Source organism: Aquarana catesbeiana, linkage group LG03 (genome assembly GCF_042186555.1).
Source record: "Aquarana catesbeiana isolate 2022-GZ linkage group LG03, ASM4218655v1, whole genome shotgun sequence".
Lineage (NCBI taxonomy): Eukaryota > Metazoa > Chordata > Amphibia > Anura > Ranidae > Aquarana > Aquarana catesbeiana.
In genome coordinates, this window is record NC_133326.1 from 110567127 (window position 1) to 110711305 (window position 144179).

The window sequence follows — 144179 nt, forward strand, 5'->3', positions numbered from 1 at the left end:
GTTTGAAAGACCAATGCGCAAATACAGTGACCAATATTTTATTTTTAATCTCTAGGTCTCTGCTAAAAAAATGGGAGTTCTAGGTAATTTTCTAGTAAGTACTGTCAGAAATAGGCCTGGTCTTCAAGTTATTAAAATCCATACCACACCCAGAAGACCTTAGGGACCTGCATGCAGGGTTGTGTGTTTTTTTTTTTTTTTTTTTTTTTTGTTTTTTTTTTTGTTTTTTTGTTTTTTTTTTTTTGTTCCTTACATTCTGCTAGTGGGGAATCCCTGCTGACAGCAGGCATGAGAAACTGATGTAAACTGAATCTGGTTTTTGTATGCATAAACGTGGCTGAATGGATGATGCCCATGTGAAAGGTGCCTAAATGTATATATTAAAGGAAAACGTGTTTTTGTTTTGGTGGTGTTGCCTTCCAGTGCCTGTCTAGTCTTCTAATTGCACTAATCCCCATAAGGTTTGGGAAGTATCTAAAATGAAACAACTGTTTTTATATATAAACCTTAAACTGTTTAGTCAATTTTACAGCCTGGTGTAAATCCCTTTTGCTGCTTTTTACTAGGGCGTGTAGTGTATTTCTAGAATGGGGTTAAATTCTTGTATGGGAGCACAATACACAAGGTAAAAGGGTAAGGTGCATTGACTGTAGATGAGTTTAATTTCCCATATGGTTTGGCATATTAAAGCATGTGTGGTGTTTTTTTTTTTTTTTTTGTTTTTTTCCCTTGCAGAAAGATGATCTAGGAAGAACAAAGGATTGTTGGGGATGCCCTTCTGACACGCCAGCACTTTCTACATGCAGCAATGCTGATATTTTCAGAAGGATAAATGCCATGTTGGACAACTCTCTAGACTTCACTGGTGTTTGTACCACTCCCAATGCCAAGGGTAAATGTGACCACCTGCAAGGTACACTTTTATGTGGGTATTACTGCTGTGCATCCGTACATGTGGATGTAATATAAAAACTAGATGTGCCATGTAAAGTGTCTATTGTGTGCAAAGGATCAATCCTCTGAAATTTTATACTTCAGTATGGGTTGGCTGCCAGTGAGGGTTAGAGGGTTCTTGTCACTTGAGGACTGGAGCAGTTGAAGGTTTTGGTGCTGCCAAGTATAGCACTCCAGATTTGAGTAGGCACTGCTAATATTCTAAAGCAGTGGTCTCCAAACTGCAGCCCAGGGGCCAGATGCGGTCCTTTTGGGCACTGGTACAAGATCCTATGCTGACAATAGGACAGTGTCCCCCCCCCAAAATGTGATGTTTACTCCCACTGATGCCGGGAAAATTTTCACTCCCACTGGCTAGTCCGCAACCCCCCCCCCCCCCCCCCCCCCAAAAGTCTGAAACGCAGTAAATTGGCTCTTGGCGATCCCTGTTCTAAAGCTACAGATTTGATTTCCTAGCATTAATTCTGAACTCTACTATCTGTTTTGGACAGACTGACCTTTTCTAAATCTATAATTTTAACTTGGTGTGCTTTCACACTGAGACGTTGGGGGCGTCGGCGGTAAAGCACCGCTATTTTTAGCGGTGCTATTCGGCCGCTAGCAGGCCCTTTTAAAACCGCCCACAAAGTGCCGCTGCCATTGATTTCAATGGGCAGGGGGCACTTTAGGAGTGGTGTATACACCGTTCCTACAACGCTGCAAAGATGCTGCTCGCAGAACTTTTTTTTTACTGTCCTGCTAGCGCACTGTTCCAGTGTGAAAGCACTCGGCTTTCACACTGTAGTAAGAGGAGAGTCTCTTTACAGGTGCTATTTTTATCACTTTAGCACCGGTAAAGCGCCTCAGTTTGAAAGCACCCTTAATCTCTATCTTCCTGCAGAAAATTTGCCAGCTTCTGAAGTGTTTACACCTAACTGGATGTTAAGCTGCAATTTTTTTTTCTTTTCTATCAGTTTTGCTGACGTGCAGCTCTAATGGGAACATGTACTGAAAATACAAGGGCTGTCATAATGGACCTCAAAATGCCAGCAGCAATTCAGGAGTGCAGACTTTGCTCTTGACCTCACTCGCTGTGTTCTCAGGACATGAGCTATTTTGACTAGTGGTGTCAGTCCACAGGCTTGCTTTAAAACTGGGCTCAAGGCAAACTTGTTTAAAATAACCACTTTTGACTAAAATAGTAGTAGTACTAAGTAGTTCTAAAGTCAATGTGTTGCCTTTAAAGTGGTGGTAAAGGTCTTAATGCATTCTCTGCATTAGGTAAAAAACCTTATCTTGAGCCAGTGCCGTCCTGTCTGCAGCAGCTTTTCTGCCCTGTCTTCCTTAATTGCTGCTGTCTGTCAAAACCTGTGAGCTGGGGCTGTAGCGTACTAAGTAGCAGCGCCCAGCTCAGGATTGAGCCTGCACAAGTGCCCCCATTGCAAGTGGCTTGTAGTGGGGGCACTTGGCAGGGGGGAGCCAGGAGCACAGACTGCACTCCTGAAGAGGAGATTCAGGGCTGCTCTGAACACTTTGCACAGAGCAGCAGATAAGTATACAATTTTTTTTTTTTTTTTTTTTTCAATCACTTTAATGCGTTTTCTGCATTAAGGTAGAAAACCCCACTACTTGTTGTACCCACCCAAATCTCTAAACACCACAAACTCCTCACTGCTGCAGCACTTCTGGTCTCAAAGGAGATACTGAGCCGCGCAAGCCTTGGGCTCCTGCTGCTGTCAAACTGTGGGGAGGTAGCAAGTGTGGCTTAACTGTTCGGTCAATGGATGCACACATTGTAGCTTGGGAGCACATGCATGGGTGCCCCCTTAAAACCAAGCTTGTTATAAGGGGGCACAGCTGAAGGAGGGCTCAGTGCCAACGGGGAACCACCAAAGAGGTAATGGTATGCTCTCCAATCTCTGCACAGGGCAGGTAAGTTATTGTGTGGGTTTTTTTTGTTTTTTTTTTAATCAAAGCAACCATTGGATATCACTTTAATGGTGTGGTCCAGGCATCTCTGCAAGATCCAGCTGTTTGGGTTAGTGACAAATAGGAAGTTATAATATGTAAAACTAGCACAAGACATTGAAGCTAAAGTGGTGGTCCTTGGTTCTGATTAGTAGTTTTGTTTTTTGTGTTTTTTTTTTTTTTTTTTTCCCCTGCACTTGTATACCAGATTTCATACAATGTACGCACATACAACTGGGTAACTAGGGTTATATTTCGAGATGGCTCAGATGGCCATGATTTATCAAATGTTTATAGGGCCATACACAAGCATTGTCTAGACCTGCCGTGTCAGTTTTTTTTCAGATGGATCCAGACTAAACCACAATGTATGCCCAGGGGCATATGCAAGTGGATCATCTGTTTACATCTACCTAGAGCTGTAATTTTCTTTAAGTACAGCCAATGCTTTGTCTGTACTTCTCCTGTGGATCCTAGGAATGCAGTTTGTTTTGCACTCCTGTGACCCAGTTTCCCCAGCGCCGATCCAGGCAAGAACTACTAAGTTGGGATCCACCCACATGCCTGGACCAGCACCCGGCTCAGCCTCTCAGCGAGCCCCTGAGCTGGCCTTGCCCTCCACATCCCCAGTGCTCCAGGGAGTAGAGAACCAAGCGATCGGTGGGGTTAGATTGCTCGGCTCTGTGTTAGAGCTGGCGGGGGGGACAGATGCTGCATCAGACCGATGCTGCATCAAGCTAAATATGATAAACCTTTTCCCATTCTTTTAAACAGCTGTAAATGGATGCTGTCTGTCATTTGTGTTTACTTTGCCTGCAATTGGTTGCTGCAATAACTAAAAACAAATGCATAAAAGGATGTAGACTAATGTGAACTGAATCTGTTTTTCTTGGCAAAAATGTGACTGACTCCTGTGTGAAAGGACCCCAACAGATCTGCTTCAACATGACCAGCACATTTGCTTATCTCTAGTGTTTCATTGCCAAGGCAATTCCTTTTTGACTCAGGCTGATTGTCGTTCCTGACTTCTCCATTCCTGTTTGAATTTTGGCCTGGAAAATGAAGGCTATGGCTGCAGGATAAATTGCTCCAATATATTTGCAGCAGCTCTTGCCACTCTGTCAGTAAAGGGACCTCTGGGCAACTTCTAAATTTCAATCTGAATTTTCAATCGACAGTCCACTTGTGTCAGATCTTGTGCTGCCCATGAGCAGAGTGGAAAGAAATATTTGTGCTTAAATTTTAATATAAGAGGCTGTCTAGACAAGCTGGGACTAGACATTCAGTTTACAGCAGAAGTGGGATAGATAAAATATTCAGTCCATGCATGGGAGCTGACATAAGCTTCAACTGGTTCAGTAGATATTTTGCTTTAAAAAAAGTGTCAATGGTGGACCATCTGATTGAATTTAGATATTTCTGTAAAGGCTTGCCTTGCTACTCCCTGGTAAACAGTGCTACATACACCAAGTTCCTGTCTGTATTCCAAGCAAACAGATTATGCTAGCACAATGATGAAGCCCAGCATTACTGCTGCTGATTCAGGCTTGGAGTCAATCCAGAACAATGTGTGGGAGGGGTGCTGGGGAGAGGGATGAAGGCAGGGCCACTTGAAGCAAAGTGTCTGCGTTTATGTGCGCAGGAGACTGCTTATTACTCGGGTAGCTGCAAAATCTATGAAAGTTTTGCTTCTATCCTCAGGATCGCATAATACAATGCCAAGACAATGATTCCTGAGCTCTCAACATAACAGGCAAGGCAGAACATCAGGGTGTGGGTATTGTTACATGACAGTGGATGCTACCTGCTGCAGGTGAAGATTTCTTATGTTTACTAGAATCATCCTGAAGAATTCTGATTTATTTTCTTCCTTTCTAAGCAGACTACCCAGATACAGAGGGAGCTACAGCAAGCAGGATGCTTTTCCCTACATCCCATGATCCATCCCCTCGTGGCCTTCCTGACACAAACGACTTGTGCCTTGGTCTGCAGTCTCTCAGCCTGACTGGCTGGGACAGACCGTGGAGCACTCAGGACTCTGATGTTTCAGGGCAGTCTAGCACACCATCAGCAGCACAGTCAGGTAAGATGCTGTCTGTATAATTGACACTGGACTTGGGCATTATGTTCTAAAACGTATTATGTTCCCTGCATTTATTGTAAAACTGAAAACCCTGTCTGACTGTAGGCTATTTCGTTTTTTTTTTTTTTTTTTTTTTAAGCCAGTTAGCCTGTTCACATTTTTCCTCTCCCTAGTGTTCGCAACAGTGCAGCTGATGCTGTTTGCAGCATTGTTTTAAAACACTCCAGAAATTTCTAGAGTGGGGTGAAACGCTTACAAAGTGCATTGCCATCCATTTCCCTGTTTCAGGGACCTGATGGCCTAACAATCTGTAGGAGGTTAGCAAAATACTTGTATGAGGCTGACAAGTGTATACCTCTAGAATTAAGGAAAGGTAAGTGCAATGCTCATAATTCAGCTTAATCCAGAGACTTGTGAACCTGGAGTTTCTACTTTAATGTTGGCCCCTATGCTAATTTGTACAAGAAATCGTATTTTTGATAATTTTTGGCCTATGCCAATCTGGCTGTGCTTTTTATTTCATTGTCATGCCAGCTTGACCAAATGCTGTTGGCTTGGGCAGCTTGAACTAAGATCAGGTTGGGTGGCCTGCTCAAATGTACGATTTAACCTAATGGTTTGTGAGATGGTAGACTTGGTATCCATAACTTTTTTGTGTTCTAATCTTTTGACTTTAATACATTTCTATGATGAAGTATATAGATACCAAAGACATGTGAAGAGATGTCAGGTCTGTGTATTAAAATGGAAACCTTTTGCAGTGTACGCAAATGGCCTCACACACTGTTGCGATCCTTGATGTGCATTTTTCTGTCTCTGAGCTTAAGGGAAATATGTTTTAAAGCAAGTTGCTAAGTTTGTTTTCTTTCCGCACAAATATTCCTGCCATCTTGAATATCGGCATAAAGTGCTGTTACTTGTGCAGCTTTGAATGTGACTCAGCTTGTGTGGTTCCTATGCTTTGAACAGGCCATAGCCTGTTCAGGCCAGAAAGACATCTCTTGAAAGGGACCTTCCACCAAGTCAGTTTACAGGATTGTGACTTAACATGCCAGTTTAATACTGCTAAGTATCTGTTGTGATGCGTTGGCTATATAATTAAAGCAAAATGTTGGCCTACCAAAGCTGTTTAGTCTCTTTAATTTATAGTAGGATTTTGGTCTTCTGAATGCCTAAGGCTCCATTCACATATATGCAAATTGGATGTTTTGAACCGCATCCAATTCGTATGACGTGAACCAGCAGCCTTCTCTATATAGCCGGTTCACATATATGTAGTGCGAATTGAAAGTAATGTACGATTTCTAAGCACTACGGTACTCTCTAGATGTGTATGCCTGGCTATTGCCTTCTATAGAAATGCATCTGAATTGCACTTGTCAGTTTTGAACACTAATTCGATCTGAAAGCGAGGGTCTCCCAATCCATGCCAGGCCCTTGTGTGTCTGGTACGGATTTTAAGGGTAACCCAACACCAGTCTTAAAATGGTGTTGGGTTCCCCAAAATACCAGACCTTTATCCAAGCATGCAGCCGGGCAGGAGCTGAGCACCCCCTACTGAACCATACCAGGCCACATGCCCTTAACGTGGGAGTGCTGCTTTGGGGCAGGGGGGTCTGCCCTCCCACCTGAAAGCACCTTATCCCCATGTTGACTAAGACAAGGGCCTCTTCCCCACAACTCTAGCTAGTGGTTGTGGGGGGTCTATGGGCAGGGAGCTTATCAGAATCTGGAAGCACTTTTAAAAAGGGGGCCCCTAAATCCTGCCCCCCTCTACGTGAATGAGTATGGACTACATGGTACCCCTACCCATTCAGCAAAAGAACAAAACACGTTTTTGACAAGTTCTTTAGTAAAAAAAAGTCCCCTGGTGTAGATCCATTGTGACTCATGACGCCCACCGCCAGACCTGAAAAGCTCTGCCTCCGCCAAAGGCTCCTGCCATCTGCCTGCTCTGCTGTGACCATTGAATAGCTAAGGGGTGGGACCACCCGATGTCACGGGCAGTGCCACCAGATGTTGCCAACCCAGCATGCTGCCGGTCTGACATAGGGTGGTAACTCACCAGTTTAGCCATTTAAGTGTCACATGGCAGAGCACACCCATGTTGAGGGCATGTGGTATTGCTTGGGGGGGGGCACGCACACTCAATTGATCGCCCCCCTTTTCCTGGCCTGCCAAGCTGCATGCTCGGAGAAGGGCTGATATGCTATAGGAGAGGGGGGGGCGGGGGAGAACCCACACTGGTTTCTAAATTTTAAAGTTGGGTTCCCCTTAAAATCCGTTCCAGACCCAAAAAACAGTTTTTGACTTTTTTTTTTTTTATTGCCGGCAATGTTTTTACATTCAGTTGTCCGCAGGGAGCCCTGCTGACGAGTTAAGGACATGGTGGCCAATCCTTTTTAACCAGCTAATGTTAAAGACTCAGGTGGCTGCTGTTTCTGGAAAAAGCACTTTCTGTGACTTCATTATGCTTCAATAAAATGTTTATGAATGTTCGCTGGTAGTATATTCCTTGCATATCTTGACACAAGTTAGGGTGACAATTGTGCAATGCAGTGATGAATTGTCTCAGTGCTGTCAATGGCCCCATCGATGCCTGAATTGTAAGTATTAGTGAACCTGTTGTGCCAATATATAGGTCTGCCTCTTCTGGCCCTAAAATGCTAGCGGTCTTCAGTACTTTTGGTCATTGACCAGAACCTCAGTTTAGCAATTGTCCCTGGTCAGTGGCTCCAAGCATTGAAACTAACAAATCACGACATCCCTGAGACAAGTTTTCAAAATGGGTCAGCATTGGAAGCGTACATTGTATAACCTCTGCAAATTAAACATATAGGTTAATTGGATGGGCATAAATTGCTAAATCATAGACATATGAAGGAGTTGAAGCAATTTGATTCCCCATTGTTCTAGGAAGGCTTTCTACAAGATTTTAGTCTTGTCAATATTTGTGCCCATTCAGCCAAGAGCATTTTTTTTGAAGTCTTACTGGTGGCTGTAATGAAGACCTGTTGGTAGGTTTAAGGTTTGGATCCTGTGCAGGACAGTGAAAAAGCTTTTGTATATTTTCATCAGCCCTCAAAATTTCCACTCGCATTTGACTGGAAATTGTGTGTAGGCGAGTGCTCGGGCAAGGGAGCATGTCCACTCAGCTTAAACAGATGTCAGGTCCACTCTGTGCAGGGAGACTGGCCAGATCGGGCCAGTGTCGGTGTCAAATCCACTCAATTCGTGCAGGGAGGCCTGTCTGCTCACCTCAGGCCAGTGTCGGGTCGGCTTGGGCGGGAGGCAGGTCTGCTCACCTCAGGCCAGTGTCAGGTAAACTCGGACAGGGAGATGGGACAGATTTGGGTAGGCACTAATGTAATTTTAAATTGCATTAACTCCATCTCCTTTTGCAAGTTTATTCTGTGGGGGGAGGCTTTAAAATCAGGGAATTTTAAACTGCATAGCGATGGCTTATGTGGGGCCACCCACTCTGCAGGTTTCTGACTGCTAAACATTAGGATGCTTCAAGAGCATGTTCAGTATGTACATTCTGTTTTCTGTGATTTTGGAAGCCCAGGTCTTGGGTGTATGTAGAGCACCCCTCAACCCTGCACTCGGTACATAGCGCAACCCTCAACCCTGCATGCAGCGCATATAGACTTGTGATTATTAAAGGTAAAAATTAAAAAAACATCCACTGTGCAGCTCGTTTTGAACAGGCCCCAAACCTGCTCTTCTGGGGTCCCTCGGCGGCTCCTCCCCACATCTGATAACCCCCTCGGAATCACTTCTCTGAGGGGGTTACCTTGGAGGTGCGCTCCCGAGTCCAGCATTTGGCGTCAGAGTCCGAATGCAGGACTCGGCTCCGGCGCTTGCGTCATTGTATTTGATTGGATAGATTGCTGTCAATCAAGCCAAGAACCCTGGCCAGAGACAGCGCGTCCCCGTGGGTCAAGTTCGAGGGGGTCAGGTACTTTTCTAACTTCTGCATAAAACATTTACTGTAACAGTGTAATTTCATGAGATAATTTAAGAGGGCGTGTTTAGGGGCAGGTTAGGGTTGAGTGGGACAACTGGTGGTAAGGCCCCTTTCACACTGGGGCGGTTTGCAGGCGTTATTGCGCTAAAAATACTTCCTGCAAACCGCCCCAAAACAGCCTCCGTTGTTTGTCAGTGTGAAAGCCCAAGGGCTTTCACACTGAAGCGGTGCTCTGGCAGGAGAAGAAAAAAATCTCCTGTCAGCCGCATCTTTGGAGCGGTGTATTAACCGCTCCTGCCCATTGAAATCAATGGGACAGCGCGGCTATACCGCGGCTATAGCCGCGCTATACGAGTGGATTTAACCCTTTTTCGGCCGCCAGCGGGGGGTTAAAACCGCACCGCTAGCGGACGAATACCGCGCTAAAAATAGCGCTGTTTTACCGCCAACGCCCCCTACCGCCCCAGTGTGAAAGGGGCCTAACTCTTAAAGCCTGTCTAGTAGCTCAAGACTTGAAATTTTGAGCCTGGTTTTCATGAATGTGACTGCTTCCTGATCACGGCTCACTTGCGACTTATCTGCAAATGTGGGGGTGTTGAGACAAACCACTTGCCAATGACAGGGGTGCTTACAATAGTCAGCTTTTATTTACTCATGGAAAAACACTTCTCCCAGAAGGGAAACCTGCAGTGTGAACTTGAGGTTGACTTTAATTTTTTAGATACACAAACGAAAGCTGGCTTTTCTTAATCAAATTTTGTTATTGCTTTTGGAGTAAAAATCTAAAGTTTTCTATTTAAGTTGCATTAATTTTTAGTTTATTCAGCATGAAATGAACTTATGTAGCATGTGGTCATATATTCTGCAATATTTACATTTTTGGTAAACTCAATGAATGCAAGCTGAGAACATGCACTGCATTGATGTATTCACAATTTCATAGTAACCATGCGATAAAACAAAGTTCAGGAATATTCCTTTATCCCATTGTTTTGCAAATCTATGTACACTACAAACTGATTCATTGAAGAGAAATTAATCTGTATCAGGCTCTTAGGCCCCTTTCACACTGGGGCGGTTTGCAGGTGTTATTGCTCTAAAAATACCGCCTGCAAACCGCCCCAAAACAGCCTCCGCTGTTTGTTCAGTGTGAGGCCGAGGGCTTTCACACTGAACCGGTGCGCTGGCAGGAGAAGAAAAAATCTCCTGTCAGCCGCATCTTTGGAGCGGTGTATTCACCGCTCCTAAACCGCTCCTGCCCATTGAAATCAATGGGACAGCGCGGCTATACCGCGGCTATAGCCGCGCTATACGAGTGGTTTTAACCCTTTTTTGGCCGCCAGCGGGGGGTTAAAACCGCACCGCTAGCGGTCAAATACCACGGTAAAATAGCGCCGACGCCCCCTACCGCCCCAGCGTGAAGGGGGCCTTAGTGTGAGAAGGCAAGTAGTAAAAGTGAAACCTAAGTGACTTTTAAACCTTGTGATCTTTCTGCACATAGCTTGAAGTGCTTTATTCCTCCGCAAAATGGCAGCAGGCTGTAAAAGAGGGTTAGTTTGGGAATAAATTAATGAAGTTCCTCTACCTATGGGTGAAGAAGGTATGCATGCAAGCAATGCAACAGATGCAAGGCCTGGTGGCTCGAATGATACAGCATGAGAAGATGTGCTGTGGACCCAGCTGATAAAGTTTAAGTGTTCAAAGGGATATTTTGTTTATGCACTTCAGTTACTAAATGTTGATGTAGTAAATACAAGAATACTAAGAGCCGGTTCACACAGGGGCAACACGACTCTGGCCGTGACTTTGCAAGGCGACCTGGAGACTACCTGAGCGCGCACCACAGCGCGACTTACAAGGCGACTTCAAGTTGTCTCCAGGACAGGCGCCTTTCCAGTGGCCAATCAACCATCAGCTTTGTGGGAGGGGTTTGCCTGAGAAAACAATTCTCTTCCTGTATTGTTGCTTCAGTTCGACAATCCAACTTTGGAGGCGACTTCCATTGAAATCAATGAGTACAAGTCGCCTAGAAGTCGGATTGAAGTAGTACAGGAACCTTTTCTGAAGTCGGAGCGACTTCAGTAGTGTACATTAAGATGGGTCTCATTGACTAACATGGAATTTGACATGTTGGGCGACTTCAAGTCAGATCCAAAGTTGCCCCTGTGTGAATGGGCTCTTAATGTTTTGATTTAATTTAAAAGAATTTGAGTAGTTCTCAAACTATGTGTAATTAACCTAGTAACCTAAAACTGGTTCTGATATCCGTTTTACTAACCTGACAGTTTATTCTAAATGGGAAACCTTTATTTTGATTGCAAATGAAAGATTCTAAATACCAGCAAGAATAAGTCCTTGCATTTAACCCTTTTGCTACCAGGCCCAGTCCATTTTTGCAATTTTTTCCTTTGCTTTTTTTATTCACTTATAGCTTTCAGAGTTGGCCAAAGACCCCCCAAACAATGTGTTTTCTGAACGCACATGATCAGTAGAATAAAAAATGCGCTACTGATTTTTCTAGATCCTGCGGTATTTGTGCAAATGTTTATCAAACCAATATTTGCAAAAAATACGCCAAAACCATTATTGGCAGGGAAAAAAACTGTAAATTTTACAAAATTCCTACTAAATATAAAAGCTTAACCTGTATTGAGTTAAAAACAAACACTTGTAAACTTTAAATTGTGCCTTTTTGCGACATGGTGAAAATTGAACAGACGCAAAAGTGTAAATATCCAAATTTCTCTAAATATGAAGGTTAATTTTTTCCCTTACAGCTTTCAGAATTTGTGAAATACCCCCCCCCCCCCCAAAAAAAAAATCATATCTTCTGAAAGCATATCTCTAAATTAAGTGGTATTTGCGCAAATGTTTATCAAATCAATATATTTGCAAAAAATACACTAAAACCATTATTGGCAGATAAAAACACAGCTAATTTTTTTACAAAATTGCTAAATCCCTACTAAATATAAAAGCTTAACCTATATGGAGTGAATAAATTAACAATTTGTAAATTTTAAATTGCACCTTTTTTGAGAAATAGTGAAAATCAGAGGTACGCAAAAGTTAGAAATCTGGAGGTTTTCCTGTTTCACTTGCAGCTTTCAGAATTTGTAAAAGACCCCCCAAACCATACATTTTCTGAAAGTACATGGCCAGTAGAATAAAGGTGCTACTGATTTTTAAGGCTGCACGATATTTGCGCAAATGTTTATCAACTATTTACGCCAAAATAGTGCACATGACTTACAAAATTCCTGCTAAATTGCTACTAAAGCATCGTTCACATGTGGCATACTAAAGTGTACGCCCACTGAGGGCCATGTTTACCCGCGCAGGGATGCACAGGTGTTCTGGGCATCCCCGTACAGGCAGTCCTATTTACGTCAATTTAGATGCAAAGGCTGCATAGGCATGGCTGCTGCTTCCAATCTGATATCCGTGTGGGTACATAACACCAAATGCAGACAGTGTGAGCTCAGGGACATGTAAAATTGGGAGCAACGGCTCTGTTCGTGCAGGTGCCACATCCCAAATGACCTCAATGGGACTGCCTGCACAGAGATGCACAGAACACCTGTGCATACCTGTACACTGTGTATACCCTGTGTGAACAAGGCCTTGGGATCCTTTCACACAACACACTGATCGGATCTGCCTGTCTGTTTTTTAGGCGGCCCAATCTGACCACCCATTGTTCTCTATGGAGAAGCTGATGTAAATGGACATGTGTCTGTTTTACACCTGCCTGCATCCGGTCAAGTCCACTAAACAGATGGATGGGGATCCCATTCCCCATCTATCTAGTGGATCACATGGCATCCGATGGAACTGGAGAGGTGGTCCGTTTCCATCCGACCACCTGATGAACAGCGAGCTGTGTCCATGTCCACTCTGTATCAGCAGACGTGGATCTGTCGTCCGCCAGATCCCCTGCTGAGCAGGCAAATCTGCTTGACAGTCAGCTCCCATCTGAAAGGGTTCTTGCCAGGAGCAGCTGGTCCATTAGGGGTGCTGGGGCACTGCCCCTTACATACGTTTGCATGAGGTTTTTTTTTTTTTTTTTTGTCCCCCCCCCCCCAGCCACATGATTAAAGCCTGAGGCTCCAATTGGCTTGAAAAAGGTTGGGCTTGGGGCACAGAGCATTGTACCCCAAATTCACCCTCTTGTGACAATAGCAAATTAATATTCACTATTGTCTTGCTGCATCTCCTGGACAATCAGGACAGATAGGATTGGCCGGGAGGGGAAGCTGAGGAAGCTGTGCAGGGGGCGTCGCCATGGAGGGGTGAGTGTGGGTGGACCCAGGGAGTCTTGCTATGTTTGTGTTTTAAAGTCAATTTGGGGGGGTAGGTAAATGCATGTTTACTAAATCACAACTTCACCCCCATCAGCACCGTTCCCCTGCCACGATCTCCAAGCTGACAGATCAAAGATCTGTGCAGGGAGAAGCTGCGGGAGGGGGAAGGATAGATGCCACTTGGAGTGGCCATGGATCAGGGGTGCGGGGGCAGTTTGGGGGGCGGGGTGGTGATCTGACCAGCGGATATAAGCTTATATCCATTGAAGTGGCCCTAAGCTTCTAGGAGAAATTGGGTCCGTATGCCGTACTGACTTGGCCACTTGCGGGCACTTCTGTAGGTCTGTACGGACTTGGCAGTGAAAAGGTTAAAGAGCACCTGATTCAGATGCATCATGGCAGTGCTTGTTAGTGGGCATCCACTCCAGCTGCTGCACATCCCTCACCTTGTCACTGCTGCATCACCAGCTGTCCCATTAAAGTGAATGGTACTGCCAGTGAGTCAATAGCAGGTCGAGGAGCCACTGCAAGACAGATGACAATTGCTCTTTAAAAATTACGATTTAAATCAAGCCTTTACTAGTGATTTAAATCAAATCCACCCTGTTCAGTTTCCTTTAGCTTTACCTTCAACTATGTAGTGCAAGGGCCTGCCTAATTGCATACACATTGAAAGTGTTTAGGTATGACCTCATTATATGGTTTTGGTAAATCTAAAGGAAAATTGTAGTGTATGGCCAGCCTTACATTTCCCCCTCCCCGCTGACCATGCTGCTGTCCTAAGGTGCCTCTGTGCTCCTTCATTCAGAGTAATGGCACTCTAATAAAGGAGGGGGAAGGGAAACAAATACAGCCACCACATGATTGGTAAGGTGCAACAAATTACATTTTGGGTTGTTAATTCAGCTTTAAGCATTGTCTGGGCTTTGCAGAGCCTATAGTTTGGGGTTTTTGCACAGTTTACTAATGGTTTTCTGCAAAGTTGCTTCTCTGCATATCTTGCCTACAAAAGCAGATTCATTTTGTTTAATTCCATTTTACAGTTTAGTTTAAATTTTTTGTTAAAACAAAACTAATCCTATTGAAAATCTGTAACTGTACTCATTCAGTGACTATTGGTGGTCATTTTAATTGCTACAACCAAGCCTGCTGTTTTGGCTGTGTCCCAGGGATGCTGTTAATACAGGAGGCTGTGTTCTGAAAAAGATTGACTGGTCCTGGATCTAATCCCTGCATATGCTTCTGCAATAAAGGGTGTGATTCAGCAGAATGCACCCCATGCTCTGCCTTACTATGTGCCAAGTTCTAAAATAGATATTGCAGGGGAATGAGGGCTGCGGTTCTGGTCTCAGGGTCTGTCCTTCTGGTTTTCAGCCTAAACCATGTCATTTGCATTGGTACATCTAAATAGAAATTTCATATGAATGTGTCAAATATGTAGTGTTTCAGTTAAATTTCTAGTGTTTTAAAAATCTAGATAAGGGTGCTTATTCTGGGATGCACAGAACTGAGTGTTTGCTCTAAGAATGACTTTATCCTTCATGGAATGCTGTCCTGATCTCTAAGTGATGGATCTGCATAAAAAAACACCAGCCCTTGAATGATGGAGGCAGAAAGGTTCAGAAATGTTGGTGGTGGGAGGGATGACAACTTTCTACTGTTTCGTATAACCACTTCAGCATTTGTTTAGGGCCATGTAAGCACATTGATCTTCAAAAATGCAGTACACAATAAGTTTTCATCTTTACCCCTTGCAGCCAAAGGCCTCTTTCAGACGAACGATCCGTTCAGGTCCGCCTGTCAGGTTTTTTAGGCGGACCCTCTATGGAGCGTTGGATGTCAGTGGTGACATGTCCGCTGACATCCTACCCGCTCCGATCCGAAAAAGTGTAATGGAGGAAAAACCTACTTTTCCATCCGTTATCGGATCGGGTGATGATGGACTGTACAGTCCGTCATCTGATTCCTCCCCCCCCCCCCCCTCGGATCCGTCCCGTGTGAAAGGACCCAAAAGCTGTAAAATTAAACTACCAGCTTTCTGAAGATTTATTACAATGTGAATTTTGTCTTACAGAATGCGCCTCATTGCTCAGAAGCATCGCTTAGATCCTGCTGGGGACTGGGTTCCATGCAGATGTCATACCTAGCACATCTTACCAGTTAGATCATGCTCAAACACAAGCAGAAATATTGCCCTTATAGTGGTCGTGGGCTTAAAGCAGAGTTCCACACAAAAATGGAACTTCCGCTTTTCGGAATCCTCCCCTCCCCCCCCCATCCAGTGTCGCATTTGGCACCTTTCAGGGGGGTGCAGATACCTGTCTAAGACAGGTATTTGTACCCACTTCCGGCATAGACTCCCATGGGAGTCTACACCTCTTCCCGTCCCCACCACGCTGTCTCCTGGGAAACACACAGCTCCCAGGAGAGAGCGGGGACCACTTGGGACGCGCAGCGAGACTCGCGCATGCGCAGTAGGGAACCGGGAAGTGAAGGCGCAACGCTTCACTTCCTGATTCCCTCACCTAGGATGGCGGCGGCAGCTGCCGAGAACCGAGCGGGTTCTCGGCGTCGCCTGCCGACATCGCTGGACCCTGGGACAGGTAAGTGGCCATGTATTAAAAGTCAGCAGCTGCAGTATTTGTAGCTGCTGGCTTTTAAATTTTATTTTATTTTATTTATTTTATTTTTTTTTTTTTTTTGCGGTGTGGGTGGACCCCCGCTTTAAGTGGTTAATATAAATTGGTATCTCTGATCTTTCAAATTCCATTGTCCTGTGGATCTCACAATCAGGGCTTTACACAGGACTTTGACTAGTTTGAGAATTAATGCCCACCCCACCATTCGACAGTTGCTCAACTACTCAGGTTATTGCCATTTGATAGCTGAATGGTGGGCTAGGGCTTATATTCAACTTCAAGTCCTATTTGGTCAATGCTTTGTCTAAGGGGCTACACAAATTTCAGTACAGAAGTTACCACCTTGTAGTGCCTGCAGTTATATTTGGTCTGGTTTGGTTCAAGAATGTTGTTGTATTTTGCTAATTGTATGTAGCTAATGGCTAGAATAGTATGTCCATTTCACATGCCTACTGTCCAGCAAAATTGATAGCAATAGGGCTTACCCTGTACAAATTGCTCCCAAGGAGCTGGAAGTTAACCACTTGACCTCTGGAAGGTTTTACCTCCATGACAAGCCTTTTAATTTTTTGCTATTCGGCACTGCTACTTTAACTGGCAATTTCAGTCATGCAACACTGTACGTAAATGAGAATTTTTATCTTTTCACATAAGTGACTTTCTTTTGGTGGTATTTGATCACCACTGGGTTTATTTGCTATAGAAATGGCAAAAGACCAAAAATTTAGAAAAACTGTTATAAAACACATCCAATGAAATTTCTTCATAAATGTAGGCCAAGATGTATTGTTACATATTTTAAGAAAAGTGTATTGGTTTGTGTAAAATTGTAGGGTCCTCACACACATTCGCTGGTCTTTCATTTCTTGAGGCCCTTAAAATGGCAGGACAGTACAAATCTCCCACCCCCCCACCCACGTCCACTTTTGGCAAGTAGACATTCTGGTATTGCTAATGGTGAGTTTTTGTGGGGGGGGGTTTTTTTCTCCCCGTTTTTTTTTTTTTTTTTCTTTTTCTTCAGAATTGTTTAGTCGCCACCACAGTTGCGATTATCCCACAGCTATCACATGGTAAAGGGTTCTGTGATTGGCCAAGTAATAGCTGTGGGCCAATCACAGTATCACTGAGTCGTAGCTGTTATGAATGAAATGAATTCATAACTGCTGTGCAAACACATTATCAATATGCACAAAGCTCATAATTCCCCCATACTCATTCACTTGGGGGTGGGGGGGCCGGGATCTAGGGGCCCCCTCTTTAAGGAGGCTTCCAGATTCTGATAAGCCCCCTGCCTGCAGACCTCCACAATGACCTGCCAGGGTTGTTGGGAGGAGGCCCTTGTCCCATCAACATGCTCCAAAGCACCCCCCATATCGAGGGCATGTGGCCTGGTATGGGTTCACAAGGAGGGGGGGGTCTAGAAAACAGGGGTTGTAGTGACTGGATGGTCCTTGGTACGATACGGCACCTCATCCCAATAGGTTTAAAATTGAGATATGCATCGTAGAATAGGGGATTATTGCGGTGCCAAAAGAAAACTAAGGTACATAAGTAAAAATATACAATACTTTATTAACAAGATTAAACAAATTTAAAAACCTTTTTTTTTTTGGTACAATAATGTATTGTACCAAAAAAATGTTTTAATCTTGTTAAAGTATTGTATATTTTTACTTATGTACCTTAGTTTTCTTTTGGCACTGCAATAATCCCCTATTCTACGATGCATATCTCAATTTTAAAGGAGGGGGGGGGGTGTTGTGGTTAAGGATGTTGGCAGCCTCTGCATCAAATGCCAGCGTTTAGAAGATGTCGGTGTGTTTTTTTTGTTCTGCCAAAACGCTGCTGTTCCAGAACACGCTGGCCCTGGGTTGTGTTTTTGGTTATACAGCTAAAAGCCTAGGTGTACATGCTGAAAGCAGCAGTAAAAATGAAGTGTACATGAGGGCTAATGGCTTTGTTGATCTCTCTGCTGTTACCCTGGCACATTGCCTGTCTACTTGGTCATTTTCTTTGGGGTTTATGTTCTCCCCATACAGATCCCCTTCCTTTTCCTGGTGGTCTGTTAAATGTCTAAAGTTAACCAGCCTCAGATACCTGGGTTGAGTAGTTCCCACTTTAAGGCTCGGTTCACACTGGAACCCGCTGTGGACTGCACAGAAGCGCTGTGCGTCCCTGTTCCCGGGACGAATCGGCCCAAATCTATGCCTGAATTCGGCCCTGAAACTGAGCCAAAGACGCACAGCGTTTCTTTGCTGTGCGTTCCACAGCCGTAACGGAGATATGTGAATCGGCTCCATAGGGAGCCAGTCGCATTCTCCTGCTATACAAATTGGAAGCTGCGAAATTCGCATAGGTGTGAACCCGGCCTTAAGGACCTCCTGACCAGGCTGCTTAACTACTTTCAATAGTTTTTTTTTTATTGCATTTTTCATAAAGATGGGAAACATTGGTACATTCTGTTGTACATTATAACTAGTGACCAAAAACTAAGGCTTTTGTATGAGTACAGTGGTAAAGTATGGGTCACACGAGCCTTTACACATTGGATAGTCAATTCTGGTGTTATAGCAGGGGTACCACCCACCAATTCCAGACACCCGACATAGGATCAAACTTTCATGGGGTGGAGGGCGGTACGGCCCACCGTCAAACTTTGTATGCAATAGTAATTATTGGAGCAAGAAAACAGATATGATGAGGCATAAACATATTGAAAGCCAGTACAAACAGATCTGAAATATATCTGTAAATTTGAACGTGGAACTCGTATTAAGTCGATTGCCTTAACGTATGTAAACACAAATTTGTGTGGTACCATATAGCATTTAGGGAGAGAGGGCGCAATAAAGAACTCCATCTACTACAATAGGAAAAGGGGTAAGAGGTCAGGGCACATGGGTTTGGAAGAATTGATTACTGAAAGCTTTAGAGTCCACCAAGAGTGCCTCTGACTACCTTATGCCCAGCCCCAGAGCTCCCTGGATTAGACCAGAAGAGAACCTCAGTAGAATACATTTTTAGTAGACCTGAACTGTTTCAGTTCTTAATCAGCAAAACTAAAGATAGAATTAAGGTACCAAAAGTTTTAATGGGGGGGGGGGGGAGGAGAGGAGGAGAAGAGGCTGGATAACTTGCCTCCACATTAGCAAATCAAGTGGTATTGAATTGATAGCTCCAGGTTGGAACAAGCCATGTGACACACGAGTGCTTGGAGCAGTCAGCTGTTCAAAAGCTTTTTATATCCAGACAAATTTACTGTAGCCTTACTGTTTTTGGTTGGACTTTAATTTGTCACTTAATTTACAGCCAATGTAACACTTTATTACTGTAATGTAAGCAGGCTGTATATACAGTAATGCGTCTTTATATTTGGCTGCAAAGTACTGCAGCAAAGTTTAACAAATTTCTTGGTATTCCTATTCCTTGCTATTGTAGCCCAAGGATGCTTACAGCAGCCTAGTGCCCCTGCTTGTAACCTTCCTTGGGCTACAATAGCAAGGAATTTAGAACAGTACTACTCCCTGAATAGTGTTCCTTTGGGCCGTGTTGGACTGCAGGAGACCTTGAGCTGTGGTCGAATTCTACTTTGGGCTTGCAGCACATGGTATATTTTGCAGCATAACTGCATTACAGTAATGGGGTTCAATTTGGGTTTAAAGGAATCTATGATCATCCTATCCACAGGTAACAGTGCTGCTGAGTTAACTGCAGAAGAGCTTTGTCACCCAGTTAAGTTTAAAACCTACAGATTTTCTAGCAATGTCAACAGGTAGAAAAAACTATTTGAGGAACGTGCTGCTGTTTTAATGCTAGTGATGTGCATATATGTAGTTCTTGTTTCACTCATGGTAAAGTTGTGTTTCCCACTGCTAGTCTATTAATAAAGGGAAAGCTAGACATACAATGTGTGCTATCATCCCTTCTGTCTAAAGAACATGCTGTATTTAATATAAATCATCTGTACCTTGTTGAACTACATCCCTATTGGAGCCAATTCTGGCATTTCTCTCCATGTAAAAATCACTTGGAACCACCAAACTGTGTGGTGGTCTAGTTTGTGTTTTTATTTTTTGTTTTTTTTTAGGCCCTTGGTTTTGCTTTTGCCACACTTGCACAGCAGGTTTTTTTTTTTTTTTTTTTTTTACCTCTTAGCGCAGAGGGGCCGCATATTTGTGTAAAAGAATGTAAACAAACCTATGCTGAAAGCGTGAAAATAATTTTTGGTGCTAAAAAACCAATGTGAAAAAAATTGCTACCAAATCGCTCAGCTGGCTTGTAAGGACAAGGCTTGCTACGCAAGCTGCTGCTGCTTGATACAATGTATTCAGCAGACTGTCTGCTGAATACATTGCATCAAGCAGCAGCTTGCGTAGCAAGCCACAAGCCAGCTGAGATCTGCCTATCTGCTTATCTGCATGCCTAAAACAAGTCAGGCACACGTGAGTGTATCACTGTGCTGTCTTGCCTGTGAACTTTCATTGCAACAATATTGCGCAATGTTTTCTCTGTTTATTTTACATAAAACCACTTGATACTGAGAAAATTACCATTCATTGTGGTTGTGGAAGAAATAGCTGAGGGTGAACAAATAAGTACTGCAGGAATCCAGATATCCCAGATTAATGAGGATTGAACTGTCGCCTGTTACTTATCCTATCTCATGAATGTAATCATCTATATTTAATCAGATTCTATTGGCACTATTTATCTATTTATACTCATCAATTGTATATATATTGCACCTTTATAAGCATATCATTTATTTATTATGGAGGATTCAACACTTATCACAGGGAATATATCTTATTTATTTATTGGCACTAATTTGGATTGATTACTATTTGCAAACGCATTTTTAGTATTATTATTTATTATTCAGGATTTATATAGCGCCGACAGTTTACGCAGCGCTTTACAACATTAGGGCAGACAGTACAAGTACAATACAATTCAATACAGGAGGAATCGGAGGGCCCTGCTTAGAGCTTACAATCTAGGAGGGAGGGTCAAGTGATACAAAAGGGTAATAGCTGTGGGGGATGAGCTAATGGAGAAAATAGTGCGGTTGTTAGATGGAGGCAGGATAGGCTTCTCTGAAGAGGAAAGTTTTCAGGGATCGCCTAAAAGTGGATAAAGTTGGAGACAGTCTGACAGATTGGGGTAGGGAATTCCAGAGGATGGGCGAGGCTCGGGAGAAGTCCTGGAGGCGGATATGGGAGGGGGTGATGAGGGAGCTAGAGAGGAGGTCTTGGGAGGAACGGAGATGGCGAGTAGGTTGGTATTTTGAGACTAGATTAGTGATGTAGCTGGGGGCAGAGTTGTGGATGGCTTTGTAGCTTATTGTTAGTATTTTGAATTTAATTAGTTGGGCGAGTGGTAGCCAATGGAGGGATTGGCAGAGAGGGGTAGCAGACACTGAGCGGTTTGTAAGGTGGATGAGTCTGGCAGCAGCATTCATGATGGACTGAAGGGGGGGATAGTCTGTTTAAAGGTAAGCCAATGAGGAGTGAGTTGCAGTAGTCAAGGCGAGAGATAACCAGGGAGTGAATCAGGGGCTTTGTGGTTACTTTGGTTAGAAAGGGACGTAGTTTAGAGATGTTGCGGAGGTTGAGGCGGCAAGCTTTGGAAAGTGATTGGATGTGGGGCTGAAAGGAGAGTTCAGAATCCAGGATAACACCTAGTACCCTGACATGTGGGGATGGGTGGATGGTTTTGCCATTGCTCTTGACAGAGAAGTCGGGGGAAGAGGAACGTGGGGGAGGAAATATTATAAGCTCGGTTTTGGACAAGTTGAGTTTGAGGAAGTGGTGTGACATCCATACAGATATGTCGGTTAGTAAGTTAGTGATGTGTGAGGAGACTGATGGAGTGAGTTGAGGGGTGGAGAGATAGATTTGTGTCATCAGCATAGAAATGATATTGAAAGCTGTGAGAGGCTATCAGCTGACCCAGGGAAGAGGTGTAGATTGAAAATAAAAGAGGTCAAAGAACAGAACCTTGGGGGACCCCAACAGGGAAGGGAAGAGGAGTGGAGGAAGTAGAATTGTAAGTGACACTGAAGGTGCGTTGGGATAGGTAGGATGAGAGCCACTGAAGAGCACAGTCACGGAGACCGAGGGAGTAAAGTTTTTTGAGGGGGTGGTCAACCGTGTCAAAGGCAGCTGAAAGATCCAGAAGTAGGAGTACAGAATAGTGTCCATTGGTTTTTGCAGTTAGTAGGTCATTTGTGAGTTTTAAAAGAGCAGTTTCTGTAGAGTGAGGGCGAAATCCAGATTGAAGGGGATCAAGAAGGTTGTTTTTAATGAGGTGGTCACTCAGTTGGTTGTAAACCAGGCGTTCAAGGAGTTTAGAGGAAAAGGGGAGCAAGGAGATTGGGCGTAGGTTAAGATTGGTAGGGTCCAAGGACGGCTTTTTGAGTATGGGGGTGACCAGTGCATGTTTTAGAGCATCGGGGAAGATGCCAGAGGTGAGGGAGAGATTGAAGATTTGGGTTAGAGAGTAGGATAGTATATCTATACACAATTGTTGCTTAGTTTACTTTGGAGATATCGCACCACTTCCAGTGGATTTGTATAACTGGAGGAACACAGTTTTTAAATATTTGATTTTTTTTCATTTGCGATTTTTATATATATGCGATTTTTTTTTTTTAGCGACTTGGTAGCAATTTTTTTCACATTGGTTTTTTAGCACCAAAAATTATTTTCTCACATTGATTGAACTTTGTATCAGAGCGCATCAATCTGTTATGTTTTAATTTTTAGGGGATTCTGACCACTATATAATAGCAGCTTGATATCATTGTCTAACAATTTTTATTTAATTAATTGCACGTGCATTCACATACATTTGATTGTATATGTCACGCTAGAACATTATTGCGCTTGGTGTTTTTGTTTATTTACTTTATAGTATGAGCCAATGCTTTCAAAAGCTGGTAATGGGTTGTGTTTTTTTTTTTTTCTTACCCCCCCCCCCAAATCTGGCAAAACTGGATGAGGGATGTTTCAGTCCTCAGTCATCTCTGTTAAGCTAATAGAACCACCAGCTTCAATACTGGGCTCCATGGTGGGATGGAAGAAACCGAAAAGGCAGCGGGGGGCGGTGGGCTTTTAGCTGCTAGGATTGCTTTTACATTAAAGCGCATCACCGACAGATACTGGTAACGCCACTAAGTCCATGACATCCATGGGTAGTTTCTTTTAATAGGTCGTATGTTTCCCAGGTCTTTCCTGTCCTCAGGGAAAGTTCTGAGGGAGGCGTTTCTAGTACTTTGCTGATGTGTGAATCTGCACAGTGCTGATTGCTGTGCTGGTCACATGATGATAAACTTTCAGGGGAGAATTTTATAATGGCAAGTGTTAAAGTGGTTGTAAACCCTTTACAACCACTTTAACCTACAGGTAAGCCTAGATTAAGGCTTACCTGTAGGTGATTGAAATATCTCCCAGACCTGCATGGTCTAGGAGATTTCCATTCGCCATAGGGCGATTTCTTCTGCGCATGCGCCGGAGTTAGAAAGGGCATGCTGTGCTGTTTCTAGCTCGGGTCATGCCGTTGAAGGCGGTTCCAGCGCGGGAGTGACGTCACGCGACTCTGGCCTGTCACAGAGCCGGAGTTCGTGGCCCCAGAAGGAAGAGGGGTGAAGAATGGACACTCGCTACTATGCATAGTAGCCAATTATGCTTTACTTTTGCAGGGAAACAAAGGAAGTAACATCCATCAGGGTTTACTTCCTCTTTAAAGCTTCATATAAATCTTTCAAAGTAACCCAACCCACCCCCCAAGAACATGGTATTTAGATTGACAATAGCTAGATATCTATCTAGAGGAGATTATGCCAATCGCAGGTAGTGTCATGCCCCACCAGCCTGTCTGGTGTGTTTTTGGGACGAACATGGTGAAGCCTCCATCACCATATAGCCTGTCTCCCTAGTGTTTAGCAATGAGGACCTGGAGGTAGGGGAGTGAATCTTGCCTCCTGTATATGACTCTATAGTTGTGCGTGCTGCACAGACAATAGAGGAAATTAACAGCTTAGAAAGGAACAGAAGCTTGCGCAAGCTCAGGAGGAACCATGAACAGCAGGATCAACCAAGACTTTTGCAGTCCACAGAAAATGCTTTTAGTGTATGAATATAATATAGCATGTTTTGACAATTTAATATGCAATTTGTATATTGCACAAATTTAATTTTTTTGTAGTTTTCTTCATTGGATTGTGTTTAATGTTTTTTTTAGTCCTAACTTAATGTGGCTTTTTTTTTTTTTTTTAGTTTTCAACCTGCTCAACAACCCTCTAGGAAAACCACCACCTCTTGGCTTCTTGCCACTGGATCCCATTGGCTCAGATTTTGTAGAGAAATATCCCTCCCCCCTGCTGCGTGGCTCCCGACTGGATAGCCGTTCAATTTTAGACTCCCGTTCCAGCAGCCCCTCAGATTCTGATACTAGTGGATTCAGCTCTGGTTCGGATCACCTTTCTGACTTGATTGTAAGTTGACAGCAGCGTTCCTGGTAACAAACTTTTCTTTCTTTTCACTCTGAGGGAACCAGGCTTACTGAAGCTGCATATTGGTTGCCTCTCCCGACAATTAAAACCATCTCCAGAAGCAAGGTTTTGAAGTATTCGAAATGTATTACCTGAGCGTGCAGGACAGATTTCTTTATCCTGTCAACTGGGTTATATGCAGCTACCTTCAGGTGTGGGATCAGACACTAGTGAAAATGGTACTAGAATATCAAATAGACAGTTTTTGCTTGTGGCCTTTAAACCTGCCTTTTCATAGATTCTTTCTTTCTTTTTTTTTCCATTTACTTAATCTTCTAGTATACCATAGCTGTTGCAGCTTTTCTTACAGCTTCTGGATTGGTTGAGTCATCAGCGGGTCCTTGGGACCCTACTTGGAGCCCTGACATGGGGCCAGTCTGTTATGTTTCTGCCCTGGATCCTGCTGTGAGCGATCCCTTTGCACACAGTGCAACATGTGGAGTAAGCACACAGGGTGCTCTATGGAGCTAAAACGCTGGAAACCCCTGCTACAGATACAAATGGGGAGGCTTGACTAAACACACTTCATGTTACTATTACAGCTTCAGGAGATTAATGGAGGCAAATTCTATAACAAATCAAAGTATATAATGAGCATGAAACGCATCCATGTTTCTTGAAGTCCATTGTACAGACTTTCTACAGCTCATTCGTAGTCACAGGTTCTTACCACTTCAGCTAATATACAGGTGTCTCCTGCACAGCCAGCTCTTCTGACAGGTGTAGGAGCATTCACAGGGGGCAAAAGCCCTGGTAAGAGTATTTCCAGGGGAGCCCAGGGGGTGCAGTGGAGGCTCCTAGCACAGTAGGCCACCTATTGTCTACTAAACTCTGCAGATATCTTGGGCCTCCAAGGCTGGGGGCTGAGCACTGTGGTGTCTGTTATCCCAGGTACTTGGGAGGCTGAGGCTGTTGGATTGCTTGAGTCCAGGAGTTCTGGTCTATCCTGCACTATTGGCGTGTCCACACTAAGTTCAGTATAATATGGCTTCAGGGGAACCTGAGCCACTAGGTTGTCCTAAGGAGAAGTGTTAATTCCCAGAGTGGGGCCTTAATGGTTGTCATTCGCATGATGTGCGTTTGTATGAAGAGAACACATCTATCCCCTAGATGACTTCTCAGAGCGGTTTTTGTCTTGAATGTGTAACCTCATAACAGTTCAGATCCGCAGCCCCAGGCTAGCACTCCGCCAGCTCAACAAAGTATTGCACCAGCCACGCTGGTCTTGCCCTCCACTAATGGAGGGACACCGTGGAGGGCACTAGTGAGAAGCTGAGGAGCCAGTTAGTGCTTCTTCAGGCTCCCAGGTGGAGTCAGAGGTAGAGGGGTTAGACGGAGTCCTCTAGACCCTTTCGCTACAAGCTTTCCCCTGGAGGAGCTCTTGGGAGCCATCTGTACCATCCAGGAGGAGAAGCCGCTATCGCTCCATGACCAGATGTATAGGGGCCTGGGGCAACAGAAGGTGTTCATGGCCCATGAAGTTCTGGTAGAAGCCATCAAAGAATGGCAAGATGCGGAGAGGAAACCCTTTCAAGGGCCCTAAAGTGTAGGTTTCCTTTCGTGGAGGACGGTCCATCGGTCTGCAAGATCGGTCTGCAAGAACTTTCTTGCATCTCTGGAGCTCAGCCACAGTGATCTTTGGGTTCTTCTTTACCCCTCTCACCAAGGCTCTTCTCCCCTGATAGCTGTTTGGCCAGACGACCAGCTCTAGGAAGGGTTCTGGTTGTCCCAAACGTCTAAGGATTATGGAGGCCATTGTGCTCTTAGGAACCTTAAGTGCAGCAGAAATTTTTTTGTAACCATGGCCGGATCTGTGCCTTGCCACAATTCTGTCTCTGAGCTCTTCAGGCAGTTCCTTTTTGACCTCATGATTCTCATTTGCTCTGACATGCACTGTGAGCTGTAAGGTCTTATATAGACAGGTGTGGCTTTCCTAATGTGTGTAAATTAATGAGGAAAAAAATGAAGTTAAATGATTTTAGCAAATGGCTGCAATATAAGAGTGAAAAATGTAAGGGGGTCTGAATACTTTCCGTCTCCTCTGTATATGTATGTGTATATTCTGTTTGTAATAGAGTAAACTTAAAGCGTTTGTAAAGGTGTTTTTTTTTTTTTTTTTTAAAATAACAAACATGTTATACTTACCTTCACTGTGCAGCTCGTTCTGCACAGAGTGGCCCCGAACCTCGTCTTCTGGGGTCCCTCGGCGGCTGTTTCAGCTCCTCCCCGCAAGCATTCACCACCTTAATGCGAGCTCCCTCGCACGGTGGTGAGTGCTTGCGGGCGCGCTCCCGTGATACAGCCGGCGGCTATAGCCGCTCGCTGTATCACTCGGCCCCGCCCCCCGGCGCGCCGCGTCATCGGATGTGATTGACAGCAGCGCGAGCCAATGGCTGCGCTGCTTTCAATCCATCCACTGCAGCCAATCAGCGGCCAGGGTGAGCGGAGGAACAGATGTTGGGAACGCGAAGCTGACTTTCGAGGCGTCAGGTAAGTAAAACGGGGGGCCTGGGGGCGGCGGTTCTGTCAGAAGTTTTTTCACCTTAATGCATAGAATGCATTAAGGTGAAAAAATTTTTACCTTTACAACCCCTTTAACGTATAATACATAGAATATATTGGATGCAAAATAATATAAGGATATGCGAAAACACAACAGTTGACAACGACAACCATTTGTCTGTTGAAAATAGGATGCATTGAAACAAAGAACAAGACTTCTAAATAAGATTTCTCAATTGTGTGTGCATTAACCATGCAGATTGCATAAAACACTCAAAGTATCTTGCATCTAAGCTAAACATGCTTAGAACATTGCTGCAGCTACAGGCCACTCCATTCTGATCCAGGGAGGGGTGACCGCACACAAAGCGTATCTGAGGCCCGACAAAGTCACTCAGAGGGTGCCCCTGAACAGCCCCCTCAAAAGTCTCCACCAGAGTCTTGGAGCGAGTAGTCAAGGGAAACTTTTTTGGCATTCATAAAAATATAGGTATCATTCCTTTTTCCTGATTCAAGGGGATACCAGTGGTATTGAGTGATTTGACGCTCTTGTCCCCTTCTTCTCCTTTGTCTCATTATAGGCCTGTTATTTTGTCTCCTAATGCTGTTTGAGTCTCCCATTGAAGTTAGTGGGGGATTTTTACCAGCACTAGGTCCTTCCGAGACATTAGAACTCCATGAGTAGGTGTTTTATATATATATATATATATATATATATATATATATATATATATATATATATATATATATATATATATATATATATATATATATATATATATATATATATATATATATATATATATATATATACACACACACACACACACACACACACACACACACACACACACACACACACACACACACACACACACACACACACACACACACACACACACACACACACACACACACACACACACACTCACACTATTTGGCCCTCAGATGCGCCTTGTGCACTTTGAGTGTTTTATGCAATCTGCATGGTTGGTGCACACACAATTGAGATCTTATATTTTGATGTCTTGTTCGTTCTTGTTTCAATGCAGATATCTTTATATTTTTATCAATTGTAGATGTATTCACGTCCTGTTGCAACTACCCTCCCTGAAGAACTAATGGTCGCAGACTCAAAACACATTGGGTATCTGTTCCTATTTTCAACAGACAAATGGTTGTCAGCTGTGTTTTTGCACATCCCATATTTTGCATCTGATATACTCTGTATTATACATGTTACGTTTTTAACTTCTATTAAAAACATACATTTCTTATACTGTCTTACTGACCAGATTGTACAGTACCCTTTCAAAGTCCCATTTAGAGGAAAATCTTTTGTAACTATTTAGTCCAGGGATGGGGGTTAGTTAGCGTCATCTTTTTTGACAATTAGCACTATTTAGAACAAACTCCATGTGTTGGACCTGTTATCCGCTAAGTATCAGGCCTTTGGGGGAAAAGGTCCTGCAAGCAGTGGTCCCACCCTAAGGTGAAGTGCTCATTTATCCTCTCAAAGGTGGCTGTCTTGATAGACTATTAGGGAAAAGCAGAGTTGCATACCGGTAACTTTTCCAGCAGTCTTTCAGGACAGCACCTGTACCCACCCAAAAAATGTTTGCAATAAGTCACTGGCAGGGGAACAGTCAGGGGGATTAAAGTTGTGTGACTTGTCTTCTCAGCTGGCCAGAGGTGCTTTTGGAAAACTGAAGGTCCAGTGGGGCAGGAGGGGCTTAAATTTTGACGCTAAATCAGTGTTTCCTCTGAAGGGAGGAGCCGGTCTCTCAAAGGTGGTTGTCCTGAGTCTCCTGGAAAAGGCGTTGCCGGTATGTACAGTGGGGACGGAAAGTATTCAGAACACCTTTTAAATTTTTCACTTTGTTATATTGCAGCCATTTGCTAAAATCATTTATTTTTCACACAGCACCCCATATTGACAGAAAAACACAGAATTGTTGAAATTTTTGCAGATTTATTAAAGAAAAACTGAAATATCACATGGTCCGAAGTATTCAGAACCTTTGCTCAGTATTTAGTAGAAGCACCCTTTTAATTGAATACAGCCATGAGTCTTTTTGGGAAAGATGCAACAAGTTTTCCCTTAACGTCTTTCAGGACAGCACCTTGAGAGCGTGGCTCCACCCACTTGACAGGAAACACACCTCCACCAAACTTCAAAAGGAGGCTCCTTCCCACTTATCAGTTTTTGTTTCCTCCGGCGGGAACACATGTAGGAGTTTGGAGCTCTCAAGGTACTGTCCTGAGAGAACAGGCTCCCTACTCAAGAGAGCCGGTTCCTCCCATTTGCCACAGGCTTACGGGTGCCGGGTGGATGGGCTCCTTCTCCCTTGTCAGTGCTCAGGGAGAGCCAGGACAGCTCCAGGAATCGCTGCTCCTGGCCAGGGGCGTCAGGCATGACAGGCACTTTTGTTTTGGCCAGCACATGTTTTCCTGACACCGCCGCCATCTTGGGAAGGGCAGTCAGAGGACTGCATCCGCCGGATGTGAGGTATCAGAAAGTGGGGCGGCATCAAACGAGCAGGCGCTAGGCGTCATTTCAGCCGGAAGCGCAGGGGGAGGAGGGAGGAATAGGTCTGGTGCCTACATATTTCTAGTTCCGGTCCGGCGCACAGGTGCTATTAGAGTGCGGAACCAGCGTTTTTGCCACAAGCATCACGCTGCTGCCTCAGCATGGACTCAGGAACCGCAGCAAGTGGCACAGGCACCAGCAAGGCCCAGGTAAGGAGCAGACTGTAGTTTCTGCTCAGCGTTACTGTGGAGTCTCTCTAGCCCTCTTCTCCCTAAATGTTTAGTGAGGGTATTTTTTCCCCCTGGTGGCAGAGGGGCCTGTCAGGGCACATGAGTCTGGTGTTTTTCTCACTGTGCACCTGTGGTGAGCATCTTAAGTAATCAGGCTGACTCTAAAGGATGGTTTGTTTTTGTTTTCTCTTTTGTTCCCTTATGGCAGGCCAAGAGCTCTGACCCTGGGATTAAAAAGAAATGTCCTTCATGCAAAACTAAGTTAAATGAAGGCTGGAAAAAGACTTTATGTCAAACATGTATTGACTTCTTGGTGAGGGAAGAAACCGCTTCCGCATGCAGTGATCTAATCGCATCTGCCAAAAAGGAATTGGATACTACCATTACTACCACCAATCCTTCAGATCCTCGCTCACAAATCCATCTGCAAGTCAGCCCACTACCTCACAGTCCTCTCAAGGCTCACTGTTGGTCCCGGCAGTGGAGGCAGAAATGGGTCCTCTGAACCAGGAACGGCTTTCCCCCTCTCATTCTAATGAATCAGATGGGGATGAGCTGGAGAATGTCTTCCAAATATAAATTATCTTTGGATCAAGTGGACAGCCTTTTGAAGGCTATTTATGCTACTCTAGGCCTGGAGGAAGAACGTAAGGAAATGTCTTTACAAGACAAAATGTATGCAGGGCTTAGCAAGTCCAAATCTCGTACCTTTCCAGTCCACGCAGGGATCTCTGAAACTATCAGTGGGCTGACCCTGATGGGAAACAATTCTTCTCTAGGGCTCATAAGAGAAGGTTCCCTTTTGATGAAGACCCAGCAGCTCTCTGGAATAAGGTTCCAAAACTTGATGCAGCCTTTTCTCAGGTGTCAAGATCTACTGATCTGGCATTTGAGGACATGGGGATCCTAAAAGACCCCATGGATAAAAAAATGGATCAACAACTCAAGAGGACTTGGCAATCCATTATGGGCAACCTTAAGCCAGCAATGGCAACTACTTGCGTCTCCAGAAACTTGGAGTATTGGGTAAATCAGCTTAAAGCTCATATAATAGCAGATTCCCCTAAGCAAGAAATCCTTGACTCCTTTTCTACTCTCTCAGCAGCAGTAGCCTATCAGGATGACAGCTAAAGCTGCAGCCCTTACTAATTCTGTTAGACGGCATTATGGATAAAGACCTGGCAGGGGGGACGCAGCATCTAAAAATAAGTTATGAGAAGTCCCTTTCCTAGGGGATTTATTGTTTGGCCCTGATTTGGATTCAGTTCTGGACAGGACTGCAGATAAAAAAAATCTCTTCCTGTCAAGAAGAAAACCAGTCAAACTGTTTTTTTTTCGTCAAAGGGCTCAGGAACAAAACAAGCCTCAAGAGAAAAAAGTTGGTCAGGGCAGAGGGGAAAAGGCAAGGGAAATGTCCTTTTCCATCCTCCTGTGTCAACCAGCAAGACGCAATGACAGCCGGTTACAGGTGGGGGAAGACTTCAGGGCTTTCTCCCCTATTGGGCAAGCATAACGGAAAACCAGTACATTCTGAATATGCTAGCCCAGGGTTACAGTATAGAATTTTCAGATCTCCCCCCTAGAAAGGTACTTGGTGACAAATCTTCCAAGAGGTGTAACAAAATCACTAGCAATGAAGAACCTGTTAAAGGATCTAATAGATCAAGGGGTTGTGACTTACGTCCCACAGGGGGAGCTTTATCAAGGATTTTATTCCCATATATTCCTGATAAAAAAGCCATCCGGAGATTCTCGGTTAATCCTAAACCTGAAACCGCTGAACAGATCAGTCCTATACAAAAGATTTCGTATGGACTCCATCTTCACGGTCAGAAACCTATTGACAAAGGAATGCTTTATGACATCAATAGACCTTCGAGATGCCTATCTGCATATCCCCATAGCCCCGCAGTCTCAAAAGTTCCTAAGGTTGGCGATAAATTTGGGAAAAGAGGTTCTGCACCTACAATTCGAGGCCCTCCCCTTTGGCCTTTCTTCTGCCCCAGGAATATTTACAAAAATAATGGCAGAAGCGCTTGCACCTCTTCGCCTGCAGGGGATTGCGGTAATTCCATACTTGGACGACCTACTCTTCTTTGCCCCTTCCAGGGAAAAATTGTTAGATGACCTCGGAAAAGCCCGAGATCATCTAGAAGCCTTGGGTTGGATCATAAATATGCAAAAGTCAAATTTCAATCCAGCCCAGGAAGTGCTATTCCTGGGGTATCAGATCTGTTCAAGGGAACAGTTTCTCCCAGAAGAGAAAAAGGTAAAAGTCCAAAATGTAGTAGCGTCCTTACAGACAAACCAGGAATTATCAGACAAGTTATGCCATCCCTAGAAACCCTAACCTCAACCATGCCAGCCATTCAATGGGCAAGGTTGCATTTCAGACCCCTCCAGACTTTTCTCCTGAGAATATGGAATCATAGGACAGAATCTCTGGAAGCAAAGGTAAAAATCCCCACCAAGGTCAAAAGATCACTTTGGTGGTGAAGTCAGGAAAATCTGTCAAAGGGCCTGCTCTGGTCGTTTCCAATGTAAAAGGTGGTAACGACAGATGCCAGTGTATGGGGTTGGGAGCTCACTTGGGTCAAAACTTCACCCAAGGAGTGTGGTCTCAGACAGAAGCAAAGAGGTCCTCAAATTGGAGGCAACTAAGGGCAGTTGCCTTCGCATTAGATGCCTTCTCTCCAATCCTTCAAGGTTCCCATGTCCAGGTCCTCTCAGACAATGCCACTACCATAGCCTACCTAAACAAGCAGGGGGGCACAAGAAGCAAAACACTGCAGATGCTGCCTTCAAAGATCCTGATTTGGGCAGAAAATCATATACGGTCCTTAGCAGTCCACCTCAAAGACACCTTAAATGTAGTGGCAGATTATCTAAGCAGAAGGCGTATTCAGGAGTCAGAATGGAGCTTGAATCCGAAAATTTTTGCAATGATTACCAGGGCCTGGGGTCAACCACAAATAGACCTATTTGCGTCAGAAGAAAATGTGCAACTCCCAGTACTCTCGATTCACAGAAACGACAGTGCCCAGGGGATGGATGCGTTAATTCAGGCCTGGAACTTCTATCTGGAGTACGCCGTTCCTCCTTTCCAACTGATCCCGTTGGTATTAAGTAAGATAGAGGGAGAAAGTGGCAGTAATCCTAATTACTCCATTTTGGCCAAAAAGGACATGGTTTACCACCATTCTTCAGATGGCAGTCAGACCATCTTGGCAGCTGCCTCACCGGCAAGACTTGCTTCTACAAGGTCAGATACAGCATCCCGGAAGTGGCCAGTCTAAGCCTCACGGCCTGGTTTCTGAGGAGCAGTTGTTAAACAAAGGTCTGTCACAACCTTTGGTAACTACCTTACTTTCCAGTAGGAAAATAGTGACCAGAAAAATCTATTCTAAATATTGGAAAGTCTACAACTTTCTGTCATTCGACAAAAAGAAAAAAATAATTTAGTGTCAATTTTGGAATTCCTTCAAAATGGAGCAGACAAAGGCTTGTCAGTCAGCACCCTTAAGGTACAAATAGCTGCTTTGGGAGTATTTCTAGAAAGACCAATCTCTTCTGAGCCCTTGGTTATAAGGTTTTTCAAAGAGCTTACCAGGTCCAGACCAGCTCCGGCTGAGCACTTTCCCAACTGGGACCTATCAGTGGTCCTGCAAGCCCTCCAAAAGGAACCTTTCGAAGCACTACAAGAAATCTCTCTAAGGAATCTTACTCTTAAAACCTTGTTTTTGATTGCAATAACGTCAGCAAGGAGAATTGGTGAGCTGCACGCCCTATCTGTTAAAAAAAACCCCTTTTTAACCATCTACACAGAGGATTATACTTAAAACTGATCTGGGTTTTTACCAAAGGTGGCGTCAGCCCACAATAGGTCGCAAGAGATCATCCTGCCAACCTTTCGCTCTAACCCCTCGGGGGGGAAAAAAAGACAAATTCCACAATTTGGATGTAAGGAGGACTTTATTACAGTATCTGGAAGTAACAAGGAACTTTCGGTCCTCGGACTCTGTTTATACTTTTTTCTGGAAAAAAAGGGCCAACAAGCTTCTAAGGGGTCAGTAGCTAGATGGCTTAAATTCTAGCAGCCTACTCTCAATTGGGGCCATCTCCCCCTCTGGGCATCAAAGCACATTCTACCAGAGCTCAAGCCTCTACATGGGCAGAAATAGCTGATGCCACCCCAAATCAAATTTGTAAGGCAGCTACGTGGTCAAGTTATCTTACGTTTGTCCGTCATTACAGACTGGATCTTCTGTCAGCAAGCGAACAAGCTTTTGGCAGAAAGGTCTTACAGGCTGTGGTCCCTCCCTAAGTGGGTAAGTCTCTATTATCCTCTCAAGGTGCTGTCCTGAAAGACATTAAGGGAAAAATCAAGTTAGACTTACCGGAAACTTGTTTTCCAGGAGTCTTTCAGGACAGCAGCAACCCATGAATATGCTGTGACTAACCATATTCTGATTATGTGTTCCAGCTTGGGCCGGAGGTTCTCTACTACTAAGTGGGAAGGAGCCTCCTTTTGAAGTTTGGTGGAGGTGTTTCCTGTCAAGTGGGTGGAGCCACGCTCGCAAGGTGCTGTCCTGAAAGACTCCTGGAAAACAAGTTACCGGTAAGTCTAACTTGATTTTTTCACACCTGGATTTGGGGATCCTCTGCCATTCCTCTTTGCAGATCCTCTCCAGTTCTGTCCGGTTGGATGGTAAATGTTGGTAGACAGCCATTTTTAGGTCTCTCCAGAGATGCTCAATTGGGTTTAAGTCAGGGTTCTGGCTTGGCCATTCAAGAACAGTCACTGAGTTGTTGTGAAGCTACGCCTTCGTTATTTTAGCTGTGTGCTTAGGGTCATTGTCTTGTTGGAAGGTAAACCTTCGGCCCAGTCTGAGGTCCTGAGCACTCTGGAGAAGGTTTGCGTCCAGGATATCCCTGTACTTGGCCGCATTCATCTTTCCCTCGATTGCAACCAGTCGTCCTGTCCCTGCAGCTGAGGAACACCCCCACAGCGTGATGCTGCCACCACCATGCTTCACTGTTGGGACTGTATTGGAAAGGCGATTAGCAGTGCCTGGTTTTCTCCACACATACCACTTAGAATTAAGGCCAAAAAGTTCTATCTTGGTCTCATCAGACCAAAGAATCTTATTTCTCAGTCTTGGCGTCCTTCAGGTGTTTTTTTTTTTTTTTTTGCAAACTCCATGTGGGCTTTCATGTGTCTTGCACGGAGGAGAGGCTTCCGTCGGGCCACTCTGCCATAAAGGCCCGACTGGTGGAGGGCTGCAGTGATGGTTGACTTAATACAACTTTCTCCCATCTCCCGACTGAATCTCTGGAGCTGAGCCACAGTGATGGCACAGTTTGGCCTGACGGCCAGCTCTAGGAAGGGTTCTGGTCGTCCCAAACATCTTCCATTTAAGGATTAGGGAGGCCGCTGTGCTCTTAGGAACCTTAAGTTCAGCAGACATTTTTTTTTGTAACCTTGGCCAGATCTGTGCCTTGCCACAATTCTGTCTCTGAGCTCTTCAGGCAGTTCCTTTGACCTCATGATTCTCATTAAGTGTCACAGCAAAGGGTCTGAATACTTAGGACCATGTGATATTTCAGTTTTTTTTTTCTTTTTTTAATAAATCTGCAGAAATGTCAATTCTGTGTTTTTCTGTCAATATGGGGTACTGTGTGTGTGTGTGTGTGTGTGTGTGTGTGTATATAACAGTGAAAAATTTAAGGGGGTCTGAATACTTTCCGTCCCCACCCTTTTTTTTTTTTTTTTTTTTTTTTTCAAATCTGGACTAACGTCTAGTTTTGAGTAGCAAGGGACAAATATTTTTACCTTGACCATTGTTTTCAGACATCTGGAGCCTCACGCTAATGAAGGCTTTCCTTCACTTCTTTCCAAGACACTTCGATTCTTTCCTATCTACAAAAATTGAAATTTGGGCCTATCCAGAATATTCCATCTTTCATGCAAGGTGGCCTTTCTGGTTGCTAGCACACCTTCAAGGAGAGTCTCTGAATTTGCAGCCCTTTGTTGTATGGCGCCTTTCTTGGTGTTAACTGTAACAAGTTGTTTTAGTCATGGCCTCTTAAGAGTTTTCTGCTGTCCACCTTATGCAGGTTATTGTCCTTATGTCTGGCCCCTAAGCATCCAAAGGAACTAGCCCTACACTGCCTTGCTGCCTAGATGTGGGTGATCTGTGGGTTTACCTTTCCACTACTCTTTAGGAAATGATTCCCTTTGTTTTGCCTGAGGGTTCATGCAAGGTTCTCTTGCATTTCATTCACCATTTCTAGGTGGGTTTGAGGAGTTTAGGCCTATGGTCTGAAGGATAGGTGGTTTTCCTTTCCCTGTAGGGACACATTCCACCAGATCTTACAGTGCTTAAAGGGTTTGTTTTTTCACCTTAATGCATCCTTTGCATTAAGGTGAAAAAACACCTGGCAGTGACCAGCCCCCCATTTTACTTACCTGAGCCCTGGAACCTGATCCACGGGGACGCATTGTCTCTTTGCCCGGGGTTTTCTGCTCTTGATTGGATAGATTTATAGCAGCGCAGCCATTGGCTCCCGCTGCTGTCAATCAAATCCAATGACGTAGGCGGTGCCGAGTCATGCATTCTGCATCTATTGACGCCGAATGCTGGACTCAGGAGCATGCCCTCAAGGTAACCCTCCCCCCCCGGGAGAGTGCTTCTCCTCCTCCCAGGGGGATGTTATCTGATGCGGGGAGGCGCTGCAAGAGTAGCCGAGGGACCCCAGAAGAGCAGGTTTGGGGCCACTCTGTGCAAAACAAGCTGCACAGTTGGAGGCAAGTATGTGGTTTTAAAAAAATGAACGCTTAGATTGTAAGGGTTCATCAGATTGATCACACTACTTCTGATGCCTGTTTCAGGCATAAGGTGCTACAGACTGCTGTTCTGAGCCTACTCAGACTTGTGTGGACCCATTGACAATATCTGCTATGTTACTTACCCTTTTAGTTAGCCTGCTTTTGGACATACCTGTAAGGATTAGTAGCCTGTGACCTGCACTGTGATCAGGAAAATAGGATTTTTGACCTTTCCTGGAGTGCAGGACACAAAACCCTCCACTTTGATTTTTTTTTTTTTTCCTGTGTTTTTGCTACAAAACTGAGGCTAGCTGGGTTATAGAAATGAAGGTCTGAGCAGCCATTTTATTTTATTTTTTTTTTTGTCCAGTCACATGACTGTAACTGCATATAACCCAGTTGTAAGCTGGTCGTCCTGTCTGTCTTGCCCAACAGCCCCTTTTTATTAAAAAAAAAAAGGGATTAAAATCATTCAATCAGATGCAGCAGCTGTTCTGACAGCCACCATGCCAACTGTTAGAAACACAGCCACAATAGGAGATTTCTGTTTTATTTTATTTTTTTGGGGGGAAAATTGCTTGGCTGTTCTGTAGGGCTTCGTTAATGTAAAGCTGTATGTCCTATAATGTCCTATACTGTACTCTAGGAAACTGACTTTACTGGTAAGTTAAAATTGGTTATACTGATACTTGCATTGATATGAGGGGGGGGGGGGGGGGTTTACAAGCATTAAATCTCACTGTACTCTTCCTCCCCCCACCCCCGGCTCAGTCTTAATGTGGTATCAGTGCAACCCTAGTTAAAATCAAATTTTACTGGTGATGACCTGTTTAAGTGTTGCTTGCTATAATTTGATAAAGTTCACTAATTGGTGGTTTGTGGTTCACTCTAGTCTAGTCTGCGGATTTCTCCTCCCCTACCATTTCTTCCCTTGGGAGGTGGTGTGTCTCGAGACCCCTTGAAGTTGGCTATTGGCTCAAGGCTGGATCCAGATCATGCTGCTTTAGCAGCTGCAACAGCTTCCCCCATGGGGATGTCCAAGAGATGGCCGGGTGCTTCAGTCTGGCCCTCCTGGGACCTTTTAGAATCTGCAGAAGATCCATTTTCCATTGAAAGGGAGGCTCGGCTGCATAGACAGGCTGCAGGTAAGAAATTTATGGGCTGTCGCATGCTGTAAATACTTTTTTTTTTTTTTTTTTGCTAAAGCTCAAATCACTGAGGTGCTGAGAAAATCCAGTCTTCATGGCCACTGAAATGGTGCATGTGTAGGAAGCATTTATCCCTTGTCACTAGCCTCACTACAGTAGGAGAAAGGAAAACTAAATCAAAAGTCAGGCTTACAGCTCTCCCTCTTGGTTGCTTTATGTGGTAGGTAGCCTGAAATGGATGTTCAAGAGTTGGCAAAGGCTAGGAACATATTAAACTGACAAGAAGCCCACTTCATTAATCTGCAGCTAGTCTAATTCTGGACCTTGTTTTGATATGCAGTTATTTTTAGAAATGTGCATTCGTTTTCTTCCGAATTTCAGGTATTTTCGTTAGTTTTAACAAACGATAACGAAAGTGGAAAATCCAAAAAACGAAAGATCCGACAGAAGTGCTTTATTTTCGTTGCTACAACAGTTCAATATAGATAGGAGATTCGACATGACGCTGACAATAACAATCTGTGTTCATCAAACCTGTGGTCGAATGTGCCTAACCTTAGCTCTATTAGTCCAAGATTATTCGACGTAGAGAGAAGATTCCTGCTGGAATTTGGTGGGGGAAGTAAAATAATGATGAATGTTATTGGCTGATTGTAACCAAAGAGGAGGAGCAGTAAAATAGCTAAGTACACACGTACTTTGGCTTATGGTGTTGAAAGTTCTAAAGATTTGATGGAGCAGGTAAACTATACGGCATCTTACAGTTTAGCTGCTCCGTCGAATCTTTGAACATTCAACAGACACCATAAGCCTTCAATGACAGATTCGACCTTAATTTGGGTTTTTGGACGAATGCAATTTTAAACGCAATAAACGATTTTCGGGAGTAACTAAATTTTATTTTTCGGACGAAAACAAAATTCCGAAACGAAATATTTCAGTGTGCACATGTCTAGTATTTTCAAAATGTCCTTTTTTGGTTATTCACGTTTATGTCAAATTGTAACTGCCCTTTCCATAGTCCATTGGTCCTGGTATTAACCCGTTGGTGCCGGCCACGTGCAGATATGCAGCCTCTCGGCGGGTAGGCCTTGGTGCCAAGCGGTTGCATGTTTGTGTGAATTGGTGGAATACAGCTGTGCTGAGATCGGGAGCTTTCGTGAATGGGAGCTTTTCCAATTATGTGACAGCCAATCAGAGGTCCGTGATCATAAACCCTGCCTCTCGGCATCCTAAATCCTTTAAAGGGCCAGGAGGTGCCAGCTCCAAGGGGTTAAACCAATGGAACAAAACTTGCAGTCCCAAGTTCAGTCAGCTCAGTAGTTTTAATCACTTGGACTGCAACTATTTTCATTGGCGATTATGGTTTTGATTAATCAGAAAGTGTGCTATATAATTTATGTAAAGCTTAAGACCATTTATTCTTGAACATTTATATATAGTGGTAAATCTAAATAACCAGCTATATGGTTAGTGAACAAAAGATCGAATCCACTCAATGACCGAAGGTATAGAGATTTATATAAATATAAATGTTGAATCTGCTGCATATTACTCAAATTTATTTTTCTTAAAAATTAACCTTGTTTTGCAGATTTAGACAGGATCATAATGTGCATGAGACTCCCTTGTCATAGGCAAGTAGCTGGATACAAACTCCCTGCACCTGTCAGACCTTAGTGGAGTTCCACCCAGAAGTGGTTCCTTTTTTTTTTTTTCCCTTCACTTGAAAGGTGCCAAATGTGACTCTGATGGCGGGGGGGGGATGTGCCTTTTGACAGGTACCCGTCCCCACTTCCAGGAGATCGCAGCGCCATCCCTCGAAGTTTGGTTAGTTCAGTTAGAAAGGGCAGCGCACTTCCCATGCGCAGTAGGGAACTGGCTATGAAACTGAAAGGCTTTACTGCTGGTTTCCCTTACCACAAATGGCAGTGGTAGCAACCGAGAGGTGATCCAAAAATCGGCTGGGGTGCTGACATTGCGGGCTCCCTGGACAGGTAAGTGTCCTAATAAGTCAGCAGCCGCAGTATTTGTAGCTGCTGATCCTCCCTCCTCCTCCCCATGCTTTTTGTGTCACCTGTCATGATGGGGTTATTCAACTTAGCCCTTAGTACAAAAACGGCAGCTAATCAGTACTATAGGGGGTTAAATATATACATTATCTCCAGAAATAGGAGATGGGTAATTTTTTTAGCTGGCAGTCAAACATGGGGGGGCAGCGCAATATAAAGCTTAAAGTAGTACTGAAGGCTGAGACTTTTTTTTTTTTTTTTTTTTTCATGGATATAATGCAAAATGCTGTTAGACTAAAGGCATTACAATTACATTTCAAGTTATCAGCCTCCACCTTCTCTGGATTCAGATGCTGATTTTGGCTGCCGAGCCCTTAAAGCGATTGTAACTATTGGCTTTTTTTTTTTTTCTAACATGTCACTTACCTACTCCTTTGCACAGAGCTGCCCCATCTTTGCTTTCCTAACCATTACCATTCTGAAGCACTCGCCACATGAATTTCCCAAAGATTGGACAGTTTTTACACTTTAGCAATATCTCCCAGTTACAACTAGTATGGTCAAGTGGTTGTGAAGGTTTTCACCTTGATGCATTCAATGCATGAAGGTAAACTTGTGTGCTGCCCCCCCCCCCCCCCCCCCCCCAGCTGTCAATCAATCACAGCCAGTGAGCCAATGAGGGAGCTGGGGGCGGGGATGGGCATTGGCGTTTTTATGGCTGAATAGAGCAAGGCTTGGGAGCAAATATGCACTAGTACCTCATGGCAAGCTGCTTTACCTTTTGTTATAGGGGCACTCTGAAGGCAGGAGGAGCTCGATAGACTGGTGATAAGGCATTACAATTCAATTTAAAGTAGTTTTACAAGTAGTGTGCATTATATTTAAAATGTATATCTATGCAAAATATATAATATAAATGTATACTCCCCTCCACACTTCATATAGCTTCAGGTCTGACTCCCAGTTAAAATACCCTGTATATCCTACATAGATATTTCACCTTTAAAAGTGCTTATCTGGTGTGCTGTAAAAAGCTCATTTGTTTTGTTTTTCAACACAATCGTTACAGGTGATACAAAAAGCATGCTGCTACCAAATGTCCTAATGACAGCAGGCACTGCCTGTGACAATGGAGTCTGACATCCATATTTACATACAGTCCTGTCTGAAAATCTGCAAAACTGTTTGAGGGTCTTAATTTTTTTTTAATAACAATTCTGATCAGTTTATGTACCAGATTCAAATTCTAATGTCTATTCTCAGAGCGGATTATATATTGTTCAGTAACCATATAGCTGGTGGTTTAAATTTACCACTGCATATAGTTTAAGAATTTTTTGTTTTACTTTACATAACTAAATTATATACCACTTTTTGGAGGTTTTCATTTAAGTGAAACAATCGGCAAACTAATTTTATGAAAATCATTGCTGCCCTGAACTTAATACAACAGGTAAAATGGGCACACAGGTGAGCCTTTGCAATTTCCTTTTTTCTAGTTTTAGTGTGCAACAGTTTCGGCTAGCAAAGAAGGCTGATGGCTTTCTTTTTAGAGAAGGAATAAGGGAGAGCTGAGACATGTGCCAGGAGCATTGGGGCGCATGGCTGTTTAGTGAGACATGGTGGCAGTTACTTTAGTTATAGCATGGTTAGCACTATTGCTATGTTACTGTTCTAGGACAGTGCATGTTTATCACCTTACTTTGCATTAGTTGCATGTATGCAAGTTAGGAGCTTAATATTGAATTCTGTCAATGTCAAGTTTTAGCACTTGGATGGTTTTAAGGCAGGAGCTAATGCCATCTGCTCATTTTATCAGCTGTAAATGAAGCAACTTGCACATGGAGTGGTCAGCTGCCTCCCCGGAACTACAAGAATCCAGTTTATTCCTGCAAGGTATTTCTAGGTGGTGTTCCCTGGGATATCACAGAAAGTGAGTACCAAATGTTCTTTCCACTTCTATTCTTGGTGTATGCAGGTTTTTCGTTTCCAGACGTCAAGTTTCCACATTTGTAGCTATAACCTTTTTGCTGCCATAGCCAGTTTTTGTAACATCTTGTTTCGCAAGATGTTTCTAAACCTCTTGGTATTCAAGGGGTTACAGCAAGCTCACAGCTGCTTCTATGCAAATGAGTTTTCTAACAACTTAAGACCTGTGGGCTTTCAGATACAAGTGATCAGAGTGGCTCTAGAGCCACATGATCACACTTGCGGTACTGTAATAGTGCAGTACCCCTACTGGTGCCCACAGTGGCTTCTGGGCTCTTGTTCTCCAGGGAGCTTGGAACTGCAGGGGGAAAAAAAATCGAAGGCTTCATGGACACCCTGCTTGCATTGATCGTAATTGAATCGTGATGTGGTTTGCGTTTCCTGTGGCCAGCAGTCTAAACATTCCTATCCTGAACTCAATTGTTCCGCATTCAGGAGAGGGAGGCTCCCCTAACCACAGCAGCTCCTAAACTGCTAAAAACCTATGTGTACATTGACGGTCTTAGGAGCTTTGGCAAAACACCTAAACAAGTTTTAGGAGCTGCTTGTGTACATAAAGCCTTACGATGAAAGCAAGATTTCAGAAGTTTTCTAATCGACACCTGATCGTTTCATAAAGAGGACCTGTCACCAGTGTTGATTTCATCAACTAAAACATTTTCGATTTTCCTCAGCGGTATTTCCAGTGACAAACTAACGCATCAATTCCATTTTCATCAACGGATGAAAATGGCATGGAAATGTTGGGTGCTTCTGCTTTCCTTGGAGCTCTGTCTGTAAAGCCAGTGATTGTTTCCCCTCCCAGCAAGGGACTGTGATGTGCTTAGCACTGTGTGCAAGCAGTACAGGCCTCCTCGGAGCTCCTCATTAGATTTGCTTTTATTCAGGAGTATATAATGAGTTTGGAAATTCTAGATAAATGCTTAAATGCATTAGACACTAAACACATTAGATTTTAGTCGACTAAAATGCACTGGGAATTTTAGTTGACTAAATTGAAATTAAATCGACATTTGCCAAAATTAACACGGCTTGTCACCTGACTATGCCATCATATAGTGGACATAGTGTGATGGCAATAAAAGTGCCGTGTACGTAAACCTAAATTGTGCTATGCATGTGAGGTATTGCTGTTCTGAATAAGCAAAATGATTATAGGGTCACAATGGTTTAAGTATAACTAAAGGCACAACTTTTGTAGTCTGAGAGTAACTGGTTTAGAAAACCTGTCTTTTTTTTTTTTTTTTTTTTTTTTCTGTATTGGGGAGATTCACCCTCTTGATTATGTCCTCAATTGGTTGCAAATGGCACAAAACTGACCTGGGTTATACAACCCTCTTGCAGTAAAGTCTTACATTTGGATGGGATTTTTTTAGGCACCAAAACCAACAAATAATCCTTTCATTTTATTGATGCAAGGCAATTAAACTGATTTAAACCAGGTGTTTAATTTGAAATATCTGACCACTAATTTTGTAGTCCTATAACAAAAATGGCCTTTACAACCATTTGTATAGAGCAGGGATATGCAATTAGCTGACCTCCAGCTGTTGCAGAACTACAAGTCCCATGAGGCATAGCAAGACTCTGACAACCACAAGCATGACACCCAGAGGCATGATGGGACTTGTAGTTTTACAACAGCTGGAGGTCCACTAATTGCATATCCCTGGTATAGGGGATGAAGGACCTGACTCCTGTCAACTCAGTCTTCATCAGGGGACAAACGTGTTGAATTCTAAAATAGGCTCAAACATTAGTGCACACAAATTGCATGAAACCTTTTATAATCATAGAAATAGTTGAAGGCCAATGAAACCAGAGCTCTCCCTCCAAAGGAGGCCCCCCTATAACATATACTGATATAAATACATTTATATTAGTATATGCTGTGGGAGGTGACCTTTTGAGGGAGAGCTCTGGTTTCATTTTGTCTTCACTATTTCTGTTTATATATTCTAAAATATTTCATGCAATTTGTGTATACTTTATCTTTGATCCTATGATTGGATTTTAGAATTCAACAAACTTGTCCACTGATATAGGCTCTTGATTTGAAACATGTCAGAAGCTTCATGCTTTATACCAGGTATATGCAATTAGCAGAGAAGCTTTTTGTATGTGCCTTTTTCGTCATGACTACAAGATAAGCAGTCTGTTCTGATTTCATTTATTTTTTTAGCTTAGGTTTAAATTGGTGCAGGCTGTGTCCTACGTTTGCTCGGGCACTGCAGCCCATTCGTTTGAGAGGGCTGCTGTGCCTCGTGAACCACACAAAGTGCATGCCCCTTTTTTAAAAACACATCCGCTGGGAAACTGCATGGTCTTTCTCGAACATCACGGGACACAGAGCCACAGTAATTACTGATGGGTTATATAGGGTATCACTGGTGATTGGACACTGGCACACCCTATCAGAAAGTTCGACCCCCTATATAATCCCTCCCCTTGCAGGGATACCTCAGTTTTTACGCCAGTGTCTTAGGTGATGGACGTGTAAAGATGTCCTGTGCTGAGCTCCAAAGGGGAATATCCTATATCCTATACTGGGGCAAGCCAGGCAGACCGGATCCATTCAAAGTGTCCTTTCGTGGCCGAATTGGATGGTACCCGGGCCTCTGTTTTACCTCTAACGCTTCTCTTTTAGAGAGCTGGACCCCGCATATTAGAAAATGGTTTTCTAGCCTAATTTCTAGCCGGGTGCTTTACAGGTCCAGAACTGCAGGATCCCCCTATTCGTAGGGGGCCCCAGTCTCTGACGGTTTTTTCAAACGGAGCCCACCGTGAGGTGAAGATTGAGTCTGTGTAAACTGAACCCTGCGGCTGGATAAGGTGAGAGGAGATTCCACAGAATTTTCTAATTCTAGTAGGTTCTCTCCTTTAAGGTAAATGCATGCTATGCCTATTGTGATCACTGGGGGCTGCCAAGAGAACAAACATTGTCATGCTGATGTCGGCTCAAGTGTTCATGCTTCACAGCGTCTCCGGGCCTCAAGGTAGGATGGATGGGGGGGATTTCTCAGGTTTGATGTGTCGCCCCTAGACGACCTGCTATTGATAGACTGGTCGGTAGCCTCCTTGAACGGGAACTTGAGATCCACGGTCAAGTATCTAGAACACCTAGGTTGGATCCTCAACCTAGAAAAATCTTTCTTAAAACCAGTAAGAAGACTGGAGTATTTAGGTCTGATCATAGATACAAGCCAGGAGAAAGTATTTCTACCTCAGGCAAAGATCACGGCTTTAAGGGAGCTAATTCTGGCAGTCAGGACCAAGAAGGGTCCTTCTGTCCGCCTTTGTATGAGGCTGCTAGGGAAGATGGTGTCTTCATTCGAAGCAGTTCCCTATGCTCAGTTTCATTCAAGAATGTTGCAACACAGTATTCTGTCGACCTGGAACAAGAAGGTTTAGGCATTACTTTCTGATGCACCTGTCTCATGTGGTGCGTCAGAGCCTCAATTGGTGGCTCATTCCCGAAAACCTGCACAAGGGGAAATTGTTTCTACCGGTTACCTGGACGGTGGTAACAACAGATGCCAGTCTGTCAGGTTGGAGAGTAGTTCTGGAACAGTCTGCGGTTCAGGGGATATGGTCCAAGACAGAAAGGACCTTACCCCTCAACATTCTGGAGACATGGTGGTATATCTAGCCCTAAAAGCCTGGACTCTCAGGTTACAGGGCTGCCCGGTCAGGATCCAGTCCGACAATGCCACAGCAGTGGCTTATGTCAATCAATCCGGAGCCGAGCTGCTCAAAAGGAGGTGAACCAGATCTTAGTCTGGGCAGAGATGCATGTGTCATGCATATCGGCAGTTTTTATTCCAGGGATAGAGAACTGGCAGGCGGACTATCTAAGTCGCCAGCAGTTACTCCCAGGGGAATGGTCTCTACATCCCGTCTTTTGGGCCATATGCCAAAATGGGGGGGGTCCCAGATGTAGATCCCGATTCAACAAAAAAGTTAGACAGATTTGTGGCAAGGACGAGGGATCCTCTTGCATGCGGGATGGATGCGTTGGTGATTCCGTGGCATCAGTTCTCACTGATTTACGCATTCCCGCCTATTCTGCTACTGCTTCGCAGGATCAGGCAGGAAAGGAAGTCGGTACTTCTGGTGGCCCCTGCTTGGCCCAGAAGGACTTGGTATGCAGAAATAGTAAGGATGACTGTGGGTTCCCCGTGGACCCTACTGGTACGCCCAGACCTGTTATCTCGAGGTCCAGTGTTCCATCCTGCCTTACAAACGCTAAATTTGACGGTTTGGCTATTGAGACCCACGTTCTGAAGAGTCGTGGGCTTTCAGGTCCTGTCATATCTACCTTGATTAATGCAAGGAAGCCAGTTTCCAGGATGATTTATCATAGAGTCTGGAAAGCTTATGTATCCTGGTGTGAATCCAGAGGTTGGCATCCCAGGAAATGTCATAGGTAGAATTCTTGATTTTCTACAATTATGATTAGAGATGAAGCTGGCCTTGCGTACCATCAAGGGCCAGGTCTCGGCTTTATCAGTATTTCAACGGCCACTTGCTTTGCATTCTTTGGTCTGAAACTTTATGCAGGGGGTGATGCGTCTTAATCCTCCGGTTAAGGCGCCCCTAAACCCCTGGGACTTGAACTTGGTCCTGGCTGTGTTACAGAAACAGCCTTTTGAACCAATAAGTCAGATTCCTTTGGTCTTGTTGACAAGAGTTAATTTTTCTGGTGGCCATCTCTTCTGCTAGAAGAGTTTCAGAATTAGCAGCCCTTTCCTGTAAGGAGGCCTTATTTGATTATACACAAGGATAGAGTGGTACTGCACCCTCATCCTAGTTTTTTACCGAAGGTGGTATCTGATTTTCATTTAAACCAAGACATTGTTCTGCCTTTTTTTTTTTTCCAGATCCCTGCTCTCCAGAAGAGAGATCACTACATTCTTTGGATGTAGTAGGAGCAGTCAAGGCCTATCTTGAGGCAACTGCTCAGATTCGCAAATTGGATGTTTTGTTCGTGCTACCAGAGGGTCCCAATAGAGGACAGGCAGCGTCAAGAGCTACCATTTCTAAATGGATTCGACAATTGGTTATTCAGGCTTACGGTTTAAAACAGAAGATTCCTCCGTTTCAGATCAAGGCACATTCCACAAGGGCTATTGGCGCTTCTTGGGCAGTGCATCACCAGGCCTCGATGGCTCAGATCTGCAAGGCCGCAACCTGGTCTTCAGTTCATACATTCACCAGATTCTATCAGGTGGATGTGAGAAGGCATGAGGATATCGCCTTTGGGTGTAGTGGGCTGCAGGCAGCGGTACAGGGTCCTCAGGTCTGATTGCACCCTATTTGGTCGTGGTTCTACCCCGCCCCCCTCAGGTAGCATTGCTCTGGGACATCCCCTCAGTAATTACTGTGGCTCTGTGTCCCGTGATGTTCGAGAAAGAGAAAATAGGATTTTTTAAAACTGCTTACCTGCAAAATCCTTTTCTTTTGAAGGACATCACGGGACACAGGTCCGCCCCTCTCTAATACACTATATTGCTTGGCTACAAAACTGGGGTATCCCTGCAAGGGGAGGGATTATATAGGGGGTTGAACTTTCTGATAGGGTGTGCCAGTGTCCAATCACCAGTGACACCCTATATAACCCATCAGTAATTACTGTGGCTCTGTGTCCTGTGATGTCCTTCGAAAGAGAAGGATTTTACAGGTAAGCTGTTTTTTAAAAAAAAACAATTTTTTTGACCATGCGGTTTACCTGCAGTATTACCCGCAAACGCTGCTGGCTAAGATGTGTGGCAGAGCAGTGCAATTCTGCTGCGGGTGGTTGTAGGGGCAGGAATCTATGCAGCAACGATCGCGGTGTGCACTAGTATGAACCTAGCCTTAACCAGATGTTTTTAATTGCATCAATATAATTTATATTTGGTGCCTAATCCCATCCATATTAAGACTTTATTACACTATCAGGTTATGTGGTGCTATGCTTTTCAAGTTTAGCAATGAGCTTTACTGTTTTTTTCCATAACACTCCTGCACTATCCAAAATGGAGGGGAGGGAAGAGAGAATGTTGCCTTTTGGTTCTGCATTAACGCTAAACTGATGACCTGCAAATGCTTTTAAAGCACCATCTATGGGGACTTGGGTACCAAGCTTTTGAAGTTTTAAGACCTGACATGTTTGCGATCAGATCTACTCAAGGCAACCCCATCTTTTGCATTAAAGTTCCTTTTTACTCTATTAAATGCATATTTTCAGGAAAATGGCTCTTCAACTATTGTGCAACATAAATTTGTCTTGGTTACATAGTTAATCTGGTAAGTCCATACAGTTAAACCCACAGAAAAAGGCACATCAAAAACCCTCTATACACATCCTATACCCAGCCCTCAAAATAAGGAGGGGGCATTCATGGAGTCGCATCGCGGGGGTGGCACCAATTCTTAGCGATCGGCTGGAGACACTGGGGAGAGGAAGAGGTGAGCCGGCTGGATCATAGCAGACATCTCCTGCTGTGACTCAGCTTGGATCCGTAAACGCCGGCCACTGTCAAAGTCCTGCCTCCTGGACCGGTTCTGACAGCACACTTGTTCAATTCCAGGAAGTTTTAGTTATTTGACTTCTATCATAGGGGCTGGTTCAGGCGGCGAGACTTTGACAGCGGCCGGCATTTCAGATCCAAGCTGTCACAGCGGGAGATCCCCCACTCTGTGTGATCCAGCCTGCACTCCTCCCTGTGATCCCCATGCAGTGATGAGCAGCACTGTTATTTGCTTAAACGGGGGGAAAAAATTCCTTCCTGATCTTCTCCTCCAGCAAATCTGATATTCTCTGTCCTATAAATATTATTTTTTAATATTTGGGGATTTAAAAAAAAGTAATTTCTCCTAAAACAGATTGTGTGAAATTAAAAAAAAAAAAAAATGCCCAGTAGAGGTTAAAGAGATCATTACTTCACCTAATTTTGCTCATTATAGGGCAGTACATGTATTCATTTTTATGTGCCTTTTAAAACTAGCTGCAATGTTGGACAGGGTTTCTCCTTTTAGTGCATAACTACCCAACACTGCAGCTAGCAAGGAGATGGCTGCATTGATGGTGAGTGCCTGTCTCCTGCTCTCAGCACTTGTCTGAGGCAAGCACTGGCAGGAGGAATGCAGAGGGAGGTGATGTAGTCTTGCCTGCCCCCATTTCTGGTGCTGGCAGCTGGAGACAGGCACTGCAAAGTATTGGTCTACTTACTAGCTGCAGTGTCAGATGGCCATGCACCAAGGTGGTGGATGAGGAGCCCTGTCAGACATTGTAGCTAGTGTTTTGGACCCCTAGGGAAGATGGGACATAAAAAAAAAAAACCTTTTCTGAAAGCAAAGTACATGAGACAAATGCCCTGAAGAATAAAATGATAGCTGTAATTTCTTTAGCAAAACTTCCCATGGCACCTTTTTTATATCAATTAAAGATATGGTCATGCAGCTATAGTCTGTTAGGGGGGGATTAACCTTGCCCTGCTGCATGGGTCAGTACAGCCGGAGGGCCTCAGTAAAGCTTCAGACACTGCCACAGCTGTGGCTTATATAAATTGTGGAGGCACAAGAAGTTGGGCTGCTTATGAAGCAGGTGACATCCTTTCCTTTCCCCACACAGTCCTGCAGAGGTTGCACAAACCTGCTGCAGAGTTCATTGCACATATCTGGGTGAATGGCGCACTCCCCCTAGAATAGTCTAAGATCAAATTTTTAGTTGTCACTCTAGTGGAGTGGGCTCTTTACCCACAGGTGTTTCTAGGAAGAGAGAATCTTTTTTTTTTTTTTTTTTTTTTTTTTTTTCTCCCGTTGTGACTTCTGTCCCACTTCCTCCTGCTTTACAGCTGCCAAGGCAATTCCTCCTCTCGCCCTAAGCGGCCCCTCCCTGCCAGCAATCTTCTGGGACACGTCACAGGTCCCAGAATATTGCCTGGCCAATAGCAGAACGACTTGCGCATGCGCAGTGCGCGCCTGGAAAACCGTAAGCTATCACGGCCAGGTGCCCACAGTTACTATGATGGTGCTGTGGAGAGGAGCGGTGGTCCAGGCGCCTGCATCGCTGGACGGTGGGACAGGTATATGTCAAGTTAGCAGCTACACTTTATCGTACATCATGGCACACAGAGGTTTAAGTAATAACTTTATGGGTATATAGGCACCTTCAGGTGATGGACACTGGTATAACCAATCCAGGAAGTTCACTCCCTATATAACCCCTCCTTCCAGGAGCACATCATTTTCTCCCTTCGCCTTTCAGGACAGCACCTTGGAGAGAGCACAGCTCCACCTCTTGACAGGAAACACTGCGTGACAACGCCCCTTTTTAAAAGCAGCTGCTTCTACCATGCTGTCCGTTTTTAGTGTTTCCTCTGCCATGGTGGAAGCACTGCTGGGGAACCAGAGGGGCTGCGCTCTCTCCAAGGAGAGGGTTTTCGCAGTACGTCCACGTTTTGGTGCTCATACCAGCCTGGCTCCTTCCCGCACGAGAGGTGGGTGTTCCGGTGTCCCTTCGCCGGCTCACAGGAGTAATGGTCTGCCAGAGGTCCTTTGCCCGGGGTGTTCGGGGGGCCGTGGGTGTCCTCAGAGCGTCCATGCCAGGCCTCTGCATGGCGGCGCCGAATCCCGGACAGCGGGTGACACTAGTTCTGGTAGGCGGAGACTTCCGACGGTGCATAGTGATTGGTTCCAGCTGCCGGAATGCAGGAGGCAGGGGCAGGTCCTCTGGCCAGGACTTCCTTTTGTTTGGCACATGGAGCCTTGTAAGGAAACAGACAGCGGCTGCGGAGTTCGCAATGGAGACGGCGGAATCGGCAGCGATGGCGGATGCAGGTGCCAGGCCCAGGTACGATGGCACCTCATTCCTTTTTATATCACTGGGTGTTTTATCTTTATGTGGTTATTCAAAGAAAACCTGCTGCTGTCTGCTATGGGGTAAGTTTCAGTTAGCAGTTCAGCAAAGGAGTGAGACTCTGGGCACTTAGGGTGTTGGCTGAGGGTATTATATTTCTCTGAGGCCTTAGTTCTAAGAAGGACCTGGGTTTCTTTTGTTTGTTTCAGAAAGCTACTGTCAAATCAGAGAACAGGGAGAAAGTGCCCCTCATGCAAAAATCCTTTAAGGGATTCTTGATCCAAACCACTGTGCAGATTTAGTAAGAGTCCTTACAAGAGTGCAAGGAGCTCTTATCTTCTGTGAGAAAGGAATTAGCAGAGGCCCTAGGGACAGTGCGCTCCCTTGTGAAAAACGTGGCCAGAGTTCCAGCCAAGAACAGAGTTCTCACTCCAGTCTCTCTGTCCACTTCCAGACAGGTGGAAAGTGAGTCTGAGGAGGAAAGGGAAAGCATTCCACCCTCAACCATTGATTCTGTGGAGGTGGAAGAAGAGACAAGATCTAGATATAAGCTTTCACTTGAGGTGGATAAATTACGCAAAGCGATTTATACTACCCTGGAGGTCCAGGAAGAGAAAACCCAGCTGTCAGTGCATGTACCAGGGGCTGGAGGAAATTAGACACAGGGTCTTCCCTGTTCATAAAGTGTTAACAGACACTATTAAAAAGGAATGGAAGGATCCAGAGAAAGGACAGTTCTTTTCTAAAGCCCTCAAAAGGAATTTTCCTTTTGAGAACGAGGAATTGGTGTGGAATAAAAAAACAAAGATAGATGCTGCCTTTTCTCAAGTATCTAGGAAAACTGATTTAGCTTTTGAGGACATGGGCATTCTCAAAGATGCTATGGATAAGAGGGCAGATGGCCTTCTGAAGAGAGCCTGGGACTCCTCTAGCTAATCTTAAGCCAGCAATGGCAGCTACAGTTGTGGCTAGGAACTTGGAGGGTTGGTTAGATCAACTTAAGGATCATGTGGTAGCAGGTACCTCTAGAAAAGACCTATTGGAGTCCTTCCCTACCCTGCTTAAGGCAGTCAAATATATGGCTGATGCCTCTGCAGAATCGATCAGGACATCAGCCAGGTCCTCTGCGCTTGTTATCTTGGCAAGAAGAGCACTCTGGCTGAAGACTTGGTCAGGGGATTTGGCTTCTAAGGTAAAACTTTGCGGAATTCCCTTTTCAGGAGACCTGATTTTCGGACCAGAATTGGAGACTGTCCTGGACAGGACAACGGATAAAACTTTCCCACAGAAGAAGAAAGTGGTACAGCAGAGAATTTTCAACAAGCCGATAAGGAAAAAGACCAGACGTAGAAGAGACCCTGGACTTCTTAGAGGAAGAGGCAGAGGGGTACTCTTTAGAACCCCAGAGCTAACCCTAAAAAAACAATGACCATCTACCAGTAGGTGGAAGACTACAAGACTTCTTACCAACTTGGGGAAAAAACAGGAAGTCCATTTGTTCTGGGGTTAGTCAAGAAGGGATATCAATTGGAATTCTCACAAAGCCCCCCAAATCGGTTTTAAATCACAAACCTACCAAAGGATCGGGAAAAGGCTCTGGCCATGAAGTCTGTTACAGGAACTGATGCAACAGAAGGTCATTTCCCAGGTTCCGAAAGATCAAGAGGGGAAGGGGTTTTACTCCCACATTTTTCTGGTCAAAAAGCTATTGGGAAAGTTCCGCCTGATTCTCAATTTGAAGGTTCTAAATCGATCCATAAAATACAAATTCAGGATGGATACGATTTTCTCGGTGAGGAACTTGCTAACCCCCAAATGTCATATGGCTTCCATCAATTTGAGATGCCTATCTCCATATACCAATAGTGCCCCCATCACAAGGATTCCTGTGTCTCACACCTGCTACTGTTTGCTGACTCAAGGGGTCAAGTAGAAGTCAATCTACAGACAGCTCAAGCACATCTAAAAAGTTTGGGATGGCTTCTCAACCTTCAAAAGTCAAACCTAATACCATCTCAAAGGGTAAGGTTTCTGGGGTACGAAACAGATTCAATAGAACAGAATTTTTCCCATTTCCGTCTTTCAGGACAGCACCATAGAGAGACCTTGGCTCCTCCCCTTCTGAGGAAACACCGCCTTCAACTTAAAGCTTTAAACCTCACCGCTCTCCCCCGGCCCCTCAGTTCTGGTGTTTCCTCCGGTGGGGAGACATCGCAAGGAACCAGGGCCGCACAGCTAGGGAGGCTGAGGCTAATTGCAGGCTGACCAAAGGGGGCGCTCTCTCTCTGGCTCTCTCCTGCTCATTTTTTCTAAAGAAAGCTGCAGTCTAAGGGGCTAGGGTGGCTGAGTACCTTTTAGAAGACTGCACATCACGCTCCCCCAGCTTCTCTTAGTGAAGTTGTAAGCTGGGGGGGTCCGTTTTCTTTCTTGCCTAGCAGTGGCATAGGCGGAGGCACAGAAGACCGCCCTGCACTTGCAGCCAGCGTGGGAGCTCTGAGCGCTGGGTCGGAGGACGGGTGACGTCATTTCCGGCGGAGGTCGGTGTTTCCGTCTGACCCGTGACTTCCGGTTCCGGTCGCGGTGTTGAAAACGGACCGCGCGTTCGGCTGGTGCTGCCTCTGACTTGCTGTGGGGACAGTACACAGGGGCTTGGATCACCACTGCACTCTAAGGAGATGTCGGAAGCAGAGGCTTCAAGAACCGCTCCAGGAGAATCCTGCACCAGCCACTCTAAGGTAAGAGGAACCCTGGGGTGGTGTTCCCTTACCGCTTCCTGTAAAGCTCCACAGGTGTAGAACTCCCCCTGGTGGTGAAGGGGGGGAAAGGGTTGTGTCTGGGTCCCTGGTGATGGTTGGTCCCGGGAAGTGCACCCCCGGTGGCCCTCCGTGGTAGTGCTGGTGAAAGTTTGCTGATTGCTCCCTACTTTTAACTTGTTTTCCAGGGCAAAGCTACAGAGAAAAGCAAGTCGCCCCACAGTGCCAAGAAGAAATGCCCCTCATGTAAAATCACAATGGGGGAATCTTGGTCTAAACCCCTTTGCAGGGATTGTATAGAGGGGCTAGTAAGGGAGCAATCTGGAGAACAGTCTTCAGATTTAGCAGCATCCGTGAAAGAACTTTCCAATACGGTGCAGACTTTTAAGACATTATTTGCCAGTCTTCAGTTGCCACAGCCGCAGGTTGTTTCTCCACCAGCACAGCAGAGTGTTCCTCAGTCCTTAATGGATGCTCCCTCGGGAAGTGGAGAGAATCCAGGAGGTGCCAGATTCGAGGTTGAGGAAGAGCCTGATAGCGGGTCCTCAGATCCCCAGGGGGAATCAGAGGGAGAGGAGGCGGAAGGGGAATCCACAAGATCCTCTCGCTACAAGCTTTCCCTGGAGGAGGTGGAGGAGCTCCTAGGAGCCATTCATACCACCCTAGGAATCCAGGAGGAAAGGAAAAAACTTTCACTCCATGACCAGATGTACAAGGGACTAGGGGAACATAAAAGGAAGGTGTTCCCGGTCCATGAGGTCTTAGTCGACGCCATCAAAAAGGAGTGGCAAGACCCCGAAAGGAAGCCTTTCCTTTCAAAGGCACTTAAGCGTAGGTTCCCCTTTGCAGAAGAGAAGGCGCTGGTATGGAACAAATCGCCTAAGCTAGACGCAGCCTTTTCGCAGGTCTCCAGGCACACTGACTTGGCCTTTGAGGACATGGGGGCACTCCCAGATCCCATGGATAAGAGGATAGATTCCCTCCTGAAAAAATCCTGGGACTCTTCCATAGGGAACCTCAAACCTGCCATGGCGTCCACGGTGGTGGCACGAAACATGGAGTATTGGCTAACGCAAATTAAGGCGCATATAGAGGCGGGCACGCCTAAGGAAACAATCCTTTCGTCTTTTCCCATGCTCCTTAAAGGAATAGCTTACCTGGCAGATGCGTCAGCTGAATCGGTGCGTATGTCTGCAAGATCAGCCGCATTGTCCAATTCGGCAAGAAGAGCCCTATGGCTTAAAACATGGCAGGGAGATACCGCATCCAAGGTTAAGCTCTGCGGCATTCCTCTCACGGGGGACTTGCTTTTCGGGCCAGGTCTGGAAGCTGTATTGGATAGAACGGCTGACAGAAAAAAGGCATTTCCTTTTAAAAGAAAACCGGCAGAGACTAAAAGAAAGTCTCGGCCGTGGAAGAAGTTGGACCCCCCAAAATCTGATCAACAGAAAAAGGGGTGGGGACAAAAAGGGAAGGGGCGTGGGGGGGCTATTTTTCGCCCTCCTGAACAGCCCAAAAAGACAAAGTGACAGAATAACGGTGGGAGGAAGACTGGGGGCCTTCCTGCCACAGTGGGAGATGATCACCTCCAACAATTTTATTTTGGAAGTCATAAGAAGAGGGTACAGGTTGGAGTTTGCAGAACCTCCACCATGCAGACTCCTCGTAACCACGCTTCCGAAATGTGCAGAGAGGTCAGCGGCTCTCCTTTCCTCCCTCCAGGAGTTGGAGGAACAGGAGGTGGTAGTTCGAGTGCCAGAAGGAGAGACGGGCAGAGGCTTTTACTCCCACATTTTTGTGGTGCGCAAACCCTCGGGGAAGTTCAGGCTCATCCTGAACCTGAAGCCTCTGAACGTCTCTCTCACCTACAGGAGGTTCCGAATGGACTCTATCTATTCGGTAAAGACACTTCTTCCTCCAAACTGCTTTATGGCATCGATAGACTTGAGGGATGCCTACCTGCACATTCCCATTGCAGATCAGTGTCAAAGGTTCCTCAGGCTGGCAATAAATACCAGAGAAGGGACCTTTCACTGGCAGTTCAGGGCCCTTCCCTTCGGACTATCCTCTTCCCCCCGCATCTTCACCAAAGTCATGGTAGAAGTCTTGGCTTTCCTACGGATCAGGGGCATTTCAGTGATCGCTTATTTAGACGATCTACTACTTTTTGCCCCTTCCGCGGAACAACTGTCGCTGGACCTGCAGTTGACAAGGAACATCTTAGAGGGTCTAGGTTGGCTCTTAAATCTGGAGAAGTCCAATCTGACTCCTTCGCAAAAAGTAATCTTTTTAGGTTACCTGTTGGACTCAACAAAACAAAGGGTCTTCCTGCCTATGGAGAAGATCCAGAAGGTAGACAGGGCAATGTCGTTACTCCAGGGCAGCCAACAAATATCAGTAAGAAAGGCTATGTCAGCCTTGGGGTTACTGACGGCAGCACTTCCAGCAGTCCAGTGGGCAGGATTACACTTTCGCCCCTTGCAACTATTTATCCTGAGCATTTGGGACCACAGTCAGGAATCTTTGGATTCCCTGATAACTGTACCGGACCAGGTCAAGAGATCCCTATGGTGGTGGCGGAAAGAAGCCAATCTCTCTCAGGGTCTGGAATGGGTTCTGCCGGTGTCCAGATGCGTCACGACCGATGCGAGTGGCATGGGTTGGGGGGCGCATATGGGGGACCGGGTGGCTCAGGGAGGCTGGCGGAAGGAGGACGCAGGAAGATCCTCCAACTGGAGGGAGCTGAAGGCAGTAGCCTTGGCACTCAAAACTTTTCAAAAGGAACTTCAGGGACAGCATGTGAGAGTCCGGTCGGACAACTCCTCAGCTGTAGCCTACATAAACAGGCAGGGGGGTACCAGGAGCAGACCTCTGTGGACCCTGGTAGAAAGCATTCTCAGATGGGCCGAATTAAACGTCCTATCCCTCTCGGCAGTGCATCTGAAAGGAGATCAAAATCTGGTGGCGGATTACCTCAGCAGGAAACGGCTGAGGGAAGGCGACTGGGTTCTGAATCAGGGGGTTTTCGAAGCAATATCCCAGAAATGGGGGAGGCCATGCATAGACCTCTTTGCCTCGAGAGAAAACAGGAAGGTGCATCTCTTCTTCTCCCTAAACAGGTGGGATGGAGCTCTAGGGATAGACGCACTGGCTCAGAGTTGGGCTTTCGACAGGTGTTATGCCTTCCCCCCACCTGTACTAATCCCAGCCGTCCTAAGAAAATTCCAACTGGAAAACACAACTCTCATTCTTATTGCGCCACATTGGCCCAGGAGGCCTTGGTTCTCCATCCTGAGAAGTCTGGCAGCGGAACCTCCCTGGCTTTTGCCAGTTCAGGAGAATCTCCTTTCCCAGGGGCCAATCTGTTGTCCCCAGGTGGGGAGATGGAGCCTCGCGGCTTGGCTACTGAGGAAGATCTGTTGAAGAACAGAGGGTTCTCAGATAGCTTGGTAAAGACCCTCCTTAACTGCAGGAAAAAAGAAACCCAGGTCATCTACCAAAAAACATGGAGGCGTTTTAATAGCTGGTGTACAGAAACTTCTTTTGATACTCACAGCTCTATAGCGGTCTTAGAGTTCCTGCAGGCAGGGGCGGACAAGGGGTTAGCCCTTGGCACCCTGAAAGGGCAGGTTTCTGCTTTGAGTGTGTTTCTGGAGAAACAACTAGCCTCCGATCCTTGGGTCATTAGATTTTTTAAAGCATTGAGTAGGCAGAGACCTCTGAAGGTCCCCCCCTTCCCAATGTGGGATCTTTCCTTGGTCCTACAAGCACTTACAGGGGAACCCTTTGAGCCATTGGAGACGTGTACACTAAAATGGATTAGCCTCAAAACGGTGTTTTTGGTGGCAATCACTACAGCAAGAAGAGTAAGTGAACTCGAGGCCCTCTCCATTAGGGCCCCCTTTTTTCAGGTATTCCCGGACAGGGTAATTTTTAAGGCCGATCCGGCCTTCTTACCGAAAGTAGCCTCGGTTTTTCATAGAGGCCAGGAAATTGTTTTGCCCACCTTTTGTTTGAATCCTGTGAGGGAACAGGAACATAGGTTTCATAAACTAGATGTAAGAAGGTGTGTCCTGCAATACTTGGAGGATACAAAACCATTTAGAAAATCTGATTCCTTTTTTGTGTTATTTTCAGGAACCAGGAAGGGAGGCAAAGCCTCGAGGCGCACTTTAGCTAGGTGGCTAAGGTTAGCTATCAGTCAGGCTTATATATTTAGCGGGTTAGAAGCCCCTAAGGGTATCAGGGCACACTCCACAAGGGCAGTGGCGACCTCTCAGGCCGAGTGGGCTGGTGCGTCTCCGGAGCAGATCTGTAGAGCGGCAACGTGGTCTAGATTCGACACGTTCGTGAAACACTACAGATTGGACCTTCTGTCAGCAAAAGACCAGGCTTTTGGGCGTAAGGTTCTGCAGGCAGTAGTCCCACCCTAAGGTAAGGTGCTCGCTTATCCTCTCTATGGTGCTGTCCTGAAAGACGGAAATGGGAAAATCGGAGTTACTTACCGGTAACGTCCTTTTCCAGGAGTCTTTCAGGACAGCACAGTTACCCACCCTACTGTAGGGATATTCGTGATGGAGTTCATCGCAGAAGAACGTCAGGTAAGATCAAAGTTATTATGACGTGTTCTTGTGTCTCCCCAGCTAACCGGAGGTCCTCTTGAAGAACTGAGGGGCCGGGGGAGAGCGGTGAGGTTTAAAGCTTTAAGTTGAAGGCGGTGTTTCCTCAGAAGGGGAGGAGCCAAGGTCTCTCTATGGTGCTGTCCTGAAAGACTCCTGGAAAAGGACGTTACCGGTAAGTAACTCCGATTTTTCTGCCCCAGGAGAAAATGGAGACGATGCAGTTGGCCCTGAAAGCACTTCAGTCCAGCGCAGAGATTTCTGTAAGACAAGCCATGTCTGCTCTGGGACTGTTGACAGCTGCAATTCCGTTGGTACAGTGGGCCAGGTTGTCCTCTGCAATCAGATATTCTGACGAATTGGTCATACCAGGAACCTCTGGAGAAGTTCAACATAGGGGCAAGAGCAAAAAGATTGCTCTGGTGGTGGAGGAACCAAGGAAACATATCAAAAGGGCTTCCTTGGGCTTTTCCAGTAACCCGAAGGCTGACCAGATGCCAGCGGATGGGGAGCTCACCTGGAAGAAAAAACAATTCAGAGTTTGGTCCAAACCAGAGGCGAGAAGATCTTCGAATTGGAGAGTTGAAGGCTTTTCACCTAAGTCTTCTCTCCTTCCAAGAATTTCTAGTGAAACATGTCCAAATATTGTCAGATAACATGACAGCAGTATTATATTTAACAAAGCAAGGGGGCACAAAAAGCAGAACTCTGATGGATCTAGCTCATCAAATCCTGAGATGTGCAGAGAACAATGTGGCCTCTCTATCTGCAGTCCATCTGAAGGGGATGGAAAACACCTTGGCAGATCTCCTCAGCAGGAAGGAAATAAGGGAAGCCAAGTGGTCTCTAAATCAGGAGTTATTCGAAACAATCTCCAGAAGCTGGGGTTACCCCCAGGTGGACCTCTTTGCAAAATAAAACAATGCAAAAATACCGTCCCTTTTCTCTTCATAGACAGGATCAAGCTCTCGGAGTAGATGCGTTAGCCCACAAGTGGGACTTCCATCTGCCTTACGCTTTCCCCCATTTCAACTGATACCAAAGGTGTTAGCCAAATTTAGATTGTAGTCCACGGGCTAATCTTAAATGCCCCTTATTGGCTGAAAAGACCCTGGTTTTTAACCTTGACGAATCTCAGTGAAACCTCCTTGGAGGTTACCGATCAGAGCAGATCTGCTGAGTCAGGGCCAGATTCTCCATCCAGATCCAGCTTATCTCAATCTAACAGCTTGGTTTCTGAAGAACAAATCTTAAGACAGAAGGGTTTATCAGGGAAGCTTATTTCTACCCTTCTTTCAAGTAGGAAAAAAGTGATGAGACATTTACTTTAAAGTCTGGAAGCTCTATAATTCTTGGAGAAAGATTTAGATTTTCTTAGTACAATTTCGGTTTTGGAGTTTCTTCAAGAGGGATTGGAGAAGGGGTTAGCAGCAAGTACGCTCAAGACACAGGTAGCTGCTTTATCAGTTTTTTTTTTTTTGGAAAGAACCCTGTCAAAGGGAACCTTTTTTAATAATCAGATTTTTTTTTTTTTTTTTTTTTTGGGCCTGGCAAAAGTAAAGCCTAGACCTGTTCCCAAATGGGATTTATCTTTAGTTCTTCAGGGACTAAGGCTCTGTTTGAACCTATAGAAGAATCATCAAATTTTTTGACGTTAAAGACCATTTTACTGGTAGCAGTAACTTCTGCACATAGAATTAGTGTTACAAGCCCTCGCAATTAAAGAGCCCTTTATGAGATGTCTACGGGATAGGGTAGTCTTAAGGACAGATCCAGCATTCCTACCAAAGGTGGCTTCAGTTTTTCACCGTACACAGGAAATCATTCTCCCTACTTTTTGTCCTTTACCTTCGGGGCCAGGAGAAGAGGCTTTCCATTCTCTTGATGTCAGGCATCTGCTTAAATATTTGGAAATAACAAAGGAAGTTAGAAAATCATCTTCACTCTTTTTTTAATGGAAGGTACTCATAAAGGAGGTAAAGCTTCCAAGAGCACCCTCGGAAGATGGTTAAAGCAAGCCATTAAAGAGGCATACACCTCTTTGGGTCTGGAACCTCCGGAAGGGGTATTACCTCATTCTACTCAAGCAGTAGCGGCATCATGGGCAGAAAGGGCCGGGGCATCCCCTGAGCAGATCTGCAAGGCTGCCACATGGTCCAGTTTTTCGACCTTCATAAGGCACTACCACTTGGATCTAATATCGGCCTCAGACCAGTCCTTTTGGTAGGAAGGTTTTACAGGCAGTAGTCCCACCCTGAAGTAAGTTTCTCGGTTATCCTCTCCAAGGTGCTGTCCTGAAAGGCGAAGGGAGAAAACCTTAGTTAGACTTACCGGTGACGGTATTTCTACGAGCCTTTCAGGACAGCAGCCTACTTCCCTCCCTTGGTTATCATATGTATATGCTTATATTTTCCAGCATGTCTGAGGATTTCTCGGTAACTGACGGCATGGTGGAAGCAGCTGCTTTTAAAAGGGGCGTTGTCACACAGTGTTTCCTGTCAAGAGGTGGAGCTGCGCTCTCTCCAAGGTGCTGGCCTGAAAGGCTTGTAGAAATACCGTCACCGGTAAGTCTAAGGTTTTTTTTCGCCAGTGTCTAAGGTGTTGGTCACGAGTGAAGATGTGCTCTGAGGAGCTCCAGGAGGGATCCATGCTGGATTTAAATGGCCTCCACAGACCGGATCCATCCAAAATGCCACGGAGGCCAAAGTGGTTGGTACCCAGGCCTCGTATCTCGAAGCGTGAGGTTTTGTCTGTAACTCCTCTTTGCAGGGCTGGACCCTGGGACCCAGGGCTTTGGTCATGCTACATTACCTAAAAGCTTTTCCTGGCGGGGTGCTTTTTACAGGTCCAAGGGAATGGAACCCCGATAAAAAGGGACCTGGTCGTGATGGGTGAAGGTTGGATTGACTGTTTAGCAAATCCTGTGGTGGGGATAAGGTAAGGGAAGAAACTTAGGAACTAAAGTCCACCTATGTATTCTTCAAGGGGAAAAAAATGTCATGCTGTAAATCTCCACTAGAGGCAGTCTATGCACATACCTTAACCACTTGCCGCCTGCCATATAGCAAAATGATGGCGGCAAAGTGGTTTCAATACCCTGACCAGACGTCATATGATGTCTTCTGGATATTAAGCCGCTGCGTGCATCAGGGCGATCCTTGTTGCGGTGTGTCAGTCTAAGTCCATCTTTGACGAAACGTACGTCGGGTGGGAGGCGTGCTGACGTTATTGTGGTCTATCGTGTATTGGTGGATGGGTGTCTGCGAGCCGGCTGGCATCTTATTGAGCATTTTTCTATCCTGGTTTTATGTAAGTGCAATACCTTTTTTTTCAATTTATCTAATGGATTCACACTATGGAGAGTTTTTTTTTTTTTTTTTTTTTTAATGTTCCCCCCTAATATGGATCGCTGGTCCATTCTTTAAGCCTACATCCTCTGGAATGTCCTCATTGCCATCAAGCAATCCACCACTGGCTCTGGTCTGATGTCAGGATACTGATCCCAGCTTATAGGCTTGCTATCGCTTGCCTTTTGGTAAGCGTGTATTCCCTACAGTGGAGGTTCACTGTCACTGGTGGTGTTTTATGCACATAAGAATCATATCAAGATTCACTTCACTGGATGTCATTTCTGTATAGGACATTTTTTTTGATAGTATCCCCTTTCAAGTAGGAATTTACCATCGTATTTCACAATTTATGGACTGCCACAATATGTTCCCAAAAAAATTTATTTTTAGTGCAGTCTCCTTCCTTTTTAGTTTACTATGTTTGTATATATCATTAAATATTGGGCTGCAGCTTCTTTTTTATTTTTATTTCACATTTTTTCAGCACGGTATTTCCTCTTTATAAATGGTAGATAAACCTTTTTCAGCCTCGCAGTCTGAGAAATTGTTGATACAATCTTACAGAGATGGTTTGTTCTCCTTTCATGCTTCCCCTAACGGAGTCTGCTGACAGCTCGGTTTCTTCCTTGGGTTCCTTTAAAACCTTCACAGCCTTTGCATGCGTTTCCTGTCCATGCATTACTAGAACAGCTTATTTATGCTGAATGGGATCACCTGGATTAGCATTTTCTTCCTCCAAAGATTTTCAGTTCTCTGTCCCGTGTAGGAGAAATTCACCAAAAAATGGAAGGTACTAGCAGTTGATGCTGCGATTTCCAGTGTGAAGAAGTCTAACTTGTCCAGTAGACAATGCACGAATGCTTAAGGATCCAACAGATAAAAGGTTGGAATTCCTGTTAAAATCTGCTTTTTCCTTGGCAGGTGCTGTTACACAGCCTGCAGTCGCTGCAATAGGCATCTGCCAATCCCTAAAGGACCAGTTTAGACAGGCCCTTAAAGAGATTCCTGCACAACAAGCCCAGGAATTGGCCGCACTACCAAAAGCATTATGCTTTGCCATAGATGCCATTAAAGATTCTATTCACAAAGCGTCCCACCTTAAGCTTATGCTCGTACATGTGTAGAATCCTGTGGTTAAAAAATTGGTCAGCCGAAGCACCATGTAAAAGCTCCTGACTGGTTTCCTTTTCATGGGGATTGGCTATTTGGGGATGATTTCGACAAATACATCCAAATTTCTAGTAGGAAAAGTATTCTTTTGCCAGTCAAAGTATAAACGCCCTTCATTTAAATGGTCTTTCTCCTGCGCCAGGGGCTTCTGCCTCTAGGCAGTGAAAACGGCCTCTGCCGTCAGACTCTAGAGGAAAACCTCAAGTTCAGGCCCAGGGGCAAAATAAGTCCTGGGGCCGGAAACCTGCAGAGCAGAATCCTAAAGCCTCACCATGAAGAGGCGCACCCCCTCCCCAGGGTGGGGGGGGGAGACTTCTGCAGTTTTCAGAAGTCTGGCAGGTGGAACTTCTGGACAGATGGGTCATCTCCACGGTAACTCTGGGGTACAAGCTGGAATTTCAGGACTTTCCACTGTCTTGTTTCCTGAGGTCAAATGTTCCCAAAGATCCAGAGAAAAGGCAATCTGTTTCAGGCACTAGACCAATTAATGGCTCAGGGGGTAATTATGCAGATCCCCACAGAAGAGCAAGGTTTGGGGTTTTATTCAAACATCTTCACAGTAACAAAACCGAATGTAGAGGTCAGACCCATTCTAGATTTAAAGAATCTAAATCAGTTCCTGAAGATCCGCTCCTTTCGTATGGAGACTATCAGGTCAGTAGTTTCTATCCTACTAGGAGAAGAACTTCTAGCGTCTATCGATATCAGGGATGCATATCCCTATATTTCCCGCTCACCAAAGGTTTCTGCGGTTCGTGGTAGAACAGCAGCATCTCCAGTTTGTAGCCTTGCCCTTCGGGCTAGCTGCAGCACCCTGGGTGTTTACAAAAATCCTGGCCCCACCTCTAGCCAGGTTAAGGGCACAGGGCATAAGAGTCTTGGCGTACTTAGACGATCCATATTGCTAATAGATCAGTCGGTGGCTCGTTTGGAGCAAAGTGTGTGCATTACAACCGGTTAGCTGGAAGGTCTGGGTTGGATTCTCAACCTAGAGAAATCTTCCTTAAAACCGATAAAAGGGCTGGAGTATTTGGGTCTGATCATAAACACAGCCCAGAAAAAGGTGTTCTTGCCTCAGGCAGAGATCAACTCCATAAGAGAGTTGGTGCAGATAGTCAGGTCAGAAGGCGATCCTTCCATTCGCCTTTGCATGAGGTTACAAAGGAAATGCCGCTCTGAAGTCTCCATACTTTTGTAAGTACGCCTGCCCTACTACACAGTGCTGGGTGCTGGCTATGCTCAAGTCTGTGGAGATAGAAAAATCCTGGACTGCCGCACTCTATAGAAAAACATCTTTATTGAAAAAAGATTAAAATCCAAAATTGCAGACATAAGTTTTTTGCATGTGGTTGCTAGGAAAGATAGTGGCTTCATTCGAAGCGGTTCCCTACGCCCAGTTCCATTCAAGACTGTTGCAAAACAGTATCCTGTCTACTTGGAACAAAACAATTCAAGCTTTAGACTTGCCAATGCGGCTGTTTCCAAGGGTGTCCCAAAGCCTCAGTTGGTTACCAACCCAGAATCTGCTGAAAGGATAATCCTTCCGACCTGTTATCTGGAAAGTGGTAATGACAGATGCCAGCCTTTCAGGCTAGGGAGCAGTATTAGAGAAAACTGTCCAGGGTCAGTGGTTGAGCCGAAAGAACCTTGCCCATCAATATCCTAAAGATTCGGGCAGTGCGTCTGGCTCTGAAGGCCTGGTCTTCCAGGTTATGGAATTGTCCTGTCAGGATCCAATCCGACAATGCCACAGCTGTGGCCTTTATCAATCACAAGGGGGCTCCAAGAGTCGCGCAGAGAGGTGAACCATATTCTAACTTGAGCAGAAAGGAATGTTCTTCATTCCAGGAGTAGAGAATTGGCAGGTGGACTACTTGAGTCACCAGCAGTTATTCCAGGGGGAATGGTCTCTTCACCCTGACATTTTTTGGGCTATTTGCCAAAGATGGGGGCATTCCGGACGTAGATCTTCTAGCATCCAGATTCAACATGAAGTTGGTCAACTTTGTGTCCAGGACAAGGGATCCACTCGCATGCAGAACAGATGCGTTGGTGACCCTTTGGGATCTATGCATTTCCCCCTATTCAGTTGCTGCCTCGACTTCTTTGCAGGATCAGGCTGGAAAGAGCCGGTAATTCTGGTAGCACCAGCATGGCCCAGAAGGTCATGGTATGCAGAAATCGTAAAGATGGCAGTGGAGAGTCCATGGCCCCCCCCACTACGGCCAGACCTACACTCACAGGGGCCGATATTCCATCCTACCTTACAAATGCTAAGTTTAACGGCTTGGCTATTGAAACCCACATTCTGAAGAAATGTGGGCTTTCCGGGTCGGTTATCTCTACCTTGATTAATGCAAGGATGCCAGCTTCCAGGACTATATATTATAGTTTGGAGGGCTTATGTTTCCTGATGTGAATCCAAGGGTTGGCACCCTTTGAGGGTATATCATAGGCAGAATTCTTGCCTTTCTAAAATTGGGGGTAGAAATTAAGTTGGCCTTGAGTACTATTAAGGGCCAAGTCTCAGCTTTATCAGTCTTCTTTCAAAGACCGCTCGCTACACATTCTTTAGTCTGGGGTTTTATGCAAGGGGTGATGCGGCTTAATCTGCCAGTCAAACCTTCTTTGAAACCTTGGGACTTGAACTTAATTTTTGTCAGTGTTACAAAAACAGCCATTTGAACTGATAAAACAGATTCCCTTAGTCGTTCTGACGAGAAAGTTGGTATTTTTTGTTGCTATATCCTCAGCAAGGAGGGTTTTGGAATTGGCTGCTCTTTCTTGTAAAGAGCCATACTTGATTATTCATGAGGACAGAGTGGTGTTATGCCCTCGTCCAGACTTTTTGCCAAAAGTGGTTTCAGGTTTCCACTTGAACCAAGATATTGTCCTGCCATTTTTTTTCCAAAACCATGTTCCAGGGCAGAGAAGTCACTACATTGTCTTGATGTAGTGAGAGCAGTGAAAATCTAATCTGAGCAGTTGTCTTTCTTTAAAGACTGATGTCTAATTTATTCTGCCAGAGGGTCCTAAAAGGGCAGGCATTGTCGAAATCCACTGTTGCTAAGGGGATTCAGCAAGTTATAATTCAGACTTATAATTTAAGGGGTAAGATTCCCCCTTTTCAAGTCAAAGCGCACTCTACCAGGTTGGTTAGTGCTTCTTGGGCAGTGCATCACCAGGCCTCCATGGCTCAGATCTGTAAGGCCGCAACTTGGTCTTCAGTACATACATTAACAAAATTTTATCAAGTGGATGTAAGGTGGTATGAGGATATTGCCTTTGGGCGCAGTGTCCTGCAGGCAGCAGTATAGGTCCCCATGTCTGGGGGTACCCTGAGGCTTATGCCTCCCTCACCTCAAATGGCATTGCTATGGGACATCCCATTAAGTTATTAAGGCTCTGTGTCCCATGATGTACAATAAAGAAAATAGGTTTAAGTACATTGTTTTGCTACAAAAACTGATGTGCTCCTGGAAGGAGTGTCCATCACCTGAAGGTGCCTATATACCCATTAAGTTTATTACTTAAGGCTCTGTGTTCCATGATGTACTCATTTTACAGGTAAGCTGTTCTAAAAATCCTATTTTTTTTTGTAGCTGCTGACCTTTTAATAAATGGGTGGAACTTCTCTTTGAAAGAAGAGTATGCAATACTGAACCCATCCTTCTACAGGTACTTGCAGATTAGGCATGCCTTGGATAAGCCATTTAAAATGAAGCTGGAATGGAGCAGGGTGTCTCGGCTTCACCCAATTATATATGCAACTGCCTCTAGGATTGATCTGATGCTATATGAATGGAGATGGTGTCACTCACTGTAAAGATGGCAGTGACCAGATGTTTGCTTAAGGCTCATAAATTTATCAATAAATTCGATTTCGAGAAATGTGCAAAGTGGTATAGGAATTTTTTTGTATTAGATATGGTATTTGTATGATTGGTATATTGAAAAATGGAAACTTTGTTCAATAATTTGATTGTCTGATTCTGGCCTTGGCAGTCCTCATCATAGACCTAGTGCTTCAAATTCCTTGGTGCAAGCATTTGTAGGGGCATGCATATTCTACTGGCTAAGACTCCATCTCAATGGGATCTCAACTTGGTACCTTCTGTATTGCAGAAATTTTCATTTGAACACATTGAGATAACCTTCCATGTCAGGACTAAGTAAGTGCTCCATTATTCAGAACCATAGGGTTAGATCAGGCTAGGTAGAAAAAAGACTTGGCTACGCCTATGGGCAGTCCTAGGTGATATACACCCCCCTCTCTGCTATAGGCCTTCATGTTAATTTTTTTTTTTTTTTCTGCCTAGTCAGGACCTAGTTCCCTGCTGGGATCTCTGCTCCTGGCAATTTTTTTGTTTTTTGCTTTTTTAATTTTTTTTTTCCTCAGATTTTTTTTCCTGTGAGATCTACAATCAACTGCCGGACTGGGCGATGGGCTGGACTCTAAGATCCAGTAGTCTCCCCAGTCTGGCCAGTGAGCGATACAGACTGCAGCTACGCGCTAGGTCGCCGCAACATAGCCCCACTGACAGGGGCTGGCCTTGCGAGTTAAACATCTCACGAGGTCGCATACGACCGGGTTTTGCCCTGGGTCACAGCGTTCCTCATGGCCGACAGCCCCCACTTCGGTGGCGAGGAGGATCTGTCTGGGAGCATTACTTGCTGGAGCTGTAAGGGGCCCCCTCCTTCCCTGGAGTGGTGTGGGGAGCGGGTACTTCCTGGGGGGGGTCGGTCCCTCTGGGGTTCTCCTCTGGACAATCTGTCCACCCCCCCTCCAGGGTTGTCACTATGGGGGGGGTACACCTTGGCACCTGCTGGATGGTTGGGCGGATGACAGGCATGCGCAGATCACGCCCCCTGCGGCGGCCCTCCACTCATTTTAAGTTGCGGCCTACCGAGCACTCGCGGCAGGCGGCCGAAAATTCAGGCCGTGACGTTCCGACCAGGAGACGTGTGGGGCAGCCATAGTGGGCTGCTTTCCGTTGCGGGCATCTGCCCTCCCTCAGCTCTAGCCTGGTTCGGTCCCCCGCAGACCTGTGCTCTCGTGGGCGGGTGAAGATTTAGGCTGTGGCTTTAGCGGCCTAGTCCGCACAGCCATGCTGGATGCCTTCCAGGGGGCTCTGAGGGCGACCCCCCCCCCCTTTTGGGGGGCTTGTTTGAGTGGGCCCTCCAAAGAAAGGCACCCCTCGTGAGGGGCTTTACTAGGTGCTCCCTATGAAGGGTCCAGTGGGTCACACCTTGTGAGAAGCCTTGGTCAGTGCGCCCGTGTGGGACCTTGGTGACTTCCCTGTGCAGGGCCTAAGGCGCCAGAGGTTTGTCGGGGGGGCCCCCCCCTGTTCTCTGTATTTTTCATAAGTGGCACCTAGCCCTATAGGCTAGTAAATGGCGCTCCCCTGCCTCATCAGTCTCAACTGATCCTATGTCTGGCTCTGCCGTCATGGATGTGGCCCACCTTGCGTGTTTGGTGGCCACACTCCGTCGTGTCAGTGAGGTTGTTCCTCCAACTGCAGTGGCGCATAAGGTGCTGGTTGTCTCCCTTATTACATCTGTGTGGGAAACTTCCGGATGGAGGATGCAGCTGAAGTGCCAGTCCCCTTGGCACCCATAAACTCTCACACGGCAAGTGTTCCCTTCTCCCTCCTTTTTTGCAATATTTTTTTAGCATAGACTGGGACTGTCCAAAGCGTCTTTGTGGTTCCTTGTGGGTCCCTCATTAAAGAATGGACTGTTCCACCAGTAGTGGATCCCTGTCTCTAGGTTGCACAGGGCAACCATGATTCTGGGAGGAGTCTCTGGCTTTTAAGGATCCGGCTGACAAACCTGCAGATTCCCTCTGCTTTCGCTGAGTTGGTGGACCAGTTGGTCTGGGGGCTGCAGTTTGGACGCAGTTCCCTTGATTGCTAAGCTCTGTTTCGGCAGGGGTGCTTAGACATGTATTGGGGCTTAAGTGTTGGTCTGCGGACTGGGCTTCCAAAAAAGCTGACTGGGTTACCATTTCAAGGCAATGTCTGTTTGGGGCTACCCCGGATGACCTTGTTAAGAGTCTTACAGGAGGGAAGTGTACATGTCTTCCACATTCTGAAATGGGGGGGAGGGCAGGAGAAGGGCCTCGTAGCGTATGTGGTCCTTCTCGGCATGCAATGGACCTGGTCTGACAAGCTGAGAGTGGGTCTCCCTAGACCCCTGGACAAGGCCCCTTCAGCACGAAGGCGTGCCCTCACCAATGTCCTAGTGTTGAACCCCGAAAAGGGTTTTTTCAATCCCAATTGGTGTCTGTCACCTGACTATTGGCAGTTTTCCTTGGCTGTGCAAGCCCTGTTGCTTCAGGGTTTGCTTGTTCCAGTGGGTACAGGTGGTCAGAATGGAGTCAATATGCACTGTGGTGGTGTCCCTTCCTCATTGGGACTTTTCGGGCTTCTGTCAACAGATGCTGATTACACACTCCAATATGTGACCAACACTTCCATTTTACTGTGGGAAAAGTGTTGGCAGCCCTGATAGTAGCCAGCTTTCTCTGGTGGGCAAAACGCCTTGTTCCGGCCCTCTCCACTGTATGCATTCTAGGAGTGGAAAAATGGTAGGTGGTTGCCTCAGTCGGCTTGTTGGTCCACGGAGTGGTACCTTCACCATGTTTCATTGGACATGTCTCCGATGGGGCACCACCGAGGTAGACCTGTTGGCGTCCTGGCTTAACGGCACGGTACTGAGGTTTCTGGCAAGGTCATGGGCTCCTCTGGACACTGCAGATGCTCTGGTGGGGCTGTTCTAGTCGGATCTACGCCTCTCCTCCCCAAGTTTCAGCCTCGATCCTGCGCAAAAGCTGCGGTAGAAGGGGTTCTAGTGGGCCCGGATGGTCTTGTCGGTCTTGGTACACTGACCTGGTGTGCGTGGTTGCTGATGTCCCTTGGCGACTGCCTCTCAGGGAGGTTCTACTGTCCTGAGGGCCAATCTTCCATCCTCCTTCAGTCACTGGTTTTGAAGGCCTGGCTGTTATGAGCCAGGTGCGGAAGTTAACGATGCTGAAAGCTGGGAAACCTTCCTCTGGGAAAATTTACCACCGGATATGGATAGCATACATATCCTGGTGTGAGGCGCTTGCCATTTACCCTTGTTTCTCGGTGGCTCAGATTTCGACCTTCCTTCACGTGGGGGGGGGGGGTTGAGCAGAACTTTGCCTTGAGTACCATCAAGGGCCAGGTGTCGGCCTTGGTGGTTTTCTTCGGCCTCCCCGGTCTCGCACTCCCTGGTGTGTATTCTTAATCAAGGGGTTTGACATCTGCCTCCATTGGTGCGTTCGATTCTACAGGAGCCTCCCTTTGGAAATATTCGGGAGGTTCCTCTGCTTGCTCTGTCTCAAAGTGGCTTTTTTGATTGCTATCACCTCTGCTGTCATACATCTTACCTGGTGATCCACAAAGATGAAGTGGTTCTTTTCCCTTGTCTGTGGTTCCCTCCTCTGATTCCTTTTGACTAAGGACACTGTATTGCCTTCCCTGTGTCCCAGGGCAAAATGTCCTAAGGGATTTACCTTGCATGCCCTGGATGTGTTTGGGCGATTCGGGTGTATTTGGCACACAGGGCCTTTTCTGAGATCATGGTTTGTGATCAGACGGGTCAAAAAACGGGCTGTCCGCTTCTGCGACCTTACTGGATGGATCAGACAGACGACTCTGGCCTATTCTATCAGGGGTTGGGTTCCTCCTTTCCCCATTACGGCACATTCTACTTGGCTGCTTGTTGCTTCTTGGGCCTTCCATCTGGCATCAGCTGCACTGGTTTGTAAGGCAGCCACTTAGTCGTCGGTAAGCTTTCACAAATTTCTACAGTTGGTGCTTGAGGTTTTGACCTGTTCTGGTTTAGTTTGGTGCTTGTTGCAGAGATGCCCTCCCCTCATTTGGTGCTCTGACTTTCTTATCGTAATGAATATGAAGGTACCCTGTGGATGTTCAATACATTTTTGGTTTATCACAGGTACTTATAGTGCTGTCAATATATAAATGTACATTCACATCAGTCCCTGCACTAAAAGCTTACAATCTACAGTCTCCTAACACTCATTCATCCATACTAGGGCAAATTTAGACATGGTCCAATTAACCTACACCTACAGCACGTCTTTGGAGTGTGGGAGGAAATGGGAGTACAGGAGGAAACCTGCACAGGGAGAATAAACTCCAGGCAGGTAGTGTCATTAATTTTAAAATCTCTCTTGGTGGGCACAGGAATCCCCCCCCCCCCCCCCATTTGCTTGCTAAAAAAAATGTATGGATCTCTTGCCAGTGTTTTGTCACCTGAAGGTGGCAGCACAACCCCATCATAATGGATATGAAGTTACCCTGTGTCTTGTGATGTAATTCAAGAAAATGGTTTCACATTAGCACGATTCAAACTCTTATCTTCAATCGTTAGACGCTAAATTTAGCTATACCTAATGACTTGTTTTCCTACATGGGCTGCTCCAAAACATGCATTTGTTTGTGGTGGCAGGGATGTTGCAGAATTTTTGGGTGGGGTTTTATCTAAAACCTCTAAGGCCGCAGGGGGCCTTCCACAGACTGTAGAAGTGAGTGGCTTTACAGCTACCCACATCTTATGAAAAAAATAACCGACAGCCTGCAGAAGGAATGTAAAACACAATTGGCTGCTAGAACAGTCAGTCTGGTCTGTTTATGGGTCTCTGCTGACACCAACATAAAGCCTTGTTAGTGGCAGCAAGAGGGTTAGTGTATGTATACCTAAAATACTTTCTCGTTTTGGATGGAGTATGGAAGGGTTAGATCCAATTTGTCAGACTATATCTCCGCCATTGATCCTTGCTGAGAATAGTCATCCCATTTTTTTCTTATCATACATCACGGCACACAGAGCCATAGTTACTATGTGGGTTATAGGCCACCTTCAGGTGATGGACACTGGCATGCCCTAAGACAAAAAGTGCACTCCCTATATAACCCCACCCACTACTGGGTACCTCAGTTTTTGAGCCAGTGTCTAAGGTGTTGGTCACGAGTAAAGATGTGCTAAGCTACTCTGGAGCAATCCTTGCTGGGGCTAGCCAAGCAACCGGATCCATTCAAAGTGTCTTTTTGGCCGAATTGAATGGTACCCGGCCTCGTATCTGAAGAAACGAGGTCTTGCCTGTAACTTATCTTTTTAGAGACCCTGACCCTGGGATCCAGTACTTTTTGGTATTAAGGCCACAAAGTTTTTACTGGCGGTGGTGCTATTACATGTCCAGGATTGTGGGTTTCCTCAATCCCCAGCTCCTGAAGGTTTACGGAACCCAGCGTGAAGGGTGAAGATTGGGTCTGTTGGTCTACCTCAGAAAACCCTGCTGCGGGAAAGGAGTTTTCTAAGAAATTTAAAAAATTTTCTTATGAAATGTCTTTTAAATTGAATGTGTTGTCATGCCTTTGTGTCACCACTGGGGGCTGTATTGAGCACTTACCGTCTCATGCTTCTTAGCCCACGTTGTGTCTAGGAAGCAGCAGTTCTTCCTCCAGCCAAGCAGCAGACCTCCGGTAAGTCTGGGGGGGGGGGTCCCTCTCCCCACCAGATGCCCCCCTATGCAGTTTTTTCCTTCCCCTCTTTTTGGGGAAAGAATGCCACGAGAATTAAAGGTGCGAATGGCATGCTGCTCGGCTGCTTTCAGATCCCCCTCTCGCCATTTCTCCTTCCTCCCTGTGGATCCCATAGGATCAGGCGCCTGCACGGGAAAGAGCTCTTTGTAAAAAGAGGACGGGCCATAGGTGGGGAGCAGGGCTTAGCGCAGCGTTGGCATCCAGCACAGGAAGGTATGTTTTAAAAGGCACCATTTGTGCTGTTACATACTGCAGGAGGGACACAAACAAAGGTGGCATATAAGAGGTTTGGTGACACAGGCATTTCATTTGACACATTTACTACTGCATCAGGCTGAGCATTAATAGCAGCAACACTGCTGGACTATTGCTCAAGCAGTGGATGCATTCCTTCTGGTAGTACCTCTGATTTGTGCATCGGCTATGGTCGGAAGGGGGGTGAAAAACTCCTCAAAGGGCTCTAAAAGGACTGCTGCAGTCACACGGAAGCCTAGAACCATAGCAAAAAAGATGGCATCCTCCCCTGAGAGTAATATGGCTGGCCAGAATGAGCCATTGGGAGGGGCAAGTGTTACAGCTGCTTTAACACTGCAGCCCCTGTGTATATCACTAAGGAGGTTTTTTTTCTTCAACCATTTTTAGCTTGGAGCAAAAAATTGATTCTTTAATTGCATCCCAGAGTGGGACTAAGCGCAGCAGGTCCCTGTCCATTGCTCAGGACCCTCTTGCTGAGGAACAAGGAGCAAGATGATGAATTCCTTTCTAAGGACAAGGAAGAGGCTGAAGTCTCCTCTTCTGAAGAACCTGATACGGAAGTGTCAGGTTCGCAGGAAAGATTGTTGGTACAGTCTCTCACTGAATTGGTCCGCTCCACATTTTTACTGCCAATAATGCAGTCGGTCCATGAGCCCACTTCTGGTTTGGGTTCACTAAAGCCTCCCCAATCTGTTCTTTTCCTATCCATTCATGGCTAAGGAAGCTAATGTATTGTGAGTGGGAGCACCCAGATAAACCGTTTTTTCCTCCGAAAAAGTTTTCAATACTTTATCTTATGGAGGAAGAGTTTTTTTTATAAGAAATGGGAAATTCCAGCAAGTGTCGCTGCTATATCTGAATAACAATCTGACTTGTCCAGTAGACAATACTCATATGCTAAAGGATCCAATGGATAAGAAGTTGGAATTCCGTTTTAAAAACTATATTGCGCTGGCAGTGATTGGAGTATCTCAGTTCTTAAAGGACCAGTTTATAGAGGTACTCGGTTATACCTGATCAGCAGGCCCAGAAGCTGGCCAGGATATCAAGCGTTGTGTTTTACAGTAGACGCTATTAGAGTCTATTCTCCAGGCCTCACGGCTCATGCTAGGGCTGGTACATGTGCATAGAATCCTATGGTTGAAAAATTGGTCAGCCGAAGCGCCATGCAAAAAGCTCTTGGCCAGTTTCCCTTTTCATGGTGAATGGTTGGAGACAATCTGGATAAGTATATCCAAAGAATTTCCAACAGGAAAAGTTCCCTTTTACCGGTTAAAGTTTAAGCATTTTTCTTCTATCGATAATTGCGCAAAGATCTTGTGAGCCACAAATGGATTGATGCCTATAAAGTGGGCTCTAATACTTCAATCAGCTGCACACACTAATGCACACACTAACCACGTTTCATATCGTGTATGTGACAAAATCAAAATAAATGTGTATGCGCTAGAGAAATGGATAAATAACGTGATATAAAAATATAAATATCATCAAAATAAATGCAATAGCGTAAAATCTATAAATCACAGTAAAAATTATTCAATATTAGATGTCGTGAGCAATAATCAGTGCTATTCATTTATGAGAACAAGTTAATAAATATATATAAATATATCAACATGCACATGCAAAACGTGAAAAATCCAGGTGATGATGAAAAATAGTGTCCAACAATTTACTTAAAATTAATTAGTAAAATATAAAGTGCAAAAATTAGTGTCCAAAAAAATATATATAGGCATTCCTCATGTTCTTCCTATATGGTGTGCAAATAACGGCATGCTTCGGTGCCCTCCAGTGACCCCCAATTGCTCATGCGCTCACCTCTGAGCATGTGACACAGTGATTAAACAGTGTCTATACACGCAATAGAGCCACTCCTGGGCTCATATAGGATCTGCTGGAAATGATCTGCACCTCGCTCAGATAACCATCAATGGCAACATATGCAGGAAAGAAATTCCATAGTGTAATAACGTCAGATTTATTAAACAATATAAAACCAATTCCCTCCAGGAGGGTACGTCAGTGCACCATCCTATCCATAGTATAATATACAGGGATACAGGAACAAACGTATGGCGTGCGGTGTGTAATCCTCTGCTTGTCTGTGTAGCTCCGTCCTGCCCCTCCCCTACGCGTCTTCGGCACAGGGATCACGTGCCTTCATCAGTAGGTAAAATGGGATCGAGGGGGACCTCCAAGATCTAGCTATAGAAATTCTTGCTGCTACAAATATAAATGTTACAAGTCTTTGCATTGGTTTTGAAGCGCTCTCCACTGGGCGTCCCAGCAGCGCATGCAAAGGCAACTTAAGGAGATTTAGTTAAGGAGTATATGAGATTGTACATGCGTATCCAGAACCGCCTCACTTTCGGACACGTCCAAGTATGATACATGGTGCCATCCATGTTACTTCCTCTAAAGCACCGCAGGGATGCCCCAGGGACAAAGGCTGCTATCATCTCTGGGACCATATACCATCTCATCAAAACTTTATAGTTTGCCTCTATCAGAGAGGTATTAATAAGCTATTTAGATGCTTTCTGTGTTTTGCTCCACTCCTCTGTTGCTAAATCCGTGTCCATATCTTGCTCCCATTTGTGCATATAAAACAATTTTTGAGGAGTTGAGGACAAAATACCTTAAATCTGTGATATATGGTCGGTGTGTCTGTCAAGTCCTACAGAGGTTTTCCATTGGGGTGAATGTGGGTAAGGTCAGAGGTGCGATTTAGTGTCGCCAAGAAATGCGCTATCTGAGTGTAGCGGAAAAATTCTGAATTCGGAATGCTATATTTTTCCTGTAGGTTTGATTTCAACTGAGCACCTCTGATCACAGAAGTCCGCTATTCGTAGCAAACCTTTGTTAGTCCACCATGAGAGTTCTTGGGTATGGAGACCCGGGTGAACAAAGGTCTATTAAACAATGGGGCTACGGGGGTATGCTGGGACTTGAACTTGTGGGTGGTTACCAGCCGATCCCATAAATTTAGAGAAAAGCTTGGGCACAGTATAGTCAGCCTGTCTTTCCTTTCATCCACATTAAGTGGCTAATCTCTCTTATCGGGGTGTAGGGAGGACTCCAGCAACATCCAGAAGCTTTTTTTTTTCTTAAGCGTGCTTCTCCAGTACCAGGGGCATCAGCCTCCAGGCAGTCAGGATGGTCTCCACCATCAGGTTCAAGAGGTAAACCTCAGGGTCAGTCCCAGGGCCAAAAAAGGACCTGGGGGAAGAAATCCACAAAAACGAATACTAAAGCTTGCTTATAAAGGTGCGCCCCTGCTTGCTCGAGTGGGGGAAGGCTTCTGCAGTTTTCAAAGATCTGGCAGGAACAAGACGGGTGGCTTCCTCAATTGATCTAGGATACAAACGAGTTCTCGCCTCCTCGTTTTCTCAGATCCAACATTCCCAGAGATCCAGTGAAAAGTCTTTCTAGCTTTTGGATCATCTCTTGTGTCAAAGAGTAATATCGGTCCCATTAGAGCAAGGTTTGGGGTTTTATTCAAACCAGTTCACGGTTCCAAAACCAAACGAAGATGTCAGACCCATTTTAGACCTCAAAGATCTAAACTAGTTTTTGAATATCCCTTTTCGCCTGGAGTCAATCCGCTCAGTCTCCGTCCTCCGAGGGGTCGAATTTCTGGCGTCAAACGACATCAAGGATGCTTATCTCCATGTGCTGATTTTCCCCGCTCACCAGACATTTCTACGCTACGAGGTAGAAAATCTTCATTTCCAGTTTGCAGCTCTGCCTTTCGGTCTACTTGCTGCACCTCGAGTATTTACAAAGGTCCTGGCTCCTCCTTTAGCGAGGCTAGGGGCTCAAGATATAACGATACTAGCTTACTTAGACTATCTACTCTTGATAGATCAATCGGTAGCCTGCTTAAACCAAACTTTGGTCACTGCAGTCAGCTACCTGGAATACCTAGGTTGGATTCTCCACCTAGAGAAATCCTTAAAACCATCAATGAGTTTGCAGTACTTGGGGCTGATCCTAACTACAGCTCAGAGGGTGTTTTTGCCCCAGGAAAGATCAGTTCCATAAAGGAACTGATTCAGCTGGTTAAGACAAAGAATCTTTCTATTCGACTTTGCATGAAATTGTTGGGAAAGATGGTGGTTTCTTTCTAGGCCGTTCCTTATGCGAAGTTTCATTCAAGACTGCTGCAAAACAGTATCCTGTCAACTTGGAACAAGAATGTCCAAGCTCTGGACTTTCCAATGCAGTTATCACCCAATGTGCATCCAGAGCCTCAATTGGTGGTTGATATCCCAGAATCTTCAAAAAAGAAATCCTTTCTACCAGTTACTTGGCATGTGGTAACAGATGCCAGCCTTCTGGGCTGGGGAGCAGTCCTGGAAGAAGCGTCAATCCAAGGGAAATGGTACAAATCAGATGACCTTGCCCATCAATATTCTAGAGATTCGAGCAGTAAGCCTTGTCCTGGAGGCATGGACATCCAGACTACAGAATTGTCCTGTCGGAATCCAATCTGACAATGCCACAGCGGTGGCCTATATCAATCACCAAGGGGGCACGAGAAGTCGTGCAGCCCAGAAAGAGGTGAATCCTATTTCTTGTGCAGAAAACATTCCTTGTCTGTCAGCAATTTTCATTCCAGGGATAGAGAATTGGCAGGCGGACTACTTGTGTAGCCAAAAATTGTTCCCTGGAGAATGGTCCCTTCATCCCGACATCTTTCTGTCAATGTCAGAAGTGTTTGCGTCCAGGTTCAACAACAAGATCGACAACTTTGTCAAGGTCAAGGGATCGATGACATATGGAACAGATGCCTTGGTCTTTCCGTGGGATCAGTTTTTCACTGATCTATGCGTTCACTGCAGGATTGAACAAGAAGGGAAGGAGGTGATTCTGGTGGCCCAGAAGATCTTGGTTTGCCGAAATGATAAAGATGGTGGTAGGGGACCCTTTGACCCTACCACTGTGGCCAGACCTGCTCTCGCAAGGTTCCGGCATTCCATCCTACCTTACAAACGCTAAATGTAACGGTTTGGCTATTGAGACCCACATTCTAAAGGACCTTGGGCTGTCAGCGTCAGTAGTTTCTACTTTGGTTAATGCTAGGAAGCCAGCCTCCAGAGTCATATACTATAGAGTCTGGAAGGCATATGTCTCCTGGTGTGAATCCAGGGTTTGGCACCCCAGAAAATGTCATAGGTAGGATCCTTGAATTCCTACAGATGGGATTAGAAATGAAGCTAGCTTTAAGTACTATCAAGGACCAAGTGTCGGCCTTATTGGTGTTTTTTCAACGACCACTTGCTTCACACTCTGGTTCGTAATTTTATTCAGGGGCTAATGTGGATTAATCCCCCAGCTAGGTACCCCTGAAACCTTGGGACTTAAATTTTAGTCCTGTCGGCTTTACAAAAACAGCCTTTTGAGCCAATTCGAGATATTCCCTTGGTAAGGAAAATAATATTCTTGGTTGCCATATCTTTACAAGAAAGAGCAGCCAACTGATACTTTTTGCGAAGAGCCATATTTGATCCTCAAGGATAAGGTTGTATTGCGGCCTCATCCTAATTTCCTACCAAAGGTAGTGTCAGGTTTTCATTTAAACCAGGTTATTCTGCCTTTTTGTTTTCTCCAGTACCTCGTTCTGTAGAAGTCACTACATTCTCGATGTGGTGAGAGCGGTCAAGGTCTATTTGGAAGTGATTGCTCAGATTCGTAAAACGGATGTTTTGTTGTTTGTATTGCCAGACTGTCCTAAGAGGACAGGCAGCATCGAAATCTACTACTTCTAAATGGATTTGTCAAGTGATTGTTCAAGCTTAGTTTAAAAAGGAAAATTCCTCCTTTTTCATATTAAAGCGCACTCCACCAGGGCTGTTAGTGCTTCTTGGGCAGTGCATCACCAAGTCTCCATGGCTCACAACTGCAAGGCCGCAACTTAGTCTTCAGTCCATACATTTACCAGATTCTATCAAATAGATGTAAAAGGTCATGAGGATATCGCCTTTGGGCGCAGTGTACTGCAGGCTGCAGTGTAAGTCCTCTAGTCTTAGTGCCCTACTTTTGTGTCTCTCCCTCCCATTGGCGTTGCTATGGGACATCCCACATAGTAACTACTATGGCTCGTGTCCCGTGATGTACGAAAAGAAAATAGGATTTTTATAGCAGCTTAACTGTAAAATCCCTATCTTTGAATTACATCACAAGACAGAGGGTCCCTCACTTCTTGGTATACACGTGTATTGCTTTGCTACAAAACTGAGATACTCCCAGTAGTGGGAGGGGTTATATAGGGAGTGCACTTTGTCTTGGGGTGCGCCAGTGTCCATCGCCTGAAGGTGGCCTATAACCCACATAGTAACTACTATGGCTCTGTCCTGTGATGTACTTCAAAGAAAAGGATTTTACAGGTAAGCTGTTATAAAAATCCTATTTTTGTCCTGTAACCAGCATCCCCAAGGCAAAATGATGGGCATTCCAAAATTTTAGTTGGCTCTGGTGTTTTGCTTGCGTCTATCTAGCAAGGTTACTCTGTGGCATAAGCAAGGAAGCTGAGATTTATGCAGTGTGTAAATGTGCTTTACTATACAAAGATGCTGTACATACAAAAACTATTACAATATTAGGAATACAATTCAAGACTGAAAGATCTAGAACAAGCAAAATGCCTAGCAAACTGAACAGCCTATGGTCTATAATAGTACAAATACACTTAAAGGTTACTTATCTTCTGTTACTGTATGTTCGTGATCTCCATTGGCAACGATTCTCCTGGAGCATCAAGCAAGTTTCTTCTATCATGACTGGCTTCAGATGTTACAGCATGATTGTGTGTGTGTCTGTCCCTACTCACCCTTTTTATGTGTCAGGCTGTTTACCATAGTTACCACACAACAAAACATACCTGTTTACTGTAGCTGTAGAAACAATGGACTGTTGCAAACTGTCAATGGAATACAAAAAGGGTATCTACGTACCATTGTCTAATCAAGCCAACACCGACCGTAATCGAACAGTCATTCTTTCAGTTTAAGAACTGAAAGAACCTCAGACAAGTACATTTCTTGTTTACTGTAGCTATAGAGACAATAGCCTGTTAATTGAACTGTCAATTGAATACAACGATATTTGCCCCCATTGTGTAAAACAGCATTTGTTTTAGAGATCTACTCAAGCCAAAAAACTTACAATATCTCTATGACCAACCACTATTGTAATGTTATGTCCCATGTATCTTATGTCTGATTAATAAAAAAAATATTGTAACAACGCAACACTCTGGATAAGAGGTGAGGAGTCCACTTATTCAGTAAACTTGTCATAGGGGGATTACTCCCCAATGTAAAGATTTTCTCTTGTCACCTCTGGAACAGGAAGTGGAGGATAATCACCCTGTACAAGACCAGGTTTAAATCTCTACTTGATTCAAAGCGGTTTTGTGGCTATTTGTAAATTTTTAAATTGGAGGCTGCAGTTGGGATGTTGACCTAGGTCAACATCCTCCTAATGTAAACTGCTAATTTAAAAAGCTTTTCATAAAATAACATTCTTTCAAGCCTAGATGAAAAATATTGCCCTTTAGTTTGTGTATAATGCCTTGCCTCTTTTCTTCACAGCTGGCCTGATAAACACATTCCGTGTGTTTGGTGCTCTGAGTGTTGAGTGGCCTGGTAAGGATGGAAAGCATCCACGTTGTCCTCCTAAAGGTAATATGCCTAAAGGTAATGCCAAAGCGGTAGGAGCTTACTTTATTTGAGCACATTGTGGTGCTGCACAAGAGTTCACGTATGGAACCTCTAGGACACGGTGATGGGATTAAGTTTTCAATATTAACCAATAAAATCGGCTATTTAGTGTTTTTAGCCACCAGTTTTATAGTCTTTCAGTAGCAAATCAGTGGTTTTACTAAACCACCCATGGCATTGCCACTGGGCTAAATTCAAATCCTACAGCACTTTTAAGGGATTTAAAAGTAACCTCTAACCTGAACACAGCTGTAGGGTGTTATGGATACTAAAGATTTAAAGCCACAATTCAGCCAACCTCTAGCATAGACTAGATATGCTAGCCCTACGAATGGGCTCTGATTGTTGGTTAATAATTGAAGCCAGAACTTTGAGTAGGTGTGTACAACCAGTGTGTGGACTTGGTATGCTTTCTCACTTTCGTCAAAGTGGTTGGCTCATTCTAGGGCATATAGTTCTCATTTTTGGGGAATATACGGCAGTTGTGCTGCATATTGTAAATACTGTTGGTATTTGGGTACATGCACACAGATGTTTGCAGGCAAAGAGCTCTACCATAAAACGCTTTGCATTTTCACCTGCCTGGTAAGCTGCAGGTGTGTGGCTGTAAAAAGTTCATGCATTTTTACTTGTGTAAATGCGGATGCTCTTTAGACTGGCTTTTACCCTTACATGTAGTCAAATCATTCCCTGCATCTATTACCTTTGTACCACCACCCCCTCCCTTTAGCATGTAAGCTTTACGAGCAGGGCCCTCCTGTCCCTTCTGTATTGTAATTGTGCTGTCCTCCTCCATATTTTAAAGCACTGTGTAAACTGTTGGCGCTATATAAATCATGTATAATATGAAATTTATTAGGAAAATTTTGCATGTTGGAAACACTGGGAGCTTTACATGAGAGCTCCCTTGCACCTGCAAAAGTTTACATCTACAGTACTCTGTAAATTTTTTTTAACAAATTACTTTAAAATCTCATACTTGCCTGCCCTGTGCAATTGTGTTGCACAAAGCAACCCCGATCCTTGTCTTGGGTCCCTTGCCAATGCTACTGGCTCCTCCCCTTCTGAGTGCCCCTATAGCAAGCGGCTTGCTATGAGGGCTTGACCCTGAGCCCGTGTGGTCTACAGCTCGGCCCTTCTCACTGGCAGTGATTGACTGCAGCTGGAGCCAATGGCTCCCCCTGCTTCCTCTGGACAGTGAGGAGAGAGCAGAGGCACACTCGGGCATAGTGTTGATCGCAATCTGGCTCAGGTAAGTATAAGGGAGGAGGGAGCTGAACTTTTTTTTTTTTACTTTTAATGTATAAAATGGATTAAGGTAAAACCCTTCTTTTAGGACTACTTTTAAAGTGTTCACATTTCCTCCCACCAGCATCTTTGGCAAGCCACATGCTTGTCCCTGCTCTTTAATATACTAAAGGTTCTGTTTGGGATAGGAAACCATTAAGTTATGCTACCCATACGTTACAGTATTCAGTGATCACTCCTGTGGTCCTTTACTTGTTGCTACAAAGTCTTTTTTTTTTTTTTCTTGAAATACACTTTTTTTTTTTTTTAATTAAAAAATAAGACCAATAAAGTTAGCCCAATTATAATTTTTTCCTTGATTGTGAAAGATAATGTTATGCCGAGTAAATTGACACCCAACATGTCACGCTTCAAAATTGCGCCTGCTCGTGGAATGGTGACAAACGTTTACCCTTAATCTCCATAGGTGAAATTTAAAAAATTCTACAGGTTGCATGTTTTGCGTTAGAGGAGGTCTAGGGCTAGAATTATTGCTCTCGCTCTACCAATCGCGGCAATACCTCACGCTTGGTTTGAACACCGTTTTCATATGCGGGTGCTACTCACGTATGTGTTCACTTCTGCGCGTGAGCTCGGTGGGACGGACGCGTTAAGAAAAACTTTTTTTTTTTTTTTTTTTTATACTGTTTAAAAAATTTTTTTAAAATTGTCACTTTTATTCCTATTACAAGGAATGTAAACATCCCTTGTAATAGAAAAAAAGCACGACAGGACCTCTTAAATATGAGATCTGGTGTTAAAAAGACCTCAGATCTCATATTTACAGTAAAACGTAATAAAAAATTGTCATTTAAAAAAAATGGCCCTTTACAGCTATGGGTGGAAGTGACGTTTTGAAGTCGCTTCCACCCTGTAGTGTCATGGAGATGGGTGGGGGCCATCTTCCCCCTCACTTGTCTCCATGCACAGGAAGGATCCGATCGCCTCCACCGCTGCCGACAGCTCTAGCAAATCCGCCTCAGACCACTTTTTTTTTTTATCAGCCGGTCGAACACGACGATACAAGGGTTATGGCAGCTAGCTGCTGCCATAACGATATAGTCCTCAAAGTGAGGACGTATATAGGAATGTGGTGGTCTGGAAGTGGTTACAGCTGAGTGGTAGTTGGGTTATCAGTATAAATGTGTATGTAGTAAGAACTGTACTAAAATACTAAAGCTGCTAATGTTGCCCATGTTGAGTGCTCATTGGCTGGCTGTCCCTGGCCTTAAAGCTGTGAGTCACTTGACTCTGCATGTATACAGTCTAGAATGTCAGTGAAATCACAATTCCTGGTTTGCATGTTTTTCAGTTAGTTGCTCAAATATTTAAATGAGTGCCAAAAAGGATGTAAATGTTTGCCTTCCCATTTTACTTGCAGTACAGGTTTAAACACAGCAGGATGGGATTACTTGGCTTTCATAATGGTGTGGGATTTACAGACAGTAATGAGACTTTGAAATTGGTTCATCTGACCATTTATGTAGAACTTGTTACAACATATCAGTTTGCCTGCATACCTGTAATTCATGTGCTGTCCCAATATTTTAGGCTATGTATATCTGGTTTTTGAGTCTGAGAAGTCGGTGCGAGCACTACTCCAGGCCTGCACACAGGATTTACTAAATCAGGATGGACTAAGTGAACACTACTTCAAAATGTCAAGTCGCAGAATGCGCTGCAAGGAGGTAACTGCCTCTTAATTTATTATGACAGAAGTACCAATGGGTTAACCACTTCCCACCAAGGTCAATTCTGGCACTTCGCTCCTACGTGTAAAAAAATCTTTAATTTTTCCCTATTTTGTCTTTCAGGACAGCACACTTGAGACCTCGGCTCCTCCCCTCTTAGGAAACACCGCCTCCACCAGACCTTTAAGTCGTCCCTTCCCTCCAGCCCGTCAGTTTTGGTGTTTCCTCCAGCAAGGAGAAATTGCTAAGAACCTGGGCTAATTCAGCTGGGGAGGCTGAGGCCAGTGTAATCCTGGAAGGAGAGACAGAGGTCTCATACACAGCAGGATGGATGGGGGGATGGGGAATCTAGTTACCTGCAGTGCATTGCGCTCCCTGTCCTCCCTTGGGGAATGTGGAGTCCTGGACGTTCATTTCTCCACTGCCTGGGGAGGGCGATGCGGAGGTGTCCAGATCCCCCTCGCTCTGGGGAGTCAGCATGGAGCTCAGCACTGAATCGGATGACAGGCGATGTCATTTCCGGCGGGGAGGGCCGTTCGACCCACGGCTTCCGGTTCCGGCCTGCGAGACTAAAAACGAACGGCGCGACGGCTGGTGCGGGTTTCATTAAGGCTGTGGTGACAGCCAAAGGAGCATCCTGAGGCGGACCACTCTGGCCAGAGGGATGTCGGAGACTGATGGTTCCCGTTCTGTGCCGGGTGATGCCAGCACCAGCCACACTAAGGTAAGTGGAACCCTGGGGTGGTGTTCCCTTACTATGTTCCCATTTAGCTCCACGGGCGAGCCCCCCTCCTAGTGAGCAGAGGGGAGGAGAGGCATGTTTGGGACCCTGGTGGTGGTTGGTCCTCGGGGTGCACTCCTGGTGTTGGTCACATGATTTTTATTTATTTTTTTTTGTAAAAAGACTGTTGCTGATGCTGGCGGGGCTTGTTTTGTCGTTTCAGGACAAATCTGCAGAAAAAAACAAGCCCTTGCATGTGTCCAAAAGAAAGTGCTCATCATGTAGAAGTACTTTAGGGGGGTGGGGGGAGGTTTTGTGCAATAAATGCATTGAAAGCTTAGTTAGGCAACACTCTATGGAACAGAGCTCTGACCTGGCAGCTTCTGTTAAGGAGCTTTCCAGCACTTTTTTTAATCTTTTAAAGCATTGCTTGAAAATTTTCAGGCTAAACAGCCCCAAGCCGGTCCTCTGTCAGCGCAGCAAGATGTCGCACCGGGTCCTTCAGGTCCCTTCGTCAGTGAGGAGCTACCGGGGGGCTCCAGATAGTGCATCCTCACATTCCTCTAGAGAATCAGACGGAGAGAAGGTGGACGGTGAGTCCTCCAGAACCTCCCGATATAAACTCTCCTTGGAGGAAGTGGAAGAGCTCTTGGGAGCAATCCACACCACCCTAGGCATCCAGGAGGAGAAGAAATCTGTCTCTACATGACCGAATGTACGTGGATCTTGGAGAGCAGAAGAAAAGTTTTTTCCGGTACATGAGGTCCTAGTAGATTCCATTAAAAAGGAATGGCGGGACCCAGAAAGGAAACCTTTCTTTTCTAGAGCCTTAAAGCGCAGATTCCCTTTTTCAGAGGATGGAGCTGCTGTTTGGTACAAGTCACCTAGACTGGATGCAGCTTTTTCTCAGGTATCCAGAAAAACAGACTTGGCGTTTGAAGATATGGGGGTACTCGCAGACCCCATTGACAAGCGGATTCTCTACTTAAGTCCTGGGTTTCCTCTCTAGGCAACCTTAAGCCTGCCATGGCTGTCAGTGGTGGCACGTAACATGGAGCACTAGCTAACACATATATAAAAGCTCATTGAAGCTGGGACCGCTAAGGAGATGATTCTCTCCTCCTTCCCAATGCTTTTGAAGGGGATCGCATACATTGCTGATGCCTCGGCGGAGTCGGTCCATATGTCTGCTAGATCTTCTGCTTTGGCCAACTCAGCCAGGAGAGCTCTTTGGTTAAAGACCTGGCAGGGGGACAATGCTTCAAAAGTCAAGCTTTGCGGAGTCCCTTTCATGGGGGACTTGCTGTTCGGTCCAGATCTGGAATGGTCCCCTCCTGAGCAGCCCCGAAAAACCCAATGACAGGTTAACCCCAGTGGGAGGAAGACTGCGGGCCTTCCTCCCACAGTGGTAGTTGGTTACCTCCAATCCATTTATACTAGGGATTGTAAGGAGGGGGTACAGACTAGAATTCTCAAGCCCCCCCCCACACAGGCTGCTAGTCACAGACTTGCCAAAGTGTGCGGAAAAGGCAGCGGCATTTCTAGCCTCACTGGAAGATTTAGAACAGCAGGATGTAATATCGCATGTCCCATCCGGAGAAATAGGCAGGGGTTTCTATTCCCACATCTTTGTGGTTCAGAAGCCTTCGGGGAAATTCAGGCTCACCCTGAACTTGAAACCCCTGAACCTATCAATCTCCTACAAGAAGTTTCGGATGGATCCTTCGGCGGAGCAGCTGGTCCAGGATTTGCAGATGGCAAGGGGTATGTTGGAACATCTGGGATGGCTCTTAAATTTGGAGAAATCCAGCCTGGTTCCATCCCAGAGGATTAGGTTCCTAGGTTACATCCTGGACTCAACCCAACGGAGAGTTTTTTTTTTCTTCCCGAAGAAAAAATTTGCAAAATGCAGAGCCTTGGCAGTTCTGCAGGGCAATCAACAGATCTCCATAAGAAAGGCCATGTCAGCCTTGGGATTGCTGACAGCTGCCCTCCCAGCAGTAAGGTGGGCAGGATTGCACTTCCGCCCTTTACAGTTCATTCTGGAAGTTTGGGACTGCACTCAGAAGTCTTTGGACTCGGCGGTTTTCATTCCAGTACGGGTAAAGAGATCCCTGTGGTGGTGGAGGAAGGCAGCAAACCTATCGCAGGGTCTGGAATGGGTACTACCTGTATCTAAGATTGTTACAACAGACGCAAGCGGCACAGGTTGGGGCGCACACCTGGGGGCGAGTCTGGCGCACAGGGTTCCTGGGGAGTCGAGGACGCAAGACAGTCCTCGAACTGGAGAGAACTGAGGGCCATTTTTCTGGCTCTCAGAGCTTTCCAACAGGCGCTCCGGGGGCATCATGTGCAGATACGCTCAGACAATTCCTCAGCAGTCGCTTATGTCAACCGACAGGGGGGCGCCAGAAGCGGTTCCCTTTGGGCTTTGACGGAAACAATTTTCAGTTGGGCCGAGGTCACTGTGCTCTCACTATCAGCAGTTCACTTAAAGGGGGAATTAAACCAGAGAGCAGACTTCCTTAGCCAGAGGAAGTTGAGGAAGAGTGATTAGGTTCCTCAGTCAAGTCATCTACAAGATGATTATGCAGAAGTGGCGGGTCCCATGTGTGGACCTTTTTGCTTCAGGAGATAACCCCATCTCCCCTCTTCTTCTCCCTGAACCGGTGGGATGGGGCAATAGGGGTGGACGCTCTGTCTCAGAGCTGGCATTTTTCCAAATGCTATGCCCCCCCCCCCCGTTGCCTGTGGTCTTGAGGAAATTCCAATTGGAGGACACGACCCTAATCTTGATAGCGTCACACTGGCCCAGGAGGCCATGGTTCTCGGTCCTAAAGAAGCTGGTCCACCACCCTGGATATTGCCAGTCAGGGAAGATCTACTCTTTCAAGGCCCAATCTGCTGCCCTCAGGTGGAGAGGTGGAATCTGAAGAGGACGTGCTGAGAAGTAAGGGGTTTTCCGAAGGATTGGTAACAACTCTCCTAAATTCTAGGAAAGACACGCGGAATCTATTTGAAGGTCTGGAAGAAATTCAATTTTTGGTGCGCAGAGTGTGTGTTTGCAGTCCAGTGTCCTGAAAGATGAAATAGGGAAAATCGAAGTTACTTACGGTAACGTTTTTTTCCAAGAGTCTTTCAGGACAGCACCGATACCCACACCAAAATGTTGCCTTGCCACTAGGACGTGAGAACATCATTAATGTGAAGGTTATGATGTGTTCTTATGTCTCCCTAGACTGGCCGAAGGTTCTTGTGCAAAAACTGACAGGCTGGAGGGAAGGGGCGACTTAAAGGTCTGGTGGAGATGGTATTTCCTAAGAGGGGAGGAGCCGAGGTCTCAAGTGTGCTGTCCTGAAAGACTCTTGGAAAAGTTACTGGTAAGTAACTTTGGTTTTTTTGTTTGTTTGTTTTTTTTTTTTCCCTCAGACCCTAGGGCATTTTAATGGCCTTTTTTTGGGAAAAATGTTTCATGAATTTAAGGGGGAAAAAAGTAAAGTTTTTTTTTCTTTTTTTTGCCTTTTTTTGTATTACGTGAAAGGTGATGTTACGCCAAGTAAATAGATGCCTTGCGTGTCACGCTTTAAAATTGCCAACACTCTGAATGGCACCAGTCTTTGGTACTTAATCTCCATAGGCGACACTTTAAAAACATTTTTACAGGTTACACAGTTAGAGGTCTTAGGCTAGAATTATTGCCTTTGCTCTAACGCACATGGCGATACCTCACATGTGATTTGAACGCCGTTTAAGTATATGGACACGACTTGTGTATGTTTTCACTTCTGTGCGCGGGGGCCTTGTAAAAGGGAGTGCGCGACAGGTCCTCTTCATGGAGAGATATATGGGGTCAATAAGACCCCACATCTCTCCTCCAGGCTGGAAAAGCTGAGCTCAAAAAATAAACTCTCAGCCTTTCCAGCAGCGCCCTCGGCTTTATTTACTTCCGCTGGCCCAGACGTGATGTCATAACGGTGCGGCCGGGCCTCCAAGGGTCATAAATGTCTAGGGACCATCTGGTCACCAGAAAGCTCTATGGTAAACTTCCAGCCGCAACCAATTCATTCTCTGACTTCCCTTTCATTCCCTTCCGCCGCCTGTAAGAACGATTCGCTATGATCGTTCGTATGGTGCAAAGAATCGCCGACTGAAAGATATCTGGGTGATGCCTGTAGCTGCAGCCATCATTCAAATATCCCCACTCAAAGTCCAGGATGTCATGACATACCTTGGGCGGGAAGTGGTTAAACAAGTGACACAATTCTTGAAGCTTGAAAATGCCTTTTTACCATTGTGCCAATTTTGTTCACGCTGTATTTGTGCAAACTTCTAGGTGCAGGTCATTCCTTGGGTGCTTGCAGACAGCAACTTTGTACGCAGTCCTTCACAGCGCCTGGATCCCAGTAAGACTGTATTTGTTGGTGCTTTGCATGGCATGTTAAATGCTGAAGCCCTTGCCTCAATAATGAATGACCTTTTCGGTGGAGTGGTCTACGCTGGCATTGATACTGATAAGCACAAGTACCCAATTGGTGAGCAACAATTTTATTAACTGAACATTTTGCTTGGCTTTTGTTTTAGGGTGCGGAAGGGTCAGAAACTGTCTCCAACAGAACCATTTTATACCAGTGAGGAAAATGTGCCAAATAGGGATACAGAGCATAAAACCTGACAAATTATAGCAAAAGCATTTAGTTTAGCTGAGTGGGAAGAGGTAATGACGTGTAAGGTTTTATTGCTTGATCTTTCTATCCCAGCAGTACCAGCATTCTCTCCATTCTGACAGGTGGTGCTGTTCAACGGCATAGATAAAAATTAACTTGCCAGTTTTTGTACTGTTCCCTTGTACTAAGACAATTTTTATATTGTATAGACAGCAAATTTGGGATGACTTTTTTTTTTTTTTTTTTTTTTTTTTTTTTTCCTCCATGTCTTGTACTCTTCATTTTGCACCTACAGGTTCTGGGCGCGTCACTTTCAACAACCAGCGCAGTTACCTAAAGGCTGTGAGTGCGGCTTTTGTGGAAATAAAAACTGCCAAGTTTACCAAGAAGGTAAGTGTTGGACTTGCCTCTTGGGAAAGTGCTCTGAGGGGGTTTAAATCTTAGGCTAAAATATACTCAAATCCCATCATGTCTGCAAAGAATCCTTGCCCATAATGTACAATACAAGTCTGTATCCCCAGGTGTAACTGTGCTGCATTGCATAAATGCGCTAGCTGCAAAAAACAAATGTCCTGACATGGGCCTTTAACTTTATCCTTCCCAGCAAGTGGGTCCTTTGGGGTTACAAGAATGAAATGTTCTGTGACACTGAGGTTCTTGCTCTTTCATAAATAATCCTAGTGCCTAAGAGGCACACCTAAAGTATATAACTTGCTAGCAAACGTGGCCATCTTGTATGAGTTGTATTCAATAAACATGACTTTTTGGCTAAACAGAAGGACTTCCACATGAATTGCTTGTGAATGTTTTACAGTAATCTAGGCTGTTTATAGGCCCCACCCCATATTTCTAACGAGACCACAAAGTACATTTCACACAAGCAACTCTTGGTCACCTGCAAGGCATGCTTTACTCTTCAGCCATATTGTATGGAATGTTGCATGTGTCTTCTCAATTGGAGGGGCTGTAAGATGCAGTGTCTTGAAGGACTGGATTGGCTGTGTACACTACCATGCAGTAGCTTGTATTAGCAATTGAACCTGACCTACATACATAATGCCGTCATCAGTGGATCAGCAGTCTGACTGTGGGTGCAGTTTGGCAAGTGACAGACTACCTCTTAAAGTGTAGAAAAGGGTTACCCATTGTAGTTGAAGCATAACCAAACTTCATTGCAGATTCTTTTCCAAGAATTTTCTTTTCAGAATCTTACCGGGTTTTTTTTCATGAAGCCGTGCCAATCGAGCATTCAAATTGCCACATGTTAGGGTTTGCCTAATCAATAGTGCTGTAGTTAACAGAATCTAATGCTGAATTACTAAAGGAGAACATCTTAACTCACATTCTAGCTGTGTTCCCGTTGAATGTGCATGTTCACATTGAGTGTCCATGTGCAGATGGTCTAAATCAAAATTTACTTATGACTGGATAACTGTGTGTGTATGTTCTGGTCTTCACTCAGTTAAAATGAAGTGTAGATTCTCAACTCGTTAGTAAATTACCCTCATCTCTGGAAACAACTTGGTACTGCGTGTCCAAAGGTCTGAAATGTGGTGTAGCAAACCTTTCAGACCATGGCTCTTTTCAGCAAGACTGAAATTGTAGATTCTGGTATCGTTCCCATGGTGGTTTTCATGTTGATGGAATTCCTTTTTCTTTTTCTAGGTTCAGATTGATCCTTATCTTGAAGATTCGGTGTGCCAGGCTTGCAATTCCCAGCCTGGTCCATTTTTCTGCAGAGACCAGGTAATTCTAAATCCACTAGATTTATTTGGACCAGCATTGCTTATTCAGTGCTCTAGTACCTCCTTGTGTAGGTGTCACACATAGTTAGGTTGTTCTCTCTGGAGATCTGTCCCTGCCGTGCGCACATGCAGGAATCTGTTAGATCCAGAAGATGGTGAACAAATGTCCCTTAAACACAGAAGGCTTCTGTATTTACAAGTCACAACAGGGGAGAGAGCTGGAGGTTGCAGAATGGAGTTTCAGCTGCATAACTGGGTGGGAGGGCCACATAAGGCCTGGCTGTTAAGTTGGTCGATGAGAGAAAAATGGTGTAAGGCTCGGTTTACACTGGTGCGATGCGAGAACCTGTGCAAATCCAACATGGGTTCCTGCATCTCACCCAACTCGCAGGCAGTTCACACTGCCATATGCAAAATGCCTGCGGGTGTCAATACAAAGTTTATGACACCCCCAGATCGGTTCGCATATCACAGTGCGAACTGTCGGTTCAGACATGAATCAGATCGCATGGGTGTGAACACCCATGCGATCCGATTCTGGTGTGGACCAAAAAAGTCCTGCATTACTTTGGCCCGAATGCAATGCAAATTCAGCCACACAATCTGGCTGAATTCACATTGCACACATTGCATGTGACTTGCACTGCAGTGCAGTACGAAATGTGAGATTGCAGAACGCTTTGGTGTGAACCGAGCCTAAATGTTGCAAAAGTCAAAGCTTATCTTGATAGTATAGGACACAGGCTAGGTATTTGTAGATCCTGGTTATAGGCTCTAGGCTGCTACCAATTTAGGTGATTGGACACTGCAAAAACTGCTGGACATGCCCCCAGGTGTACTATTATAACCCCACACCTGTCAGGACTCTGCTTTTTCCTAGTGTCCTTAGATGATGGACCTTTTCTATGCTAACCTATCGAGTTTTGTTTTTTTTTTTCTTATTTTCTACAAGCTTCACTGTCTGTTACTAAATAGAAGTGTTGCATACGGTTCAGTGTGACATATGTAATATGGTAAGAATTGTACTTAGACCCCACGCTGTGGGGACAACCTATAATGTTGCTTCGGGCTCTATCCTGTGTGGGTCCTAACCTTTGCACAGAGAAAGTGTAGTAGGTAGCAGCATGGTACTACGTAGGTCCAGGGGTGCAGTCAATTTACATGGTTTCAGGGCCTAAAGGCCCTAAAGGCTATGCACCTGCTCACAGCTGGATGTGGACCCATGTAGGGATCGGTGACATGGTAAGGCAAGAGACCCATCTGGGTTATTGGATAAAAATTTTTACAGCATCCAACCAAGTATGAAACTCAATATTCCAATTACTTGCAGTACTTAAAGAACTCTAGGTTTTTTTTTTTCTTGCCAAAACAGGTGCATTGTGCATGTAAATGAATCACAACCCCACTGTCTGTGTAACTTGCCTCCTTTAGCTGTATACAGCAGGTTTATATCTGATGTCACTCCTGGCTGAATTTCAACGTTCTCTGACTTTCCCCTTTTCTTTCCTTCCCTTGCCAGTCCTACTAATACTTGTCCCATGATCCTTAAACTCTAGTTTCAGGGTGGGCTAGGAGTCACTTGTACCAGTTCTGGGGTTTGATGTGGGTGGTTAAAGGTGTAAATATCACACCACCTGTCATTCCTGTTTTTGAAGCATGCCAAAGAATGGCTTACTGCAAGACTACTGAGGGCTATAGGAGGTTATTATGAAGGCGTTTCCTTCATATGCAAGTAAATCACTTGAGAGAGCAGGGCTCTGGGAGGATTGGATCTGAGCGGTGGGACTCCCTGTTCACATTGGTCAGCATATTTAACTGGGCAGGATTGCATTCCAATTGTGATCCATTCTGGCACAGCTAGCTTTTAGAAAAGGCTGTGTATGAAGATTTCCTCCTTGAACAATGCTGTGCTCTGCAAGGTGGAACTTGGGAGGTTTGGACTCTTCCTGTAGGTGTGACTGGGCTACAGAGGGGTAATGTTAGACCCTTCCAAAGCCATTTCCTGCAGCAGCTAGTATCGGCCGTATAGGATATACAGTGTCACATGATACAAAGTCACAACTATAGCCAGAATATTGGGGGGGATCTGCAGACAACTGAGCAACATGGTACGATCTATGCTGTAATGTATGATAATTACGTTCAAGTGAAAAGAAAGTTGGCATTCAGCTTAAAGTGTCCCCTGAATAGTTTCTTACGCAAAATTAGCAAGTTAGGAATGTTTGCATTCACTTATTGGGTGTTGACTTTAAAATTGGGTGGTAAAAATTCCACAAGCTTGGTCTCTGGTGGATGACTAGGTGTTGCATCAAGCAACAGGCTCCCTCCCTTACAACACCTGGAGCATCATTCAAATCTACCACAAAGCCCTCTTCACAATGAAGAGCCTCAAAGATGTCTTTTGCAGTTTGCTTTCCTCTGTTAGATGTCCCGGGCCTATGGTTTCATTTGATCTACTCAAAAGGGTACGACATTTCAAACTCACGCTTGATCAGGGTGTAATAGAACAGTACTGGACCATGTCAGTCAGGGGTGCCAGGAGTCGCACAGCTTTAACCACTTGTCGACTGCTGCACACCAATTTACGTTGGCAGAATGGTACACAGGCAAAAGGGTGTACCCGTATGTCCCTTTGAATTTGCTGCCGTGGGAGCGTGCCCGCGGGTCCCATGAACTCGCCGATGGCCCACGATTGAAGAGACAGAACGGGGAGATGCTTATGTAAACAAGGTATTTCCCTGTTCTGCCTAGCAACATGACAGGGATCTACTGCTCCCTGTCATTGGGAGCAGTGATCTGTCATGTTGTAGTGAACCCATCCCCCCCCTACAGTTAAAACACATCCAGGGAATACACTTAACCCCTTGATTGCCCCCTAGTGTTTAACCCCTTCACTGCCAGTGTCATTTTTTCAGTAATCGGGCTAGTTGTAGCTCTGATCGCTGTATAAATGGCCCCAAAATGGTGTCAAGTGTCTGATCTGTCAGCTGTAATGTCGCAGTCCCAATAAAAATTAGATTGCTGCCATTACTAGTCAAAAAAAAATTATAAAAGTGCCATAAATCTATCCCCTAGTTTGTAGATGCTATAACTTTTGCGCAAACCAATCAATATACACTTGCGTTTTTTTTTTGTTTTTGTTTTTTTTTATTGGTTTTTTTTATTGCGGTATATTATAGCAAAATAAAAATAGTGTTTTTTGTGTTTTTTTTTCAAAATTGTCATTTTCTTTATAGCGCAAAAAATAAATCTGATTTCTCCTTGCACCAAACTGGCCCAAAATGTGGTACAGACATGCACTAACTTCTAGGAAACGACCTGGCATGTTCAAAACAGGCCAGACCTGTTATCAAGGCCTTCTGCTCTCCATTGTCTGTGGTTAGAGCTGATGGCCGTCGCCATCTGAAAAATGGACTTTGAAATGATCTCCTTAAGAGATCCTTTTGGCAATACAAAGTTTACTATTGCTAAGTGAAGACTACTCATTGTTAGGGCCTTTGCTCTCAAGGACAAGGTACCGCCAGTATCTTAACTCGCTTACTCTACCAGGTCAGTTGGGGGTTTACTGGGCATTTTGGCATCATGCATGTGTTTCTTAGCTTTGCAAGGCCCACCATCTGGTCTCCAGTTCATATTTTCCTTATTTTTAGATGTCCAAGCCTCTGTAGAGGCCTTCAGCCGTAAAGTTTTTCATCTACACGTCTGAGTTCAATCTTGGACTTTTTGTTGACACGGTTCCTGCCTTGTTGCAAATGACTGTAAATTCCTTATCAGTACAGGACATGGGCAACCATTCTGTTTAAGAGTACATCTAGGGGGCATGCCCAACAAGTGTCCAATCGCCTAAAATTTGCAGCCTATAACCCAGGTCTAGGAATATCCAGCCTGTAATATACTGCTATAAGATGAAACTAACAAACATGTCAGCCCATTTTACAGCTCATCAAATTAGTTAACCGTGAATATGAATCTAGAGTTTGTTTTCCATCTCATGTGCAGCAATATCTAATGCATGATGCAGTTGTAAACCTCTTACGTGTGCACCGGATTTGTTTGCATTCATATGTGAGGACAGGAGCATTTTCAGATTTTTTTTTTTTTTTTTTTTTCTTTGTAAAACTACCCCCCCCCCCCCCCCCTGTCTTTTTTTTTTTTTTTTTTTTTTTTTTTTATAGAAGTGATTTTGTGGGGGGGGACCCAGGGGTGAAGTGCTACAAGTAGATTACTTTTACATCTGATGTCTGACGACTGACAAATGTTATGTATGTATGTGTCATGAGTTTAGAAGTTCCCATATGGTAGGAACTGAGAATATAGATCAGTGACCAGAAATTAAACTCATTTATATAGTATGCTGCAGACTTGTGACTGGTAAGCGTTTTGTGATTGGACGCGGTGCAGAGTGAGGACACTGCCTCACCTATCCACCTCAACCAAACAGGGCGCTTTGCATTCATTTCAGAAAACACAAAGCATTCTCTTCAGTAATTTCCAGCGGAATCGGCCAGGTGTCATACATGGTTATGTTGGTCTCTCTTGGTCCAAGCTTGACCAATGTAACTATAATGTGCCAATGCTTGATCTCTTAAAATGACATAATACTTATTTTGCCTGTCTTGAAAATTTTGTTTTATGGCCTAATCTCGAAGGGGGAAGTGGAAATGAGAACATCTGTACTAGTCCTGTGCAAGGGTGTCATGGCTGAGTGTTGTAGACCTGCCCTTTCTACTTTAGTGGTACAGCACATGCTACTTGGTAATTAACATCAGTTCTGTTCATAATCTGCATTTTTGTAAAGTTTGTGAAAAGCCTCCATAAAATTCATTATCTAAGCCCTCAGTCCAGTCTTGCATAGTCAAAAGTTCACCTTTTTGGGGACATGTTGCATGTTCCACCCGATTTTACAGTGGAACATGTAACATGTTCCCAGTGCTGCAGCTGACCCCCATAGTGGCTGTCACTGTTTGCAAGCAGCGTGGCCGTGCAGGGCTGTGCCCACACAGCCGCGTCATTCATACAGCTGTCTGAACTGCAAGCCCCAATATCCTTAGCAGCTGTCAGCTTGTAGTTCTCAATGAACTACCACAGCACTGTTAAAAAAAAAAGTGCATTTTTTGCAGGTTAAGACCTTTTAAGAGGCCAGTGGTGCAAAAAGTAATCTCTACCCTTTTTCTTCAAGGTTTGCTTCAAGTATTTCTGCCGTTCCTGCTGGCACTGGCAGCACTCAATGGAGATCCTCCGTCATCACCGCCCGCTCATGCGCAACCAGAAGAGCCGTGATTCCAGCTAATGTTGCCAATAGAAATATGCTTCAGAGCAAATATGCTGAAGAGAGGATTAGGTCCTGTGCCCCTCTAGGCAGCACATGGAGCACTTATAACTTTTTGTTGACAGGAGTCAGTGGATAGTGGGGAAGTCACGTGATAGTGTTTTGGCACTTGCTGTACATTGTAATAGTTTTTGCACTTGTGCACAGTGAGTTCTTGCCAGGGATAGAGGATTTTCTTTTATGGTTAAGGAGGTGCATATTTTGCCTCCTAATGTTTTGCAGTTCCCATTCTAGTCCTCCAACACTTGCTGAGTGTAAGCAGTGTGTGGACAGTTGTCTGAAGGTTTGACTATTAATGCCTCAGTCTTTTTGTTTTGTTTTTTTTTTATTGCAGGCGCTTCTTTTACATTCCTTGCAAATACTGCAGGTATTCATTGACAGTTGCCCAGTTTTTTGCCGTCGCCATACAGTGCCTTTCGATGCCTTCCAATTTCTTTAATATCCCATCTGAACTGCATAAACTGGTTGTTCAGTTGGCATTTTTACTGGAACAACAATAGCAGTATCTGCTCTTTATTTAAAATCAAATCATATTTCATATTTTACCCTCTGTGGGATTTTTACCGGTTCCTTTTTACACTCTTAGATGGTTTTTAAGTAAATTTTTTTTTTTTTCCTGGCAGCTTTTAACATTATTGCAACTTTTCTGTTTCTGGGAGCTGCTAGTTTAAGAGATTAAACATAAATATATTTGTACAACTGAACTTCCAACAAAAAGGACAGACTTGAGGCCTTGGCTGAAACAGATGATGACTTTTTGTGTGTGTGTGTGTATATAGTTTTAAGGATGTTTATGCACTTTTTTAATTTGCACTTCAGGGGATGGTAGTTTTTAAACACTTAATGTTTGGCTGGACAGTTAAGGGCTGTAATGTATATTTTCTTTAAGAATGGGGTAGAGGCTAGAGAGATGAGACCTTTCTCCTGGAGGGGATATGCCCATGCTCTTAGGTTGAGTTTTGTTATAGGAAGAAGCTGACCTATGAAAACTGTTGCTAGCCGTTTTGAAATATGTCCATGTGTTTTATTTCTGTCCCCTCCTTTTTGGAAGCTCTGTGCCAAAGATTCCACTGTCTGTAATGTTCCCTCTTTCCAGTACACGCTGAGCTAAATCTGCACTAGCTGCCCTGTGTGGGTATTTTCTGTAAAGCTGTGTGTAAAGTCTCTACCTCATTGTAGTTATGCAAGCAGAAAAAATGCACTTATCCTACAGATGTGGTGTTTTCTTTGTTTTTTGTTTTGGCACATAATAAACACGTTGAAGCAGTAAGTGTGACTGGTGCTTTTTTAAATATTGCTGTTTAAACAATTACCTGTGCTTCAGCCTTAACCTTTTTGCTGCCAGGCCCTATGCTCCAATTTTAAACTCAGCTGGCCAGACCATTTTTGCAATTTTTCCATTGCGTGCTTTTATTTTTTTTTTTTTCTCCTTACAGCTTTCAGTTTGTAAAAGACCCCAGAAACCATAGATTTTCTGAAAGCACATGACCTGTAGAAAAAGTGCTATTGAATTTTTTTATATATATTTTTTTTATAAAGGCCCCATGATATTTGTGCAAATTATCAAAACAATATTTTTTGCTAAAAAATACATAATTATTGGCAGATAAACACAGCAGGGTTTACAAAATTCCTGCTAAATATAAAATTGTAATCCGAGTTAATAAAAATATTTTAATTTAATGTTTTGAGTTTTTCACTTACAGGTTTCAGAGTTTGTAAAAGACCTCAACCATATCTCTGAAAGCTTATGACCAGTAGAACAAAATCAGTAGCGCCTTTATAACGGGCCTACCATATTTTTGCAGATGTTTACCAAAACAATATTTTCTCTACACTAATTAGCAGATTAAAAAAAGCATGATATATAAAAGCATAACATGTATTGAGTTCATGAATAACAAATACTAAACTTTTTAAATTGCACATTTTTTGTGAAATGGCAAAAATTTAGCTTATGCAAAAAATGGAAATTGACAAATTTCTCTAAATTTGGAGATTTGTATTTTTTCTTACAGCACACGCAATTTGTGCAAATGTTTGCTATTTTCACAAAAATCCCTATTTGCACACAAACGCAGCATAACTTAAAAAACCTTGTTAAATTGCTAAAGCGTATGCCCATGGAATGCTGTTTTTACCTGCATGGGGATGCACAGGTGTTCTGTGCAGTCCTAGTCATATCAGTTGATGCAGCAGCTGCCAGGACAGATCTAACATTGTGTTTGGGTCCAAGCACCTGCACCAAACACTGAGTTCAGGGAAATGAACCCACATGGATGTCAAATTAGGAATATTGGCTGTGTCCATGCAGTTGCTGCATTCCAATTGATATGGATGCGACTGCCTGCAAATCTATGCACTTGACTCCTGTGCAGCTGTCGTGTCCTAATCTACTTCAATGGGATGGCCTGCATGTGGATGCACAAAACACCTGTGCATCTATGTGCAGCTTAACACGGCCTCACTGTAGTATGACCTGCAAGAACTAAGCCATAGGCCTTGTTTACACTTGCTGTTGGGGCAGCAAAAATGCACGATTGAGCTGGGTTTCTGCTGCCTGGCAACCACACCCCATAAGCTGCAATAGACAGTGGAGGGGGTGGGTGCTTTTAAATGCTGCAATGCTTCACGCCCACAGCAAAGTTGACCTGACTTGTAGTGATGCCACTTTCCGGATGCTACACATTCAAGTTTAAGGAAGCGCCACAAGGGCCCATAACTGCATGCAGTTGCAGCGCATTTGTCAAAAACGAGTGGTTCGGTTCCTCACTGACAGTGTATAGCCTCTGGAGCGTATTCCGAACGTGGATCAGGCTTCAGCAGCAAGGGAGATTTAGATGCATGTCTAAATCCAGCCTTACTAGTTGTTGTTTTTGTTTGTTTTGGGGGGGGGGGGGTTGCTCTTAGAGAAAAATGATGGGTCTGTTTAGACCCTTGATTTCTTTTTTGAGACACAAGGACTGAAGACTGTCCCTTTTTACTGCAACCTGGGCTGCACTGTAATGAAAGTCTGTAAAGACACCTATTCATTCACAAGCTGCCACATAGTCAGTGATTACTTTCTTTGTTCAGGAAAAAAGGGGCTGGTAAACCTGTTTCCAGTCCCTTTCCGCTCTCCATCCTGACAGTCCACTCACTGATCTTCCAGGCAATGGCTGCAGCCAGTGAGAGGGAGTGGATGGAAACCCAGCTAGCGAAGCTGCAACGGGGGGGTGGGCGGCGGCATGGCATGGCCTGCGAGGGATCATGAGTCCATCCCAGCAGTTTTTACTAGGCAATTGCATCCACAGTGGTTGGTGGTGCTGATGCTTGAGGATGAGAAATGGTGCTGGTGGGGTTTAGAAGGGGCTCCAAGTGGTTGGTTTTATTATGCCATTGCTTGCAGCAATGGCATTAGGGGAAACTGGCAATTGCCTCATATTCATGGAAATCCATACTGATGGGTGCGGGGCACAGTATGGGAAGGGGTAACATTTTAAGGGGAAAAGCACTGATTAGCAGCTTGGTTGGTTGCAAATCAGATCTGTTTCATTCAGCAGTCTGCTATAAGCTCATGGTCACTCCAGTGTTCAGCAGAGGTGGAATGTAGGTCTGTACAGACCCGGCCAGCTGGAAGCAGGGCTGTTTGGACCTGGCAGTGAAAGGGTATTTCTACTTTCTTGCAGTCTATTTTGAGCCTTACTATACCATTCAAACAGAATCCTTATAATACCTTTTTAACCACTGGGCACTTGAACCCCCTTCCTAACCAGACCAATTTTCAGCTTTCAGTGCTCACCTTTTGAATGACAATTACTCAGTCATGCAACACTGTACCCATATGAAATTTTTGTCCTTTTTTTCACACAAATAGAGCTTTCTTTTGGTGGTATTTAATCACCTGGGATTTTTATTTTCTGCTAAATAAAAAAAAAAAACGAAAATCTTGAGAGAAAAAAACATTGTTTCCGTTTTTGTTTTTTTTTTCTGTGCTATGAGTGAAAAAAGACTGAAAATTTTGTTAAAAAAATGCGTTTTTCTTCATTTCTGTTATAAAATTTTGCAGATAAGTATTTTTTCTTCATAAATTTGGGCCAACATTTATACTTCTACATATCTTTTGGTAAAAATAACCCAAATTAGTGGATATTTGTGTGAAAGTTAGTCTACAAGCTATGGTGCCAATCACTGAAAATTGATCACATCTGATGTACTGAGGCCTATCATTTCTTGAGACTCTTAACAAGCCAGGAAAGTACAAATACCCATAAAATGACCCCTTTTTGGAAAGTAGACATCCCAAGGTATTTAGTAAGAGGCATGGTTAGTTTTTTGAAGTTGTCGTTGTGTTTTTTTTTTTTTTTTTTTTTTTTTTTTCCCCACATTTCTTTGCAAAATGAAGATGATTTTTTTTTTTTTTTTTTTCACACCAAATTGTCATTATAACAGGTTATTTCTCTCACATGGCATGCACATTCCACAAATGAGACCCCAGAATATATTCTGCCACTCCTGAGTATGGCAATACCACATGTGTGAGACTTTTACACAGCCTGGCCACATACAGAGGCCCAACATTGAAGTAGCACATTCAGGTGTTCTAGGAGCATAAATTACACATCTAATATCTCAACCACCTATTACACTTTTGAAGGCCCTGGAGCACCAAGACGATGGAAATGCCCACAAAGTGCTTTCCAAAATGAAGTCAAACACCCCAACGTATAATCTGAGGCATAATGAGTCTTTTGAACGGTTCATTTTTTTTCAGACGTTTTTGGAAAGTGTGGGGAATTTTTTTTTTTTTTTTTTTTTTCACGGTTGTCAATTTCTAAGATATTTCCAACACATAGCATGTACATAGCAAAAATGACACCCCAAAATATATTCTATTTCTCCTGAGTATGGTGATACCACATGTGAGACTTTTACACAGCCTGGCCACATACAGTGACCCAACATTGAAGTAGCACATTCAGCTGTTCTAGGAGCATAGATTACACATAATTTCCTTACAATCTATCACATTTTTGAAGGCCCTTCATATTTCTAACACATAGCATGAACATACCAAGAATTACACCCTAGAATACCTTCTGCTGAGAAAAGGGTAAACAAAAGTTTACCTGTGGTTTTAGTAGTGCAGTTGTCCAAAGGAGTAGAGCCCTGATGCAGGCAGCGACAGTGAATGGAATTGTCCAAGCAAGAATATTGTCCATAGTCAGTACAGGCAGTGATACTGTCCATATACAGTCCAGGGTCAGTGCAAGTAGAGACCTTGCCAGCAGTGCCAAAATATTGGTGCTGGTAGTAAGCAGGAACATGGTCCAAGTAGCAGGCCAGAAAAGAATGGGGACAGGGGTAGCGGCTTCTCCCACCCAAATCTCTTTGAAGCCTCCGACTCTCCAGACCCTAATCTGCGAATGAGAAAACTAAAATTGTTTTCTTCATCCAGAAAAACATTTCTGGAGCCCCTCACATAGGTGAGACCCCTATGTTCCCATTAACATAGCAGGGTAAATGATCAGTCCAAGAGGCAGGCAAAAAAGTTGTCAAACAGTCCAGGGTCAATTCTAGAGCAGGAAGAGGTAGGTACAGTTTAGTGTTGGGCAGAAGCTTGGTCGTTTAACAGGCCAGGGTCAGTTCCGGAGAAGGCAGAGGTATGTACAGTGCAGTGGCATAAGGGGTGTGGAGGAAAATGACAGGAAATGAGAATTATGTTTACCATACTTCCCTAATAATGTAGAGAAGTATGGTACCGGCAGAAACCTTCAACTATACAGAAGCCTGCATGGGAAGGACTTTGGGGACAATAATACTTGGTGTCTCTTCCAACTCTGTGGCCTGTTTCACGGGGGGGGATTTTCTCAGGAAAGTGGTGTTTGTGGAGTCTGCTCACAGAATCTGAGAATATTTTCTGGTGGGCTTTCAGGGTACAAAAGGGCAGAGATTACTTGTTCCTGGTAGTGAAGATAGGATATGGGGGTCTCAGTAGATTTTTTGTAAATAACATAAGTGTTATACATGGCCAAACTGAAAAAATAAATGAACAAGCATGTTTCTGGATTGGGCCGTCTCTTCTGGAGACTTCCACGTAGGTGTCATTATGGATTGTCGTGAGCATGTGGACGTTTTGTTTGTCCCTCCACTTGGCAGCCAATAGCTCTTGGTTCCGCAAAGATGTAGCCTTTCATTGACTAGTTTTTGCGGGAAGCCCTTTCTATTGGCTCTTACTGTACCACATGCTGGGGTGTCTCTCCGGTGAAGATTGCGGAAGAGGGGCAAGCTCGTATAAAAATTATCCAAATAAAGATGGTATCCCTTTCCAAGGAGTGGATAGACAAGCTCCCAGACAACTCTTCTGCTGGCTCTACTATACTCTGGGCATTCAGGGGGATGCAGTTGGGAGTCCTTCCCTTTGTACACCAGGAAGGAGTAAGTGTACCCCACTGCTCGGTTACAAAATTTGTACATTTTAACCCCATATCGGGCCCTTCTGCTGGGGATAAACTGTTTGATGCCCAGCCTGCCTGAGAATTTTACAAGGGACTCATCCGTGGAGATATTCTGTTAGGCGGGATATAACTGGGAGAATTTTTCTGAGATGATTTAGGAGTGGCTGAATTTTAAATAACTTGTCAAAAACTGGCTCATTTCTGGGAGGGCACTGGGTGTTGTCATTATAGTGGAGGAACGGCATAATCATAAGGTATCTTGATCTTTGCATAATGGATAAGAGTGGCATGTGGTGGATGGGGTTGGTAGACCAATAGGAGTACAATTTTTGTTGTGTTTTTTTTTTTTTTTTTGTCGTCGCATATTAAAAGTTTAGGCCTAAAAAAAAATTCTGAAGTGTCCTACGGTAAGTTCCCTCCACTCAAAGGGATGGGCAAAACTAGAGCCAGGGTTGCTTACTATGTACTTCTGTGCATAGAGGTTGCACTGGGCCACAATATACCATAGTAAGTCTTCTGTGAAAATGAAAAAAAATCAATCCTGGCAAAATCATCGGTGGACACCTGGCTGGATGGTGAAAGGGGGGATGTTTGCTGCTCTGGAATTAGGGGGAAGCCACAGGGTCTTTTGAAGGGCATAGGGAAGGCTGGCATGGCCCCCATCCCTTTGGGGCTGAGATGACACCCTACTGGTGCTTGGCCTTTGTTGCAGTGGCACTGCGCTCGAGGTGGATGGCCCTGCGCTGCTGGTAGTAAGCTGCTGCTCCACACCAGAATGCCTTCTTTTCACGGCACACGTTCCTCTTCCGATGCTGTATCAGACCTACTGCTTGTCATGGGTTCATAGGCCGAATAGGACTGATGCTCTCATCGGTCATGCTTAGACGCTGGTAGACCTCCTCACTGGTAAAATATTTTTTTTGCCATTCTGGTGGCTGGGGAGGCTGCAGTACAGAGTACTGATGTTCACTATGGGGCATTGTAGTGGCACTAATGAGTTGCACTGATGGCACAGTAGTGGCACTGATTGCACTGGGGGCACTGATGGGCCCAGGTGGCACTAATGTGACACTGCAGAGGTGCAGATGGGCACTGATGGGCACAGGTGGCTTTGGTTGCACTGGTGTGGGCCCAGGCAGCACTGATGTGACACTGCCAAGGTGCAGATGAGCACAGGTGGCTCTGGTGGCACTGATTAGCACAGGTGCCACTGCAGATGGGCACAGGTGGCACTGATTATCACTGATGTGGCACTGCTATATATGATAATTGACTTAGTTTGTCACACGATCTCTCCTCTCATCTCGCGCTGTATCGATGAGAGGAGAGCTTTGAACTTTCTTTGACCCTGGTTTGTTTACATTTGTGATCGCTCTGTCATTGGATAGAGTGATCACGTGGTAAAGAACCGCTGTCATTGGCCCTTTACTGCGATCTGTGCTGCGCCGGGGTCCCGTGAACCCGGCGAGCACAGATGTTCCCATGTGCGTGCCCAGGGAGCGAGACTCTGGGAGGACATCAGTGTATGGGATTATTCGGCTATAGTGCGGTGGGCAAGTGTTTAAACATTTCTGAAGTTTTTTGATTCTAAGAGTCTTGGTGTCAAGGCAGTGTTCAGATCTAGTTTACAGCTGATGACAAACTGTAAACACAATAGAGGTTTTATTATGTAAATGATGCCCTAGTCCCCTCCTAAACCTTACAAATAAGGGAGAGCATGTAAGGCCTCTTAAACATAAGTTGTCTGATCCACCTGTCCCCTTTTTTTTTTTTTTTTTTTTTTTTTTTAAGGCAGACCAGCTCAAACTCCATTCTCTATGGAGCAACAGATGTAAACAGACTTGGGTGCATTTACACACCCAACTAACTCCTATCTGGCAAAAACAGAAGTTAATCCATTCCCTTCCATCTGACTGGATCGGAGGGCAGTCGGGTATGCTCATTCAACATGTTCATTTACAGCAGACTGTCCATAGAGCAGTCCAGGCCGTGTCTACTCTGGATAAGCAGAATATAGTCAGGAGGATAATTTGGTGGGACTTTGTAGGTGCCGGGAAAAGAGATTTCAACAGACATCAAAATAAAAAGTAAAATTCATATTTTATTCAACATATACAGAATTTAAAAATTATGCTGGCTAGGCATAGTAACATGAAATAACATACAGCAGTACACATCAGATTCGAAAAAAGGTCGCTCAGCACTGTAATCCCTAATCCCTACATGTTTTGCTCAGGGGATCTATTGTGGGACCCAAGTGCATATGTAGCTGCATAAAAGGGGATACATTTAGAAGCCATAAAAATATTCACACAAAGAAATATATTTATAGAAAAAGAGCATTGGCGGTTGTCCAAAGCTGATTTGTTTGGCTGCCATCTGGTGAATAGTTACCTGCTGGGAAAATCAAGCCAGGTGTAGGAGGACAGACTTTGCTCTGTACTGAGGAGATTAAGTCTGGGTGGGCCCAGATGGGGGCCGTGAAATCTGTAGCTGCCATATACGGAAAGGGTTAATGTGGAATGGAGAGGGAAAAGACAAATGGAAGGGGAAGGGAAAGGAGGGGAGAGAAAAGAGGAGGGAAGGGGGAAAGGAGGGGGTGGGGTGGGGGGTGGGATAGAAGAAAAGCGAGGGGAAGGGGGAGAAAGGAGTGGGGGTTAAAAGAAAGGGGAAAGGTGAGTGTAAAGGAAGTGGTGCGGGAGGCGGATGTGTGTGGGATCCAACAGGTGTGAGGAAGTGGAATATGTGTGGAAGATGTGAAACCCCAATAAGGTAGTGAGCAGGGTAGAACATGCTGTATGAAAGGAGTTTAAATAGCGAGGATGGACTAAGAGAGCAAAAGAAATATTTAGAGAGAACCAGACTATGTCTAAAGGAGAACAGGGGCTGCCACGTAATGATGTTTCTCTGAATGGAGACAATATAGTAATAATCATAAGGGATAGAAGAGTTGACTGATGTGTAGGGAAGGTATATAGAAACGCATTATATAGCCATCGTAAGGGTGGCACTAAACGTTGTTAATGCTAGTTAGCAGATAAGCATAATAGTTGTCCATCTTAAGGGCAAACAAAATCCTGTTTACAGATCGTCTCCCCCACTACATAAAGGGGAAAATTGAAGACGGTAACAGGTATTTAATAAATATAGTTATTAGGCATAATAATCATCGCTACTTGAGCAGTGATGGAAAACAAAGTAGTTGAAACATGATTTCGCATTCGGAAAGGTAGTAACCACAGGGAGGGGATGATTGGAATTACCTTGTATAGGGGGAGATCCCTGGAATGGCAGCCTGTCCGTAATCTGACCCGGTGTGTAGTAAGGGTGTTTAAATAAGCCTGTATGTGCAGAACATATGTCTGCCCGTATCCAATGAAAAGGAGAGGCGGAAAAGGGGCGCAAAGAGTGTGAGAGGAGGAGGGTAGAAAACTACACTCCCCAAGAGGCAATGCGAGTTGTGTACTAAAAATAAAGAACTGCGCTAAATGCATAAACAGTGAAAAGTTAAAATGACAAACATTAATAAAATAACTGTGATAAAAGTCCTGCTGCTAAACACTATAACCCCGATATAAGGCAAAAATTGTATGGATATTAATCAGTGTAGCGCTGGACATAAATTTAAGTGAAAAAATATTAAATTACAAATAGTGATAATAATAATAATAATAATAATAATAAAAAGATATTGACCACAAAATATGCTATGAACAATCCATGATATTACATATATACATACAGATGTTACATAGGAAGTAGAGAGAAGACATCACTGGATGAAGCAGCAGAGGAGTTTTTCCTGGAAATCAATGGTTTTCCCCTAAGTGTTTCCTGTTGCTGCTGAGAAGCTAACATCTAAAGGGATCAGAGGGATATCGGTTTCGGTTCCAACAGGATATCAATGGTGATCTGCTGAGCCTGTTTTGACCCCCCTGAATAAGGGCGGTCGCAGGCTTTCTGGCATGCCTTCATTTTCTCCGGTGGTGGGCGGCACTATCGATTGGAGTACTGAATTGGGATTCTGCACTTTTTACTGCACTTTTTGGACTATTTTTTTCACCTTTATTTGCTATTATTGCTTGGACTATATTTCAAGTTTTTGAGCACGGTTTTCACTGATGAAATTTCACACACTGGAGGTTTATTAATATCATGGATTGTTCATAGCATATTATGTGGTCAATATCTTTTTATTATTCTTTTTATTATTATCACTATTTGTCATTTAATATTTTTTCACTTAAATTTATGTCCAGCGCTACACTGATTAATATCAATGCGAGTTGTGTAGCGATAGGGAGGGGCGCCCCTATCGTTTCACCTATCGTTTTATAATCTGTACAGTATAAGCAGAGCGAACACAGACCTGTCATCTGCCCACTCAGCTCAATAGGGGATCAACAGCCTGATCCCCTGCTGAGAAAACTGGTTCTGGCCAGTGTGAAAGGAGCCTTAGGCTTTTAAATGTTAAATTGCGTGTCACCTTTTTTTTTTTTTTTATGCTATGTTAATGAGGGCATATAATGTGTACAGTGTGTTATCCCAATTTGACTGCAAAGTACCATTTTTTTTATTTTGGAGTTGGTGAAACATTTTCTAGATATTCAGGCACTTTGGCCCCAATAACAGTTCACATGCTTGGCATAGATGGTGTAAAATTTTGTAATCCTAAAAGTAAAAACCTCAGTAAACTGCGGTGGCAATTAACAACCACTCCTAAAGTTGTCACCTGCCCTTAAGGAAAGGGTTGACAAAGTTGCTCTAAGGAAAAAAAAAATGGTGATTTTCTTCTTTTTTTCATAAGCTAAATGGGTATTTATACAGTGTTGGCTTTGCATTCAGTCAGCTAGCCAAAAATCTTAAATTCAATACACATAATTGGCTATTTCTGTACCTTGGATCCCTCTGCACATTTCGAAATCTTTTATTTTATGTTTAATTGCGCTTATGTTGTCTTATACTATAAGCTCAATAACAAATGTCAAGAAAATACAAACATATCAAAGGAACATTGATATAGCCAAACCTATATACTGCCTTCAGGAACCGCAAACCCATATTTGTATGAAATAGGGAAGCGACTATTCTATCAAGAACAAACATATGACCTAATTCCAAATCATAAGTATGGAGAGAGAATTGATCCCAGTAGCAATATATTGTAAGTAGGACATTGACACAGGACTTTGTGAAACAGAGTGCGTCTGAAACTGAGAGCAGCAACAGTGATGAAAAGAAGTCCAGAAATGACAAGAGGACAAAGAACAGAAAAAGGATGGAATAAAACAAAAAAAAAGAAATAACTAAAGGGAAGGGGTGGTGAGAACAGAGGGCCATAACTACTAGCTCAGCTAAGCTGGCCCCCCTACAATCAGCACAAAACTGGTCTCGTTGGTTAGTGCTACGTTTGTGCTGTTTACATTTCCGTTCTATCTTTTTTATCGTTTTTGCGTTATTAAAGTGGATGTAAACCCAATGTCATCCTTTCTAAACTACTGCCATAGGGGTTATCTATAAGGATATACATGCCTCCTGCAAGTATCTTTACCTGTCAAATGTTTCCCCTCTGTCTGTTATGAGACCCGAAAAACTGCAGATTCTGTGGGTGGGTCTCTTGTCTTGAGTTCGGTGGGTGGAGTCGTGATGTCAGACTCCCCGCCCACCTCTACACTCCCCTTGTCAATATGCATTTTCTCCTGTGTATTTCTTACACTGAACTTCTGCTATGATCTCTAACATCCAGTGAAAAGACAGGAAAGTAACCACATGACTTCAGCATGCCAAATCATGCTGAGGTGTGGAACAGCCAATCCTTGCAGAGCTGCTGAAGAAAGGAGTGGGGGTGGGAATTAAAAAATAATGCATGTCTTCGGCTAGTGCACAAGATATGTAAATCACCTGTCACTCACAGCAAGGGGGAGGATTTGACAAAGTTTTTTTCTGTCAAGTTTTATATCACTGAACAATAAAAGAGGATTGTTCAGAGCTGGATTAACTCTTTGTGGCAAGACTGGGCTCAAATGATAGGAATTCTTATACTCTACATTATGACATAAAAAAAAAAAAAAAAAATCGGGTTTACATCCACTTTAATGATTTATTAAAGGTCACTCGGCCCCCCTACAACACCCAAATGACACGAAACTGGTCTCGTTGGTTAGTGCTACGTTTGTGCTACTAAAATTTTTAATTTGTGCTGTTATGGTATTTAAGTTATAACTGTTTTTTTTTTATAAACCCCCCCCTACAATCCGCAGAAATGAAAACTCAAGTGTGTTTCTTTAGTGCTACGTTTGTGCTGTTTAAATTTTCATTCTATCACCTATCGTTTTTGCGTTATTAATAATTTATTAAAGGTCACCAAAGATCACTGAGCCCCCCTACAACACCCAAAAGACACGACATTGGGCTGGTTGGTTAGTGCCTCATTTGTGCTGTTTTGTGCTGCTAACATTTTTATTTGTGCTGTTGGGTTTTTTTTTTTTTAGTTATAACAGCTTGTTTATATTTGAAAACACCCCACCCACTTTGCACCCCATGTTATTAAATCTTAAAAACAAACATACTATTTGTTAGTGCTAGCTTTGTGTTTTTTTTGTATCATAAAAATAAAAATTTGTGCTGTTTTTATTTTTAAGATAATAGCAATTAGTTTTTTTCCAGACGATGACATCACCCCGCCCTCCTGTCATGTAGACTGGGTGGTGGCAGCAGTCAGCAGGTGGATGTGGCAGCAGAACTGGCTGGTGGCAGATGAGCTGGCACTAGCTGTGTGAAGTTGGCACCCCAAGTTTGTAAAACCTGAATAAAAATATACTATTTGTTTGTGCTGATTTGTGCCGCAAAAATGAGCGTTTTGTGCCGGTTCAGTTTCTGAGATATTACATATTCAATTTAACCACTTGCCGACCACCACACGCTGATGTACATCCCTTTTTTGAGGACGGATATCGTTGTTATGGCAACAGCTAGCTGCCATAACCCCGGTATCCCCGTTTTCGGCCGGCTACAAGATAAAAGTGGTCTCTGCGGCGGATTCGCCGCGAGATCACTTTTATCGGTGGCGGGAGAGGGCCCCCCCTCCCGCCGCGATCCGGTGCCCTCCGCCGCTTACCGGAGCCGTCGGCAACGGAGGCGATCACCTCTGTTTCCTAGCTGTGCATGGAGACCGATTGAGGGGAAGATGGCCCCCACCCGTCTCCATGACACTGCAGGGCGGAAGCGACGTCAAAACGTCACTTCCGCCCATACCTCTTAAAGCCACATTTTTTTCAATGTAATTTTTCCAAATGACATTATTTTTTTATTTTTTTTATTGCATTTAAGTCCAAATGTGAGATCTGTGGACTTTTTGACCCCAGATCTCATATTTAAGAAGAGCTGTCATGCTTTTTTTCTATTACAAGGGATATTTACATTCCTTGTAATAGGAATAAAAGTGACCCAAATATTTTTTTTTTTTTTTTTTAAAGTGTAAAAATAAATAAGGAAAAAAAATGTTTTTAAATGCCCCGCCCCGACGAGCTTGCGCGCAGAAGTGAACGCATACGCGAGTAGCGCCCGCATATGAAAACGGTGGTCAAGCCACACGTGAGTTATCGCTGCGATCATTAGAGCAAGAGCAATAATTCTAGCCCTAGACCTCCTCTGTAACACAAAACATGCAACCTGTAGAATTTTTTTAAACGTCGCCTATGGAGATTTTTGAGGGTAAAAGTTTGACGCCATTCCACGAGCGGGCGGAATTTTGAAGCGTGACATGTTGGGTATCAATTTACTCGGCGTAACATCTTTCACAATATTGTGATATTGAGATATTGTGTGTTATAGTTGCTTAAACCCCGCCCACTTTGCAACCCATGTTGTTGAATTTTAAAAACAAACACGCCATTCGTTTGTGCTGGTCTGTGCCGCAAAAGTAAACTTTTGTGCCGCTTTGGTTTTGGAGATGTGCGTTTTTATATGTTGCCAAACCACACTGACTTTACACCTCGTTATTAAATCTTACATACAAAACCTATACTCAGCTTGGGTTTCCTTAATGTAATGCTCCTCCCACTGTAATGGGTACTGCACTTCATACTGAAGGGGCCAGCATGGGACTCCCAATGTGGCACCGAGCTCTGGGGGAGGAGACCAGAGAGAAGCGCTCCAGGGGCCGAGACCTCCGAGCTCGTACGAACTCCTGTCCCTGACCCAGAGGCTCAATCTCGCAGGACAGATGAGAGCTGTTCCTGCAGCCACTCCGCTCCTCTGGACGCCGCCTCCGCCCTGAGCTGGGAAAGCAGCCTGTCCACGTCTGCCATCTCGTCCAGCAACCGCAGGGGATCCAAGTTGCTACCCGCTCTGAGATCCTCTGGACGCGGGGTTTCAGCAACTATAACGCACAAACCAAAGTGGCACAAAAGTTTATTTTTGCAGCACAAACCAGCAGAAACGCGGCACAAACGAATGGCGTGTTTGTTTTTAAAATTCAACAACTTGAGGTGAAAAGTGGGCGAGGTTTCAGCAACTATAACGCACAATATCTCTGCAACCAAACCGGCACAAACGTTTATTTTTGCGGCACAAATGAATAGTACATTTTTATTCAGGTTTTACAAACATGTGCCAACTTCACACAGCTAGTGCCAGCTCATCTGCCACCAGCCGGTTCTGCTGCCACATCCACCTGCTGACTGCTGCCACCACGCAGTCTACTGGACTGATCACAGGCACTCATAGCAGCACAAACGTAGCACTAAAGAAACACACTTGAGTTTTTATTTGTGCTCATTGTGGGGGGGGGCAAAGTGAGTGAGGTTTAAAAAAAAAAAAACTGTTATAACTTAAAAACCATAACATCACAAATAAAGATTTTAGCACCACAAACGTAGCACTAAAGAAACACACTTGAGTTTTTATTTGTGCTGATTGTAGGGGGGGCAAAGTGAGTGGGGTTTGAAAAAAAAAAAACTGTTATAACTTAAAAACCACCACAGCACAAATAAGACCAGTTTTGTGTCATTTGGGCATTGTAGGGGGGCTGAGTGACCTTTGGTGACCTTTAATAAATCGTTCATGCTAAAACGATAAAAGATAGAAAGGAAATTTTAGCAGCATAAAACAACACAAACGTAGCTCTAAAGAAACACACTTGAGTTTTTATTTGTGCTGATTGTAGAGGGGGGGCAAAGTGAGTGGGGTTTGAAAAAAAAAAAAAAACTTAAAAACCACCACAGCACAAATAAAAATTTTAGCAGCACAAACATAGCACTAACCAACAAGATCCATTTTGTGTCATTTGGGTGTTGTAGGGGGGCTAAGTGATCTTTGGTGACCTTTAATAAATCATTAATAACGCAAAAACGATAAAGGATAGAATGGACATTTTAGCAGCACAAACGTAGCACTAACCAACAAGACCAGTTTTGTGTCATTTGAGTGTTGTAGGGGGGCTGAGTGACCTTTAGTGACCTTTAATAAACCATTATTAATGCAAAAACGATAAAAGAATGGAAATTTAAACAGCACCAACGTAGCACTAACCAACAAGACCAGTTTTGTGCCATTTGGCTGTTGTAGGGGGGTTAGGTGATGTCATAGTCTGGAAAAAACGATTGCTAATATCTTCAAAATAAAAGCAGCACAAATGTAAATTTTTACGGCACAAAACAGCACAAACGTAGCACTAAACAAAGACACTTGAGTTTTTATTTGTGCTGATTGTAGGGGGGCCAGCTTCACTGAGCTATAACTACTTACATAGATCAACAGCAGCAAAAACTGAGGATCCAGGAGTTATGCAGAAGGCAAAACCATGGCAGTGGTAAACGTGTTTGAAAGAAGAAGCGTACATTCAGTGTGATTTATTTCACAAGCCCAGGCGCTAAGGTTGGTGGATCGGATTGGTGCTAGCATCTGGCAATAACAGATCGAGCTGCAGTTAGTAAACGGCAAACTTTTTAAAATCTGCTTTTAGGAGCCGGCCCCAGAGAGAGCACATTAAGCTGGGGCTGGTTGGGGTAGGCATCACCCACCAGATCAGCAAACTATTGCAATCTCTTGTCTCCAAAAAGGGAGGATATGTGGGCAAGTGCCCCAAATATGGGCCATGGTGCCTGGAGCCTGCAAACCGGTATCAGGGATGGTAAGGTCAATATTGTAAAGGACAGCGATACTACCTAGAGAATATGTGAAAATTATGCTCTTAAGCAATGGAAGAGGCTGAAAGTTTATAGGAGAGAGTGAAGACTTTAGTCCACTCCAGTTTATCTGTTGGTACATTTAGTTCCCGCTCCCATTTGAACAGAAATAAAGGAGAATTTGGATGAGATTCCCGCAATAAGATTTTTTTTATATTGGAGAAAGCGAGCGGTTGGGTCTGGAGGATTGGAAGAAAAATTACTTAACTCTGTAAGTGGTCTAGTTAAAGGAGGATACCATCTAAGGAAATTATGTAACTGCGCATGCTCCAGCCAAGCAGTCTGAGGATTGTAGCAGTTTGATGTTAACCAATCCCTTTTAATTCGGATCCTCCCAGTGTGTGGACTAGTAAAGGACTATCATTTTTCTGCCAAGAGAGAAATTTTAGAACTAGTGAGGAGCAAAAGAAGCATTACCAAATAATAGTCAGTGGACTCTTGATGAGAGCCCATTCCTACTTGGGGACCGGTCCCAGACACTCAAGTAGTAATGAATGTTGGTAGAAGGTCCTTTGTAGGCCTACAATGAGGGTCAGTTTAGATTAAAGAGGTAAGGTCATGAGAAATTGATATAAAAATTACTAAAGCGCTGATGTGAATGATTGTATCAAATTGTGGGAGGAGCCAGTAACCCTAGTGCTGTATGAGCAGGAACAGCCAAGTGAGGAGATTGTCTCTGAAAATATGCAACTGATCTTCTTAAATGCGATCTTATTGCGGGGCGTGTGTGAGTGCAACTGTGTTTTATTACCCACATGTCGTTTTTAGTTTATTTATTTGCGCAATGAGGTATGTCCTTTCTTTTGTTTGAGCAATATCGATCTATGAAGGATTGAAAGCAATGAAGGTTTGAAAGTAGGGCTGTTACTGATTAAAATTTTCGTGTTCGATTAATCGATTTTTTTTTAATCGATTAATCGACTAATTTAGATTAATTATAACGCACATACAGATCCAACTACTTTTAGCTGCTTTAGCACCATTGTTATGGCATCGGCCGAAGCCGGACATAGCGGGGCATGGCTAGGACGTCACACGTCATAAACGCAGCCTCACCGTGCCCATAATCGCGGCCTCACCGCGCCCATAATGCAGTCTCACCGTGCCCATAATCACAGCCTCACTGTAGTCAGTGCCTGTGCCTGGATTACACAGTCTGCGGGCATCTCCCGCTGTGTGTCTCGGAGCTGAGTGTGAAAAATTTGGCCACGCTGTGAGAAAAGTCCCACCCTCCTCCTTGATCAGCTTGTGTGATAAGCAGAACACTGTGTCTATCACACGAGCTGATCTAGGAGGAGGGTGGGACTTCTCTCACAGCGCAGCCAAAGTTTTCACACTCAACTCCGAGGCACACAGCAGGAGATGCCCCCAGACTGTGTATGACATATAGTGGAGGAGGAGGGAGTGGAGCGCTGCACTGCAGCCACAGCTTGGCCCAAAGCGGCCCCAGGGCAGGCAGCCTACCGATCAAAAAAATTTGATCGATCAAAAAAATTAACGATTAATCTAGGAATTAATCGTTAATTTCCGCAGCCCTATTTGAAAGCAATCCACCACATGTGAACATCAGCAGAAACTACACAGCTGATCATTTGGGTATCGTTCTTTTGTGTTTTATCTTACAAATGAGTGGTATTTGACTTTTTTCCCAGTATCTCCAGAAATCTACAAACATTTTGGAAGAACAGTAATTAATTTATATCTAGTGTGGTTTACTGGACATATATATGATTAGTTTATTTATTCTTTATAGGATCACATCCTTTATTGGATCACATTATTTATTGTAAGCAAAAAGAGGGAAAAGGGGTAAAAAAAACCCAGGGACTTTTAAGGTGCTTAGATAGATGGAAGTAAATAGAGTAGAAAGACATGTATATAAAAATAGAATTTGTATTTGTTTATACAATTACATAACATTACAAAACATGATTTAAAAAAAATCTCCTAATGTCCACATCCAACAATATAATTCATGGAAAAAATACCACTCACTAACTACCACTCAACAAGTTTCGCTCATTTGGAGCTTCCTCAGGAATTTAGGTATGATTTGTGGTATGCTGGAAGTAATAAAAGAGACAAGGAATGAGATATCACATGTATCACTAAAGTTTATATCACATGATTGAAACAATTTTGGTATAGATAGAAATGGATAACAACATGTCATAATATATGGAGCTAAGAAATCACTTCATTACACAAAAAACATAATAACAATCAACAAAAAATATTAATGAAATTCTCACCAGGCTTTCAAGTGATGAATGGATATTACATAGGTACAACAATAATCTCTAGCGTATATCAGAGCTATAGAAGAGTCCTTGTTGAGTAAAGGTTCCCATCCGTTTTGGCCACAGAAGGACTAAAAATTGATAAGTCCTTTGAAAAGGATAAGATGAAATGTAATGAGAAAAACATGTAGGTAAATGATGTCAATAAAGGCATCAAAACAGGAGAAATGCACAAAAAAATTACCTTCAGTAGAATCAACACTTAATTGCAAGGCAGAAGACTAGCCTCATTGCAAATAAAAAAATAAACATTTAAAGTCATCATGAAGTGCAGATTCAAAGCCCGCAGCTTTAGAGGGATCAATAGAATCTTGAAAAGATGGAAGTGCATAAACACGCAACTATGAAAATGGAGAAAACAGCATGTATTTAACCACTTCAATACTGGGTACTTATAAACCTTCCTGCCCAGACCAATTTTCAGCGCTGTCGCAGTTTGAATGACAATTGCGCGGTCATACAACACTGTACCCAAACTAAATTTTTATCATTTTGTTCCCACAAATAGAGCTTTCTTTTGGTGGTATTTGATCACCTCTGCGGTTTTTAATTTTTTGCTAAACAAATGAAAAAAGACCGAAAATTTTGAAAAAAAATCAAAGTTTTGCTTTTGTTTCTGTTAAAAAATTTTGTATATAAATAAGTTTTCTCGTTCACTGATGGGCACTGACAAGGCGGCCCTGACAGGCACTGATAAGGCGGCACCGATGAGCAGTCACTGATGATGGGCACTGGTAGGCGGCACTGATGGGTGGCACTGATATGCAGCACTGATGGGCATTGATAGGCGGCACTGATGGGCACTCATGGGTGGCACTGGTGGGCACTGATCATCCCTGGTGGCACTGGCAGTGGTAGGCATTGTAAGTGGGCACTGATTGGCAGCTGCCTGGGCATTGATTGGCAGCTGCCTGGGCACAGATTAGTATTTCCCTGTGGGTCTAGGGGGCATACCTGGTGGTCCAGTGTGGATGGCTTCCCTGGTGGTCCTGGGCGGCTTCCCTGGTGGTCCTGGGCGGGATCCGAGGGGGGCTGTGCTGATAAACAATCAGCAGAGACCCCCCCTGTCAGGAGAGCAGCCGATCGGTTCTCCTCTACTCGCGTCTGTCAGACGCGAGTGTGGAAGAGCCAATCACCGGCTCTTCCTATTTACATCGTAATCAGCCGTGACTGGACATGGCTGATCACGTGGTAAAGAGTCTTAGATCGGTCAGACTGACACCCCACAATAACGATCGCCGCGATGCGCGCCCCCAGCGGCTCAATATCCTGCGGACATCATATGACGCCCAGTCAGGTTACTGAAACCACTTTGCCGCCATCATTCTGCTATATGGCGGGCGGCAAGTGGTTAAATAAAGTCTGAAAGGGTAAGAACGCTCCCAAAAAAAACAGGATCAGGTTTGCGGATAGGAACCAGGGCGGGGACAAGACATGACGCCAATCGCGTCATTGCCTGTACTGCGCATGCGTAGGAACACTAAGCTGTGAAGGACGCATCCGCCGTCATCACCGAGGCCGGTTGCGCCATTTTTAAAGAGGGAAAGAAGGCATATATAGCAATACATCATGTCCAATTGGGATCAAACTCATTTTATAATGGTAAAGAGCAACAATATTCGTTCATAGAAGGGTGAGTATATGTAAATAGGGACACTGATGTATTGAGGAACACTATAACCATGAGGGAAAAAAAATGGAAATCAACAAGTGCCCCTACCCACAACTCGATCCTAAATGAAGCTATGTACCTATAGGGCTCCCCCTGGGGCAGCGATTGATTACTCACATGCCGGAAAGGGTGCCCCTGGCGTCCATGTGGACCAAAAATAATTTGGGAACAGGGAACTGAACAAGCAAGGACCTAAATAGTTTATAATAATAAACAACAATTCTTATAATGAGGGAAAGTTTGTTTAGAAGCATCCTGGGGAGAATTTAGAAAAAGTGCATCTAGAGCAAACTGGGAAGGATAAACATAATACACCATTTTTAACATTTGGGTCAAAAAATGTATACAAATTTGAAAACAAAATAAAAAATGAAAAAAAAATTAACAATGATAATAATTCAAAGAAAAGGTTTGAAACTAAAGGCATCTTTGAGGCCGGGATATTTTAAAGCTGATAAATCATGTATCCAGCGGCCCTCCCGCTGTAGGAGCAGTTTTTCATAGTCCCCTCCTCTCTCACCGGGGTGTATGTGCTCCAAGGCAAAAAAAATGCATTTTACTGCCATCAAAGTTATGGTAAAGACCAATGTGTCGACTTATTGGCGTTTCCGTTTTCTTTTTCTGTATCAGAGATACATGGTCTCTGATACGGCAGAAAAAGGTGCGTTTAGTTTTTCCAATGTAAAACATTTGACATTCACATTGCATGATATATACAATGCCTACTGACTGGCATGTTACTGAAAAGTTGGGTTTAAACAGACGGCCATTAGGAAGCAAAATGCCTCGTGCAGCATAAATAAATCTGCAGAAATTGCATTTGTGACATGGTCTACTGCCTTTCTTAGATTCATTGGGGATCGCAGTTGAAGCATCATAATGACTGTGTACTAACATGTCTCTAAGTGATCGAGATCGCCTAAAAGTTATTTCCGGGTAGGATTTGAGATGTTTTGAAACTTTCTCGTTTCCCATTAGGAGGTACCAGTACTTTTTCATTATGTCCCGCACCTGACGGTGTTGACCAGAAAATCTGGTAATTAATCTAACGCCTGGGATTTCTTTTTTTTTTTTTTTCATGTTATTTATTGGATCACTGTACTATATTAAGGTTGATGGTAGCGCTTTATTAATTTTTTATATATTCATGAGAAATTGGGGCAACTTCAGCCTGAGTCCATAGTTTGTATGATCTGCTATTATAGCAGTCAAATTCTGAGCAGTGATGCCACCTGAGAGTATAAGATGACATCAAAGATAACCATATTGTTGCCTTGCTCCGGTTTGGTTTCTAAAGCGTTTAGAAGAGCAGTATATGTCTCTGGATGGCTGCAGAGGAGCAGGGCAACAATATGGCTATCTTTAATGTCCTCTCCGATGGTGCGCAGCTGCTCTGATTTCTAGCATAGCATTCACGTGGTCACACATTTGCTGGCCTTCTTGTAGTCTCATCTTGTACAACTTTCTTAGCAAAAACAGTTTGCTGTTTAGACTTGAACGTTTATGCACCTTTTGTAATGAAGTCCACATACCTTTGGCTGTTTTCTCTGTTCTCATGTGGATAAGCAGGTCATCTTCCAGTAGTAAGCTTATAATTGCTTTTGCCTGTCTATTCTTCCTGTCCCATTCCTCTGTCACTCCATTTGTGGGTCTCACTGTATTCAGCACTTGCCACAAGTCATCCATGCTAAAAAGCCTTTCCAGTTAAAACTTCCACAGCTGGTAATTGGCATTGTTCAGCTTTGCAATTTGCAAACCTCACATCTTAACCACTTAAATCTTTCAGCTGCTTGCATACAGTATTAGGACTCGCTGTACTCACTGAATATTCTTTCCAGTGCCGCTGGGTGCCTGGGTCTATAACCTATTGTGCAGAGTATTGCAATAAGCACTGGAACCTTCTTGGATGCAGTAATACATCTTTACTTTCATGGAAAAATATATTAAATGCCTTACAGCATGGGGGAACATGAACAGGAACAAGGAGGATACAAGTGCATGCTTAGATACAGAAGGTACATCCTGTGATTACATTACCACAGAGAATACACACTATAATACTGCAGTGCCACCTACTGGTATATATGGGTATAATGCATATATATATTCACAATAAAGAAAGCTACTTGTTGCTTCTTTCAACAAGCTACCCCCCCCCCCTTCCTCCTCTACTGGTGCAGTCCACCCTTTCCCTACCTCATTCTTAAATATTATCCAGAATTGGTCAATGTATGACAAATTCCGAAGAACTAATAGACTGAGTTGTGTGTGATAGAGTGGCAGGCCTGTTCTGTTTTTCTACTTTTTTCCATTTTGCAGAATAACGGAAAATTGCCTATCAAATACTTACCGTAATTTTCCATTCCTGATAGACTCCATGGCAGCATAGGTGTGGGTTAATCCTGCCTCCACTCCTCCACTATAGAACCCCTCTCCCATAAATCTTTGTGCCGAGCCAGCGGCCATGTTCCATAACTAGCCTACTCCAGACATTTGGGAGGGAACTCCTGCTGCCATGGAGTCTATCAGGAAAGGAAAATTACGGTATAGTATTTGATAGGAAATTTTCAGTTTTCCCTGACAGACTCCATGGTAGCATATGTGTGGGAAATAACTCGCTGTACACACCAGAGTGGGAAAAATGTTGAGCAAAGAAAGTTTAACACCATCAACCGACAGTACTTAAAGTTAACTGAAGATAGGGTAGCTGGTTCAACACTGTAATGGGACAAAAACGTTTGATAGAAGACCAGGAAGCTGCCCTGCAAATTACTTCGGGAGCTACATGACGCAAAGCTGCCCAAGATGTAGACCCACTCCTGGTCGGGTGAGCAGACACTACCTCCAAAGGAGCCAAGCCCTTGGCTCTGTGAGCCTGTTGGATGACCTAGGCAATCCGTGTTTGATGTGATGTAAGTAAAGACAGCACAAGCCATTACTGTACAGAAGCCATGTTCATTGAATAATAACCAGCAGGAACAGGAAGTACAACACAGATGCACCATAGAGTTGCATTTAAAGAAACATAACATCCATGACAATCCGTGCCACAATCGCCCTAGATGAGGCACGTTTCTCTGTCCTTTCTGGCAAAAGAATGAACAGGCGTTCTGAGCCTGAAGGAAGTTGTAGTTTGTAGATATGACTTTACAATATCTGAGGGATTCCTAAAATTGAAGGAAGGCACTGCTGGAAGTCAAATCAGGATTCCCTGTGTACTAGACATGCACTTTAACCAACTAAGCCACAGTGCGCTTTCTCCCACACAAGTTAGAATGCTAAGGTTCGCAGAACAATTTCTTGGCTCCCACGAAGACTGATGCACCCTTGGGAATTGAGTCAAGCATAGGTAACGGCACCATTCGACTGGAAAGAACGTAAGAATGTTCTCAATGACCAGTGAACCAATCTCTAAGGCTTTCTATGCCAACGTAATAACCGGGAAAAGGAGAAATTGACAGTGAGGCCTCTAATGAAGACAGCCCTAGAACTCTCTGCTCCAATTCCCAAGGGGGAGTTGAGAACAAGAGGGAGACTCCATTGGAAAACTTCCGCTTAATCCGAAGTCTGAGCCTAGCTGCTTCCTTGAAGAATTGTTGGACAGGAAAGATGCCTAGACTGGAAAACACCCGTGAAGGCCGATAAAGCTGACGCTTGAACTCTGAGGGAGCTGACCGATAGAGCCAGAACTAAATCTGACCAGAAGAAGCTTAGAATAACTAAAACTTCTAGATCACCACATAATCTGTCAGCAGCAGACATGTATTGAACAACTTTGACCAGATTCTCCCGTTAACTTTGTCTGCGTTTATTATTCTAGTATTCAAGAGAGCGGAGATGACTCTAGAAGAGAAGCTGAGGACCTCCAATCTCGAGAATCAGACCGTCAGACGCAACCTTGCTAGACATGGATGTAGATCTGTACTCGGTGACAGAAGGCCTGGCCTGAGGAGAAGGTGAACTGGGTTCCAGAAGCTGAACTGTGCTAGTAAGGGGAACCATGACCTAATTGGCCGATAAGGCATCACTGCCACTAACACCACAACCTCTGTTCGGAGTCTTCATAGAAAACTCGAGATTGACCCGGACTGTAAAAAATGCATAGGTCCTACTGCATTTCCAATGATCCATCAGGGCATCTGTACCTGAAAACCTCCACATGTAGAGACTATTTGTTGTGGACTCTGGAAAGAAAAATCGTTAGAACATTTTGGACTCTGGGAACATATGCTGCTCAGCTGTAGGCTCGATTCTCCTGAGCCCAAGACATAATTGGCTCCGCTTCCTGTAATAGAGAACAGGCTTTGAGACCCCAGGCTGTCTTTTAACGTAGGAGACTGCCGTAGTGTTGACTAACCTAAGAGCACTGAAGCTCCCTTTGGTATATAGTGGTATTAATAGAAGCCACAACACTGTTGAAAAGAGACTTTAAGATAGGCCAGCCGACCCTGTCTCTGGCTTCATAGTGCAACTCCGGGCATTGACAAAAGGATTATAACTACCTTTACCCAGCAAAACCTCATTCATAGCAACTTTATATGTTGATAACTTTGAAGGACCGAAATACAGCTCCGTGGCTATCATCCAATAGATCCAATCAATGGTTCATTGAACCCCAGCTTCATTGGAACAGCGTAACAGGGAGTACTTTCTCTGGCAATTAGCCATTCATACTGTTTCAAATAACGCTGAACTGCTGAGATCTGACTGGAAAAACAACGATATATTACTCTAGCCACTGTGAAGTTGTTACATCTATAGATATTGTGACGTATATCTAGTAAAACAAAGAAACCAGCTGTCTTGAAAATAAAATCAAGATTCTACATCTGCTGTTCATGCCCTCTTTAAGGATTTACTACCCATTGCTATCTTCGTTGTGAGATCCAAAATCATTGGCTTGCATCATACAAAAGCAACATTTTTTTGATCAACATTAGTTGCGGTTTGATATAACCATTTAATTTTTATATTAAGGAAATATTTGCTGCTTTAAAGCAATGACCAAATATTATAATATACACGATTATAAGGAGATATTACTCTGTTACACACGGAAAGTTACCTCCATTAAGACTTGATACAATAAGTGTCTACGCATTACTCTAATTTTTGACCATTTATCAGTTGATCTTGGTAATGAAAGATATCCTTTTGTCGTCAATAATTTGGAAATTTGCTACTTTTGCTCAATGTGCACTTTATTCTAAACAGGAATTCCCATGGGTTTTTTGATATCTAGATATTTATCTTTATCGTAGAATTTCCAGCATGTGGGTTGATAATCCGGATTGTCTTTTTAACAATGTTTTGTACATGTTATATGTTTTCTAGAAATATAAAGGTGCCTCATTTAGGAAGTCTGCCAATCTATACAGATTTCAATTAATAAATTATTGAATCAAACTGCTTGGTTAATGGTGCTTTTCTTTTGATAGTGTGGCTTCACTATCTGAACCCATTTTTATGCTAACCATAAAAAGCACAACCACACCTTACAGGTGAGTCAGTGGATTTTTTACCTCTCTTCAAACGGTGTTCCGTTTTTTTCTTTTTTCTATTTATATGGTGGAAGGCCTGAAATCTGCTTCCTGGCTCCCACTACTGGGAGAAAGGCCACCTTCTCCAGCTTCCACTTGATCCTCGGACCCGTAGACACCATAGTGCCAATCATTTTAGACACTGAAAAACGCGCAGGTGGGAAGAAGACTGGACCAGGAGTGTTCAGATCCAAAACATCGGGATCCAGAGCCAAGGCAATGATCCAAGATTCAGATAAAACGTATATCAAGGGCGCTCCGAATATCAGGGCCAAGCAGATAGTGTCTATATTGGAAGAATGATGTGGTCTTCTAACACTTAGGGCTGCACTCGAAGAGGGGAGCAATCTCTAATAGAAAACAAATAAAAGAAAAAAAGGCACCTCTAAGTGCAGAATTAAGACTTTTAATATCCCCAAAAGGGATTAAAAACACTTACAGAATCAAGGGTAGGCAGGAGCATTTCATGGATGTATAAAACAGGTGATCCGGCATCAGGGAGGTCCCAGTATATCACAGCATTCCAGGGATATTGATATGCAGCAGCGGAAGGACCCAGGATAACCGGCAGATGAAAGCCCCAGGCTCTGGGAACACTGAGAAAGCAATCACGCTGTCTGAATCAGCGTGGAGCATGAGTCCCGGAAATTACATCAGCGAGAGGGGACAACAACCAGCGTGGACCGCAAAAAGGAAATGGGTCATCAAAATGGGACGCATTTCGGGGGGGCGTGGCTTGGATGTTCATGTGAGAGGACGTGTCTCACACTAGCTCCTGCATCCTGCTTCACAGAATCCTGTTGTGAGCCACATACATCGCAGAAATAGACCGGATACTTCGCCCCCGGTGTGGAGTCACCACTACAGCGACTCCCGGTCGCCATAATAACAAGGCAAACATGCCTAAAAAGGAAGGGAGCCTCCTCACCGACGGCACGGCCCAGCATGGCGGACCCCCGCTCCAGCAACGAACGGGAAGAGACTCCTATGCCTCGGCGGCGGCTAAACTCGGCCAATATGCCCATGAAGCCAGCGGTGTCAAGTCCACACAGCAAACTTTGCTAGCCTGCACAGCTAAAACAGCCAAAAACGGACCCCCTGTGAAGACTCCTAATACAGCACAACATGTGCCTGAGAAAATGGCGCCGGCGGCCTCCAGGAACGCAGTGAGTAATCCACCATCCCCCCTCCCTGCCCAAGTCACTGCTGATCCCACAGATGTGGAAAATAGAGAGCCCTCACTACAGGACATACTAACTGCAGTCCATGCTTATGGCTCCTCCATTACTGACTTATCAACTGAAGTCAAAAGCATGAAGGAAGGTTTGTTGCACATTAGACAAGATATGCAGAAAATCAGGGAGAGGGCCACTGCTTTGGAGGGACGTGTGAGCTCTATTGAGGATGAATTACCCCCCTTAGCCCAAGAAATGCACATAACCTCTAATAAAGCTGGTGAATCAGCAGCTAGAATCGAAGATATGGAGAATAGATTAAGAAGGTCGAACATCCGTATAGTCGGAATGCCTGAGAAATCCGAAGGGAAACACCCTGCAGAGTTCATTGAAGCATGGCTTGCAGACACTTTTGGGAAAAATAATCTTACTCCATTCTTCTCAGTGGAAAGGGCTCACAGGGTGCCATCCCGACCACCGCCACCGGGGGGCAATCACAGACCATTTATCCTAAAACTCCTCCACTACAAGGACAGAGACATTATATTACGCTTAGCCAGACAAAAAACTGATATGGACATACAAGGCTCCAAAGTCTCAATATATCCAGATTTCTCGGCTGCTGTCCAAAAACAGAGGGCAAAATTCACAGAAGTAAAAAAAAGGATGCGGGCAATACCACTAGTCTATTCCATGTTGTATCCAGCTAAGTTACGCGTGGTAGCAGATGGAACAGTGCATTTTTTTGAATCCCCAAACATGGCTGCCTCCTGGCTTGATCGACATGAAAGGCGTTTGCGTGGAGCTGACCAAGGGCATGCATTTGATTGAAAATTGCAAAGTATCCAGCAATATATGAATCCTTTTGCTCACCTTGCTATTTCAGGAGCTCTTAGAAAGACACAAATTTTTTACATTGCCACCTCTCAGTATCTATCGTTTAAATCTTGTACTTTGATTTCAAAGACGCTGGGTCCCGGCCCTCAACTCTACCCCCTTACAAGCCCTGCGGGGCACTTATCAAAGTTCAATAATTGGTCTATCTGAGTTTAGGTTTGCTAAACCTACTGTTGTTATGGACAGACTGTTTTTTATTTTTTTAATGTTTTTTCTATTTCCCAACCTTGGTTGGATGGGTTTTTTTTTTTGCAGGTGCATACGGCATATAAGTCTGTATTATGTCTCTATCGTCCAGACTGATTTACCTGAGACTGAAGAAGGTCAACACTGTTTACAAATTATCTACCCAGGTAACATTTGTGAATGGGCACAATGGTTCATTTCTCAAGATTTAAATACCTCTTGGCGTATGCGCCCCTCTATGCAGTCCCCCCGTCTTAATGAGTAATCGGCTGGATACAATTTTATCCTGGAACATTAGGGGCTTGCGTGATCCTACAAAAAGGACTGCCCTGTTCTCTTTTCTTTCACAGCAGAACCCCACCATTATATGTCTGCAGGAGTCACATCTCACCAGAGACTCCATACAATTATTACATATGTCTAAATATCCTGTGCAATACCACTCTGTACATACCAACTACTCCAGAGGAGTTAGTATCCTTGTGGCCAGATCTGCTGCATTTACTAAACAAGATTTGCAAGTGGACTCTGAGGGCAGATTTGTTTTTCTTATGGGGGTATGGGAATCTCAAGCCTGTATTATTGCTAATATATATGTGCCCCCACCTTTTGCATTGACGGTATTGCAGTGTCTGGCTAGATTTTTGGCTAGGCACCCGCATATACCAGTATATGTTTGTGGTGACTTTAACAGTGTAATGGACTCTTCTCTTGACATACATAGGAAATATTGTCCTCAGGGCCCTAGGAAATGTACTCCACTGGCTAGGTTTATAGGTGAGATGGGGTTGGTGGACTTATGGAGGTGTAAGTTTCCCTTGCGAGCCCAGTACTCATGTCATTCCCCGACACATTCAGCACTATCTCGTATAGACTTTGCATTAGGAAATGATCTAACATATCGATATGACCCGAAAGTAACATATCTGGCTAGGGGATTGTCTGATCATTCCCCGGTGCAGCTTACCCTAAACTTTCATAAAACTCCCCTACCTGTGCACTGGAAGCTGAACCCCTTTTGGCTGCAGCTATTTACTGATGCAGATAAAATGCAGATGCACATTAAATATTTTCTTGAAACTAACAAACCTTCAGCTGCGCCGGGGGTGGTTTGGGACACTCTCAAGGCATATGTCAGGGGTATGTGTTTAAAAGAAATTAACACCATAAAAACAAATAGCAGACAATGGGCAAAAGATGCCGCTCGGGCAGTGGAGAGGGCGGAGGAATTGTTTCTGCGATCTCCAACACCTGAACATGAGCGGCAATGGACGGACGCACAAAAATTACATCGTACTTTACATTTACAACAAGCAGACAACAAGAGGTTTTTCACATCCCAAACATACTTTGAGGAAGGGGAAAAAACTGGCCACATGTTGGCTATGATAGCCAGGTCACAACAACCACCTCAAGTAATTCACAGCATCACAACACCTTTATCACAGACTATCACAGATACACCGTCTATACTGAAGGAGTTTTCCTCCTTCTACCAAGATCTCTACTCCTCAAAGGTGTCTTATCCTGAAGAGGATCTGACACAATTTCTGGATTATATTACTCTACCCCAGCTACAGGATACAGACAGGCAGCTTTTAAACGCTCCTATTAATATTGAGGAACTGCATACTGCACTAGCTTCATTCCCAAACTCAAAGGCCCCAGGTAATGACGGATTGCCCATAGAGCTATACAAAAAATTTGCAGGAATACTCATGCCGGAACTACTTCATACATTAACAGAGACGCTTAACACAGATTCCTTGCCGAGATCCATGTATGAAGCGGTGGTGGTAGTTATACTAAAGCCCGGAAAAGAACCTGATAAACCTGAGTCATACAGACCTATATCATTGTTAAATACAGATCTAAAAATTCTTACAAAGGTAATTGCCATGAGACTCTCAAAAGTGGTCTCTAAATTAGTCCATCCGGACCAGTCTGGCTTCATACCAAATAGATCTACGGCAAACAATCTCCGGCGTCTCTATCTCAATATGCAAATACCCACCGATAATCAAGGACAGAAAGCTATCCTCTCACTTGATGCCGCTAAGGCGTTCGATAGCGTTGAATGGGACTACTTGTGGAAAATATTAGAAAAATTTAATCTGGGGGATAAAATAATTACTTGGATTAAATTATTATACAAGGCCCCTAAGGCATGTATTAGGATAAATAACACCTTGTCTTCTTCCTTTGAACTTTATAGGGGAACCAGACAAGGATGTCCCCTTTCTCCATTGCTCTTTGCTCTAGCCATAGAACCTCTAGCGGCAGCCATAAGAGGGAACCCAGACATAGTGGGATTCAGACGGGGTGAAATAGAGGACAAATTGGCATTATATGCTGATGATGCACTTTTATTTCTGGGTGACACCTCCACCTCACTGATCAAGCTAATGGAATTAATACACACATTTGGAACCTTTTCCGGGTTCACAATAAATTGGGACAAGTCCACACTACTACCCTTAGATCCACTAACAGGGCCCCTACCTCAGATAGCTGAACAGATCAAAATAGTTGATAAATTTAAATACCTAGGAATAATTATACACCCTAACCTAGAATATTATATAAAGCTAAATATAGACCCAATACTTAAACAATTTCAGGAAAAAACTACCAGCTGGATTAAATTGCCACTCTCCGTAGTCGGCAGATGCAATTTGATAAAGATGATATGGAATCCACAAATACTCTATGCACTCCACAACGCCCCCGTCTGGATCCCTGTCCACATATTTAAGAGATGTAACACCATCTATCGTGCATTAATATGGAGGAAACAGGTTCCAAGAATAAAACTAGAGACCTTACAAGAGGCTAAGGACTCGGGGGGACTGGCGGTGCCAAATTCGTTTCTTTACTTTATAGCAGCTCAGATGCAACATCTGACGGGCTGGCTCTGCCCTGAGCCCTCTGACCCCATCCGCAATATTGTGTGCACTCAGGTGTCATGTGGCGAACTTGTGGAGTGCTTAGAGGCTGGTGAACTGGGAGCACTGACTCAATACCCTACGCTACAGCTTATAGACAAAGTATGGAACAAAACAAAACAACATCTTCAGTACACGGGTTATACAAACTGGTCTCGTATTTGGAATAACAGAAACTACCTAGAATTAAACAAATTGGAAAATTTCTCCAATTGGTTAGCTAGGGGAGTGAAATATATCCCACAACTATATTGCGGGGGCATATTGCGCGATTTTCAATCACTCCGTACAGAATTTAACTTACCAAACACCTCATTTTTCCAATACCTGCAACTTAGGCATGCTATAACAGCACAGGCTGTGGTGTCCACTTGGGAGCTATCCAGGTCCCCGGTGATTACACAGCTGATCTTGTCTTCATCCCGAAAGGGACAAATTTCCTCTCTGTACGGCTCTCTTCTGGGCCACGTGTCTAAAGCGATGGCTCTGAATTGTAGAGCTGGATGGGGAGCAGACATAGAGCATATCTCAGATGAGGAATGGACTACCATATTAGATAATGTACTTAAAATATCACTGTCCTCATCTCAAAAACTCACTCAATTATTTATTATACATCGCACCTACCGCACACCTGAGAAATTACACAGATGGCGCAGGAGGAAGAGTCCGCTGTGTCCTCGCTGTCTTGTGGACACTGGTACACTTGTTCACATGCTGTGGAAATGCCCAAAATTGCATAGATATTGGGCGGAAGTGATTAGTACCATTAATAGTATCTGGAATCTTAGACTCACTACAGACCCTAAACTCTGTTTGCTGGGTTGGTTGGATGAGGAACAGTACACACCCCATACATATATTGCCATCCTCAGAACTTTATTCCTAGCTAGGAAACTCATCGCCAGAAAATGGCTATCTATAACGGCCCCCACACATACAGAATGGATTACATCCGTAAATGATTCTCTTATTAGAGAACAACTCACCTATAAGCATAGAGGTAGCCCACAAAAATTTGAATCTATCTGGGAACCCTGGTTAGACACCCCGGGACTGGCTCCATTGCGACTGGTTCAAAATAGAATCTTAGGCGGTAGACCGACATCAATAAATACACCAAGTTAGTTTATGACACTGAAGAAGAAAGTCTGCGATAGAGCAGTGATACAAGAGTGTTGGGACCTGCAAAGATTTAAAGGTTTATGTTGTGTTATACCCAATGGGTACTGTTTGTTATAGAGCATACTTACCGCCTCCCGCTGTTTAAGGGTTAGCGGTAACAAACTCCACTCAGAGGCCCCCCTTTTTTTTTGGGACCGAAAGTGGAGAGAAATAGTATCCTATTAAGAGGACATAAAGGTTGTTTTTGTTTTCCTTTTTTAAAAAAAAAGGGGAAATAAAGAATAAAGTAAAAAGAATGAAGAAACACTACCACAAATGCCTTATTACACATATACATCTTTTATTTCTGATATGAAACTACAAAGCATGTTATTATATATGAGTGACACAATGTACAGATATTTGTGGTCAGATAAATGTGCTTAATATATGTCCTTAAATACTACTGAAAAACCTTTGTATGGTTCTTTGATTTTTGTTTTTATTTTTTGTTTTTGATTTTCAATAAAAATTATCTGATTTAAAAAAAAAATGGGACGCATTTCGGAACTACTGATTGGTTCCTTCTTCAAGCCAATAACAACAAGTTAGTAGAAGCTGAGCTTCTTATAGTCTGTGGGCGGAGCTATGGGTGGGACTATGGGCGGTAATAGGGGAAAAAAGAACGATGCTGCAGTACCCCAGGAAATATAGTGATCAGTGGGCATAGAGCTACACAGAAGACATAAAAACAACATAGGATGCATCCCGCACACAATAAAAACAGCAGGACGAATACAGCAGGACATTACAAGAAATACATATAGGGAAAGAAACATAAAATCAATATAAAAATATATAAAGTGGAACACAAAGGTCAAACCGTACATTGCTCCTTATTAACAGATACCACTAAGGGAGGGTTGATGAAATATTACAGTCATGGATATTAAATGTTAAAATATATATATATATATATATATATATATATATATATATACAGTGGGGATCGAAAGTTTGGGCACCCCAGGTAAAAATGTGTATTAATGTGCATAACGAAGCCAAGGAAAGATGGAAAAATCTCCAAATGGCATCAAATTACAGATTATACATTCTTATAATATGTCAAAAAAAGTTAGATTTTATTTCCATCATTTACACTTTCAAAATTACAGAAAACAAAAAAATGGCGTCTGCAAAAGTTTGGGCACCCTGCAGAGTTAATATCTGGTACTGCCCCCTTTGGCAAGTATCACAGCTTGTAAACGCTTTTTGTAGCCAGCCAAGAGTCTTTCAATTCTTGTTTGAGGTATCTTTGCCCATTCTTCCTTACAAAAGTCTTCCAGTTCTTTGAGATTTCTGGGCTGTCTGTCACGCACTGCTCTTTTAAGGTCTATCCATAGATTTTCAATAATGTTGAGGTCAGGAGATTGTGAAGGCCATGGCAAAACCTTCAGTTTACGCCTCTTGATGTAATCCCCCGTGGATTTTGAGGTGTGTTTAGGATCATTATCCATTTGTAGAAGCCATCCTCTCTTTAACTTCAGCTTTTTCACAGATGGCATCAAGTTACCATCCAAAATTTGCTGAAATTTTATTGAATCCATTTTTCCTTCTACTCGTGAAATGTTCCCTGTGCTATTGGCTGCAGTACAACCCCAAAGCATGATTGATCTACCCCCATGCTTAACAGTTGGACATAGGTTCTTTTCATTAAATTCTGTGCCCTTTCTTCTCCAAACGTACCTTTGCTCATTCCGGCCAAAAAGTTCTATTTTAACCTCATCGGTCCACAGAACTTGTTTCCAAAATGCCTCAGGCTTGTCTATATGATCATTTGCAAAGTTCAAACGCTGATTTTTGTGGTGAGGACGTAGAAGAGGTTTTCTTCTGATGACTCTTCCATGAAGACCATATTTGTACAAGTTTCTTTTTATAGTGGAATAGTGTACCACAACTCCAGTGTCTGCCAGATCTTTCTGGAGGGATCGTGCAGTCAAACGTGGGTTTTGAATTGCTTTTCTCACAATCCTGTGAGCTGTTCTGTCTGATATTTTTCTTGGTCTTCCAGATCTTGCTTTAACTTCCACTGTTCCTGATGACTGCCATTTCTTAATTACATTCCGAACAGAGGATATTGACGTCTGAAAACACTTTGCTATCTTCTTATAGCCTTCTCCAGCTTTGTGAGCGTCAACTATTTTCAGTTTCAGTTTTCTAGACAACTGATTAGAAGAACCCATGGTGCTGATTGTTGGGGCAAGGTCAGATGAGTCTGGCCATTTAAAACCTTTGAGATTGACATCACCTGGTCTTCCCAGACGATGATTGAGAACAATCCATGACACTGGCAGGTCTCAGCTTTGCAAAGGGGGCAGTGCATGCTATAAATTCTGCAGGGTGCCCAAACGTTTGCAGATGCCATTTTTTTGTTTTCTGTAATTTTGAAAGTGTAAATGATGGAAATAAAATCTAACTTTTTTTTGACATATTATAAGAATGTCTAATCTGTAATTTGATGCCATTTGGAGATTTTTCCATCTTTGCCTGGCTTCGTTATGCACATTAATAAACATTTTTACCTGGGGTGCCCAAACTTTCGATCTCCACTCTGTATATATGTGTATATGTGTATATATATATATATATATATATATATATATATATATATATATATATATATATATATATATATGTATATATATATATATATGTATATATATATATATATATATATATATATATGTATGTCTAAAATAATTGATTCAATTATATATATATATAAAAAATTGGGAATTAAAATGAATGAAGGGAAAAAAAGAGGGGGAGCATAAATATATGCACTGCATCTTGTACATGCACAGAAAATGCGCACACAAACGTCCATTGGATGAATCATTATGCGCACACACATACACACACACACACACGTGTAAGTGAACCAGAATACAATTGTCCAATGGGGGACATACCTAAGGGGAATATGGGCCAGGGGCCAGAACATTCAAAGAGAAGATCCAATACATCTCTCCGTGACAATCAAAAATTGTATTATCAATCAACTGTGTTTAATCTTTTTAAGCCATAATGGCAACAGAAACTACCCAAATGACCATGATCAAAAGTTTACATACCCTGGTGATTTTGGCCTGATAACATGCACACAAGTTGACACAAAGGGATTTGAATGGCTATTAACCACTTCAGCCCCGGAAGAATTTAAACCCCTTCCTGACCGGAGCACTTTTTGCGATTCGGCACTGCATCGATTTAACTGACAATTGCATGATCGTGCGACGTTGTACCCAAACAAAATTGACATTTTTTTTTCCCCACAAATAGAGCTTTCTTTTGGTGGTATTTGATCACCTCTGCGGTTTTTATTTTTTGCGCTATAAACAAAAAAAAAACAATTTTGAAAAAAACGCATTATTTTGTACTTTTCGCTATAATATCCCCATTATTTTTTAAAAAAGATATTTTTTTCTCAGTTTAGGCTGATATGTATTCTTCTACATATTTTTGGTAAAAAAATCACAATAAGCTTATATTGATTGGTTTGCGCAAAAGTTATAGCATCTACAAAATAGGGGATAGTTTTATAGCATTTTTATTATTATTATTTTTTTTTTTTTTTTAACTAGTAATGTCGGCGATCTGCGATTTTTATTGTGACTGCGACATTATGGCAGATACTTCGGACAATTGTGACACATTTTTGGGACCATTGGCATTAATACATTGATCAATGCTATAAAAATGCATTGATTACTGTAAAAATGTCACTGACAGTGAAGGGGTTAACACTAGGGGGCGATCTAAGGGTTAACTGTGTTCCCTGGGAGGTGATTCTAACTGAAAGAGGAGGGGACTGACTAGAGGAAGTGACGGATCGTGGTTCCTAGCTAATAGGAACACACAATCTGTCGCTCCTGTCAGAACAGAACAGGGAAGTGTGTGTTTACACACACAAGTCCCTGTTCTGTCTCTCCTGGTCACGATCGCTCGTGGCCAGTGGTAATCGCAACTGTCAGCCACGAGCATCGGCACCCCCGCTGTGCAGCGGGCGCGTGCCTGCTATCCTGACCCCGCGAGCCGACATATAGCTACGACGACTCGCGCAGGGGAGCCAACCTGCCTCAGTGTAACTGCGGTGGTTGGTCGGGAAGCGGTTAAAGGTAACCATCCTCACCTGTGATCTGTTTGCTTGTAATTAGTGTGTGTGTGTGTGTGTATAAAAGGTCAATGAGTTTCTGGACTCCTGACAGACCCTTGCATCTTTCATCCAGTGCTGCGCTGATGTGTTTGGATTTTGAGTTATGGGGAAAGCAAAAGAATTGTCAAAGAATCTACGGGAAAAGATAGTTGAACTGTACAAAACAGGAAAGGGATATAAAAAGATACCCAAGGAACTGAGAATTTCAATCAGCAGTGTTCAAACTCTAATCAAGAAGTGGAAAATGAGGGGTACTGTTGAAACCAAACCACGATCAAGTAGACCAACTAAAATTTCAGCCACAACTGCCAGGAAAATTGTCCTAGATGAAAAGAAAAACCCACAAATAACTTCAGGTGAAATACAGGACTCTCTGAAAACGTGGTGTGGCTGTTTCAAGATGCACAATAAGGAGGCACTTGAAGAAAGATGGGCTGCATGGTCAAGTCGCCAGAAGAAAGCCATTACTACACAAATGCCACAAAGTATCCCGCTTACAATACGCCAAACAGCACAGAGACAAGTCTCAAACCTAGCTTAAAGTCATTTGGAGTGATAAGACCAAAATTTCGCTTTTTGACCACAACCATAAACGCTACATTTGAAGACAAGACAACAAGGCCTATGATGAAAGGTACGGAGGTGGATTGCTGATGTTTTGGGGATGTGTGAGTTACAAAGGCACAGGACATTTGGTCAAAATTGTGGGCAAGATGAATGCAGTATGTGATCAAAAAATACTGGAGGAACATTTGCATTCTTCAGCCAGGAAGCTGCACATGGGACGTACTTGGACATTCCAACATGACAATGATCCAAAACACAAGGCCAGGTTGACCTGTCATTGGCTGCAGCAGAATAAAGTGAAGGTTCTGGAGTAGCCATCTCAGTCTCCTGACCTCAATATCATTGAGCCACTCTGGGGAGATCTCAAACGTACAGTTCATGCAAGACAGCCCAAGAATTTACAGGAACTGCAGGCTTTTTGCCAAGAGGAATGGGCAGTTTTACCATCTGAGAAGATAAAGAGCCTCATCCACAAATACCACAAAAGACATCAAGCTGTCATTGATGTTAAAGGTGGTAATTCATGGTATTAAGAACTGGGGTGTGTAAACTTTTGATCAGGGTCATTTGGGTAGTTTCTGTTGCCATTATGATTTAAAAAGAGTAAACACAGTTGACTGATAATAAATGGCTTCAGCCAACTAACCATGAGTGAAAGAAAAGTTTTTGTGTTATCATTCATATTCTCTGAAAAATGGCCAAGAAATCATAAACTCCGCCAGGCTATGTAAACTTATGAGCACAACTGTATATTTCTATATAGATATATATATATATATATATCTATATATATATATATAACACCACAAAGAATAGCGCACACATACAAAAATTCAAAAGGAGTAACTTTTACATCTTACAAGGCTGCTTAAAAGCACCTAATCTTAATGAGTAAATATGGGGATTTAAGGCCCGTACACACGATACGAAAATCAGATGGAAAAATTTGTACGATGAGCTGTCTGCCGATTTTCGAATAGTTAGCATGGTGCTTTCGACAGTCGATTTCTCTTAATTGTCAGACAAAAGCTGGATGTGCACACTATAAAATTTTTGTCAGATGTGAACTCAACATCCGATTTTCGTTTCATTAGTACAGTTTTCGTTCAAAAAAAAAAATCGTAAGAGCAAGACTACGCATGCTCAGAAACGAAAGAATACAATATTTCATATTGTGAGTAAACTCTTCACTTTCAACATGAGACTAGCATGCCACAAAAAACAGACGTTCGGTTGTCCGAAAATCTAAGCGTGTGTATGAGGCTTTAGTCACATAATATGGCCGTACCATGCTTAAGCCCACCACTGCACCAAAGTACCCCATTTTCAGTGGGTCCATAAAAAATAAAGATAAATCTCACTTCTCTTACCCTATTTTCACACCTATGTGCGTTTTGCAGTTTTCAGAAATGCACATGGTTTCCTATGGTACTAGTTCACATCTATGTATTTTGCGACTGGTGCATTTTTGGGAAGGGTCTGGGACTTTTTTCCCGCGATTTGCGGCTAATAGAGTGGTGCATTTTGTGATGCAATTTTCAATGCGTTTTGCGGTTCTTATTTTACCACTGTATATAGCTGGTTGCTAAGCAGGGGGCCGGGAAGCTGGCCACCGCGTCCTTAGTAACCGATAAGTCATCAGCTGTCAGCAGGGTTCCCCGCTGAAAGCTGAATGTAGGCAAAAAAAACGCTGTGGGGTTCCTTTCCCCCCCAGGTCCATACCAGGCCCCTCGGGTCTAGTATGGATTCGGAGGGGACCCCCACACCAATAAAAAAAAAAGCGTGGGGTCCCCCAAAATTCATACCAGACCCTTATCTGAGCATGCCGCCTGGTCAGGAGAGGGAGGGGATGACCCCCCCTCCTGAACCATACCAGACCACGTCCCCTTAGCATGGGGGGATGGGTGCTTTGGGGCGGGGGGGGACCTTGCCCCCATGTTGATGAGGACAAGGGCCTCTTCCCGACAACCCTTGCCTGGTGATTGTCGGGGTCTGAGGTCAGGGGGCTTATCGGAATCTGGAAGCCCCCTTAAATAAAGGGATCCCTGCCCCCCACCTTATGTGAATGGGTACAAGTACATCGTACCCCTACCCATTCACCAAAAAAGCAGTGAAAAGCAAAAAAAAACAAGAGCCAGTTTTTGACAATTCCTTTATTAGTAAAATAGCTCTGAGCCAACGTTTCTCCCGGTACCCTCGTATTCTTCCACCAGCATTTTCTCCCCAAGCTCCCAAGCTTTCATCTCCTGGTGTCTTCTTCTTCTTCCTCCTCGCTGCCGCCTTCTTCTTCCTCCTCACGTAAACCTGAATATCTAAAGTTGGAGATAAAGACCTATATACATATAGAAAAGTTGGATAAATTGTATCACCACAGGGATACACAGATAGATGTGTGCCAATGTCCTAACTAATGGCAAATATTTGTAGATTTGTTGAAAATGGACTTTATAGGCACACCCGTACACAACATACTTCTTAACCACTTGCCGACCAGCTGCCGTCATTATACTGCGGCAGGTCAGCACATTCCCACGAGCCGTTGTAGCTATACGTCGGCTCCTCTAAGTGGGATAGCAGGCGCGTGCCCGCCCGCTGCACTGTGGGCGGTGCCGATGCTCATGAACGGCTGTCGCGATGACCGACGGCCACGAGAGGCAGAACAGGGACACCTGTGTGTGTGTGTAAACACACAAATCCCTGTTCTGTTCTGAAAGGAGATGCAGATCGTGAGTTCATAATAGCTAGGAACCACGATCTGTCATCTCCTATAGTCAGTCCCCTCCCCCTACAGTTAGAACACACACATTCAGGGAACACAGTTAACACCTTGATCGCCCCCTAGTGTTAACCCCTTCCCTGCCAGTGACATACAGTAATCAGTGCATTTTTATAGCACTGATCGCTGTATAATTGTTGTAACGGTCGTCCCAAAAATCAAAAAGTGTCCGATGTGTCTGCCATAATATCGCAGTCACGATAAAAAGACCGCTGCACAAATACAGTGTGACATAAAATATTGCAATGATCACCATTTTATTCTCTAGGGTCTCTGCTAAAAAAATATATATAATGTTTGGGGGTTCTAAGTAATTTTCTAGCAAAAAATACTGATTTTAACTTGTAAGCAACATGTGTCTGAAAAAGGCTTTAGGCATTAGGGGCTTAAGGAGCCCCCAGGAGGTTTATGCCATAATGTGCGATCATGCACCGTATATTACCACATAATGGCAGACTCACATGTGAAATTACAGAAATGAAGCCTGTCACCTCCTCTGCTAGTCCCAGGCATTTTATCTTCTTCCGGTCTTCCTTCTGGTTTCGCTCTGTTCAGCCGCTTGAATGACCAGGCCACAATAACATCACTCTCGTGCCTGCGCAAAGGAGCCACTTCCTCACAGCACAGAGCAGTGTCATAAATGTACTCTGAGCTGTGCATATGTGGCTCATTGTACATCACCGCTGACAACTAGGGTCTCTTGTCATAAAAACAGTGCCTGTCATCTGTTTAAAAAAAAAATAGTTTACTTCCACTTTAATTGTGGGGCTGTTATTAGTTTCATATGTATTTAACTATATTAATATATGTCAATACCTTTCTCTATATCTGGATACCTCGTTTTCTGTTTTTTTTTTTTTTTTTTTTGCTTTGTACTACCCCTGGCAAAAATTATGGAATCACCAGTCCCTGAGGATGTTCCTTCAGTTGTTTATTGTTGTAGAAAAAAAGCAGATCACAGACATGGCCAAAAACTAAAGGCATTTCAAATGGCAACTTTCTGGCTTTAAGAAACACTAAAAGAAATCAAGAAAAATAATTGTGATGGCCAGTAACAGTTAGATTTATAGAACAAGCACAGGGAATAAATTATGGAATCACTCAATTCTGAGGAAAAAATTATGGAATCATGAAAAACAAACAAACAAAATAACACTCCAACACATCACTAGTACTTTGTTGCACCACCTCTGGCTTTTATAACAGCTTGCAGTCTCTGAGGCATTGACTTAATGAGTGATAAACAGTACTCTTCATCAATCTGGCTCCAGCTTTCTCTGATTGCTCTTGCCAAATCATCTTTGCAGGTTGGAGCCTTGTCATGGACCATGTTCTTTAACTTCCACCACAGATTTTCAATTGGATTGAGATCTGGACTGTTTGCAGGCCATGACATTGACCTTATGTGTTTTTCTTCAAGGAATTTTTTCAGTTTTTGCTCTATGGCAAGATGCATTATCATCTTGATAAATGATTTCATAATCCTCAAACATCCTTTCAATAGATGGGATAAGAAAAGTGTCCAAAATTTCAATGTAAACCTGTGCATTTATTGAAGATTTAATGACAGCCATCTCCCCAGTGCCTTTACCTGACATGCAGCCCCATATCATAATTGACTGTGGAAATTTACATGTTTTCTTCAGACAGTCGTCTGCATAAATCTCATTGGAACGGCACCAAACAAAAGTTCCAGCATCATCACCTTGCCCAATGCAGATTCGAGATTCATCACTGAATATGACTTTCATCCAATCATCCACAGTCCACGATTGCCTTTCCTTAGCCCATTGTAACCTTGTTTTTTTGTGTTTAGGTGTTAGAGATGGCTTTCTTTTAGCTTTTCTGTATGTAAATTCCATTTCCTTTAGGCGGTTTCTTACAGTTCGGTCACAGATGTTGACTCCAGTTTCCTCCCATTTGTTCCTCATTTGTTTTGTTGTACATTTTTCTGTATTCAAGGCATATTGCTTTAAGTTTTCTGTCTTGACGCTTTGATGTCTTCCTTGGTCTACCAGTATACTTGCCTTTAACCATCTTCCCATGTTGTTTGTATTTGGTCCATGTTTTAGACACAGCCGACTGTGAACAACCAACATCTTGTGCAACACTGCGTGATGATTTTCCCTCTTTACCTACATACTAAGAAGCAGATTTAATCTGATGCAGGTGTTAGTGTTTGTAATGAAAATTTACAGGGTGATTCCATAATTTTTTCCTCAGAATTGAGTGATTCCATAATTTATTCCATGTGCTTGTTCTATAAATCTTATGCCCCGTACACACGGTCGGATTTTCCAATGGAAAATGTCCGATCGGAGCGTGTTGTCGGAAATTCCGACCGTGTGTGGGCTCCATCGGACATTTTCCATCGGATTTTCCGACACACAAAGTTGGAGAGCAGGAGATAAAATTTTCCGACAACAAAATCCGTTGTCGGAAATTCCGATCGTGTGTACACAAATCATCATCCGACGGACAAAGTGCCACGCATGCTCAGAATAAATAAAGAGATGAGAGCTATTGGCCACTGCCCCGTTTATAGTCCCGACGTACTGTTTTACGTCACCGCGTTCAGAACGATCGGATTTTCCGACAACTTTGTGTGACTGTGTGTATGCAAGACAAGTTTGAGCCAACATCCGTCGGAAAAAATCCTAGGATTTTGTTGTCGGAATGTCCAAACAAAGTCCGACCGTGTGTACGCCCTATAACTGTTACTGGCCACCACAATTATTTTTCTTGATTTCTTTTAGTGTTTCTTAACCACTTCAGCCCCGGAAGGATTTACCCCCTTCCTGACCAGAGCACTTTTTACAATTTGGCACTGCGTCGTTTTAACTGACAATTGCGCGGTCATGCAATGCTGTACCCAAACGAAATTTGCATCCTTTTCTTCCCACAAATAGAGCTTTCTTTTGATGGTATTTGATCACCTCTGCCGTTTTTATTTTTTGCGCTATAAACGGAAAAAGAGCGAAAATTTTGAAAAAAAATGATATTTTCTACTTTTTGTTATAAAAAAAAATCCAATAAACTCAATTTTAGTCATACATTTAGGCCAAAATGTATTCGGCCACATGTCTTTGGTAAAAAAAATGTCAATAAGCCTATATTTATTGGTTTGCGCAAAAGTTATAGCGTCTACAAACTAGGGTACATTTTCTGGAATTTACACAGCTTTTAGTTTATGACTGCCTATGTCATTTCTTGAGGTGCTAAAAAGGCAGGGCAGTACAAACCCCCCCAAGTGACCCCATTTTGGAAAGTAGACACCCCAAGGAAATTGCTGAGAGGCATGTTGAACCCATTGAATATTTATTTTTTTGTCCCAAGTGATTGAATAATTACAAAAAAAAAAATTACAAAAAGTTGTCACTAAATGATATATTGCTCACATAGGCCATGGGCCTATGTGGAATTGCACCCCAAAATACATTCAGCTGCTTCTCCTGAGTATGGGGATACCACATGTGTGGGACTTTTTGGGAGCCTAGCCGCGTACGGGGCCCTGAAAACCAATCACTACCTTCAGGATTTCTAAGGGCGTAAATTTTGGATTTCACTCCTCACTACCTATCACAGTTTTGAAGGCCATAAAATGCCCAGATGGCACAAAACACCCCCAAATGACCCCATTTTGGAAAGTAGACACCCCAAGCTATTTGCTGAGAGGCTTGTTGAGTACATGGAATATTTTATTTTTTGACACAAGTTGCGGGAAAGTGACAATTTTTTTTTTTTTGCACAAAGTTGTCACTAAATGATATATTGCTCACACAGGCCATGGGCATATGTGGAATTGCACCCCAAAATACATTTAGCTGCTTCTCCTGAGTATGGGGATACCACATGTGTGGGACTTTTTGGGAGCCTAGCCGCGTACGGGGCCCCAAAAGCCAAGCACCGCCTTCAGGATTTCTAAGGCCGTAAATTTTTGATTTCGCTCCTCACTACCTATCACAGTTTTGAAGGCCATAAAATGCCAAGATGGCACAAAACACCCCCAAATGACCCCATTTTGGAAAGTAGCCACCCCAAGCTATTTGCTGAGAGGCATGTTGAGTCCATGGAATATTTTATATTTTGACACAAGTTGCGGGAAAGTGACAATTTTTTTTTTTTTTTGCACAAAGTTGTCACTAAATGATATATTGCTCAAACATGCCATGGGCATATGTGAAATTACACCCCAAAATACATTCTGATGCTTCTCCTGAGTACGGGGATACCACATGTGTGAGACTTTTTGGGAGCCTAGCCGCGTACGGGACCACGAAAACCAAGCACCGCCTTCAGGCCTTCTAAGGGCGTAAATTTTTTATTTCACTCTTCACTGCCTATCACAGTTTCGGAGGCCATGGAATGCCCAGATGGCACAACCCCCCCCCCCCCCCCCATGACCCCATTTTGGAAAATAGACACACCAAGCTATTTGCTGAGAGGTATAGTGAGTATTTTGCAGACCTCACTTTTTGTCACAAACTTTTGAAAATTGAAAAAAGAAAAAAAAAAATGTGTCTTTTTCCCGCAACTTGTGTCACAATATAAAATATTCCATGGACTCGACATGCTTCTCAGCAAATAGTTTGGGGTGACTACTTTCCAAAATGGGGTCATTTGGGGGGGTTTTGAACTGTCCTGGCATTTTATGCACAACATTTAGAAGCTTATGTCACACATCAGCCACTCTTCTAACCACTTAAAGACAAAGCCCTTTCTGACACTTTTTGTTTACATGACAAAATTTTTTTTTTTTTTTCGCAAGAAAATTGCTTTGAACCCCCAAACATTATATATTTTTTTAAAGCAAATGCCCTACAGATTAAAATGGTGGGTGTTTCATTTTTTTTTTCCACACAGTATTTGCGCAGCATTTAATGCACTAAAACACACATGCTTTAAAATTGCGCACAAACGTGCAATGGCGACAAACTAAATACATTTTTAAAAGCCTTTAAAAGCCTTTACAGGTTACCACTTTAGATTTACAGAGGAGGTCTACTGCTAAAATTACTGCCCTCGATCTGACCTTCGCGGTGATACCTTACATGCATGGTGCAATTGCTGTTTACATTTGTTGCCAGACCGACGCTTGCGTTCGCCTTTGCGCGAGAGCAGGGGGGGACAGGGGTGCTTTTTTTTTTTTTTTTTTTTCTTTATTATTTTTTTGCTTTTTAATCTTATTTTTAAACTGTTCCTTTCATTTTTATTTTTTTTAATCATTTTTATTGTTATCTCAGAGAATGTAAATATCCCCTATGATAGAAATAGGTAGTGACAGGTACTCTTTTTTGAAAAAATTGAGGTCTATTAGACCCTAGATCTCTCCTCTGCCCTCAAAGCATTTGACCACACCAAGATCGGTGTGATAAAACGCTTTCCCAATTTCCCAATGGCGCTGTTTACATCCGGCGAAATCTAAGTCATGAAATGCTCGTAGCTTCCGGTTTCTTAGGCCATAGAGATGTTTGGAGCAATTCTTGTCTCTGATCAGCTCTATGGTCAGCTGGCTGAATCACTGGCTGCATTTTCAGGTTCCCTGTTGGGACAGGAGAGCCAAAGAAAAACATGGAAGACGGTGGGGGGGGGGCATTCCCTCCCACTGCTTGTAAAAGCAGTCTAGAGGCTAATTAGCTGCTAGGATTGCTTTTACATGAAAGCCGACCGCTGGCTGAAAAGAATGATACCAAGATGATACCTAAACCTGCAGGCATCATTCTGGTATAACCACTTAAAGTCCAGCAACATACCAGTACGTTGCTGGTCCTTGTTGGGCATATATTGTAAACTTTTTTTTCATGCAGCCTGTGGGCTAAGAAATTGATCGGTGGGTATGCCCACCATTAGAATACCTCCCTTCATCCACCCACTTCTAATGATGGGCATACATGCACCGTTTATATATGCCGAAGCATGGGGGCATCCTCCCGCAAAAGGCAGGAGCAAATCGCTCCACCACCCACTGCTGCCCCCACGCTTCGGCATATATGCTGAAGTATGTAACTGTGGTGGTGAAATCACCTCCGACAGCGCTGGAGTCACGGCTTTATGTATCGTGGGAGCAAACGCTGTTGCTGTCAAGATAAATAAATCCGCGCTGCAACTGAATGGAGTACCTGCTAAGCAAATGATGGTTAACAAAAAAACAAAGTAACATTACAGTATAACAGTAATACTTACCATACCTGCAAAGCAAATACAAAAAAAAAACATAGTAAAAAATAAAACATTAAACGCAACCTGTGCCTACCTAAAATATATATATGCCGAAGCATGGGGGCATCCTCCCGCAAAAGGCAGGAGCAAATCGCTCCTCCACCCACTGCTGCCCCCACACTTCGGCATATATGCTGAAGTATGTAACTGTGGTGGTGAAATCACCTCCGACAGCGCTGGAGTCACGGCTTTATGTATCGTGGGAGCAAACGCTGTTGCTGTCAAGATAAATAAATCCGCTCTGCAGCTGAATGGCGTACCTGAAAACAAAAAACTGGTTAACAATAAAAAAACAAAGTATAAAAAAATTGCATACCTATAAAGCAAACATGATGAAAACATAACAATAAAACATTGCAGTATAGAATACAATAAAAAAGAGCAGAACAATAGAGAGAGAATAGAGAGAGAACAATAAAACAACAACTATTTTTGTTTTTTTTATTTTATATTTTTTTTGTATTTTTTTTTTTTTTTTTTTTTTTTTACACTTTTTTTTAGTAACTTTAACTTTTTTAACTGGTACCAGGTTTGGGTCTCTCAAAATGCGATGGCACCTTGGGAGACCCTGTGAAAGTGTGTCCTAGTCTGTGCAGCGCTAATACTCAACTAGTGTATGGTAGCGTTCAAAACATTCACCAATGCATAGACCAGGATTGTCAGGACAGGAGGGACAACAATACCGGGTGTCACGCCTAAATCCGCACTTGCTGTAGACACGACATCTTTTTTGGGGGGCTCGTTGGGTAGGGGTACTCGGGAGGACATAAGGAAAATGCCTCTCATGCAGCCTGCTTACTGCATTTGGTTGGGGAAGGTGAGGTGGAGCACCGTCTGGAAACAGAAGGGCTCTGACGATGTCTTCCTGGAATTTAAGGAAGGATCCAGTCCATCCTGAAGCTCTGTATAGCACATGAGCATTCAGCAAAGCCAATTGAAATAAATAAACAGACACTTTTTTGTACCAGCGTCTGGCCTTATGGGCAACTAGGTACGGCGCCAACAACTGGTCGTTGAGGTCCACCCCTCCCATATTTTGGTTATATTCGTGGACACAGAGGGGTTTCTCAACAACACCAGTCGCCGTAGTAATTTGGGTCGTCGTGTCTGCATAAAGGGAGGTAAGAATGAAAACATTCTTATTGTCCCTCCACTTCATAGCGAGCAAATTATTACACTGCAAGCAGGCTCTCTCCCCCAGCCTAAGACGGGAATCTACAAGCCGCTGGGGAAAGCCCCGGCGGTTAGGTCGCACGGTGCCACATGCTCCAATCTGTTGATCAAAAAGGTGACTCAAAAGTGGCACGCTCGTGTAATAATTGTCCACGTACAAGTGGTACCCCTTTCCGAATAAGGGTGACACCAAGTCCCACACTATCTTGCCAGCGCTTCCTATGTAGTCAGGGCAGTTTGTCGGCTCTACGTGACTATCTTTGCCCTCGTAAACCATAAAGCTACATGTATAGCCTGTGGCCCTGTCACAGAGCTTATACATCTTGACCCCGTATCTGGCACGCTTGCTGGGAAGGTACTGTTTGAATGACAAGCGGCCAGAAAATTTAATCAGGGACTCATCAACGCAGACAACTTGATGGGAAGTAAACAAGTCTGCAAAACGTTGGTTGAAGTGGTTTACGAGGGGCCGAATTTTGTAGAGCCGATCGTATCCAGGGTCTCCACGAGGACGACAGAGTTCATTGTCGTTGAAGTGCATGAACCGCAAAATCTGCTCGTATCGTGCCCTGGTCATGGAGGCAGAGAACACGGGCATATGGTAAATTGCGTCAGTGGACCAATATGACCGCAACTCACTCTTTTTATTTATGCCCATGTTGAGGGAAAGGCCCAGAAAGAGCTTAAATTCAGGGACCGTAATTGGTCTCCAATCTCTGGCAAGGGAGGACTGGGGAATAGTGGCGATGTGTTGACCAGCGTATAAATTGCTTTGGTCCACAATAGATCTATAGAGATCTTCGGTGAAAAACAGCGAATAAAAGTCCAGTGGCGTAAAATCAACTGTTTCCACTTGAATTCCGGGTTGGCCATTGAATGGGGGAAGTACGGGTGCTGCAGTGGCGAATGCAGCAGGAAGGGCACTATGGGCACGACGGGCCTGTCTTTGTCTTCTTGGTGGCAGCTTGATCTGCACTTATGGGACTCGCCACGTCACCAAGTGTTACTGCAGTGCTGGATGTACGACCAGGGTGTACTAGGCCGCTGGTGCTTGCCAGTTCACCAGAAGGAATAGCGGCGCTAGTACTTCTCTGCTCCATACGAGAGCCCTGCGGTTCTTGCACTTCAAGGACAGAAGAAGAAGATTGGGGTCTGGTATGCCTGACCTTAGCAGGGACCACAACTCCGTCGTAAGAGCTATCTGTCATGGAGCCACTGTCCTCTACAGGATTGTATTCTGAGCCTGAATCTGACAGATGAGTGACTTCCTCTTCACTATCTGTCATGCTCAGAAACGTGTAGGCCTCTTCACTAGTGTACCTTCGATTTGCCATTTTGGGCTCTA

General features: G+C 43.9%; 1 protein-coding gene across 3 annotated transcripts; it reads left to right on the forward strand.

Annotated features, from left to right (window-relative positions):
* Window positions 1-4464: 4464 nt before the first annotated feature.
* On the forward strand, window positions 4465-96710 carry CPEB1 (cytoplasmic polyadenylation element binding protein 1). Of its 3 annotated transcripts, none has more exons than XM_073618961.1 (11): window positions 4465-4654; window positions 4784-4984; window positions 24177-24394; window positions 37435-37687; window positions 41522-41635; window positions 79875-79979; window positions 82842-82978; window positions 88036-88234; window positions 88662-88756; window positions 90032-90112; window positions 95291-96710. In XM_073618961.1, exons 2-11 carry the CDS (start codon window positions 4819-4821, stop codon window positions 95399-95401), a joined length of 1479 nt encoding a protein of 492 aa, XP_073475062.1. In that variant the 5' UTR covers window positions 4465-4654; window positions 4784-4818; the 3' UTR covers window positions 95402-96710. The 3 variants fall into 3 exon arrangements, with proteins under 3 accessions (XP_073475062.1, XP_073475063.1, XP_073475064.1); XM_073618962.1 differs by having other exon boundaries at window positions 4466-4654; window positions 79875-79964; XM_073618963.1 differs by lacking the exon at window positions 4465-4654 and having other exon boundaries at window positions 4781-4984.
* Window positions 96711-144179: the final 47469 nt, after the last annotated feature.

Bases quoted from the DNA above. Each gene is read 5' to 3' on its own strand.
- CPEB1 (XM_073618961.1), top strand. From the start codon at position 4,819: ATGCTTTTCCCTACATCCCATGATCCATCCCCTCGTGGCCTTCCTGAC. The intron at 41,636-79,874 runs GTGAGTACCAAA...TTTTCTTCACAG, and splicing joins TCCCTGGGATATCACAGAAA to CTGGCCTGATAAACACATTC. The intron at 88,757-90,031 runs GTAAGTGTTGGA...TTCTTTTTCTAG, and splicing joins CTGCCAAGTTTACCAAGAAG to GTTCAGATTGATCCTTATCT.